The 121896-nt window shown below is 42.6% G+C and overlaps 1 pseudogene; it reads right to left on the reverse strand.

Annotated features, from left to right (window-relative positions):
* Positions 1-28272: 28272 nt before the first annotated feature.
* On the reverse strand, positions 28273-109342 carry LOC110597423 (autism susceptibility gene 2 protein-like; annotated as a pseudogene).
* Positions 109343-121896: the final 12554 nt, after the last annotated feature.

Below are 121896 nucleotides of genomic sequence, written 5' to 3' on the forward strand. Positions count from 1 at the left end.
TTGTCTTAAACCGGGAACGCCCTAAACCCAAGGAGCAGGATACTTCCTCAAACCTGCAGGATACACCTTAAACCTAGATCCACCCTGATCCTTGAGCAGGGTCACCTTTCTCAAAGACACATGCAATGTCCATTTAACATGGGGTATGCTGGCAAGGAAATTTCAATGCGTCATTCCTACTTGGCAATGGCCCTCAGCATGCCTCAGCAAGCAACATGTCAGAAATACTAGAGCTGCCACACCAAATGCCACTCAATTTTAAGACAAAGAAGGCTGCTGTGAAAATGTCTTGTTATACTTACAATTAGGATCACCAAGAGGGATTCCAACATAAAAATCACACCTTACTTCCTTTGGCTTTAAGAGTTGCTAAATCACTAATGCTTCAGGGGAAACTTTGCACTTTATCTTTAAATAGTATAATGTTGCCATTTCTTAAGTGATGATATATTTTTTTTAAAAAATCCTAAATGTTAATTTACTTTCCTCTAAAGATGCTGAGAGGTACCTGCGAATGTAAGCCACACAGAAAGTCATTCAATGCATATAAGGGATAAATGTCATCATTGACAATTCACCTGATGCTAACAAGCCCACGCTGTTTTTGTAGGAATTTATATGTCAGCTCACTTTACCAACAACTATTTTCTTTTATCTTTGATTTGCCACCTTCTGGAATCTGTATCTGAATACTTAATTATCCCCTTGTTTCTACAAACTATTCCATCTTGTTTCAGCTAGGATTATCTGGCCCCTCCTGCTACATATTTACATTCATTAATTGGATTATTAAGCAAATATTGATAGATTACCACCAATGCACAATTCACTGAGATAGGTGCTCCTGGACACACAGAGAGAAAATAAGGGTCAACATGAGCAGCTCAGTGAATGTGTTAAAAACCAATACAAGGTACGGACCCTCTGACAGGGTAGACCTTATGGTATTAAAAAAATCTTAAAAAATAGGTCAGAAGGCTTTTTCAATTCGTGTTGAGAGATTAAGAAGCTAAATTTTATTTCATTTAATTTACTTGTATTGAAGTCCATGGCTCCTTGTAATAGCATCTCCCTTTCTGAGTTTTTGCAAAGACTATTTTTCAGTAATCTGGTGTGGAATACTGTCAGGTTCATGGCTCTACGTAATCCACTGGTGCTTCATTACTTGTAAACAGGAGCCTTGGCTTTTCACCAAACATCTGGAGTTCTGCAACTTGCTATGTCATGCATCTCTATATCACAATGAATTCCACTTTTATATACTAGTATAGTGCACCAATTAAAAATAATAAATAAGTAGAAGAAAACCAATACAGTCAAGAAAGAAGAAGAGGGAACCTGTGGTTAAGAAAAGGGAAGTACTGGGTGGTTGAAATTATACAAATTATATGCATTTATGAATACATCAAAATGAACCCCACTGGTAGGTATAACTATAATGCACACACACACATTTTTCACACACATCCAACTCTGACTATATGTGACCATATGTATACATTCTTACCACTAAGAAACCCTTTACAACTAAGAGGAAACATGAAACAATAAAACATTGTTTATATATATAAACAAAACATTGGGAGAAGACTGTAGCCATCATTTCCTCTATAAGACTCACAGACCACGAGGTGATAACACAGGCGGTCACAATAAATTTTAGTGTTGGTCAGGTTGCTACAATTATCTCATCTGATACTTCTAAATAAAAAAAATGTTCCAGTCCAGAATTAAGTTGTAAGCTGGTATCTCTGATGGTCTGGGTTAGTAGGGGCTGTAAGTAAAAGTGATTTTCCTAACATTCCCCTCTATTACACATGCACCACTTATTCTAATTTGTTGAAAGAAGAAAAAATAGTATAAAATCCAAGGTGTATCATGCTCATTATTTTCTATCCCATTTTTCACCTTCACCTGGCTGCTGTTGGAAAGGACTTTGTAAACAGGGTTGCTTATCGCTCACTATCGATTTCTAAAAGAAGGCATGAGCACTGCATGATACTGGTGGATTGAAATCTTGGCTTTGTTCCTTTCACTTGTTTGATCATGGAAAATTAGTTAGCTTCCCTGGGCCCCTGTTTCTCCATCAGTAAACGTGAGATAATTAAAGTACTTACCAAGGGGTCTTGGTATATTTAAGTGAGATAAGGAATATCAGCACCGAGGAGAGCCTGGACCTCTAGTGCTGCTTCAGGAGCTGACGTTGTTCCCGTGTTACTGAGAAGCACAATGCTCAGGGGCACAGCACACATAGGTAGTCTGAGAGCACAGTTAAGGAAATACAGCACACAGGGATACCTGACAATCTTTTCTAGAAATCCAGTCCATATTCTAATCTCTACATCTCTTTTTTGGATAAAATATGCAGCAGTTGGTGAAATTAAGATTAATCAACATAAAAAGTAAAGAATAGGGAAAACATTCCTCATGCTATCTTGCTTGAAACGACATCATGGACATTCTGATTTGAACTACATATTGAATTATTATTCTTTCACTAAAAATAGATTTAAACCAAATCTTTCTTTACATTTTATTGAAAATAAAAACATATCATCTTGGTAAATTTATAGAAAAAATTAAATTATTCATGCATTGTGCTCCTTCCTATTTTGTTCTTTTGTGTATTTTCTAAATCTTATACAATAAAAAGCTCATATTTTGGAAAAAAGGAAACCAATATAATTATTTTAAAAAGTAAAGCAACCAGGTATGAATTTTTGAAAAAATATTTGGCTAAATGAAAATCCATGAGAGTAAAGACTCCAAGTGTTTGACCCTAGATTAAAAGCACCAGGTTTCTACTTGCTGTAGCTGATGATGTTCATCAGACAGAATTTCTCAAAGTTTCTTTCCCCATCTGTAAATGTGAATGTGATCTGTGTTTTCTTTCCCCCTGGACCACTGCAAGGATACAAAAGCACTCACTTGGGAGCCAGTCCAGGCTGCGGTGTCAGTGACATGAGCACCAGCACCTCACCGAAGTACCACACTCGACACTGACAACACAACTCATGTGGGTCACCTGCTGCTCATTAGGAAGAGACCATTTACTACCTGGGTGACCCCAGGATCCTAATTCATCAAGAGTCATCCCTGATTCCTGCATATGTCTCAGAAAGTTCTGAAGGTAAAATGGCATCCAGTAGCGGTCTTTATGAAGGGATCTCCTTTGGCAAAGCAGCCTGTTGATTTCTCTTCCACTGACCTGTCATTTTTAAAACAGGCCTTTTATTTTCATGCACTTCCTGTCATGACATCTAGCACGTACTCAGTGAGCCTCTCTGGTGGCAGGCTGAGCCCTGGGTGCTCCAGATTCACCAGACATGAAGGACAAGGTGACCCACCATGACAAAGGAGTGCAGCAGGGTGGGTGGTGTGGGTGCTGCCCCTTTCTCAGGAAGGCTTTCCTTCAGGGACCCCAACAAAACAACTCCCCAGGTACCCCATCCTTCTCCTTTACATCACTGGGCTTGGTTTTCTTCATAAAAATGTTCACTGTCTGTAACGATCAAATTTACATATGTTTTTGATTATCTCCCATCCCTCCCCAGGACTGACACTCTCATAAGGGACATATGATGCATCGAATCACTCATAAATTCACAGCCCTGGGACAAGGTCTAGAAAGCTGAGTTTCTCTTTCACTCTTTACCTAAGAAATGAACTCTGAGAACAGCTATTTCTGTGTTGCTCTGCTAGCAGGTACGGGAGTCAGCGTAACATCACATCAGTTCCCCAGTGGCATGCACTCTAGAAAGTGGCCTGCCACCAGGCAAAGCCCCCAGAGGCGCCTGCCACCCTCCACAGCAACTCTCCTGGAGTTTCACCTCATTTACTGTTGGCGCTGGAAGAAAATCTCCATGTAGAGTTCACCTTTTAAGCTTTTATGAGTATGCACCCATGTGATTAGAATTAGAACATAACTAAAGGCATCCAAGTGATCCAATATTGATGTGGTGTATAAACATGTAGAATAAAATGGAAGTCCTCATCAGCTAACTCAGAAGCACACTAATAGTCATTTAAACTAAAGAATCATCATGGGACCTGTGATGATCTCTCTAAAATTTTGATAGCAGAAAGATATCAGCTCCTGAGCCCCAAAACTCACAACAAAAATTTCACTTCACTGGGAAATGAGATGCCCACTCTGAACGCTGCAATACTCGGAACCCTAACAGCACATAGGCTTTGGGGTTTTGCTGTGTTGGCTTTTTAGTCATTGCTCATATTAGTGCAACTCCAGTAGACTCTCGTGAAGGGGCACCTGGCTCAGTGACCGACTAGGCTTTCCGCCCACACAGCAGAACCTGTCTACTCCCTCAGCTTTCTAGAGTCCTCCAGGATGGCAGAGAGAAGGGCAAAAACCCACGGTGTTGTTGAGCAGTCTCCCACATGTGGCACAATCTCGCCTTCTTTCTGGGAATTGGAACTGTTCCTACTCTATAGGAACCCCGTCAGAATTCAATGAGAAAATAGATAAAAATCTCCAGCACCACATGGGTTGTGTAAGTGTCCAATAGTTCTATGACAATACTATGAAATACAGTTTTATTGCTTATACAGGGTAGAAAGCTAAATCAGAAAGAAGTTAACTGAAAGAATCGAATGCTAGTTTTTCTGTCTCCAAATCTAGTAGGGATTCCATTGCCTTGTTTTAGGGATAAACTAATTCTAAGGTTGGAGGCATCAACAGCAGATGGCAGAAGCAGTCCACATGTCTATTGGACAAATGAATGTGATAGATGTGTACAGTGGAACATTATTCAGCCTTAAAGAGGAAATAAATCTGAACACTTGTCACAACATGGATAAATTGAAGACAACTATGCTAAGTGAAATAAGCCAGCTATAAAAGACAGACAGAACATGATTCTATTTTACGAAAAGTAATTAGGTTCATGGAAACATAAAGCAGAATGGTGCTTGCCAGGGACCGGAGGTAGGAGGAAGTGGGAAGCTAGTGTGCTATGGACAGAGTTTCAGTTTGGGGAGATAGAACATTCTGGAAGTGGAGGCAGTGATAGTTGCTGAGCAACATAAATGTACTCTGTGCCACTGGACAAGACATTTAAAATTGGTAGAACTAGAAAATTTTAAGTATGTATACTTGACAAGATTTTTTTTAAGTCCATGCCATGGCCACATTTTCACCATTTACATTAAACAGGGGACGAATGAATGAAAATGGGAATATTAACTCCCCAAATCACTGCAGGAAAGTCAGCTATGTCTTTCCTTGACCATTTCTGATTGACAAAGTTGTTCTTTCTCCCTTAAAAAACTGTGGAAAAAAAATCGGAAATCCTTGTCAGCTAACTCAGAAGCACATCAGTGGTCACTTGAACTAAAGAATCATCATGGGGCCTGTGATGATTTCTCTAAAATTTTGATACCAGAAAGATATAAGGTTTCTCCCTTAGAAAACCATGCTGATAAGATTTTAAACATTAATTTTAGATCGCAGCTCTGCTGATTTCGTTATTGACCTGAAATCACATCCCGTGCTCTCCAACCACAGCACATGTGTATCAAGTATCTGATATGCATTTAATTTTAGTGGAAAAGCAAAACACTGATGTAGATTTGTCTAACCTAAAGAGACACATGCCTCATACATGGAAAGTATATTCAAGCTGCATAATGTGACTCTCCCTTGGCATATTCATGGCTAAAGTATTCTAAGTCTGTGAAGTGCCAAACACAATATTTCTCTTTTGTCACCTTGCCAAAGTGAAACTTGACCACTGAAATCTAAGGACGTACAACAAGGCACAAACAGATGAGACTTTAAGTTCACTCAGCACTGGGAATGAGTTTCTAACCTCAGACTCTTCCCCACCCACACCCCATGGAAAAGCCTTAGGGGGAAGGGGAAGAAAACACTACTGCCCCAGAGAACCATCAAATAGGGGGCAGCCCACAGTAAGGGAGTGGGCAGGACCCCAAGACCACCCACCCCCAAGAGCAAAGGGTACAATGTAGGCTTACTGGGAAAGAAGCCCCACCCTCTCCACCACCCCACTGAGGGGAGGTTTGAGGAAAGAAGTGTTTGAGAGCAGCTAGGAGACAGAGAAGGAGTAAAACCACCTGGAAATCCACCCCACACCAAGCACAAGGTATCACCAGAGGGGGCAGCCGGCAACCATACCACCCCTCAAATCGCCTACTTACCCCTTCATCCCCAATCTGAAGGCCCCACAGGAAAATATGAGGGGCTCACCTGCAGGTACAAGAATGACTTACTTCTACCTTGATTGTTTCCATAACACATTCTGCTTTCAACAACAATCATAAAAATCTAAAATGATAAAAATTATTGCAAAAGAGGACCAAAGTTGACGAATGTATACTACCCATTTTTGAGGTGTACGATAAATCTAGTGTGATCAAGACAGCCTGGTATTTGCTATAGACACACACAGAGAGTGTAGAAACAGGTCAGCATTAACACAGGAAGCTAATGTTATACGAAGCTGCAAAGGTAGTCAATTGAATAAGGAGAAGTTTTTTTCACAAATGATAACAACTGGATGTCCAGATGCAAAAAAAAAAAAAAAAGAAGAACCTGGATCCATATCTCACCCTTCATACAAAAATAAGCTCAAAATGGATCAAAGCCTTCAGTGTTGAACTATAAAGCATCTAGGAAAATCATTTTGTGATTTTGAGTTAGGTAAACAGTTTTTAGACCCAGCCCAAAAGTAGGATCCACAAAAGAAAAATAAATTAAAATCTTTTATCTGTATCAAAATTAACTTTCAGACACTGATAGAATAAAAAGTTAAACAAAAGACTGACAGAATATATTTCAGATTGAAGACTTATATTCAGAATACATGAAGAACCCTCAAACAATAATAAAGAAACTACTTCTTTTAAATATGAAGAAGACTGAAACAGACACTTCAAAAAAGATACAGGGGTGTCATAAAACGCTCAGTGCTACACAAATTAAGGACAGTGTCACTCACCTGAGTTCTGACGAGGCTGACTCCTTGCTACACAGAAAGCTGAAGGTTTGGTTTTTCAGAGGCAGATTAGGTTTACTTTATACTTGATATCCAGAACAGTGCTCATTCATTCCAGTGTTACATCTTTAAACATAAAAAAGTTCAACATTATTAATTAATTAGGGAAATATATAATTAGGGAAATTCAAATCAAAACTACCAGGAGATACCATAGACTCTCTGAACTGAATGAATCCTGAAAACAGCAAGGGTCTGGGCCACTACAGAGCATGCACACAGCCACCTCCACCTGCACAATCACTTGTGAGGTTGGAGCTTCCTAACATGAACCTATCAGGGCTCAGCAATGCCCCTTCCTGGTATTACTAACTGAAACTTGCAGCCACACACACTCACACATACAAATGTACATAAGTGTTAATAGTAGCTTTATTTATAATCTTCCAAACTGGGAACAACCCAGATTTTCTTCTGCTGGTGAATAGGTAAACAAACTAAGTATCCATACAAGAGAAGGCCACTCTGTCATTAAAGGAAAAAACTCAATACCTCATACAACGTGGATAAATCTTAAAATGCATTCTGTAAATGAAAGGACCCACATTCAGAAGACTGCATGTATACGACACTTAGACAAACAAAATTATAAGGACAGGTCAGTGGTTCCAAAGGTTGGCATGAGGGCAGGGTTCTACAAAAGAGAAGCAAATGGGAATGTGGGGGTCACAGCTGCTCTGTATCATCACTGGGGAGGATTCAGGACTGTGTATCTGTCAAACTTACAGAAGTGTATTCCACAGAGAGTTAATATCACTGAATGCAAATAAAACTGATAAATTACTACTGTTAATCTGTCTCTGAAAAAACAAAACCTGCAGCTCACTGCGAACAGCAAGAAGTCAGCCGAGTCAGAACTCAGGGGCTGACACTATCCTTAATTTGTATACCACTGAGCAATTCATTTAGAAAAGAAATTTGTTAATGGGATGTCTTCTTCCCAGTTGGTACCTGGAGGTTCCAATGCTCTTAGACCAGCTCATTTCCACGGAAGGTGTCATCAGCTCCTAGTAGCACACTGAGTCAAAACCTTACGTCTCTGTCTTCTAGGACAGGACCAGCCATCGGCTCTTGGTGAGCGCACTCACCTCCTTGGAGAGCTCCTGGCTCTGGGCACAGAGCCCTTCACATGTAGGACCTGCCCAGCTGTCTGCTCCCTGCTACAGTGTTCACCCCTCTTCTCCACTCCCTGGAACTCAACCCAAGTGTCACTTACCAGGCAGGTCTTTGCGACACACTGCTCTAAAGCTACCAAGTAAGGATGTCAACATCTGTACAGCTAGAACAGCCATCAAGGTCCATCACGACTGTAAATAACTAAGGAACCAAGGAACTGGGGAAGAAGTAGCCACCTACATATCACTCACCATTAGATTTTTAGCAGTTAGCAAAGGACCCTGCAAAAAGTGAGGATCGATAAATACTTACTGACTGAATTAATGAACAAGTAGGTTTATTTTAGTGTTGATATCCAGAACAGTGCTCATTCGTTCCAGTGGCACATCTTTAAAAGTAAACCCAACAGTTCATTGCTGGCTCACACTCCGCTCCAAGGGAGCTGTTTTACTTAATTTCATGTGTTAATCTGGCTGGGCCAGGGGGTGCTCAGGTACTGGTCAAACATTGCTCTGGGCATGTCAGTGAGGGTGGTTCTGAATCGGTGGACCAGTGAGCAGACTGCTCCCCTCCTGTGGGAGGGAGTTGAAGGCCTGCCTAGAAGAGAGAGCTGATGTGGTCACCTGATGCCTGACATGGGATACCAGCCTTTCCTGTCTTCAGACTCAAAAAACTCAGTCCTTCTTGGGTTTAGAGAATGCCGACTTTCAGACTAACACTTCCACCACCAGCTTTATGGATTCTCAGGCCTCTGAATTCAGATTGGAACTATCTGTTGGTTTTCCAGGTCTGTAGCCTGCTAATGACAGAAGCTGGAACTTCTAACCCTCCATAACTGTCAGCTAATTCCTTATAATAAATCTATATGTTAGTGGTTTCTCAGGAGAACTCTGATATAGGACCTCCTATAAAATTTTTCCCTTACATTAGTTACTTTCTTAAATTCCTGACATACTTGGACTTTTTTAGGCACACTCTGTATCTTGTACCCACAATGCATCCATTTTGCTTCCTACCATCTTTGCAGTGCTGCCCCCACTTCACTGTGTCCAAGGACTGAATATGGCCCACTGTGTGACTTTTTGGTTTGGGTTCTAGGAAGAAACAAACTAAACTGCTCTCCAGGGACCTGCTAAACCTACACAAAAACAAACAAACAAAAAATGTGTCATCATTAGGAAAAGGTACTTTTCAAATATGGCAAAACCTAGTGTGGTCACTTCTGAGGAATAGTGGGGACTCAATATTTTCTTTAGACTTCAGAGGTGCTCTAAAGAAACAATCCTGTAGCGACCCAGTATTCCAATTCCAAGTGCAAGGGTCACACAGTTCCTTAGCTGTCATGCTCCTGGTGAGTACGTCAGCATGTCACCATAAAAATCTCAAAGGAAAAGCTCCCTCCACACACCACCTCACTGTCACTGGCTCTGGCCCACTGTAATGTCAAGGGAAGTGCACCTTCTGAGAAAAGTCTGTTTTTTTTTAATATTCATAATAGTTCTACTTTATGCCAGCAAGAGCATTTCCCCAAACCATGTATTTCCAACTAAAAAGTTAAAAATAATAGATATTGATAACTAAAACTTGAACAAAATGTGGCTCAGTACAGCCCTGGCCTACCATGTGAGGCCCTGGGTTTGTCCCCTAAAAACACAAAGTAAATGATTTAAAAATTCTAAAAAAGTTGGACAATACAAAAAAAACTAAAAATATTTGCAGCTATTTGAAATAAACAGCATTACTTCTTTAAACACTTGTTCAATTGAAGGTCACAGTTTACTCCAACTAACTGCCATAGGCTCCCATCACTTCCCCAATCCTCGAATGCTGTTAGGTCCACTATTTTTGTTCAAATAATAGGACCAGAGAACTCTTTCAACCGGAGGCAAAGTTATATTTCATTAAATTCATTGATTTTTGAGAGAGAGTGTGAAAGGAATAAAGAAATAAGGATAGAAAAAATTCACTGAAGACCACACACCCTAAGCAAATGTGTGTCTCCAGCATGTTTTCTGAGATAAACTCTTCAATCATGTTTGTTATTTGACTCAACACAAGGCATCTCTTTGTTATGGACTTGGGAGAACACTGTGTAGGAATGTGAGGAGGAGCAACCAGACAGGACTCAGACAGGAGGACAAGCCAGGTGAACAGGAGCAGAGAAAGGTTCTGAGACTCACACTCTGAACAGGAAGGCAACTCTCCCACTGCACTGCACTTGGGACTCAGAACTCCTCAAGTTTCCTGCACTCACACACACACACTGTGCTTTCCAGTGATTCTAAAAGTGAGAATAATATTTCAATCTTTAACTCCCTGAATGCTAAAATTCCAATTATTTCCCTGGTCTATGAGCAAAGCAATATTGATGCAATAATCATGAAATGTTACTGAAACACAGTTTTTAGGAGCGATTTCTCATTCCGCTCTAAATATACAAAGATTTTGATTTCTCATGCAATTGTTAACCCCTTCCTAAGTCTCCTAAATAGTGCAGTAAGAAGGAAAAATAGTTTTTATCTGAAAAACTGTGTGCATCTGGTGAAATAAAATGGGGGCAGAAGAGAAAATTTTGAATACAATAATAGCAAACCAAAATTACTGATCTACTTGAAAGCAGTGTATTATTTCAAGCTGCTCTACTTCCAAAAGTGGATAAAGAACCAAAATTCTCAAGTAATAAACACAGGGAATCATATGCGAACCCTGAAAAGTATGTCTAAGGAGTGCTATAACTGGCAGCTGTTTTTAATCAGTGGCTTTCTCCTTGGATGTGATAGTTTCAGGGATGTAAGGTATTTGTCTCATAAATCAAATATATTTGGTGTATATGCTTATTCGTTTTCTCCTTCAAACACACTTAAAACTTGAACATAAACAACCATCTAGCTATGGTCCAAATGTCTGCATTCCTCCCAAGATTCACAGATTTAATCCTAGCCTCCAACATGTTGGGGTGGCCTCTAGGCAGTGAGTGGGTAGAGGGGCAGAGCCCTCAGGAATGGGATATTAGTGCCCTTGTAAAGGAGATCTCAGAAGCTGGCTCATCCTTTTGCTACCTTGTGAGGACAGAGCAAGAAGGTGTCAGCAATGATCTTCTGTGATTTATCAGAATGTGCCTTCAATACACAAAGACTGGTGTTGCAGGTTTCATCTTGTTGGTGCATGATACATGCTAGCTACTGCAAAGTCACCAAGGTGCATCCACCCAAAGTACCCTCAGATAAGACACTGTGTAAAGTATCTATACTTTTTTCTACATTCATCATCAATTACCTTCATTTTAAGAACTTTTAAAAATCAGATTACACTTAGGCTATGTTTTGGATAAATGTCCCATAAAGGCCCATGTGATAAAGGTCAGGTCCCCAACTTGTTGTTACTGGGAAGTAACAGAACCTATAAAAGGGGGACCTACTTGAGGTCTTCAGGTCACGAATGGGGCCTTTGAAGGAGACAGTGGGACCCGTGCCCCTTCCTCGTCCTCTTTCACCACCAGGCTATGAAGAAAAATCCCATGTGTCCATCCAAATCTAAAAGAATGAAAAAGAAGTGTAATATTGGATGAAGTCTCTTGCCTTCCTCTGGTCAGGCTCCTGACCCCGATGAAGTAAGAACAGGGATCCTCTGGGTCAAATGTGTTGTTGCAAGCCCTCCAGGAACTAGCACACAGGTGTTTGGGTTTTTTCATGAGTCCAGTACGCATAAAGAATCTACCTCTGGCAGGCAGGAGGCCTCTAATTGGAGAAGCAGAGCAGTATTAAGTAGAGGCCCATTTTATCTATCCTGTTTCTCAGGAAGGGTGTCCAGGCCACCATGACATTTGGCATATGATGGGCATGAGAGCTTACTTTGCATACCATCTTAGACTGCTCCCCCTATGCAAACCCCCAGCCAGAATGTTATGATGAGTGTCTGTATGGAAGAAGACGAGGGCCATGTGGGAGTGTTTTGGTTAGAATAGTGGTCTTTAGTGTGGTGGTTGGAAAAGATGACTGGGTCCACCTCAGCTTGAACTCTGGTGTGATGCCATTAGAGACTGAGTTCTGGAACTGATCTCAGAGAACTCTTGCCATGAATTGTGTTGGGATTTTCCAAGGCCAGGCATTAGAGGAGCCTTTGGAAACTGAGATCTAGGCCGAGGGTGGCTTTCTGCAGAGCACTGGGAATCTCAGCCAGGATTTCACATGATTTTGCTGTTAAAGCCTTTTCAGCTCTAGTTGAGAGCCATAACTCACATGAACCTCACATTTCAGACCCGAATGGGCCTGGATTCCTGTGACCTTTCGCCACTCTTTGAAAAGCCTTGCCTGCATGTGATCTCCAGAGCTATTACTGAAAGGAGATTCCTCAACACGTAATGGCTTCTGAATGAATCAAAACCCACAGTACCAACTTCTTCATTCTTGAAATATGGCTAGGGCAATACCGTGAAGTGTTTGAGAATCCCATGACCAGAAATCCCTGGAGAACTCTTAGATCTCCTGTTGCTCATCATGACTGAACCAGGGAGTGCCATTTTTGACTGAGTGGAATTCCTGACCATGGTGAAGAACCGAGATGCCAGTGAGTAGGAGCCAGCAGGGAACTGGGCCTGGAGCAATGGAGTGCAGGTGTGTGACCAACATCAGTGGTGGGCCCCAGTGCTTCTGTCACTGGCTTCTGAATGACATGTGACTGACAAGGTGCAGCCAGCAGACCCTAAAATAAAAAGGCATGTTGTTGTGGGGAGAGGATTTGGTGCGATGCTCAGAATCAAGTTGCTATGCTCAAGGGGGAAAGATATATGGGGTAGCAGCCCAGTTTGTGTTTTTTCCTTCAGACACTGAACCACCCCACGTGACAGAGCTCCCTCCAGCACCATGTCCCGGTTGACCTTTATGTATTTAAAAAAAAAAGACCCACCAATTTTCCAGGGAAGCTGCAAGAAATGCCATTAAAACTGGAGGGTGAGCCAAAGGCTTCACAATCCACCCAGGGAGACATTCATACCCCATGGCCACAGTTACCTACAAAGAGAGGATTCAGCTCTGCTGACTCATGCTGGTATTGGAAAATATGAAACTATGTCCTCCTGTTCACATAGACTGAGACCAAGCTTTCCTGGTCTCACTGCAAAGGAAGCTAAAGCACAAAGCTATATTTCTAGTGCACAAATGTCAGAGGCAGATAGTCAAGAAGTCATTAGGCCAGCAAAGTTCCATGTTTGTGGTTTGTTTACCCTGCCCCCTACTTTTGGGATCTCTTCTGCCACACCCAAGTTTGTGAGCTCCTCAGAATTTCTAATTCCAGATATGTATTCACAGATTTTTCTCCTCTTCTCCTCTCATTGTGTCTTATTTGGGGTGATAGTAATGTCAAGGCATTGTGGTGGATGACAGTGGAAGATTTTTATGTGGCACATGTTCGCATATATATTAGACCCATTTTCCGTTTTGCCATTTGAAATATCGAATCTCTGACACTAACCCATATCTTACTAGACTCTGACTCCTTATCATTACATCCATATAAAATACACCTAAAGGACTAGAAGTAGAGGCATTTGATAGGAGGCACGGTGTATACTTGGACTTGCCTTTTGCTTCATCAGAGATACATATTATAAAACCTCTCACACATTTTTCTCCTTTTATTTCTCAATGAGTTTTCAAAATTAACAAATATGTAACTTCCTGACTCCCTATCTCTGTCGCCTGGGTCACAATGTATATTTTTATACACATATATAATCCTCCTGCCATCACAGTTATATTCTTGAGAGTATTCTGACTTTGAAAAATACAAATTTCATGAAGAGATCACTTCCCCCCAATACACTGAGGTAACTGAAAATTCAAGCTGTGGTGAGCTTATACTTCAACAAATTTATACATGAAACAATGTAGAGGAAAATGAATATTTTTGGTACATATGTGAAGGACATATACCCCCTTAGGAATTTTGATTGGCATAGTTACTCTTACATTTTAATATATTAAATATATAGTATGGATTTGCAAACATGAAATATGTGTGTCATATACTTATACTACCTTCATTCTTTCATGTCCATATGTGTGGATTTAAATGAACTTTTCACAAGATATTTCTCAAACATATTCATTTTCTTGCCCTACATATTTATTGCTGAATACTCAAAATGAACTTCAGTGAAGATGAAATACTAACCCTAATATTTTTACAGTAAGTGACCCAGTTGAAAATGAATGAAAGTATATTCATATGGGACATGATGTGTATTTTGAAGTAAATTTTCATTCAAAATTGTTCAATTCCTTTTTCTTCAGAAATGATACATCATAGGATGTATCATTTCATCCAATATTCACAAATTGATATGCATATAATTCACTTTCATTTACTCCCGGTATCAGAACCCATGGTTTTCTCCATGTAGCTTTACTTGCTTTTTTATGAGATTTCTTTTATAACACATTACTTTTGAATTCCATCATCATTTTTGAAGCAAAACTCAAACACAGCATTTGGCTTCTGTCAATTAGCATAAAATGGTAAAAATTGCACATATTTCACATCTTTATGTCTGGCTCTTAGGAATGACCTGGAAAATGAAGTTTAGGCAATACTCTATGATTATGAAAAAAGTCCTAGTGCCACTGCCACCACACAAAACTTAACTTTTTGGGAAAGATTATCAGTATTTGAGGTCCCAGAGTTTTAAAATGTGGTTGTTTAAAGCTCAGCATTATGAATCTTGTAAAATTAGAAGTGAAAGTCAGAACAAATCATAAGTAACTATGATAGCTATATCTCTGAAGAAGCCTCATATTTCATGGATTGTAGTCTGGGACTCTTAAGATGTTAACTGGGTAAATATCCTTCTATTACATTTTATAACTTGAACATTATAGCATAATTTAATTCTAATGATCACTTCTACAGAATTTTCTGGGTAAGAATGATCACTGAATCAAAAATGTGATAACCAAGACATCTGGAAAACCAGAGATGAAATGGCATAATCAAAGCTTTGGGAGTGGAAGAAAACCAAGGGTTCCTGAATTCTGTTTTCTCACCAAAATAACTGTCCTTGGCATGGGTCCTTACTGTACTTGTGCTTGAAATACACATCTTACTATCTCAAAATATGACCACTCTCATCATGGCTAGTGCTAATTAGATAATTATTATGTCTTAAATGTTAATGAATAAATATGCATTTATTAAGAATTATAACTCTCTCTCATTTCCCCTCCTTTTTTTCCCCTCCCTTCTTTCTACTAAATAAATTATTATAAAAATTTTATTTAAGTGTGGCAGAGTATTATATTCAAAATATAAAGATATAAGTTTGGATAAGTTTGAAGATTTAAGGAATATATGTAATGACAATTCTTAAAGTTGCTGATGTTTGATTTATAAAGAACTTTGATAAAGGTAAGAAAATGTGCAGGTATGCTAAATAAATAAGCAAAAGTTGTTGTTGCTAAAGCAAAGGACATCAATGGTGGTAAGAAGGCTGAAAGGCAACCCCACGATGAAGCTGAAGTTAGAAATAACCACCCATGCTCTTCAATGTGTGTGTGTGCGTGTGTGTGTGTCTCTGTGTGTGTGTGTCTATTGAAAACGGGCTGGTGTTGGAGGGAAGGCTACAACAATTATTCACTAAAGGTCAAGTAGACATTAATTCACATGATAGGACTTCTATTTTATTATGCAAATTTACTAGAACTATCATTGGATTACTGAGCACAAGTGCTATAAAGTGTGTATAATGGCCAGGAGACTAATTGTCCACTCTTGAAGACAGGGATGAAGCTACACATGAAAGCTGGAAGATGTTGAAAAGTGTGTGTTTTTACTACCACTTTCCTTGCAAAACTTTGGAATTTAATCTGTAATATAGTATCAAGTGAGAAATGCATGTCATGTTCTAGAAAAATAATCATATTACTATATACATGTAGTAAATATTTTTATGAGCAAAGATAAAAGTGGGGAAATAAATATAGATAGGTTCATGTTGGTTATCTCAGGAGGAAGAAACGAGTAAAATGGCAGGAGTAAATTATTGCACTGCTACTAATACATTGTATTTTTATTTGCTTGTTTTGCCCTTAAATTAAAAAAAAAAACATTAAAAAAACTAAGAAAAAGTTAAAAAAGTTGCAATGATATTTAATTTATGTTTTTCATAAATTAGCAAAATCATTGTGAAATTGAAGGACTGCTATGAGTTGTCATCTTTTTAATGATCTCATTATTTCATAAAATTTGTAAAAAATCAAGTAAGTGTGGGGATATAAAATCACTTTATTAAATCATCACTGCACTATTATTTTGCTCTTTTTCTCTTTGTTGAGTGGTTAAATTCCATCATAAACTAATCTTTTTCTTCTTAATGTGGTTAAGTGAGATGGAGTCAAAGTGGATGCAGGATGTGTTTACTTCTCTAAGACAGGTCTAGAGAAACTGACGTAAGACATTACAAGAGGAAGAAATTAAATTAACCTACCTCATAATATCACTTGTTTCAAATGTACTCATATTATACATGGGATATTGGTCTAGTGGAATCTGCTGAGATCAGGTTCAGTGGGTTTGGAGAGCTGGGTAGGACTACAGAATGGTTCTAGTTTATTCCTGCATATAATAATGGGGTTGAGCCTTGTTCTTGGTCTGAAAACAGATGACTCCATCAGTCAATGTTGGCAATCCTTTAGCGAGTTGAAAGTTTACTAATGAAAATGAGGAGGTGTCAGGTATCGGGATAAGGCACAGATCTTAATCCTGTGCTTGCTTTCTAGTTTTCAGTCTCTTTTTGTGGCTCTTTAATTTTAGTGGATGCTTTGAATAAGGTGCATTTTATTTAGGGAGTTGAGTGGTTAGAAGTTAGAAGTAAAAACTTTGAAGATAATTTGAATGCATCAAAATAGCACACAAATTTTACTTTCTTTTGGAAGCATGGCTATTTGAAAAAAAAACTAAGAGAAATCCATTGCCGTATCATAAAGAATGAACTATCATAGGGTACACACCTGTAATCCCAGATGCTCAGAAGGCTGAGGCAGGAGGATTGTAAGTTCATAGCCACTCTCAGTAAGTTAGTGAGACCCTAAGGAACTTAGTGAGACCCTAGGAATGGAATGTCTCATATTGTTGAAGAATTGTTTATCTGATAAGCTGGTATATAGATATGGCTTAGTTGTACAGTTTTTCTGATTATTGTAATGAGACTTTTCCCTAATTAAAAGCACCACTATTCTAAATGCTTAGGGGCATTTAGTAGATTACAATGTTTAATCAATTATATTTTAGAAAGAGTGCAGAGTGTCCACTAATTTTCTTTATGGCAAGCATAGTGTAGTAACCGAAGGATGTATACTGCAGGAGAGGCAACATTTTTTCTCAACTCTTTTGAGGGTTTTTATCTAGGTCTGAGAATTAAACAATCCTAAACCTAAATAAGAGAAAACATAGGGGCTTATTTGATGTAAATTCTTTGTGACACAGGAGCTCTCATGAGGAAATAAAGACCCAAGGAAGTGGTTAAACTTAAACACCCTCCTGTTAGGTTGTACAAAGAGGCACCATTGCGGGGAAGTAACTAAATCATAGAGGGAGTCTAAAGGAAGCAATGATTTATTTTAACTGGGTTTGTCTGTATTGAAGTCTCTACCGATTTCCCTCCTTGCTGATGAGAATGTCACTTTCTTTCTGTTACAGGGAGGATAACTTCCAAATTGGAGTTTCATCTCCTGTTTTCCAGAAGAGGAGTGCCATAAACCATTTTGCACTTCCTGTTTAAGTTCCTTTAGTTAAAAAAAATCCTTATGTCAAAATTTGGGGTGGGAGGTATTCTGCCATTCCTTAACATTTTATAGGCACTGTCCTAACTGTCCTAACAGGAGGCGGGCACAGGCAGTGAGTATGGGCATGGCCCTGCAGAGCCTGATGTGCCAGCATGGGCTGAGGTAGCAGAAGCCAGGGAGTGCTGACCGGTCACCCAGTGGCAACCTGACCTGGCCTTGGGCAGACACCTACTCCCCCCAGCAGTCCAGCCCAGAACCCCCACCCCAAACCTCCATAATGAAACAACTTCAACCTTCTGGCAAGCGGAATTGGGGTGACCTGAATGGAAGTTCAGACTCAAGTACTTTACAATAGCTTCAATACTTTCCCCAAACCTGATAAGTTAAAATTTTAACCAATCGTGTCAGCCCAAGTGCTGTGTAATCCCCTAGAGTAGCATGCTTAGGTGACGACACCTATCAGGTCCCCTCTGTCCCCTGCAAGAGTTCCCTTTCTGTTCTTCACACCTGAGAACATCCTACCCCTTTCGCTCTTGCCTTCCTTGGCCCACAGGTTCCATTCCTTGAATTTGCAAGACAACAACCAGATGGAATTGGTGGTGAGCTGCTGGGACCTGTTGCCACTCTGAGGGGCGCAGCCACCCTTTAGAGCTTCAACACACCACTCGTTTGTGGTGGGGAAGAATCAGGCTTTGCTGGCTGTGACCCTCAGAGCCGTCACCATCCCCTGCTGCAATTAGATACTCACACTGAAACCCTCCTTCTCAGCTGCAGAGGTCTGCTGTTTACACAGACCCCACCCGCCAGCAGGAGGAGAGAGAGCATCTGATTTCATCTCAAATTCCCATTTCAACATTTTATAATTTCATTGTATAAATCATTCAACTCCTTGATTAAATATACTCAAAATAGGATTATTTTCTGTTTCTCTTTTAGATAGTTCCTTGTTAGTGTAATAGAAATGCTGCTGAACGTTGCTTTTATATTCTACAATTTACTGAATTGATTTATTAGTCCTAATAGCTTTTGGGTGGAGTTTCTAGGGTTTTCTCACAATCATGCTGTCAGCAAACAATTTCACATATCCTTTTCTTATTTGGACACCTTTTATTTATTTTTCTTCACTAATTGCTTTGGTTACGATTTTCAGTACTATATTGACCAGATGTGGCAAGAGTGGGTATGCTTGTCAATAATTCTTCCTCTTCTTCCTCCTCTTCCTCCTCTCCTTCTCCTTCTTCTTCTTCTTCATTGAACTCAGGGGCACTCAACCACTGAGCCACACCCCCAGCCCTATTTTGTATTTTATTTAGAGGCAGGGTCTCATTGAGTTGCTTAGTGCTTCAGTTTTGCTGAGGCTGGCTTTGAACTCACGAGCCTCCCAAGCCGCTGGGATTACAGGTGTGCACCACTGCGATCGCTCTACTTGTATTATTTTTGATCTTAGAGAAAAAACTTTCAACCTTTCACCATTGAATATGATGGTATCTTTGGATTCTTAATATATGGTTGTCATTGGGTTAAGGTACAAGCCTTCTATGCATCTCTTCTTGAGATTTTTTTGTCATGCAAAGATGTTGGATTTTGTTAAACAATTTTTCTGGATTTATTGAGATGATCCTTTGGACTGTGCTCTTCATTCCATTAGCATGTGACATCACATTTATTGATCTGTTTATGCCAAGCCATCCTTGCATCACACGGGTAACCCACTGACACAGGGTGAATTATCCCTTTAGTGTGCTGTTAAAATTCATTGTTTGGATACTTTGTTGAGAATATCTGCATCTATGATCATGAGGGATATTGCCCTGTAATTTTCTTTACTTGTCTTTGTCCTTGTCCTTGTCTAGCTTTCTAATTAGTATAATTCTGTTCTCAAAAAAATGAGTTTAAAAGTGTTTTCCCCTATTTTTGGAAGCATTTGAGAAGGACTTATTTAGTTCTTCTTTTAATGTAAAATTCAGCATTGAAACTGTCAGACCCTGGGCTTTTTTTTGATGGAAGCATTTTGATTCCATTTCTTTACTCATTACTGGTCTATTCTTATTTTCTCTCTTTGTCATTCAACATTGAGAAGTTGTATGTGTCCAGGAGTTTACTTATTTCCTCCAAACATCACTCAATCTGTTGGTGTATAATTGTTCATGGTGTTAGCTATGGTTTGAATGGGTACTCCAAATTGCATTTGTCGGAAACCTAATACCCGAACTCATATGTTAATGGTGTTTGGAAATGGACCTTTGGGAAGTTACAGGGTCTCCAGAGCTGTACTTTCATGAATGGACCAATCCATTCATGAATTAATGAATGGATGAGTCATTTTTAGGGGAGTGGCACTGATATGAAAGTGAACTCTCTATTCTGTCTGCTGTCTTGCTATGTGATGTCCCCCCACCTTGGCATGACCCAGCAAAAAAACCCTCACTAGATGCTCAGATGCCAGTACCCTGCTCTCTTCCTTCCCAATCTCCAGAATTCTGAGACAAATAACTCTCTTCTTTATAACTTACCCAGGTTGAGGTATTCAGTTATAGCCACAGTAAGCATGCCCATAGTGTCTCATGATCCTTTGTATTTCTATGGTGTGGGTTATAACATATCCTCTTTCTTTACTTCTTTGCAACTTCCCTCTTTTTTTCTTAGTGTAGCTAAAAGTTTGTTGTTATCTTTCCAAAAAAGTCAGCTGTAGGTTTTGTTGATCTTTATATTGTGTTTCTTCTCTGTATTTCCTTTATTTCGTCTCTGATCTTTATTATTTCCTTCCATTTGCTACCTTAGGCTTGAGCTTGTTTTTTTTCCTACTTCCTTGAAGTGTCAGGTTATGTATTTGGGATCTTTCTAAGTATTTATTGTTATAAATTTCCCTCTCAAAATTGTTTTTGCTGAATCCCACAAATTTTGGTATGTTGTTTTCCCAGTGAAATTGGTATTACATATTTTTTTACTTTCCTTATTAATACCTTTATTAACTCATTGATTATTCAGGAGCATGTTGCCTTATATCTATGCATTTGTGAATTTTCTGAAACTCATCTTGTTACTGATTTCTGGTTTAATTCCATTGTGTTTATAAAATATACTTAAGATGATTTCAATATTATTAAATTTAACACTTATTTTTCTGCTTTATTTTAAAATTTTTTGTAGTTGTTCTTTCTTGTGGTGCTGGATGTTGAACGCAGGACCTCAGGCATAGTAGGCAAGCTCTCTACCACTGAGCTGTATTCCTAGCCCTGCTTAATTGATTTTTGACAAACGTGCAAAAGCCATTAAGTGGCATAGGACAGTCTTTCAACAAATGTTCCAGGAGGACAAGGATGGACATCCCTGAGCCAACAAATGGACTGCTGCCTAAGCCTCACCCCTGCCATCCAAAGGGATCATAGGCATGAAAGAGAGACTATGAAAATCAGAGAGAGGGAGAGCAGTCTCTGCGTTTTGGGCTGGGAAATAGTTCCTGGGCCTGACTCCAGCAGCAGGATGCATGAGGCGAGAGAGACAAGTTGGGCCTCATGAGCACTGAGAACTTGCTAGGTGGAGGGTTCCTGAAGACGGCAGAGAGAGAGGCTGCAGCCTGGGGGAGGTGTTCGCAAACCGCGCGTGGGACAGGAACCGAGTCCAGGCTGCAGCACCAGCCATCAGAACCTCCGGAGGAAGAGAGCAAACCATGCAGAGGGAGGGCGGAAGACCCCACAGACGGTTCCCCGGCTAGAACACGGCCGTGGGGCGCCCGAGACGCTCACCACCCTCCCTCATCAGGAGAAGGTAACCCAATCCACCAGGAAACGGTGGCCTGTGGGCCAATTGGGCTCACCACCTGCCCTTGCGGTCTTATGGTGGCTCAGAGGGTGGACTGGCCTGCCTGCCATTGGCAGCTGTCCCTGAACAGTAGCCATGACAAAGCCGGGCCCACTTGGCTGAGATAAACTGTCCCACCCTTTCCAGAAAAGCAGGCTGAGCCCCGGCTCCAGGGCTGCTCAGAGGACCCAAGATCTGAACATGCCTCCACTGTGTCTTGTACACACAACTGCCAGGTTCCTCTGTGTGTCATAGTGACAGGCACCATCTTTTTCAAGGCTGAATAACATTCTACTGTGCAGATGAGCCGTTGCCTTGTGTGGTCATCCATGGATTGCTGCCTGGTCTGACCACGTATCCTGGCTGTCCTGAACAGTGCGACGAGCACAGGAGTGCCCATGTCCCTTGGAAATCCTGGTTTAATTTCCTTTGGCCGTGGGCCCAAGAGTGAGACCGCCGGGTCACGTGCGCTGTCTGTAGATCTGGGGGACGGAAAGGCTGTTTCTCTTGCTGGCTGTGTGAGTTGGCGTCCCCACAGTGGCCTGGCAGGGTCCCCTTTCTCCACATGCTGAGCAGTGTCTCTGGTCTTCTTGGCCTTCTGGTAACAGCTGCCCTGACAGCCAGGAGTGCCATCTCCCTGTGGTTAAGTCCCGCCTCCCAGTGACCAGCGATGCTGAGCACCACTGTGTACTTTTCACATGCTCCTTGGCCATTGGTGTGACTTCTTTTGAGAAGTGTCTATTTAGGTCCTTGGCCCATTTTCAAGCTGCACTGCCTTTTGCTATTGAGTTGCATGAGTCTTTTTTATTTTGGTGTTAAACTCTCACCGGATGTGAGTTTGTGAATACGTATACACACATCATCCCATATATGCAGTTGTGTAGTATTAATCATAAGTGACACATAAGAAGCCAGTATTATATATATTTTATGACACTCAGATATAGGATCGTTTTCTCAGTTTGGGGACAGGGGACAGATGCTGCTACTGTATGGAAAGGCTACTGATTTTTATGTGTTGATTTTAAACCCTGACAGCATCTGCCTTTTGACTTGAGGACACAGAGCAAGAGATGTACAGGTCCCTGGGGCGTGGACAGTGTGCAAGAGAGAGTCAGCTGCTAGTGGGACATTCTGCATACTAAGTCCCAAGTGACAGGGGCGTCCCTGTGATCTTTAATAAACACATATGTGTGTGTCCAGGTTCCTGAGTCTCATGATGGTATGGACCGGACTCCAGGAGAGATGCCCTGGCCCTGGGCAGTGGGCTTTGGGCTGCACATACTCAGGTGACTGTGGCTCCATGGGGCCAGCAGAAGCCTGGACCTCAGAGCTGTGTGATGCCTCAGGACCTTGGCTGAGTGTTCTGCATGGGGAGGGTCTGGGTCCTCCCCCAGGTGGGACAGGTGTCGGGGTCCAAGCCCTCCAGTTTTCTGGCCTTGGTGGCTCTGAGCACTGGCCATGGTGATTTCCATGGGGAGGTTCTTCTGGAAGGCCAACCTGCAGGGCCTCAGACCTACCAAGGTAATAGGCACCACGGCCACCCAGGGCCACCCAGGGTCACTCAGGAGAGTCGGTCACATGATTTCTAGGCAGCACCAGCGTCTCACTGGACAAGAGCAGCCAAGCAGTTGGTGCTTTTCTCTCACCTCAGCACGGAGTTGGCTCAGATAGTGGGGCTTCAAGTGAGACTGCCGGAGGTACTGCCCGGAGTGGCATGGCGGTCCTCCTGGGGAGGCTCCAGGGGGTGGGCAGTGCTAGAAATGAGTCAGGAGGAGCAGCAGTGGCTGCCAGCACCAGAGCCAAGGTGCTACCACTGGAGTGACCGAGATCCCTGAGATGGGGCAGAGAGATGGAGGCTGGAGAGGGTGGTGGGGTGTGGTGGAGCTGTGGTCATGGCCACCAGGTGACCTGGGGTGGGACACAGGGACACTACGAGAGCAGCACCCAGAGCAGGCAAGGAAACCGACAGGACATGGGTGAAAGGCCGTGTGCTGGGAGGCTGCAGACGGCCCAGGCCACTGGCACAGAGCAGGACAGAGGGGGGACTTCCAGAGATGGTGGCTGGTGGGGGAGGGGGATGGAGCTGCAGAGTTTGGGGCCACCTTTTGACCCCAGCAGGTGGAGGAAGCAGGTTCGGGAGGGGACAGTGTGGGAGCGCCCTGGGCGCAAAGGCCTGGGGAAGGCTCAGGAGGCAGGAGGTGATGGGGCTGGGGCTGAAGTGGGGCTGGGGCTGGAGTGGGCTGGGGCTAGGGCTGTAGCGCCCTGCTGGGCCGGGTTCAGTCCCCCGATCTCCACACAGAGACAGCAACAGACAACCCAGGTCCTCCTCCAATGCCCTGGGAATTGATGGGGATCACAGTTCAGGTGCTGCTTTGCGTTGAGTCCCAGGGCATCTAAGTGGGCAGGGGCTGAAAACAGTGCTAAGTAAAAAGTGAGTGGCTTTCACAGGGGGCCTCAGAGGGGCCACACCTGCAGCAGCGTGGCTTCCTGGTGGACTCTGCCGTGCCCACGGATGTTATGGACAGAAGCCTCACTGGCTTGCAGGATGATTGCAGAGTGCTGCCAGCACGGCGCCTGTCAGGGGGCCCCAGGGGCTTTTCCAAGTCTGTTTCTTGGTGCTTCCCCCCACCCCCGGACACTCCTTATTCTTTCCACCTCCTCAAAAGGTCAATTCCAGGAACCCTCACCCAGGGTACCCAAGTCTAGAGCTGCTTAGGGCCTTGCCCAGCTAGTTCCTGCCAAGATCCAGCACCCAGCATGAGGCTGGCCCATGGGACACCTCCACTCTCTGCCAAGTGGACAAATGTCCCTTCATGTCCCAACCACTAAAGTGTCAGCACACTGCTGCTGCTGCTGCTGGGGGTGTGGCATACAGCACGCAGCACCTTCTGTCACCCTGTGGGGGAGGATTACTGCTTCAAGGACGTCAAGTCTGGAACTTTGTTTTCAAGAACTTTAGTCTCAACCTTCAGCAGGTATCCACCACAGAGCTCACCTGCTCACTGATGACCACCCCGCCGTGAAAGGGAGCTGTGTGGAGGTGCCAGGGGACACTAGGAGTGACAGACTGCAGCAGCTCAGGGCAAGTGGCTCCCTAGGAATGCAGACTACGGGGTCCTCTCTTTTGCTTTGCCTACAAAAAACTTCCTGTATTTTAAAAGCACCCTGGGCCAAGTTAATCTGTTGGTGGGCTGCTGTGGGCCACACAAGCCCCCACTTTCATTTTTTAAAATGAACCTGAGCAGTTCAGACTTGGACACACATGGTGTCTGGTTCACATGTGATCCCACCATGGGGCCGGCATGGCCGCCTGGGGCGCTCATTCATTCCTGGCAGCCCAGGGCGTCCACGGGATTATTACAAGTTTGCGCTAAGTGGGTAAATGGTGTCCCTGCAACTGCAGTTTCTGCGGCTGATAAACTCAGCAAGCGTCTTCCCTGCAGTAGGACAAGGCCTTGGTGATGATGCAGGCCCCGGAGGATTTGGACTTTGGGTTATGGACTCAAACGTGGGCAGATCACTTCACATGCTGCGCCTCCTCTTCTCACGTGTCCAGTTGGGGTGACATCTGTCCCTATCTTGTAATGGCATCGAGATCATCAAGGGAGACAGTCCAGCTCAAAGCACTTAGAACTGTGCCTGGCAGCAAAGCACCCTCAGGCCCGGCTGCCACCTGCCACTCTTGGTCTGGGGAGGCAAACCTCGCTGCCCATCTTGGCTCCTGGTGGTGCAGGAACTATCCACTGCATGCCAGGAAAGGACCAGGCAGACCTGGAAGAGGCAGTGCCAGGGAATGGACCAGCAGGATCAAGGGTCAGGCTGGAGGGTCAAGAACACAGTACTCTCCCCGGAGCACTCTCTGTGACCTGGTGATTCTTCCTGCAGCATCTAGCCAGAACTATCCCTGGGCCTCTCTACATGGCCTAAGCCAGTGGTTCTGAAACCCACTGAATGACCTGAAGGGTTTGTTAAAACAGGGTGCTGGGTCCTGCCCTTAGAATTTGAATTCAGGAGGCTGGAGAGGAGAATGTGCATTTATAATAAGGTCACAGCTGCGGCCGCTGCCAGTTGTCCAAGGACCACACCTGGAGAACAAACAGTCTAAGAAATTATGACAATGCTCAGTCGGTGGGGGGGGGGGTCATGGAGGTGAAGGTAGAGCATCAGTTTTTGCCCAGTGGAGAAGAGGGGCCTGGGGGACTATGCCCTGGGACTGGCACTTGGAAGACCAAATCTGGGTTCTCCTTGGGCACTTTCGTCCAGTTGGTGTGGGGACCTGGGGGAGATGAGGTCAGAGCATGCAGCAGCATGAAGGGTCAGGTAGGGGGACAGGTCAAGTCTGTGGGGCCGACTAGAGAGAACAGGAGGGTTAGTCCAGAGGCAGGCCTGAAGGCCAGGTCCTCAGCCTGTCCTGCCTCTAAAACCCGGGGGGACTTCCTCCATGAAGCATTTTCCAAACTAGGGACTGAGACTCACAAGTCAAGTACCGTGTGACGAACAGCAATTTTAAAAACCGAATTGAAACAGAATGGAAGAGTTCATCACACCCAACACGGCCATGATCTCCTCGACTGGTTCTGGGCCTGTGTGCATCCCTGTGCTGGGTCATGGTCTACGTGGGTCACAGCCTGAAGGCTCGGCTCACAGACCCAGAGGGGTGGCCTCTTCCTGCCGCAGCAGCTATCACAGCCTATATCCTGGTGAGATGCTGACCCTAATATGAGGGGCATGAGGCCTCCAAATCCCCAGAGCAGCAAGGGCCGGGCAAGAGGTGGAGGAGAGCCAGCCAAGCCCTAGAGGGGCTCCACGGAGGGCTCTGCCCCAGGGCATTTGAGAAGAGGGGAGAGCTCCCTCAGTCATGGGTGATGGGAGCTGTCAGGGAGCACGGAAGGCCACAGAGAGCTCGAACACCAACTCAGGGTTTGGCTTCATCTTGGGTACATCAGGGTGCCATAAGTGTTTGAGTGGGACGGCAGCTGGAGACCTTGGGTATGACAACACTGGGTGGCTCACCCAGTGCCTCCATCTCTAACCAAGTAAGAGACACCTGAGAGTTAGAGACCCTGGAATCACCAGCTTGGCCTGTCCGTCTGGCCACAACGCCAGCTCCTCTTTAACTACAGTCTTCAAGATGCTGTCACTGGGAATTTCGGTGGGGAATTATTTTCACTCTCATGGTGGCCATTGTTTCCCACAGAGCTACCCAATATTGTGTCCATGTTGAGGCCTTGTTACGCTCTGATTGTCTCGGTTCACACATTAAGAAGCAGGTATAGCTCTGTCTGCTTGGGGACACTGAGGGCCCCAGACTGCTGGATCAATGGGTCCTTCCATGAGCTCATTATCAGAAGCTTCCAGCATTTTGGAGTCCAGACACTGAAAACATGGCGGCCAAGCAGAGAGCAGTCTTTCACTTTGGCCCTACCTTTGAATATGTAAGTTTCCTATTCTATCTAAAGGAAACTTTAGAAATTTAAGAGATCTTAAGAAATTAAAGCAATTTTCATTTAAGAAAATTTCACATTTAAGAAATTTTCAGAAATGCACAGAAACAGAAATGGCGGCAGAATTTGGAAGACAGTGTATTGCAAAAGCCCGTGTCACTTTTGCCCACCTCTTTCCTAAGCTGAAACCTAATTCTCTTCATCCTGGGTGCTGACTCACAGGAGGCCTTGAACATTCCACAATGTTCATGGCTAATTGTACTGCGGAACTGCCTGCTCCCTTTTTTCATGCTACGAACGTACAGAACACCAACAATTGCATCTTATTTCCTCTCATCGACCTTGATTGAGGCAGAAAAAGGATAAACAGCAAGTGCTGTTGCAAATATCCATCCAAAGTGGTAATTATTGCATCATTATATTCACTATTTTACTTGTCATGTACCATTAGAAGGTAACAAGATCATTGTCAGTCAAAGATTGTGGAGATAATTAGAGCATCTATAGGTTAGCGGGGAATCAGATTGTGCTGGTACCCATCAACGCCAAGGCGCCAAACATAATTAGAGAGAAAATATGCAAAGGTTGAGATGAGCGAAGCCCTGGGGATTAAATACCGTGACTGATTTGAGAGTGACTCTTCCATGTCCTGGCACTGCAGATGGAGGCCTCAAGCTAGGTGTGTGACAGAAGACAGGCAGTTCTGCTCGAAGCAGCACCTCCAGACGCCACTGGCTGCCTGTGAGGCCCTGAGCAGGGCACAATTTTGGAGAACATGCTCTACAGGGTTTTCCAAACTGCTGGGTTTTCCTCCCATTTCTCCAGCCTCGGGGCTGGCCGTTAAGAAATGGGACAGTGGGGAGTGGGCTTCTGCTCACCTCTGGCTACTAACACCTGGGGGCCCACCAGGAGTCTTGTCAAGGGTCCAAGGATGTCCCCTAGCACCCCGTAACCACGGATTCAAAGTCCCCACGTTCAATGCCATCCACCCCCATGTTCAATGCCCACCCAGCAGCCACCTGGCCCCACTGCTAACCATGACTGCTGTTGGGCTTCTTTCCCAGTAAGACACAAACACCAATCCAAAGACCAATGTCATCAGGTTGATACGAGAAAATTTAACAACTTTTTACATCGTGAAAAAACAAAACAGGTTTAGAGGACAGAGGAGCCTGCAGACCAAGGAGGGGTACACCATGACATCAACGAGACACAGGGGAAATGCCGAGGAGCAGCACACGAGGATTCCAGGTGAGGTCAGAGGAACGAGCAGAGGGCACTGTCCTCACGCCCCCCCCTAGGCTCCTCGCCGATGGCCACAAGCACAGGCTTCTGCTCTGAGTGTGGAAGTAGGGTGGGGACACACAGCACTGGCTACCTGGGCCACATAACACATACATCCTCACCAACATCCAGAAGTCCCTTCCTGTGAGTTTTACAGCATTTTTGTTTAAAATACACAAATGAAAAAAAAATCCATAACCCATGGGGGAGGGGAGGGCGCAGATGGCTACAGACACTAACTGGTGGGAGGCTAACTGAGCCGGGGAGGGCACCAGCCACCGCGGGAGAACCTCCTGGTCTCGCGCGGGCCGGGTTCGGGCTCGGGTTCGAGGTGCTTCTGTCCGCGAGCCTGGTCTTGCACAAGTGTGGCTTCTTCCCTAAGAACCGATGGCCACTGCACACAAACAAGCAGCTGAAAGCTTGGTTCACATTTTTTAATAACATGGCACAGTTTACATTACACAAGAGGCTCTACCGATGAGAACATGCTGAAGATTCAGTTGCTTCACTTTGCTTTTCACACAGGGTCTAGAAAGGACTTTGTTACATACAGGATAAACAGCAACAGGTCTGTATAGAACAATCTCTTTACAATACTGAAAGCTACCACTACAGTTCCAGTGTACATATTCCTTGGATTTTTTAACTTGCTGTCTTTAAAAAAAAGAAAACAGAAAAAAAAGCAAAAAAAAAAAAAACCCAAAAACACAAAACTAAACACTGCAAAACATCTGGTGTTCACAAAATCTGAAGCTCACAACTAAACCTTCAGTTTACTACTAAAATAGATCTCTCTGCTTATTAGAATCAATGGTCTGTAGTTAACATTTTTTTTTTTGCAAAAACAGGATAACAACATCAGATAGCGCTTTAATATACTAGAAGACCAAATGGAATTAATTTTATTTCATACATGTATTTTATAGTCCAGTAGACAAGATATATTGTATTTCTCTGCTAGTAAAGTCATATTCTCTCCAAATATGTAGACAAGAAGTTTGATGTATTATAAAAGTATCATGAAGAGACATTAAAATTGATGCAAACTCAAAAACACACGACTTCTCCTCTGCCACCTGTCACCTCTGTGAATCTCGATGGCTCTGTGAGGTCGACCTGTCTTGGCTATGCCCAGACCTTGTTATTGACTAGAGTACAGTGCGTCGCACTGGGAACCCGCCTCACACTCAGCGGTTTCTGAATACAGTGAAAACATATTCATCATCTCAGAAAACGCAAAGCTTTCTTTCAGGATCTGTTTGGGTGTAATTAAATCACACTGCAAAATGAGGACGTGTGTATATATATGAAATAGGACACACTTAAAAAAAGGCATGGTTCCCACCAGAGGCGTGTGAGGTCGTGTGACTGGCGGTGACCGATTCTGACAGCTTGCTCTGTCTGCCAGACACCGACTGCCGGCCCCTGATTTTGGCATCTGACCAATCCCACCCTCCCTGGCACTGGTTTGCCTTTCTGGGGCGCACCTGCCCCTGAAGCCCACAAGCAGCAACTTCAGATGCAAAGTTCCAGCCTGGGGTCCCCTCTGCAAAATAGGATGTTTCTCCATTTGAAAAAAAAAAAACAAGCAAGGAAAACAGAGTCATATCACTTAAGCGCTTGTTCAGGGAAAATATGACCTTAAGTATGTTGTAAATGGATTTGAAAAGGCTCCTTTGAGTTAGGCGGGCTTCTGTGAGAAGTCCTAAAGTTCATTGCATAGTTGAAGGGTTTAGCTGTCTCTAACAATACGAGGAACACAGCCTTAGCAGACCGTGCTCACTGATATCAGGTTTGCAAATAGCACATTTCAAGAAGTAGTAATGCATTATGTTACTTAATCTTTATCTATTTACATTTGTACAAAGTAAAGCTTTCGTCTCACCCTTTGCATACATGAACCACCAGCTCATGAAGCAATCTCTTTACAGGACTATGTACACAGCCTTCCCTTCCCATCTGAAAGAGCTCTGCATGATGGATGGTGTGGGCTCCCCCGTCCTCCTCAAATTGGTGTGTGTTGTCATCTTTACTGTTTGGCTGAAATCAAGAAGTTTCATACAAGGAACAAAGAGTAAGAGACATGAGAACATATGACTTAGCTAAAGAATCTGAAAAATTCCAACATAGAATATACAAAAACATTTCCAAATCTGCACGGAGTCTGTACATGTTTTACAAGGGGAGCTGGTGAGGGGCTGTGATGAAATGGCGGTGTGAAGAGGACAGGCTGGGGTATGGCCCCTGTTCGCTGGGACAGTGGACTGCCCCAAGTGGGGCAAAGCCGGCCACCTGACCTACCTGCCTGGATTTCAGAAGAAGCTTAACAGGGACAAAGTACTGGGGATGAGGGTGAGTGGAGAGTAGAGGGGCTCATCCTAGCTGTGTAAGAGCCATGGGCCTCAATCAAGGCCAAGACCGGGAGGAAGCACTGCCCCAGAGCCAGAGGGGGCCCACAGGTCTCTAAGCCAGAGCTGCAGCCACAGAGCCTGCTGCCCAACTTCTCAGGGTCCTTTCATGTTAAAGGTACATTCTAAAAGCCCAGAGCAAAGTGACTCCCAACTGGCCACAGTGCCAGTGGAGAGTGGATGTAAACATTAAAGGAGTCTCTGCCTCCTGACCCTCACAACAAAGGCCAGTGTCAGTCAAAAGGCCGGGGACAGAACCAGCACCAGGGGGCCAAACAAGGAGTGGGAAAGGTATCCAGGGACCCAGGAATCTGGGGCCATACCCAACAATGGGCATTAGGTCAGTAAGAGCCAAAGTCCCAAGGGCACTTGGAGGCCAGCAGTAGAATAACAGGCTAGGGACACAGAACATCTTGGGGATATTGAGGATAACTTTAGAGCTCCTTCAGTAATGAGAATGTGAAAGGAGAACACCAGAGACCTAGTGTGGATGGGAACTTCTGAGGAGTAGGCAGAAAACGCAGAGCAGAGTGGCAAGAATGTCAAGCCCAGCTGAGATGGGGAATCACTCAAGGTTCAGGATGCCCAGACAGACCTGGCCAAGGTGAGGAGAGGAGAGACGCAAGCTGTCTCCAGGGCTAGAAAGAGAGGCAGAAGACCAGGCGGCCACGTGGGTGAGAAATGGACGTGCCCCTGCACCGCTGGGTTCCTAAGCTTATGTGGAAAGGCCAAGAAGAGTGACCTCAAGGGGAAGACAGAAGAGGAGCAAATTTTATTAAGCTTCCTTACTTCCATCAAGAGGCCATGTGAATCCGTCAAGAGCGCCCTGAAAGGTGTGTCCTACTCAGTGACAGGTGAGCTGGACAGCCTGGGGTCTAGAGCTGGTCTGCTGTGGCCACACCCCACTTCAGCCATGTATAGCTTGAGCTGAATGCTGTCCATGTTGGCCATGGGTTCGGAGATTGTTATCATACTGCTCGGGAGGAAGAGAATTTTTTTTTTTTTTTTTTTTTTACAAAAGAAATCAACCACTCTACCGTGACAGTGCTAAAATGGCGAAGTGGGGAACAAAAAGTGTGGAGAGAGATTATACGACCTGCTGTGACGGGGTACTTACCAAAGCCTTCACCAGCACCCAGAGTTAAAATGAATACATGTTATTGGGAGCTGGAAGGAAAGGAGATCGACAGTCATTAGAGGAGCTCTGCCCTGCCCCTGGAGAGGCAGTGTACAGCTGTCTAAAAGTCCAACCCAAAAGCAAAAGTGTGGGTGGGCAGGGGGGCATTAAAAATGAAAGGGACCAAACAGGTGTCAGGATCACCTGATCACACATATCTAGCTCATGCAGAGGCTTTGAGCATGCAGAAGGGCGGCTGTGACGGTGTATGTCATCAACTTGGAACCCCGTCTCCTCTCCCTGCCAGACCCTGCTTCCTGTCTTCTCAACATGGGCAAACTACAGTGAGCCCCCGAGACCACTCAGGACCTCGACCTGAACACACGCAGAAGCCCTCCAGGCTGTCCCTTAAAGAGCCCTCATTCACTGTGAAGGTGACCTAGAGCTACACTTTAGGTCTCCTCTGCTCCCCAAATAGGAACAGACATGTCTGCAAGACTACCAGCTGCACATCCAGAGACTGTGAGGCATCCAGGACACGCAGGGCTGGCAGCCCCTCCTACTAGAGACTAGTAGCAGAGAGCTGTAGGGCTCTCCAGGCCACAAGGACATGCCACAGGTCTTGATGGCTCTGGGCCTGGTCCTGCAGTTCTTCACTGCACTATTTCAACCCCACGAGAGCCACAGGTGCTTTTGCTTCTAGTAGAGGCTATGGCAAGCCCTTGGGTGGAAGAGATGGGAGTCAACTGTTTGCAGCCATCAGCTACATCACTGTCTCTGGCCCTAGGGATGAATGGGACAGTGGCCTCCTTAAACCAGTGGCTTTGCGCACATCCACCAACTCCCCTGTGTAAGCCTGCCATTGCAATTATATGACTCGAGTTCATTTCCAAGAGTATAGTTTCCTTCATCTTGGAAGGTCTGGCGTCAGAGGAGAGTCCAGGCAGGTATGGAAAGCTAGAGGTACTCACTGACGGGTTTCCAAGTCCCCCGAAGGCATTGCCACCAACTGCTGCTAGGCCCGTGAAGGTGGACGGCCGATTGAAAGGCTCTGCAAACAAAGGCAGGAGGAAGGAAGGGCTCAGATTCCCCAGTGGGACGGGAGCAGTGGGGTGGGGGTCGGTGGGTGAAGCAAAGCCAATCCTGGTCCCACCCACACCTGGCTTGCCTTCCTAGTGTGGTTGGTAAGTACCCATGAGGACTGTGCCCCTGCCCTGCCGAGGGACACAGGAGCCCCGTGCTTCAAGGTGTCTTCCCGCACCTCTCCCAGGAGGGTGCTCTGCAGCCTCTCACTGGACAGAATTAAGACCACTCCTTACATTCCCAGGGGTGAAGGCCTACCATACCCTGTGTCTGCTTGGCCACATGCAGAAAATATCAGTAAATAAAGGCCACAAAACCAGGAGCCTCTGTAATATCAGCCTGTCTTTCTTCCACCTGCCGAAGGTGCCTTGGCTGTAGAAGGTGTGGATGTTTCCTCCCAGGGAGGGACAGAATGCCCTGAACTCCAAGTCCCTGAGGCACCCAGGACAAGCTGTCCCCAGCTGTCCCCCACCATTAACTCAGGGCAGAGCAGGACTAGCACAGACATACTGGCGAGGGAGGTGGTTTAGGCGGCAGTGAGTCCTGAGGTGGTGCCACATGCTGACTGGGCCCCAGTGGCGAGTGACTTATGGAGGACGGTTCCCCATGTGCTGGTAGGTGCAGCAGGAGCCACCTTGCCCCCGTGAACTCACCCAGGTGAGCAGCAGGGTTGAGGAAGTTGCTGTGATGAGAAGGTGGCCCAAAAGGGGTCCCGGTGGGGTGTGCAGCACCTGGTGAGTCAAACACCACCAAGGTCAGGGCTTACAGAAAGCAGCTTCGAGGAGCAGCCTGCTTCACCAGGCCTGGAGACCCCAGGAAGTCTGCTGGGGTGAGGCCCATGCCTGCCTGGCCCCTCTCCTCTTTCCCAGCAGGGCAGAGCCTCGCCTTGGGTGCCAGGAAGAGCCAGCTTCCTTGTGGATTCAGTAGCAAACCGCGTGCCTGCAGGGCATCCTGGTCCATGCTGAGGTGCCTTCCTCACAGGTTCCCCCTATCTACATTTGCTTCTCAACTCTTTATCACACCTGATATGTATGCTTGTAAGTCACCTCAAATCCTTCTCCTGAGGTGGCTGGGGAAGGAAGGAAAGAAGGAAAGGGAGGACCAGATGTGCATGAGTTAGGGAAGGACAATGCTTCCATAGCTCAGGCCATGGGGTGGGGCCACTCACAGCTCATTGCCAGGGGGCGTGGCCTGGATGGGCATGGCACCGAGGGAGCTCCACCCTGCTGTGTATATCAGGCATTAGTCTCTGACAGTGAGATAAAAATGGTGAATTTAACTAACATTAACTCGTAATAAATACCAGGTTAAAGTTTTATAATATAACCATTTTGGGGCAAAATTCAAGTGTAATCAGGACCTATATTTACCCATCTACCAATAAGGTTCCATAATGCCTGGCATTTTGTCTAAGTTCCCATAAATAAGTGCAAATTCCCTCAAGAAAAGACAGTGCAGGAGGACTGTCCCTGGGCTGTCAGGGCCACCAGCCCGGGAGAAGTGTGGATCAGGCACTGCCTCTCAGCATCTGAAGGGACCTGGGCTGTGGTCCACCTGGTGGCTTGTTTTCCACCTGGGAGTGCAGAGAGGATCCCCCAGCTCCACAGCATGTGCATGCTCTGGGACTTTCCACTTGCCAACTCAACGGACTTTTGGCCACACGCTGTCTGCAGTGCAAGCTCCTGAGAGCTTCAGTGGAGACCATGCTTCACTCCACCCAGGCCCCAGGGATGCCTACAGTTCCAGAATTATCAAAGCAAAAGATGCAATTCATCTACTTTGGCTCAAATGAAAACCAGGGAGAAATCTATTTCTCTCCAAAAACTGCTCTTAGTGTGGCCATGTCTCAGAGCCAGATTCCATGGCAACAGAGCCTTCAAATGTGACAGAACCAACAGGAAAGCCCGAGACCTCAGCAGATTCCTCTGACCCTCAAGAGTGGTCCCCTTGCTCTGGCAACAAGGCCTAGGATGAGGATTCTTGCAACTCTCTCTGCCTCCGTGGGAGACCATGTGCCCCCAACATGAGCCATGGGCGGCAGCAGGCCAGCCAGTGAAGCAGGGAGCCCATCAACACTCAAGTCCACAGTGAGCATGAAGCCACTTGTCACCAGAGTCAACCTAGTGCTGCCATTTTTAAGTATTTACAGAAGCCAGGTGGACCACCTTCTCTATCACAGCCCAACCCTGACAACCAGCTCAGTTGGGTTTCTTTACCATTAGATCCTGAAACACAGCCAACTGTCACAGTGCAAAGCCACCCCTTGCCCGTGCGTGTCCCCACAGTTCCCAGCACCCCTTTTACTTCTGACTGGCCCTTGGATCTTCCCGTCTTTCTCGGTGGCATCTAACAATCTGACATGCTGAGGGTTGCACTGGTTTGGTACACACAGCTCCAGAGTCCCTGCAGGGGAGGACAGTATCTTTCCCTTCCAGGTATACCAGGATGCCTTTTAGGTGGTGAGTGAGTGAGAGCACAGGTCCCAGACCTATCTGTTTGGCTACCTGAGGACCACATTTTTCACCCCATTACCCCCTGAACTCACCAGAGGCAGAGAACAAAGTTGAAGGTCGAGCCAGGTCATGTGGGTAGTGGATGGCTCCAAATAGACTGGGGCCTTGTGGCGGCTCAGGAACTCAGGCTTCAGTCTGAAGTCCAGCTTGTGTGGGTCTGACTGCATCTGCTTCTGCAGTGGCAAGGGGACAACAGAAGATGACATTCCAAGTAAGTAGTAGGAGAGATTCATTCAGAGCCTGAAACCATGGGAGTGGGCTCTTGGAATGGTCCACACCTGGGCACTGGCTCTGGTGAGGGTCAAGTTTAGGAATGCTGGGAGAACCAGGTGATCCTCATGACCAGAAGCGGGTCCACCTAGGAGGGGTCAGCAGGGACTGCTGCATGGGAGTGCCTGGTTCTCACAGAAGAAGAAGCACAAAGGGCAGGCATGGAGCCTGGCTGGAGGCTGGCCTGTGGCTATTCGATCAGGGAGGGCAGCCACATCCTGTTCACTTACCTGGTGCCCCTGAGTGGTTTACTATATTGCTGTGAAGGTCCATTTTAGAAATTTTTAAAATAATAGCATTTTAAAGCTCATTTTATTAGGAATTCTGTGTGAATAATCTGCTGTGTAAATTAATTGTTTAATGCCTCTTAGCCATACTCTAATAGATTACAGCACATTAGTAACTGAACATTATGAAGAAATATTTGCATGCCTACAAGCTAATTTTATAATGATCACTGTTACATATAAAAAAACATAAAACAACAAACAAGATGAAAGCAAAGTACGAGTATCAGTTTATCTAATGGGGGTGTTTCTTCTTAGGACTACTCCAATCTCTGGAGGAGGAGGAGGAGGAGGAGGAGGAGGAAGGGGGGAAGGAGGAGGAGGAGGAGGAGGAAGGGGGGGAGGGAGAGGAAGGGGAGGGGGGGAGGAGGAGGAGGAAGGAGAGGAGGAGGAGGAAGGGGAGGAGGAGGAGGAGGAGGAAGGGGAGGTGGGGAGAAGGAGGAAGGGGAGGAGGAGGAGGAGGAAGGAGAGGGGGAGGAAGGAGAGGTGGGGGAGGAGGAGGTAGGGGGGAGGAGGGGAGGCGGAGGAGGAAGGGGAGGAGGGGAGGAGGAGGAAGGGGAGGTGGGGAGGAGGAGGAAGGGGAGGTGGAGGAGGGGAGCAGGAGGAAGGGGAGGAGGGGAGGAGGAGGAGGAGGAGGAAGGAGAGGGGGAGGAAGGGGAGGGGGAGGAGGGGAGCAGGAGGAAGGAGAGGGGGAGGAAGGGGAGGTGGGGGAGGAGGAGGTAGGGGGGAGGAGGGGAGGCAGAGGAGGAAGGGGAGGAGGGGAGGAGGACGAGGAGGAAGGGGAGAGGGAGGAGGAGGAGGAGGAGAAAGAGGAAGGGGGAGGGGGAGGAAGAGGAAGGGGAGGAGGAGGGGAGGTGGAGGAGGAAGGGGGAGGAGAGGAGGAGGAGGAGGAGGAAGGGAAGGAGGAGGAGAAGGAGGAGGGGGAGGAGGAGGAGGAGGAAGGGGAGGGGGAGGAGGAGGAGGAGGAAGGGGGAGGGGGAGGAGGAGGAAGGGAAGGAGGAGGAGAAGGAGGAGGGGGAGGAGGAGGAGGAGGAAGGGGGAGGGGGAGGAGGAGGAAGGGGAGGAGGAGGAGAAGGAGGAGGGGGAGGAGGAGGAGGAGGAAGGGGGAGGGGGAAGAGGAGGAAGGGGGAGGGGGAGGAGGAGGAAGGGGAGGAGGAGGAGAAGGAGGAGGAGGGGGCGGAGGAGGAGGTGGCAGCTAGTCCAGGCAGTGGCCCATGGAGATCCTCTCCTACTATGAAGTCCTGGCTTCATTTCTTTTCACCTGCCCACCCTGTTGCTGACCTTCCAGCTTACCTTCCTCTGAGGCTGTGGGCACTGGCCAGAGGCTTCCTTTAGGCTCTGGCCTCTCTCTGGAGCCAGGTAGCCCTCTCACCTGCATGGCTTCAAGTCTACTGGCCTTCTTATTTCTTGACAGCCTTCCTTTTGAGTCAATTCCACACCTCTCAGACAAGCACTGCCCTCCATGTCCCTCACCTCCCATGGCCTGGGACTCTCAGACCTGAGCTGAGCTGCCTTCCCCTTGTTGAGGGCTCCTTCACGGCCCAGCTGCTCTTGCCCCACCCCAGCCCTCCTCCTCCTCCTCCTGCCTGCTGCACGACAGAGAAGCTGCAGGAGAGGATCTCTGCAACAGAGCAGGGGCCCAGGAAGTGGGCTGTCCCTCAGCACCACAGTCAGAGCCCCCTGGTCCCCCCTGACTGACACCTGCTGGGAGCTCATGCTTAGGAGCAACACCTGGGAAAACAAATGGAACTTGCGGCCTTGGGCACCACAGATCCTTATTGCAAACGCCTGAGGAGTGAGACAGGGAGAGAGGGGCCCTCTGAGCCCCGCGGTGAGCAGCCCCGAGCCTACTAGGCAGCTTATAAAGAGCTGAGTAAATAAGCACTGCTGAGCAAGGGGAGGGGTCATCTGCTCAGACCCACAGGGACTGCCATAATGGAGTCTCTCCCTAAAGGAGCAGCAGAGCCCAAACCAAGCCTGATTCACTATCAATCTATAAAAATCTCCTGAGTACCTCCTTTAATTTGGTTGCCAAATAATTTGGTGCTAACATCGCATGGTGTACAGCACAGATCCATTAAACCAACTCAGGTCCATGAAGCCAAACGGAGGCTGGGATTGCCAGCATTTTGTGGGAGGGGAAGGTGAACAGAGCCATCTCCTGTTCAAGGGTCTTGCTGATTGAATGGGGATAATGAGAGCTGGAGTTGCCAGGGGCGTTTCTATGTAGAAGCTGCTACACACAACATCCTTCATTATGTTCAACCAAAGGACAAAACGAAGACATCTTGTACCTATAGTTCTGTTGACCATGTCACCCAGAACCAGAAAGCATGAACTAATCAGCAACACCACGAGTTCCAATTACACTGAGCGCAAAAGGAGGGAAAAGTGAGTGGCACTCACTGATATGCGGTCAGCACCAGGGGCAAGTGTCCAAAGCCAAAGGTCTCGCGGAGGTTTGTTTCTCCCTTCTAACTAGGTTCCATCTTTGCTTCTGAACCACTGAACCCTGCAATGTGACTGGCGTGTCCTCCTTGCCTATGGGCCTCAGGCTGACCCTAAATGCTGCCAGGACCTAGTCACGCATGAAGAAGTGGACGGAGAAACCTATGCTAGAAAGACCTGCTTGGATGTTTCCCATCATTTTTCCAGGCTGCAAAGACCCAGGCTAAAGTGTGGACGTCAGGTTCCATGTGCCTGAACCAAGTCCCAAAACCTTGTCACGTTATCACCCACATGCTCTCTCTCCTCCCTCCTGTGCCACAAAGGCTCTGGTCAAGCACGGACCATCTTCATCTGTATGGTGCAAATAAAAAAGACCTGCCTCAGGTGGTCCTGGCAGGTACTGACTGTCTCTTAACACCTGGATAGGTCACCAGGAAGACTGACAGATGGTAAGAGCAGGCCCAGCGTGACCTCCCAGAAGGGCTAATGTGATCATGCACGCTGCTGACGGAGGTTCAGCACCACCATCTCCACATGGGGCATAAATATCATTTCCCCAAACCCAAAAAGGAAGAGAACACATGGGTTGCTACTGAAAAACAAAACAAAACCATCTTCTGTTGGCTTTCTCAGCCTCTTAAGTGTTCTCCATATTCTAGTTCTTGCTCATTATAATTAAAACCTTTATTTCAGGATTTAAACCATATTTAAACCCTTTGGATCTTACTATTTAAGTAAGATGACAAATTTATCAAAAGGAAAGATGCACCAGGGAGCTACCAGTTTGCTTTTGTTCTGTGATTCTGCTGCTGGAGGTTTCCCTCGTTAAGGTTCTCAGGTGGGCTTCCCAAGGGACCTCTCCCTGCCTCTGGTCTTCAGACCCTGTTTTGAATACTCTTACTCAGGTGCTTCTGGGCAGATCTGCTCGAACCCAGCTCCCCACCCCCCCGCCCCCTCCCTCCGTGAACCAGGAAGGTCGGACTGACCTTGACTTTCTGTTGGTGGTGGTAAATCTACCAGGAGATGTGAACATGCATAGCACACCACTTCCCTGGTTTCTTGAACAAGAAAGAGCAAAGTGGTCAGAAGGAGACATTTCAGGGAAACCGCCTGCAAATCCCCCGAGCTCTCAGCAGATTCTGGCTGCAGAGACTTTTTCATGAAACAAGAGAGCTTTGTGCCTCCAAGAGCCTCCCGTCAGCAACCCTGCCGGGCCCAACCATCAGGGAGCCATAATCGCTCTCCCCCTAATCCTGGGGCCCAGACATCGGCCACCACTCAGGAAGCCATACTTGACAAGGACCCCTGGTTACCAAGGACAAGATGGGAAAAGCCTGAATCCCACTTTATGCCTCTTCTTTCTTTTCTGGTGCCAGCTGGCAGACCTGGTGAAATAGGAAGTCCTACTTAACAAATGTGGCTATGCTATAATGCAAGTCAGCTGTTCACAAGGGCTAATTAGGGAGCGTCGGAATCAAATCAAAACAAGAAAGGGCACAGGACCTGTCATAACCTCCCCATGGCTGTTGCTTCTTTAACCCCCAAAGCGGGGCAATGGAATCCATCCCACTTCTGTTGAAGTCCAGTGACCCCATATGCTTCATTAAGAGCTGACCACTCATTCATGCTGGGACACTGTTCATGTCTAAGAGAAGGGGAGGGGAGGGGAGGGGAGGGGAGGGGAAGGCATTCCTTCCTCCCTACTCTCCAGGCTTCTGCAATACCAAGTCCCTCCTCCACCCCTGGAGGAGTGCAGATCAGTTTGCATCTCCCAAATCATTCCTTGGTTTCTGAGCAGTGGGGTGACGGCAAGTGCCTCTCTTCTGCCACTCAGGGCAGGGACCACCTCTTTCTGCCTCCTGCCAAGCAATCTCCTCTTAAGCCTAGAGTGCATGCACGGTAACTACTGGACAAAAGAAAAGAACTCCATTCTGCACTGGCAAAGGACAGAAGTTTCAGGTTTCTGTAATGGGGAGCTGTTCTTGAAATACAGACTCAGGACTTTTCTCCTGTCATGGACTGACAGGTTGTTTGGCATCACAAGTACCACACTGCCTCACCTAAGTGAGGACACAGACCTCCTGTTCCCTTTGGAGAAGGTGGATTATCTGAGAGTATGCACCAGAAATGGGTGGGGACCGCAGGAAGTCTACTGCCCATTATCTACCACTCAGACAGGCATGGGGAACTTGGCATTCACAGAGGGGCCATCTGCTGGCCAGGCACCAGACCTCAGGCCATTCTGCTTTAAACAAGATGTTAACAACCAATGCTCACAGTATCCTTTCCCACACCACAGAAACAGGTCAAGTGGCTATGAAAGTCAATAGCACCTCGTGCTGAACCAGGGAGCCACAGCAGAGCACACCCATCCAGGTAAGTATGCGTTTCCTGAAAGACACTGACTGCAGCCTGTCGCTCAAGTCTTCCTCCCTGAGATCCAATCAGACTTTCTACCAGATCTGCTCACACTGGAATCGGACTCAGCTCTACCAGTTACATAAATAAGAAGCCCGTGGCATGGCTTCCTCCACTGCCCGAAGCAAAACAACTCGGTCACTTGCATCACACAGGAGCTGAAAACCCAACCACCGTGCCACAGCCTGCTGAGTAGGCTGGCTACAGACTTGTGTTTCCGACCCACAGGGAGTCAAACAGAGGTTGCAAAACAGTGCTAGAAGAGGCTTTCTTACCCTTAACATAGGTCTGAAAGGATCTGTCAACTGTGAAGAGAAAATGACAACTTGGTTACACGCCTGTCACTCAAACAATTGCTCTAATTAACAAATTTGTAGTGCTTCATTAGGAGGGGAAATTAAAACGTTAGAATTTTACTTTTAAATGAAGCCCTTTTGGAGAATAATTAACCCATTTTCACACTATCAAAAGTGCCAAGTGTCCCCTCTTCCACTGACATCACCTTCGACAAGCCCCCTACAAGTTTAATCAATAGCAGCCTGGCCCTGGTGCTGCCCATCCTGAGGTTCCCGGGGGGCAGCCCTTCCACACCACACCGAGGGTGCGGGGGAGAGCAGGCTGAAGAGGCAGACTCAGGATCAATGCTGAGGGGACGCGTGGGCCAGCCTTTCTGCACCAAGAGTCACCGCGGGGGTGGCAGCTCTCGGGACCTTCAGCCCGAAAAGCTTCAGCCTGTCTACCTAGCTCCCACCATCAGCTCCAACTGCCCTTACCCAGGGAGGAGACAGCACTGGGATGGGATCGTTCTCTCACATTTACTATAAAGATAAATGACCATTGTCGAGACAAGATTGTACCTCCTGTGGAACTTCAAGTTCTTCTTTGGGAGTAGGTGCAGTGTAGACCATTAATAAATGACATAACCAAAACATCATGGATATTTTACTCAGCTCTAGAGCACAGGGTATCCCGGCCACATTAAAAGCAGAGGGCCAGGGGAGCCATGGGGTCTGGGATGTCCTGACCTCGGGTAGCGGGTGGCAGGGGCTGATGTCCAGCAGGAGAAGCACTCAGTGCTTGTCTATCCAGAGCACCCACAGCAACATAAGGACTTGCAGACAGAAAGGCTTGGTCAAGTAGGAATTGGAGAAGCCACAGTGTCCACTTTATAGGCTCAGATCACAAGCCCATCCCCCTCCTTTTGCTGGGAAGTCAACCTTCCGGTGTCACTCACAGGGCAGGAGAGAGTGTCTTCCAGGAGGAACTGGCACTCTCTTGCACAGGTGGGAAGAGTCCCTTCCCTGAGAGCAGCTCTCTCAAAGGAGATAGGAGGGTCATGCACAGGACCTGTCCCCTGAACACACCCGGGTTACCTGAGACCAAGCCTGACTTGGCATGTACCCGTGGGTCCTTCTGAAGTAAAGTGTGTGGGACTGTCCCGGGCTGAGCAGCAACATCGATAGGGTTAGATGTCTACAAATTAATTAGACCACAGCTTAGGAAGCACAAAACACGGGACATGAAGCAAAATCTTTCCTCCTTCTAAATGAAGAAGTGAGACTTCATCTGTTTCATTCTAAATCAGACTCATTTTTCTCAGTGAGCACGTGAGCTTGTACAGGGCTGCTCCCTGTTTTCTCCAGCGCTCTGACCAAAGGCAGCTCTCTCCCATGCCATCTAAAGCAGAGAGGTGGCCTCCAGCACCCGTCACCACAGTGGAAGCCACAGGGACCAAACAGGGCAGCCACACATGGAGAGGCTGGCCCGGACACCTCCTTCCCAGGTGGCCCAGCTCTGGCTGGCCGCCTCTCTGCCCACTCCAGACATTCCAGGAGATGTTCAAGTGAACACCGCCATCGTTTGCAGTGTCAGGTGCTTCTCATCAGAAGAGCTGACAGCACTGCACAGACATTAAGCCAATGCTCCACATTTTAACTGGCAGACAATAACAAGAAATTACACTCAGTAATGACTCATTAGCGGTGATGGAAATGGGACAAGAGAACCCAACATAGGGACCACACAGATGCAGTATCAAATTCTGCCTGTGTCGCTCCTATCCTACCTCCCTTCTTACACACCACTCATAATATTAACCTATCTGTAGGCTTTTGTCCTTTGAATGAACAACAACCAAAAGCCTACTTCGGGCACAGTCATTATTGTCTTGTGGGAGAAGGATTTTAAAACTATGTAACACCAGTTATTTAGGAAATCACAACCTCCAGGACACCCTCCCCCCAACACACACACACCAGAAGTTAACTTGTGTGGAAAAGGAGCTCAAGTTCAGGCACCAGGCTTGCCTCCCTGGTGAAGGGGGAAGGAATGAAAGGAAAGCAATCAGCTGCGGCACAACCAACAATTAAGCTGGAGTTGTTAACGGCCTGATTTGCATACATATGAAGAACTCCACTAATGAACTGCAATCTACATATTCAATTAGGAAGGTGGCCTGGAAAGGCCTATTTCCACACCAGCAGAGGCTCTCTCCTGCCCAGATGCAGTTTTCTGTGTGACTGGATAATTGTGAGTGAGGGAAATAGTCTAATTTATTAAATGACCTACCAGTCTGTTTGGGGATGCACTAGAGATTTGTCCCAACCTAGAAGGGACGGACCAGGGTCTGAGGGAGCAGTAAAGAGCAGGCTCAGGGAAGGAGTTGAAGACCGCCTTCTTCGATCTCCAGATAGGAGGCACTTGGCTGAGCCGCTGTAGAGCCCTCTGCACGTGTGACCTCGCATGTCAGGGGGCACTCATTGCAGGGGGATGAGCCCTGGAGGGCAGCCACCCTACACCAGGGCCTCTGTCCTCCTCTCCAGGTGTAATAGTCTTGGGCAAAACAGCAGCTGCCCATCCTGGGAGGCTGGCCCCACCCTGGTGCTCACCTCAGAAATGGGATGGAGAGAAAAAGAAAAGCATATACCACAGAAAATGTAAGAATGTTTTGCAACTAGAAGATGCGTCACTTTGGTAAGAGAGTAAAATGGGCTGCAGTTGATTTTAAACATGCATGTCTTGAAAGTCCCTCTCAAAAATGTTTGTGACCTTGGCAGTTTGAATGCTGAGAGCCAGCGGTAGGAGAAGCACAGAACCAGGAGGCCAGAGATTCGGCCTCCGCTCCAGCAGACCCAGCTGCCCAGCTGGGGCTGTGGAGGACAGGGCGGGCCAGGAGGGGAATCTCTCCAATACAACAACACAGACTGCTGCACCCCTGGGACTTCAGTCCAGCCTCTTTCTTGGAAAACTGACAGGCCCAGCCTCCCATCTCTGCCTCAAAAGTCAGCTGGGCTCAGAGGTCATGGCTCCCTGGACAGAAGCCCATGCTTGTGGTGGCATCTTCCACAGGGGACAGAGAAGCTCAGCTGATATTACATGGGAGTACCAACTGAAGCCTCAAATTTTGCTGAGGCTTAAAACTAAATGGACTAGAAGAAAATCCTCTCACTCTAATCCCCAGGTCACTTAGGATCTGAGAAGTCAGTCACTGTGCAGGAAGAAGGGGCAGACCCCGTCGTGCCCAGCAAGACACACCCCTGGGTCTCCCCTGTGCCCTCCTTACCTTGGGCTGAAATGCTCCTTGTAGTGAACCAAAAGGGCCCATGGGTGGGATCATGGGGGAGATGCTCGACACTGCAGGAGGGTAGGAGTGGAAGAGCTGTGGCCAGAGATGAGAGGAGAAAACGGCTTTAGTCAAAGGCAGGTGACATGTTCACATTCCCCTCCCACAGAAAGACACCAACAGGATCGAGCCGGGCAACTCAGCCAGGTGCCACTAGTGAAGAACCAGGATGGGAAGGGTGATCACACAGATGCACACGAATGTCTGATTTAAAAGTAGTTCAGAGTCAATCAGCCAACAAATGGTGTCCCAGATGAGAACGCCATTAGAAAGGGAGCTTTCTAATTATTAATTGGTGAATCACAATTGAGCCCTAAATGGGTAGAGGTTTCATGCATATCCAAACCAGGAGGGATGCTGGGCCAATAAAATGCCCAGAAAATCACAAGTTAATTAGAAAAAAGAAAAAGGAAAGAAAAAGAAGCAGTTCCTCATGAGTGCCAGGATTTTATACCATTAAAACTCAATTAGTGCTTTTAGATTTTTAATAGTTTGAGGAAATGAGAACACATTCACAATCCGTGCTTCATTAGGTTGTTCTAGAAGTGGCAGTTCCAGAGGACAATTTAATTCTCTCATCTAAAATAATGACAAATATTTGTGGAAGGGTAAAATAAAATGACTCAGTTTAAACTTTAAATAGAGCTGCCAGTTCTCTTAAAAGGTAGATTACATGTAACAAATAACATGTGGGGCTCCCCCAGGACTGCTGGGTCTGCATGCAGAGCTCAGAGCCATTCTCGCTCTCAGCTCTCCTGGAACTTGGAGCTCTTTGGGATTAACACAAGGCCCTGATTCTTAGGGCCAGCTTTGAATCGTGTCTGCTGCTCAATAGACAAGCTCACTGGAGGTCATGCAAGACAAGCTGTTGATGTGTGAGTCTGACCACCTCATGACAGGAAAAGCATGATTTTGAGTGAAAAATATAAATTTTCTTGACTCATTAGCATACAAAGGACATAACTGGAGGAAAAATGTACAGCAATACTGGGAGATGATGTGAGCACATCTTTCCTGCCTTTGGAAATTGTATTAACTCTGAGGTTCTACACCTCTGGGTCCGTTCACTTTGACAAAACCATCATGTGGATATTTAAGTGACACACCAACTCACAGTTGTGTCACATGTCACAGTATGACAATGCACCTTCCCAATAAGGCCCTCACACCACTGCTCTGGCAGGGACTGAGACCCACACATCTCTTTCAGGCCAACTCCAGTTGCTCTCTCCAGTGGTGCACAGAGGTTTCAGACTCATTGGTCCTGAACTGAACCCACTTACACAGGGACTGTGCAAGGATGCCCCCTTCAGAACTCCTTTCAAGTCCAAGACTGGGTTTTAGATTCTTGAGCACGGCCTCTGCCGTCCGCCTGTAGCGTCCCGATCCCAAGGCAAGAGGGACTAAGCACTTCCTATATCACCCTGTAACTGGCCATGTGAGGACCCCCCAGGGCCCTGTAGGAAGGAAGTGGAGTGACCAACACCCTCCACCAGAAACTTGTCCAGGTGGGCAGTTCCCTTCACGTTCACAGTGAAACCCAATGCTCTTCCCACTTCCTTTGATCTGTCCCACTGCTGACCACTGGAAAATAAATATAGCTGAAGACTGTCCCCGCTGGAGAACCAGAGGTCGTGGACACTTTCCAAAGTCCAGACCCCTAGGCTGCCTCACCAGCCCCAGCCTAGGCATCTCCATGGAGTGTGCCCACGGAGAACGGAGCGTGGCTTCAGGCTGCCAACCTGAGCCACCTCCTGGGCACACTGAGCTCCACAGAAACCATTCTGTGAGCTGGTCCCTTGTTAAATCAGCAAGACACAGAGCAAGGCAAAGTGGCACCACTCATGGGCAGGTCCCAAGAGGGACCCAGGCCTACTGGGTCCTGAATGTCCATCTGAAAACCTTTCTGCATCAGTGCTGAGCAACACAGGTGGCCCACGTGGTGGGTGCAAGGCCCTCATATGCACCTTTCCTTACTGAAGAGGCCTCACGTCACTTCTGAGTGGCTCCAGAGTAAGTGATTCTTAATTGATTTCTAATATTTCCTAGTCTTGATTTCTCAGCTATGCTCTTGACTAATGAAGTGCCTAATTATCTATTTAAAGTATGAATGAATTCAGTCTTTGCTGATCTGCTGAGCAACATTTCCACCAAAATGAGAACACAATCTAAAAATCAAAATGGGAATAGCTGTAAATGATGAGTCAACATGGCTACAAGCAATTTTGGCTTTTCCTTTTTCCTGGATTCACTTACAAATTAAAAAGAAAAGAAAAGAAAAACCATTGAGCAAATAAACTTGCAAATTTTCAGATAAAAATGATGCAGTATTCACCCCATAATCAAAGTATCACAATCAAGTATTCAAGGTCTTTGTATAGAGAAGCTCTTTTCTTCTACATCAATGATCATATAACAGGTTGGTACCAATTTAAGTTCTGGAATGTATACTTAAAATTTCATAAAACTGCATCTTTTAAGCAAAGAAGAATTGAGCTTAAAGAGAAAAGGTGCATTCGTTTTAATGTTAAGGCTTTCTTTAATTAAACAATATTTTAATTGTAAAATGAAAATACACTCAGGAGAACAGTATCAGCCATGTGGAAGAGGGTTCTGTATTTAGTCTCAAGTAAATAAAAATGCACTTTTTGAAGAGTTATGAGTCAAAAGAATGAGGGACTTTGTTCAGAGGGAATAGTCAGGCTGAGGTCCCTCTGTGGCTGGCTTTCCACCTGTGGCTGAGGTCCTGTGGCCTCGGGCTCTGCTGCAGCAAGGGCTGCAAAGCTTATACCCCCAGGCAGGGCAGGTTCTGGTTCCCAGGGGGATGTCCTGGCTGTGCTTATGATCTTTTGACTCTGAAGATGATACTGCATCTTTACCAAAAGCAAGACACCACAAAAGCAAGCATCCACAGGGACGAGCAGCAGCGGGCACACTGGCGAGGTGACGGGAAGGCCGCTGGCTGTGTACTGACTAGGGGAGAGCGCACACACGGAAAGAAGGCACATTCAACGTGTAGCAGGGAATGCAACTCACACTGTGCCGGTAGAAGGGGTCAACTTTTGTAGGGTATTTGTCAAACTGTAAAGGAATTAAAGCAAAAACTAATTACTTCATCTGCCTTTGGTTCACTGTTCAGTGGAGGCAGCCTACAGCTTCTTTGTCACTGAGACATCACCAGACCCTACAACCTCACTGAATAGGAGCCACCTGAGCTCCTGAGCCTCTGGCAACCCCGAGTCCAGTCTGCCCACGCGGCACGGTGTCTCGGGCCCTGGACACCTGGTGGTTCCTCTCTTTCTACTCTGTGCTCAGAGGCTGACACAGTGAACACCCAAACTGGAGAGGACAGGCACCTCCAGATCCATCCAGAGAGCCGAGCATGGGGCCTGGCCTCCCAGGGTCCCTCCACTTGGTCTTCTCCTTGCCAGAAGAACTGCAGATCTGCCGTTCTCTGAAGTCGATGCCACCCACACAGGGCACTTGGGCTGGGTCTTCTGAACCCATCAGGAGGACTCATCACCCCCACCCTCATGCCTGTCTTCCTCCAGGATGTTAAGACCTCAGATTGACTCACTGGTGGACCAGCTCACACAGGCCAGCATGATATTTTCTTAAACCATTAGGCCCTTAAACACATGGCTGTTGGCCAGGGCTCAGTGGTGGGCTCGCCTAGCACATATGAGGCACTGGGTTTGATCCTCAGCACCACATAGAAAACAAATAAATAAATTAAAGATATTGTGTCCAGCTACAACTAAAAAGGAATTTAAACAAATAAATCACTGTTGATAAATGCAGTTCTTTCAGAAAGAAAAAGACACAGAACTTGCTATAGGACTTTTTGTGGAGGGTGGGGCGGGGGGGTGGGATGGTGAAAAAGCCTCATCTTTAATATTCCCCTAAATAAAACTTGTAGAACAAACTTTAAAAATATATGTTAAGAAAAGTAAGTTGAGCCAGTGGGTGAGAAGGTGGATGAGAGGACCCTCCATGAATTCCCATCTGCTCTCCTGGGGCCTGATGGACTCTCCTCTTCAGGGTTTCAACCAGGCCCTTCTCTAAACACTGGACATAAGTGACAACTGAGGTAGAACTCTGCTAGGGCATTTAAAGATTTAAAAAAGCCTGTCTGAGACCATCCGTTTCAGTTCCCAGTTCCCTGGGTATATGGCAATGCCCACACACCTCCAGGCTCAGGGCTCAGCCTCTGAATGTCACCCCACACAGGGCAGGCAGCTGGCCCCAGTGGCTGTTCCTCCACTTGTCCCCTCCCTCCTGGTGCTGTGAGCATCTGTGCATCAGCACCTGGTTCACACTGCTGTCGGGCCAGGATGGCAGTTGCCCAGAGAAGGAAGGCCACTAGCAGGTGGACCCAGCACTGGCAAATGCGTGCAGCGGGCACCTGGGTAAGGTGCAGGACACTGCCCCTCAAAGGCCACCTGGCCTCAGGGCCCACGCCTGCGCCAGCCCCACCCTCCTGCACACAGAAGAGAGTGGGCTCTACTTATCCTCACATTTCTGCCTGGGTTACACACCATGGGAGGTGCTGGCGTTGGCATGATGGTAGTGGGAGAGATGGCGTGGGGAAGGGTGTGAAGGTGTGCTGGTGCGTGTGCTGGTGTGTGTGCTGGTGCTGGTGCTGGTGAAACTGGGTGCGCAGGTAGGGCGGGGGGCCCAGGGAGGCCCCTCGGTCTGCACTCTGAGAGGCCAGAAAACGTGTGTTCAGTTCCTGCCGCAAGATGTCTTGCTCTGGGGCTGGGGATGTGGCTCAAGTGGTAGCGTGCTCGCCTGGCATGCGTGCGGCCCGGGTTCGATCCTCAGCACCACATACCAACAAAGATGTTGTGTCCGCAGAGAACTAAAAAATAAATATTAAAAAAAAAAAACATGTCTTGCTCTGGAAAAGAAGAAGAGGGAGATGTCGGCACCTTTTCCTTCTAATTGGGACATCTGGGTGCTTTAGCATGGAGGGTGGAGGGCTGAGGACCCAGACCCCGGGGCCTGGGACAGAGGGGACAACCTCAGGCCCGCCATAGCCTGGGGCTGCTCTCAACTAACACCTGGGCCTGGGGACCAGCTGCACAGCCCAGCAGGTCAGTTCCCCATCCACACGACTGGGATGGCCCTCTGGCCTCCTTGGGTCATTTGGAGGTGGGGGTAACAGGGGGGACGCCTGCCAGCCATGAACGCAGCAGGCTCCCCGGCTGGCCTCAGGGCAGACACATAGCGACGAAGAGCAATACTGGGACCCTGGCCCACGACACAGGTGAGGGGAGAAGGACCCCATCTCCCACCAGGTCATCCCTAAATTCTGGGATGCTTCATCATAAAAGTGCATCTCTTCTTCCCAGGAAGGTGGAAGCCCTCAGGCCAGACCCACGCCCCAGGACGCGGCCTGAGATGCTGGAGAGAAGCAGGCGCGGGCCTGGCAGGCTGTGGCCGCTCTGCTGAGCCAGGGTGCCTGCTGGGCCTCACCCTTCAGGCCTCCTTTCCCCCACCCGCCTCCCAGGGCATGGTTGTTTAAGTGCGCCCGGCCTGGCGATGAGGGACAGCAGGGACAGCAGTGAGGTCCCGGCGCCCACCCGGCCAACCTACCTGAGTAAGTGCTCCCGGCAGGGTGTCTGTGGACCTGCAGACTCCCTGAGGTCAGCGGTGATGGCGGAGGCAAAGCAGTGGGCGGGGCATACATATTGGGGTGATGCGCGTGAGCTGGGGGCCTGGAGGGCGGGGGTGAAGCTGTGCAGGGGGCTGTAGCTGGGCAGGGAGAGGGGGAACGGGGAGGCAGAGGGGTGGTGGGAGAGGTGCAGGGCGGCGGGCTGAGTCTTGGCCGGAGTGCTGCTCCTGCTGCTGCTGTGGAGCAAAGGGAGAAACAGGCGCAGGTGAGTATCTTCGTTCCCACTGCCCTCCCTCCCCGGGCCTCTCTCTCCCCACCACACAGCCCGGCAGAGACCACTGCCCAGCGCCACGCACAGGGCTGTCCAGGCAGTTCTCTGCTGAGATAGCCCCCCTCGCTCCTGTGGCTTGGCCTGCACTGCTCTGTCTCCTGCTGTCCCCACCCTCCTCGCCACACTTCCTGCAAAGCAGCCAAGGAACAAAACGGAACAGAGCCACCACGTGGGTCGCCCCTGTCTGCTACCGTAACCCCAGGACCACAGGAAGACGTGGGCCAGGTCTTGTGCCACAGGAGTGGCCCGGGTTAGGAGCTGGCCCAGCCCCTGGAGGAACCTGCCTGCTTAGGTCTGTTCTTCACCTGTCCCTGACCCCATCAGGCTTCTAAAAGGAAAACAATAACAAGCACAAGTCTCAGGAGCCCACGGGGCTCAGGGTCACTCTGGACGGCCCCTCATAGACCAACCAGGAGGACCTGGCTCTCCCCACTGGTTTCTTCTCTGACTCACAAATGAGGAAGCAAATCCCACTGAAAAAGCTCAACCCAGCACTGGTCTCAGTCTCCTGGGCCTGAGGAGACAACCCTCCCGCAACACCCCTTCTCTCCTCTGAGTCTCCACCTTCAGGGCCCTCGGAGGCACCTTGGCCTCCACTCCCTGGCACACACCTTCAACTGCTTCTTCTTCTTTCATCTTTTGAGATGGGGTCTTTCTATGTGCCCTAGGCTGGTCTCCAGCTCCTGGGCTCAAGCCACCCTCCGGCCTCAGGAGCTGGGACTATAGGCACATGGCATGGGCCTGGCCACCTGTTGGGTAAGCACCTCTCCTTCCTGCCTCTGTCCTCCAGGAGATCCTGGATAGTTCACTCCTGTGTAGTGTCAACAGCCAACGCAACCAGCTTTCACCCAACAGCCCCTTTCCCTATCTCCTCGCCTCCCAGAGAAAACAAGGACAGTTCTCAATCAGGCCACCCATCTCCTAGGAAGCCCTCACTCAGACTCTCTGACCATCCATCAAAGGTGGCCGGCGGGCAGAGAGCAGGTTGGCTCACCTTAAACTGTTGAGGCTCAGTCTGCTGCTGTAGGCTGACAGGGGCTGGGGCAGGTCCTGGGATGAGGGGTGGGCCTGCACAGCAGGAAGGTGCTGGTGGAGCAGCTGAGTGGGGGACGGTGGCCTGGGTGGCCGCTGCACCTGAGGCTGCGGGGCGGGCTGCAGTGGGGCCTCCGGGGGGGCCCTGCGGGGGCTTCGTACTTGGAGGAAGGGCTGTTGGTGGGGCGTCTGTGCATAGCACCAAGTCAGGGTCCGGAGAAGGGGCTCGGAGCTGGGGCTCCGCCTGGGGCTGGGGCAGCGGCTGCGGGACCTGAGGGCAGGGGTTCTTAAGCACCACAGGCTCAAAGGCGGGCTCTTTGCAACAGTCTTGGCTCTTCTCCTGGCTTCTCTCTAGACCTGATATCTTGGGGACAATTGGCCCTGCATCCTGGCTGTCATGTTCCGGCAGCGCGCCAACACCTAACTCCGAATCTGTATGGGGGAGAGCAAAGAGAAGACACAGAATGACACAGGAGCATGGCACCAGGGGAGCGAGCTCCAGCCTGCAGTCACAGCCAGCAGCCACCTACCACCCTTCCTGTGAAGAAGGGTGCGCTGGCTGGGGATCCCACAGCTGGTGGTCTGCAAACCAGGGCTCCCTGTCTCCAGTCTTTGCAAACCCTTTCTGAAGCACACTTAGGAAATTATAGCCCACAAGTTGATTTTTCCCTTTAAAAACAAATACAGTTCCTGAATGAGAAGTGTTTTCAATAGCGAATGAAGCAAATGTTACTTAACAACAAACAGATGTTTCTGATTGGCCTTTCCCCCTCCCCCTTTGCATTTTGACTGAGGAGGTGCACTTGACATTCTTAGAGCAACAAGTTCTTGTTCAGCAAGTGCCAAACTTCCAGGCAAAAGTCAGGCCTCCTGATGTGCCCCAGCCAGCCCAGGGACACCTGAGTTCTAACATGCAAATGCAAATTTAAATCAAGCGTGCCACAGCTACACTCACCAGGCCTTCAGAAATGCCCCTGCACCACGGGATGCTGAGACTTAACTGGATGTAGAATTAACTGGAAGTAGAATTCTTCAATTGTGGGGAAAGAATAGAAAATAGATGCTCCCGTATAAACTTAAAAAATAAGCTTTGCTCCTAAGGTCAAAGGACCTAAGTGCCATAACTACTATGATGTCATTGTTGATTATCCCAGAAGCCAAATTCCATAAAATTCTCAAAACAGAATAATGAAACACCAATAATTACATATCAAGGCATAGCCCAATTTGGAGTAAGTTTTTTGTAGGCATCTGGCAGGGGGAGATCACCTCGACTACATTTTTGTGCTAAAAAAGATGCATTCTTTCTTTACTACAGTTCAGAAACAGGAAAAGCACAGCTTGCAATACTTTCTGAAATGAGGGCACATTTGCAAACCTCCTCTTCCACATCTCTCGCCACCATGAAAAGCATGTGCCACTCACGTGGTCTCTCAGTTCCTGCTTACACACTCGTGTATACACACACAGTTTGCATCAGAGCAAGCCATCATCTTTGGTGTTTGTTTGGTAAGCAGTTCAAACCTGAATCATGCACCAAAGCAGAAATAAGCCCTGGTTCATAAGCGAGGCACCTCCGGGGCTGTGGTTGAACGTGGCCAGCTTCAGGCCAACGTGCTGCCTAGGTATGAGGGGACAGGGCATCTCGTGAGGCCTGAGGACAAATGACTGCACTGGTGACCTCTGGGTATCTTATTACTGCCCAGTGCTGTTTTGAGAACCTTTATAGAAGATTTCTGCTTACAATGAAGCCAAAACTTTGTGGGTCCCCAGGAATGGACCAAGCTCCCTGGTGAGGCCAGGGAGAAGTGGCTGCAGGGGATCCTGCAGGGCCTTTATCTTAGAAGTGGGAGCCAGGGTCTGGCCTGCCCTCTCCGTGCCTTTTCTGTCATCTCTCACAAATTTCCTGAATTTTTCTTTCACAAAAACAGGGGTATCAATCTGGTTGAGGAGAGAAAGCTTCAGGAGCATGGAAATTCAGAGAGTACATGCCAACTGAGAGGGGCTGGGCATGTGGCGGGGCTCTTCCCTCACCTACGCCAATTGATGGGCACAGGCCCCGGCACTGGCAGGAACCCATCTGCATACTTCTGCACTACTCCCTTCTCCTTGGACGAGGATGGTGAAGAATCAATCAATATTCTCTATTTTGGTACGTTTATATCCAAATTCCTCTAAAATTAATGTTGAAATAAATCTGCTCACATCAACAAGACTTCCTTTCCAAAAGACACCCTTTAAATACACTTACGCTGGTAAGTAACATAGTAGGTACAGCCACCAAGCTCGATGCCGCCAAGTCTGCAGAAGGCACGTGTCCTGCAGGTGTGGCCTCCTCTCCTGTTGCCCCATGTCTAATCCCAGCCTGAACACCCCTGGAGAGTAAGGTGTGGTGCCAAGAGCATGGCAGTTGCTGCTGCCCTGGACGAGCAAGGAGGGAAATAGGAAGCCTGAGCCTCTCCAAAGAACCACACCAGTCTGTCCCAGCCAGCTCTGGGGAAGCACTAAAGGAACCCAGGAGCCCAAAACTGTAAAAGGAGACCAGCCAGGAGGCTGTCCTGGCTAGGCCCCCACTTGAGCAGGTGTGCCAATCACCCAGGGAGGGTCTTGTGAAGGTGCAGACTCCAGCCCAGCATCTCTGGGTGGGGCTCCAATTCCTGAACTGCCTGCCATCTCACAGGTGATGCTGCTGACCCTTGGACCACACTGGGAATCCAACCCTCTGTTGTCAAATGGAATGAGCCCAGAGAAGTGAGAACTTGCTGGCTGGAGGTCACCTTGCTGTTTGATACATCAGAAGTTTTGGGTTCTGATCTTAACTCTGTCCACCAAATGCCTGTTCTCCAGTCTACACTGTGTGGTCCTTGGAAAGCAAAAGCCCCCAAACAAAGCAGATAATGGCAAATCCCTGACTTAGTTAAAATATTTAAGTAAACCAGTCACTGCAAAGGGCGAAGAAAGCTACAGGGAATTATGGCAACACCAGACTTTAGCTACACCTGAAAGCCACCATCAACCCACCAATGCTCTGGTACTGTGACCTGTAAGCAGGGCACCCACAGGTGGAGAGCTGGAAAGAATGCTGGTGGCTAAAACAGTTCTATGCATCCTCATTTACACAGGCCTCTTTAGGCACAGATTAGGCACCATGCATCTTCGTGGCTAATGAGTAATGCATTTCCTCTTTCTTTCAATTATTCAATAAATGGATCTTGCCCTTTAAGGTTTTCCATCTTGACAATTTGTCTTACTATGCTTCTCTAAAATTGGCAGGAACACATTTTAAAATCATTTTATATTGCACTATGTGCTTTGAATTTGCCAAAGAATGAGATTTGCTGGGATTGGAGAAATATTCAAATTGACGAGTGTTATTTAAATGTTGTACTCATTACATTTTAGGGTTGGGGTTAAGCAATCTCCCTTCTTGCAATTATAAGAATAACACATCATGGTTTATAATAAAAGATGCAAATAAAGTTATACTCCATTGTGTATGGTAAAAAGGGCATTTACTGCATGTAAAATATAGATTGATGAACTTGACTCAATAAATTTTTTAAAAACCTAATGGAGGATTAGAAAAAAAAGTGTTTGATTTTGATACAGATTTTATACAAGTGCCCTGAGAAATTGGACCCTAATCCCCCCCCCCACAGTACTGAGGATTGAACCCAGGGCCTTGGGCATGTTAGGCAAGCACTCTCCCACTGAGCTGCAGCCCCCACCCCATATCAAAATTTTGAGATAGGTCTTGTTAAATTGCCCAGGCTGGCCTTGAATTTGCAATCTTCCTGCCTCAGGCTTGTAAGTACTGGGAAGATAGAGATGTATCACCATGCCAGGAAATGGACCTTATTTTGTACCTCCCCAGTACAATGCAAACCCCATAATCTCTGGAGGGCAATTTGGAAACATTTAGTAAAAGAACAAATAAGGTTCCCTTGACTTGGTGGGTGTACAAGGATTTAGATACAATGAAATTCAGATACAATGAAACAACATCATGGTTTAAGGTGTAAGTTTGGAAATGCCCCAATTGAGATCACTGGTGGATTCATACAATGGAAAAATTTGCAGCTTAAAAAAAATGCTTTGTGTACCATGTATAGCACATGCTGTCTTTGTAGAAACTGGAAAAATTAATGTGTGTGTATTTCTGTATAATTGTATTATTATAGCTAGGAACTGGATAGTGGGGGGACATTTTGCTTTATTGTATAAAAAATAACTTAAACAAGCAAAAAAAATTGGGGGGTAGGGTATCAGGGACTGAATTTAGGGGCACTCAACCGCTGAGCCACATCCCCAGCCTTTTTTCATATTTTATTTAGAGGCGGGGTCTCACTGAGTTGCGTAGTGCCTCGATTTTCTGAGGCTGACTTTAAACTTAGGATCCTCCTGCCTAAACCTCCTGAGCTACTGGGATTACTAAAAGCATGTGCCACTGTGCCCAGAGAAAATTTTTAATTAATTTGAAAATAAAATGAATTTTGTGAAAAAACAAATCACTAAAACTGAATAAAATAAACCCAACCATATAAATAAACTAAGTACTAAATAATCAACACGGACCTATGAACAAATCATTCCTAAGAGTTAAATGAAAAATCAACACAAAGTAATTTTTTTGCAGGGTTTCAACACTTACTGAATTTTCCAGGAATGCAACCACTATACTTTGCCACATCTGGGACTTCACCAGAAGTTGTTCACTCTTAGGAAAAACCATGACATCAACACAAGGCTGCTTCTGGGGACTAACTGCCACCACCAGGTGGCCATGGTTGTAGCAGCCACGTTTACATGTCCTTCTCCACCATGAGCAAGCATTTATGTTGTTATGAATGACTTCCATTTACTTCTCCTTTATATTTCATTAGGGACTTACTTACATTTTGAATTATGTGTACAGATGGGTGTATCAACTGTATGTCATCCCAGCCAGTGAGACACGAGCATGTGTGACCAAATGCTAACCACAGGCACTGTGCACCACAAGCTCTGGGTCTGGGAGGCCTGGTGGTGTGTCCGTCCATGATGAGCCACACACTTCTCCACGCACAAGCACAGTCACTGCCTCGCAAGGCAATGGACGTGGATTCTGGCAGGTGAAGCACTACTGCAGTCCAGCACATAGTGGAGGCGCAGTGTCCCCAACCACTGCCAGGAGGTACGAATGACATGAGGTACCTTGGACAAAAGTGACAACCAAGAAAAATACAGCACACTGTTCTTGTTCTGAATATGATCTCAGAACTGAAAACCATCTCTATAAATGCACATGCGAACATGCGAAGTGGAAAAACACACCCGAAATGTTAACCAAATCCCATATCCAGGAAGAGACCATCAACTGTTCCTCATGGACCTGTACTTTTCTTAACTCCCTAAATTTTCTGTAATGAACATATATTATTACTATGAAAGAAAAAAAGATACCCATGGTGGAATTCATGGGTAATACACCACCATTATCAAAAGAATTGTCTCCACTATTGCATGGATTAAAACAAAAAAGCAAAGTAATAAAACCACATCAAGAGACAAAATAAATATTTTCCTCTCATAAATGAAGACAGAACATGGCACCATGCTCCCCCCTTGTCCTCACCATTTCTCACTGGTGCTAATCAGTGGGTATACTGGAACAGGAAGGAAACGGAAGGAAGCAGCAGCTCTCAAGGCATAGCCTCTACACCTATGTCCCCTACCCGTCTTTACACTTGGCTGTGAAGTCCTAAGAGGGCTACATCCCTGCCAGGCCATTACTGTAGTAAACCTGAATAAGCCTCAAAGATATTAAGAAAACCAGTAGCTATCAGGCAAATTATCCACCCACCCGTCCATCCACTCACCCATCCACCCATCCATCCATCAATCCATCCACCCATCCATCAACTCACCCAATCTCTACCTATCTGTACTTTGAATAATAATCTCCAACATATTCAAACATTATTTCTACCCATATGCCCTCCCCTCTCACCTTTATGCCTTTTTTTAAACATTGTCTATTTCTTCAATGCTCCCCCCCTACCCCACTATGAATCAGCCTCTTCATATCAAAGAAGACATTCAGCATTTGTTTTGGGGGAATTAGTTTTGCCATAACCTCACAAACAGTAAATATTATGATCATGTACCAACAAATTCACAATAAAACTTTCTTTTTTTATCAGTAACTATTGAATGTTTTATAGTTACATATTTTTATCTCTGAAATATTTATTATGTTGTATTAAGCAATATTATGATCACTTTTTTTTATACAGATACCCCATAGCTCCAGAAGCTTTCTTTAGAAGCAATGGATATTTTTTTACCCCTAATCAGTTGAAATTTTTATTTTTCATTGTTTAAATGTAAAGTGTGTGTGTGTGTGTGTGTGTGTGTGTGTGTGTGTGTGTGTGTTTGAAGATTCTCTTTTTAGGAATGGGTTTATGGCTCAATGGTAGAGTGCTCACTTAGCACATGTGAAGCACTGGGTTTTATCCTTAGAACCATATTAAAAATATTTATAGATATTGTGTCCACCTACAACTAAAAAATAGAGAAAAAATAAGATTCTCTCCTTAGTTTCACAAATCTGTTTATTTATAACATTATGATGTGCACACTGATCTCTCTAAATTTATAACATACAATACTGTGTAGCTTATTTATCTTTTAATCGGTGGTGGACATTATATACAACAATAGCTACAATGTGTAGCCTAGCATTGTATTTATATACAATCTAAATGTCAGTACACAGTACGATGTCGGCAAAAATGGCAAAATCACTTGGAGTGGCTTCCTTAGAGTATATGCCTGTCATTTAATAAGACATTTTTGTACACATACTGGACATTACAAGAATAGATATAATTTTAATATGACTATTATATCTCAGATTTACCAGAGCATACTTGCAATTTTATTTGACAATCAAAGCACAAACATTTGAAACTACTGACACATTAATGCCCATTACTGGGGATTAGTTTATTTTGAATATTATTATTATTATTATTATTATTATTATTATTATTATTATTATTTTGGGGATTGAACTCAAGGGAAACAACCCTTGAATGACATCCCCTGCTTTTTAAAAAATTTTTATTGTTGGTTGTTCAAAACATTACATAGTTCTTGACATATCATATTTCACACTTTGATTCAAGTGGGTTATGACATCCCCAGCTTTTATTTGCATTTTATTTAGAGACAGGCTTTCATTGAGTTGCTTAGTGCCTCACTTTTGCTGAGGCTGGCTTTGAACTTGTGGATCCTTCTGCCTTACCCATCTTGTAGTTTCACAAAATTTTTACCCCCTTTTCTCTTTGACATTAAGGCCCTGCTAACCTTGCATGGTGTCCATTCCTAGACTCAGCAGTTTTAGGTGTGCTTCCTCTAACTTTTTGTCACCATTGTTAGCAGATCCAAGATCCTTAACTAGATAGTCCTTAATACACAATTTCTCATTTTGACTTCTTGGTGTTGAAGTTCATGAAGAATTTGGAAAGTGTTCAATAGATAGCTAAAACAGATCTAAAATGTGAAGGAAAAAAAATGACCTATAAAAAAGTTAAACCAATCTGAAATTTTTATTTGGATAAATAATGAATTCTAAATTAAGGTAGCACCAGCAGTAACTTTTGGAGCAAAGTAAGCATCTTCCAAGAAAGATAAGAAAAAAAAATGAGAAAAGCCATAGAATGAAAATCCATTTTGACTTGGAGAGTTGATCTTTGAGAACTTTCCAGCTAAATCTGGCACATAGTTTTAGAAGGTTCAGAGACAACCATGAAATTGATGCCTCACATGGATCTAAACAACCTAGTTGTAAGAAAATGTTTGAAAGTGATACCAATAAAACATGAGAATAAATTAAAAAGTGTGACCAATACTCCTCTGTAAAAGTGCATATAAAACAGAATTTTTTCATTGAAGTCTAATGTAAATGATTATTTGTATACATAGTGATTAGTACTTTCTTCAGATGTACAAATATGGTCAAATGCTTATTAAAGACACATCTTCCAGTTAGAATCAAATGGAAGAAAACATAATCAAAATGCAGAAAGAATGCTGCTTTATTTGAGGTCCTATTATTTATATTTATTTGAACTTTATCTTTCATTGATGTAATATGCAACTTAAAATGATTTAGTCATTTCTCTGAGTCCCTCTTTTCCTGCTGACAAAATGAGAAAATTTGGACTTCATCGTTTCTTAGATTCTTTACACCAAAAATCAGAAGGCCAAAGGTAAAAATACTTGGATCTGGGGTTGTGGCTCAGAGGAAGAGCACTTGGCTAGCAAGTGTGAGGCACTGAATTTGATGTTCAGCTCCAATAATCATATTAATAATAATAATAATAATTATAATATAATAATAAATAAAGATGTTGTGTCCACCTAAACTAAAACATAAATGCTAAAAAAATCACTGATCTTTACTCAGATAACAACAATTTAGGTTTACTTCTTGTTTATGAAAAACTCCATGAAGCGGCTGTGGTTGTGGCTCAGAGGAATAGCACTCATGTAGCATGTGTGAGGAATTGGGTTTGATTCTCAGAACTGTATATAAAAAAATAAAGGTATATTTTAAAAAATCAACTCCATAACACAAATCAAAAAAATGAGACTATTGATTTATTAACAAATATGTAATAATACACACTTTTCAGGACAGGTTTTATTTACACTTACACTAGCACTGAAAAATTTCAGAGTTCTTCCAACCGAATTATGATTCTTTTTCTTACAAGAGTAGAGGATAAACTTCAACCAGTGTATATTCTTTTTGTTAGCTTAAAAATAACTATTTGCTTTGTAATTTTATACTCTTCTTAAGAATTAGTGAATTTTTGATGGTTATGTATAAATCAATTTATAAATAATTAATTCTATATTAGAAGGAAAACTTCTAAGATAATCTTTGTTTTAAAAAAATTGGTAAACTGGCTGGGCATGGTGGTGCATGCCTGTAATTTCAGTGGCTTTGGAGGCTAAAACAAAAGAATCACAGGCTTAAAGCAAGCATTAGCAATGGCAAGGCCCTATGAAACTCAGTGAAACCCTGTCCTAAATAAAATACAAAAATAGGACTACTAATGTGACTCAGTGGTTTAGTGCCCCTGAGTTCAATCTCTACTATCCACCCTGAAAAAACTGGTAAAGTTCCAGATGCATGCCTGTAATACCACTGACTTGGGAAGTCAAGAGAAGAGAATTATAAGTTTAAAACCACGCTTAGAATCTTAGCAAAATCCTAAGCAACTTTGTGACAACCATTTCTAAAAATTAAAAGAAACAAACAAACATACATCAAACAAACAAATTTGGAGGTTGATCTAGTGGTTAAGTGTCCCTGGGATCAATCCCTGACCTCCTCCTAATGGTAAACTAAATATTACGCAAATGACAACTACCAAATCCACTTATATTCTTAAATCATTTTGTGGATACATACATTCAATTTTCCAATGTCACACAAACTACCAGATACCTAAAAACAGGCTTTATATTAAAATTATGCCACTTGCAAATTTCTTTCCAAACTAGATAAATTCTACTCAGCATCCCACTAGTAGACCATCTAATTGGGCTTCTTGTGCTGTCACTTAGATTTTTTTTATCTAAACTTGTCCTAGATAAAGAAAACTAAACTGCAACAAAATTATAAAATGAACAGGGCTATGCTCCCTGCAAGCCTCATAGATATGCACACAGATATATAGTCTTGATGTTATATACCTCTTTGTGACACATCATAAATTATAACATGTTAGTGACAATTTAAATTGAATGAAAGAAAAATTTTAAAATCATATGCCATGGGTGAGCTGGATGTGGTCCTCTAAGAAAAAAGATATCTTGGTTAAAAAGAAAGACCACCACCCTCTGGACAGAAGGATGAGGACAGTCAAATAATTCAGATATCCAAGTGATTCTTCGAAGACAATTTATTTTTTTGTAGGTGCCATGTTTTCTCACTTCTAATCAATCATCTAAATATGTCCCATTTTTTTTGACAGACTTTTGACCACATAATGACATGGAACAATTCCTAAGTCAAAAGTAATGATAAATACTTCATGGTGATCTCCATTTAAGAACCATAAAATAATATCACCATTCAGATTTATGTGACTTGTGAATTATTTTCTGTAGGAATTATAATTGTTTTTATGTAGGGGACTCAGCATTCAAAACTAATAATTACTTTTTAGACAAATTCATCAAGCTATAATTATTTTTAACTTATATTAAGAATTATGATTTCATATACTCTAATATATGAATTTTATTTTTTCAAAATTTTAATACATTTGCCAAGTTTAAAAAAAAGGATTCATTTACATTTTAAGTATGAATAACTGTGATTGCAAGAGTTAATTTTTTTCCAGACAAGCCTTAAAATGTAAAAGATTACTGAATTCACAATTTCAGGTGGATATTCCACAGAAAATTTTCCACAGCAGAATTAATTGAAGCACAGTGGGCAATAGTCACTTCACCCATACCTAGATTATTATTGGGAGACCAAGATTTACAACATCAAACAAGACTGAGATATGAACATAGATTATCAGTAAAGGTTAAAGAGCTCCTGAAATACATCTTGGAGCATTTAAAAGTAAAACAAACAAAAAAACCTGAACATATATTTTAAAATTTAAATGAAACAAGACTCATATATTTCAAAAAATTGAACAACTAAAATATAAGATCATAATTTCATGCAGAGCTATATGTAAATTATACAGTAGGTTTCACTAATCAACATCAATTTGAAATGATCCAAATGCTCATTAAAGTTAAATAATACACCATGTTCTAAAAGACAAGCATTGCAAATCTAAAAATAAAAAAATGCTCAGAAATTTGAATTATTATGAGAGGTGACATGATGCTGCATGTGGAAAGTTTCACATCAGACCTTATATGACATGTCACAGTCAAAACACAGGTGCACTAAAATATTTTATAAAATTACCTTCACACCATTTATAAAAGCTATAAGCAAATTATACGTTTTTGAAAATTAGAATGCCATCCACAAGACATTCCTCTCTCTTGATCGCTCTTCAAATAAAGTTACAATATCCAAATATCTTTAGATATTCTTATTTGAAGAATTTTGGATAAAAAATATTGACTCCTCACAAGTGAGGACTGAATTACACTACTAAAACACTCAGAAGATGGACACATGTCAAAATAATTATACTAAATGAAATAAGTCAGGCACTAAAAATAGTATCAAGTAGTTTGATTTATATAAGTTCTTGATGATTTGAATTTAATATACAAGGACAGCAGGAGAAGAAGCTTGATTGCCTGAGAATGTGGAAATGGATCCATTGGATAGAATAAATGTGTGTATATAATTTTAAGTATTTCCCAGTGATGATATTAAAAAATTTCAGCTATTTAAACAATCTTTCACTTAGTGGACAACGACTACATTACAAATGTAAGAGCTACCATTTAACATTTTTTTTCACGTTGCCAGCATGTCACACTAGACTTAACTAAATAGAAAGGAGAAAAACACTCTTAAAATAAATTGGACACTCCAAACCTTGTGTTTTTGAAATAGCAATGGCCACACTGGGCATCTCAATTAGGGGCCTGAGCTCTATGCAGAGCTACCTATGAACACCATCTTCACCACTACTTAAAAACCTTAGAGTGTTTTCTTGTGAAAGCAATTGTGGTGAGCAATAAACTGTTAGTGTCTCATACTGATTTCTCTTATTTATTACTTCCTTATCATTTTTTGGCAGAAAACCTATTTAGTGTTCTCCATATTTTGAGATTGTGGAAGTGTCATTTTGGTAGGTCTTGGTTTTATTTGGAGGGGATGGGGATATAGAGCTCATATAATGCTCTTTGGAGCAGACAGGGGGAAGAATGGAAAGAGTCTCCCTACCCCATGTTGTCAGGGATGTACTCTAGGTGGAACCATCAAATTCCTGGGGGCCATGGTGAAGTTGAAACCTTTTAAAAATAACTTTGAAGAATTGACAATATGCCTATAAAATTTTCCTGTGTAAATCTGAAAGGCCTTAAAACTTGTCTCTGACATGTGGAGAAACAGGATGAAGCTAAAAAGCCAACATAAAAACCTGAACACTAAAGACATTTTTAAGTGAGAAGATCCAGTTTTACAACTACTAATTTTCAACTGTATTGTCTAGAGCCAAGTTCAGTTGCCAACTCCTAGAGAACCTTTAAAAACAAGCACATGTAGATGATATAGCTAACTATGAATATTTGGAAAGCACAGGGTTTGGAGTTCCTGGGCAGACAGAATGTGTGTGTGTGTGTGTGTGTGTGTGTGTGTGTGTGTGTGTGTGTGTGTGTGTGTGTTCAGGCCTCCAGGGATTTGGGGGGAAGAAACATTCTCCAGGAAAACACTTCTTGCTACTCTTCAGTTCCCCCTGCTGGCTAATGCCAGTAATGATGCCAGTTTTAGTTTGCTGATGGAATTTTATAATCACTTGGATTAAAGTCAACCTTATGTGCTGAGAAACTTACACATTTGTGTGTTCTGGGATAGTTGATCCAAATCATCAGTTACTTCTTATTATTTTCCTTATTCCTCCATTTTCAGTGGTGATTTTCACACTGTTAGGAATAGAATCTCAATTTCAAATTGAAGTCTAGAACTGTGTTGTCCAGTACAATAACTGCTGGCTCCACATTGTTATTTCTGTTACAATTAAATTAACATAGATTAAAATCTCAGTGTCTTATTTGCACCATCCATTTCCCATGCTGAACAGCCTCTTGGTGACCAGTGACTCTTGTACTGGGTGATGCAGATACAGGATATTCCATCATTACAGGAAGTTTTATTGAGCATTTCAGATCTTGAATGGAAACTCATAGTGTGACTCAGATAGAAGAGAAGCTTCTCAGGCTGAGAGGCTAGGTTCAGTCCCCAGGAATCTATTTCTGTCATCAATCTATCTATATCTATATCTATCTATCTATCTATCTATCTATCTATCTATCTATCTATCTATCTATACACACATGTATATACGTGTGTGTGTGTGTATGTGTGTGTGTATGTGTGTGTGTGTGTGTACCTCCATTCAAGTACCAAACTAACAAAGCACTCTTGAAAAACTCTGACTTATGTCTTGGAATGCTGAGGCAGGAGGATTACAAGTGCAAAGACAGCCTCAGAAACTTAGCAAGTCCTAAGCAATTTAGTGAGATTCTGTCTCAAAATAAAAACACAAAAAGGGTTGGGGACTGGCTAAGTAGTTAAACATGCCTGGGTTCAATCCCCAGTACAAAAATATAAATAAATAAAACCAAACAAAAATATCCCCACAAACTTCTGGATTAACACAGAGTAACTACTTATGCTATTCATAATACACACACATTATGTGTGTGTGTGTGAGTGTGTATATAAACATTCAGTATGGCTAAAGAATGAAACTTTTAATGAAACACATCAGGATTTATAAAACATGCTTTTTGTTTGTGGGAGGATTACTGGAGATTTAACCCAGAGGTACTGGGGATTTAACCCATGGATGCTTTACCATTGAAGCTACATCCCCAGACCCTACTATTTGATTTTTTGATTTTAATACAGGGTCTTGATAAATTGCTGAGGCTAGTCTCAAACTTGGAATCCTCCTGCCTCAGCCTCCTGAGTCACTGGGATCATAGGCATGCACAACTGTCAGCAAAACATGCATTTTTGTATTTCAAAATGGCTTACCTTAGGAAATTATACATTTTCCCAAAGTAATGTTATAATTTCAAACATCTTAAAACATTTGTAGACTGTCTGCCAAAGTCAGTTGCAGAGATAAACAGTCCATTTTTACTATATATCAATTTGAATGCTATAATGAACTAATGAAAAGAATGCTGGATTACCTGTACATGTGATCTACTGTACTCATATCATAGATATGAGTAACTCTTAGCTGTTGGAAAATTTTATCTCAGAGGATGAGAATATGTTACATTCAAGAAATATTTTGTTTTTATAAAAGAGTGTTCTGTCCTCTTGAAGGCATAACCTGAAGAATGCCAAATATTTACGAGTTTCATAATTTCATAAGCTTGCTAGGGTATCACAAGCTGAGGGGCTTCAGCAATTAAAGTTTAGTGCCTTGTAGTTCTGGAGGTTAAGAGTTCCAGGTCAGTGTGTCAGCAGGCTTGGTTTCTTGGGTTTGGAGGGAGAACCTGGTGCTGGCCTTTCCCCAGGGCTGTTGGCTTGCTGGCATCCTTCCCATCTGCTAGAAGCATATCCCAACTGTGCCTTCATCTTCATATGGTAATCTTCTTGTGTGTGTGTGTGTGTGTCTTCAAACTTGCCCTGGAAGTCCACTTTTCTTCAGTTTGACTTCCTAACTTTATCATATTTGCAACAAACCTATTTCCATTTCACATTGTTTGGTTTGGAGATTAGGACTTAAACATGAATTTTGGGAGGATGCAATGTAACCCATGACAAGAATTATGGAAATAACTTGTTTATTTTAAAAGAATAATCAAAATGCCCTTTTCGTCTTTCCACACACAACTAAGAAGCATTGTGTTTGAATGCTGTGATTTTGAATCTGTTATGTTTGGCAACATTCGGCTTCTGTGAAAAGGAACACACGAGGTGTAGGTAATTGAACAAACCACTATTGGGTCATAATTTCTAGTTCCCTCTGATTATGCCACATCTTTTGTTCTAGATGTCAACTGAATAACCATGTTGATGTTGGTGAGTGTCTGTCATGGTACAGTCAGTTAACAAATACAGTTAACAAATACAACAAAGTCATCATCGGTCCATAAAACAAAATAGTACTTAATTTTTCCAAGATAGTAGTAAGTGCAAACATAACTGTGGATATTCATATACATTATAACTTACTATTAGGCATTTAAAAACAGGTAATTACAGAATAGATATGTGTAGGACATGTGAATTGAAACCCATCAATTTCCTTAGTATGAATTTAATACATTTTTTCTGCTTTTTAGAAGTATTAGATCAATATTGAAAATTATTGGGTTATAACACTATAGTATAACTTCTACTTTAGTGATTAATATTGATGATGTGATTATAGCCAACACTGAGCTCATGAGAAAGGCAAAACATGAACCTGTTTACTGAATCTACCTGAAAAGTCTGAATGTGGATAAATTATCTTTATTTTTACCTTATTAGCTAAAAAATGTTTAAATTAGCATTTAATATACTGTTCTTGTTGTAAAAACAGTTCATTTTTACATTTGGATTAGCTTATTTTTCACTAATAGTACTTTATAATGGAACACTTTAATTTTAGAATGTCTATAATGGAAAGATGGAAAGAAGCCACACTTGTGCATATGTGAATTGAAAACTCAGATTATTTTGAATATTTTTGTATTTTTAGCAAATGATTTCATCAGCTAGCTGACATTGTATGTTATAAGATGTTCTTTAGACACAGAATTCTGGCCAAGGAGAAGGTTCATTATATCAAAATAATCTTATTTTGCATTTCATAATTAATAACAGACACATTGGCAATGATATAGTACATAATTATATGCATAGTTGACTTACAAAAGTGGATCATTTAATAACTTTATGGCACAAGTACAATTAAATCCATAATTAAAAATAAAACTTCATTTTACTTTGCCCTGGAGAACATATGTTTCCTAATTGCAGTACGTCCAGAGATCATCCATTAGGAAGATGAGTGTGTGTGTGTCTAAAAGAAGAAACAAGTGAATAATAACTGGAGGTATTTGGGATGTTTATTCTGAAGTCTAGAATACTCAGGGGAGATACTTCAGATTTCTTCAAATATTTCAAAGTTCATAATTCAGAACAGGTACTAGACTTATGTATTGTTTCTCCAGGGGCCAGAAGTTACAGGAAGGAAATTTTGAATCAAAAGAAGAAAGATCTTGCTCATCAAAATCTGTCCAATTGTGAGACAGGTTATCTTGTAAAACAGTGAGTGTCTCATCACTAAAAATATTAATATCAAGGTCAGGCAACCGTGTCATTGGTGGTATAGAAAGCATTTTTAAATTAAGAATGAATCCAGACTAGATGAACTTCAAGGCCCCTTTTATCTTTCATATTCTGTAAACTCAGACAAGAATTGGCTCTATGTCTATAATCCTTCTTCAGTAGTCTGAAATCAAGGAAATAAATAGCCTTCAACCATTTGGTGGCCTGCCTGGTCCCTGACCCAATATTATATGACACATTTTGAAACCTGTGAGAAATGATAGAGCTGAAATATAGCAACAATTGCACATTTTAGAAAGATTCCCATCATAGGTATTGTTGTTTGCCACAGAACTCCTCACTCCTCAAATAGCCAACATAAGCTACACACTTGCATATTAAAAATCACAGATGAAACTATTGCTGACCCTCAGTTTGTTCCCAGTTGTTCATTCATCCAAAATGTCTTGTGATTGTCTCCTGAGTTCCACATGCCTTTCTAAATGCTGGGAAAACCATGAAAAATATTGCGGACAGAAATCTCTCATTATAATTTATGTTCCAGTTTGCCATAGAGACATTTAACATGGGAAAATGTAATAGAAAATAATTACATATGGTAGTACAAAATTGAAGACTCTAAGCAGGGCAGTGGGTAGGATTTTGTTGGCAAGGGCGCTAGTTGAAATAGACAGGAATAGACTGTCTTAGAAGATAGTATTTGACCTGTGGCCAATTTGTGAGAAGGAACCAGCCATGAAGAGATTTGAGGAGGAGTATTTTTAGCCTAGGGAACTGCAGGTACAGAGGCTCACCCTCAGGGCCCAAGAGTATTGACTATCTATAACCCTGTTCTTTGGAATTGTCTGTATAACCATGCTCTCTAAATTCCAAGTGTCAGATTTGGCCTTAGAAAAATGTCAGACTCAGAGTTTAAGTTGGTAAATAAGGGATTTATGTGAGTTTCCAGCATATCTATTACTAAATATTGCATTCACCTTGATCTGGAGAAGAAAAGTGGAGATATAGAAAGGAAAACAAAGGAGCCAGACAGAAAACAGGTGTTTATATGGCAAGAATTCCAAGACTCTTGCCCATGGACATGAGCTATTCTTGGATGAACTTCAAGGGACAAGTGATATAGCCCATTTTAGTTTTTAATATTTTATATGTGTTTTGTCATGGCCTTTACTTTCACCAACTTCTTTTAGGAATAGTTGAAGTTTTTAATCTCAGATGGGAAAAGAAGCATAAACAACTCCTCAAAAAACTGAAATGCCATTCTGCTCCTCTCTGTGTCACTTCAAGAAAAATAAATGGAAGTAAACAGGCTCAAAACAGCCCTACTTCCAATGGACCCACTCACAATAAAAAGCAAAGAGGAACAGACAGTCAGGCAAATGCATCTCCAGAGACCCATTTCTTTGTTTTGTAGTTAGAAATAAGACTGCTGCTAATATATTGACTGCTTGTTGTGGTTTAGATCTAGAATGTTCCCCACAGGCTCAGACTAAAAGGTTTGTTCCCCAATGCAGCAATTTCCAAAGATGAGGCTTTTACAATATGATTGGATCCTGAGGTGTTTAGCCTTATAGGTGGATTAATCCATTTGATGGATTAATAATTTGAATTATTCGGAGTTAGATTTTATTGGAAGGTGTGGGAAGACGTACAGCCCTGCACTTTCCTCTCTCTTTTTCTCTTCCTCTCTCTGCTTCTTCTTGACTACAAAGAGTTGAGCAGCTTCCCTCCACTACACCCTTCCAGCATGTTGTTTCTCAACCTTGGAGTCAGCCAATTGTGAACTGAAACCTGGAGTCAAAACAAATCTTTCTTCCTTTAAATTGTTGTTCTCAGATATTTGCCATGGTGACAGAAAAACTGATTAATACACTGCTGCTTCAGAAAAGTATTCAGAGGATCATGGAGGGTTGAACAGAGAGATGCCCTCCACACAGCTGTGTTGCTTTGAAACATTTTTTTAGACTTTTAAACTTGGTCCATTTTATGTTTAAATTTCAAATTTCAAAGACTCTTGGTAATTATTTTTTTTGTGTGTGTGTGTGTGTGTATGTGTGTGACAAATAAGGTTACCCCAAACCACTTATGACTTTTTGGTTGGTCATTTATTTCTTCTTCTAATACAAGAAAATAAATAAAGGAGATGGGAAAGGGCAAGATGAATGGAAGTGAAGGAATATGACCTTCTCTGAGTCTTGGCTTCCAGGGCAAAGAATCTGGGTGGAGAAGAATACCTATAGATCTCTAGTGCTCACAGAACACAGACGGACTTACGGGGGTGCTCCTCCAGGTTAAAGATGGGGAAAGCTTATAATAATACTGTTAAAGACAATATGTAATACTTTATTCGAGGTAGAACTACTATAGTAGGCACAGGACCACTGCAATGGGGCTTTGGGGTTGGGTAGATTGGGATAAGCTCTGAATACAGCATGGACTAGTGAGAATTTATAGTCAAGGAGGACGGTGAGGGTCAGTGCACAGAAAATTATTAAGAGGACATATCTGACATAAGGATGTATTCTGGCTAACCTAACTCCCAAGACAGGCCAGTGAGAATCAACATCAATCACGTGGATAGGAGACATGAGAAAGGTGATTAGATATCAAATGTGATCAATAGAAGAATGGGGAATTCTAGCTAAGTGAACTTAGCAGCATTCTTACTAAGACTGAACAACCCAAATGTAAACGTGAAGATCCAAAGATCAAGGCGTAGTTGACAAAGAGCTGAGGAGAACCTGAGTAGAGTTTGGTCAGAGAGAAAAACATGGTCAATGCTCATTCTTTTTCTTGCCTATCTTCTTTGTGTTCTTTGTATTTGGCAAGTGGTATTTGTTTTATACTCAATATATATTCATTTTTCTTAACAGCATGTCAGTCTTCAAAACTTCTCATTAACATTCCTTCTGTTAACATTTTTTTACCAATTCTTAAGATTAGCCAATCCTCTTGTGTATTTGACTAATAGAATCAATTTTTACTTTAATTTTTCACACACAATATCTTATTATTATAAACTTTTCCTCAGAGCATCTTTGTCTGACATATGACAAAGTGTTGTGAATATAGGGAAAAGTAAAAAAGGCTGTGTGGAGCAAGCTCTACCTAATTATGGTCTCAGTGGTTTTTCACCCAGCCAACCTTGCTCTTTGTTGCTGGGATTCTTCTACACCCAATAAGATTGCCACATCTGACACAAAACAAAGTTAGGAAGAAGAATTAAAAGAGAAGTTCAAGGCAGGTAATAACTTAGACTTCCAGCCGGGTCCTGGCTGGTTACACTAACAGATGTTGGTCAAATTTGCATAGAATGGAAGGCCACATCAGTAGCTAGAATATGAGGTGGGACTTAGATAATCTTGAAGTGGGACACATGAAGGAGCTGGCATACAGTAGTCAATTCTTAATTGCTTTTTTTATGATTGATATATTCAAACAGAGCACATAGAGGTAGCAATATATCTTTGGTCTTCCAATTGTAAAGGATAAATAGGTGTCATTCAGATGTGGAAAATATTTGAAAGGCACGAGGCTAAGAAGGGCTTACCAAGCCAAGAAGCAGTGGTGCAAAGTTAGAGCTGAAAGCAGGTGAGCTCAGCGGGAGCCCAAGACATGAGAAGGGCTAGGTCACAGTGACAGGGATTGGATGATGAAGAGCATTGTATATTTGCTCATACATCAGTTTTATACTGAAGTGTGTGCTTAGCTGCCAAATGAAAAGACAAGCCTGATCACAAATTTGAGGCATTATTAGGAAAGAAAGGCTTAGGAAATAGTAGTCATGGGATTCTAGTTTATTAATAATGAAACTCTTTTAGATAAACACACATAGATCCTCCTGCTCAGATAGTAAACAGTAGGCAGCTTCTCAGGTTCAGTGATTATTTGGACAGAATACTCCCAAGAAGATTCATTCTCAGGGTTCTTTTATATAAAATCAAAGATGTTCCCACATGTCTCTTGGCTGACTTCATTATTTCCTCCCAGACTGCAAGCAGGATCATGTTAGGGTCTGGCTTGGGGTGGTATCTGCAGGATAGGTTTGGGCTGGGGATCATCCTTTTCATCTTGGGGCTTTACTTGATCTAATAAGGTCTGGAACTATTTTTCCAGTTCTGCCTCAGGTATACAAATGCATTCTTCTTTTCTTTCTCTCTTTTTCTTGACACAGTTCAATTGTGAGTTTCCTGTTCCTTGTTCACTGTTCAATTAACTTTTCCTCTTGTACTTTATTAGTAAAGACTTGCAATTTTTGCCCTTAGGTTGCATAGATATGAAAGCCTTTACAATATTTTGACCTGAAAAAGTGCCTTACATAATAACAATCTTAGATTTGTGCTTTAACGTCATGATGCTGGCATTGTAGAGAATGAGGTGAGGTGGGGTTGAAGTGAGGATTGGGTCCCTGAAGCAGGGAAATTAGGTAGGTGACAGTGGTGAATAATTCATGTGATTATGAGGGCTGGGATTCAGGTAGTGGTTTTGAGGATGGAGGGGAGCAAATGAATGTGAAAGATACTTAAAAAGGAAAATGACTAGGATTAGATGATGAATTGGTTATGGGGAATGGGTGATAGGGAACCCACAAACACACCTGGCTTTGATGTGGACCCTGAGTAGATGAAGATGCCACTTATTGAAGGGAAGGGTTGGAGTCTCTTAGTTCCATTTTGGAAGTGCTTTGTTCAAAGTTCTTGTCAGGTACTCCACATGTATAAACTCAGTAGGAAATATGCAGCTCTGGAGACAAAACTCAGTGAGGAATGTAGATTGTGTGTGTGTGTGTGTGTGTGTGTGTGTGTGTGTTTTAGTCAGCTTTTTTGCTTTAATACTAAAAGACCTGACAAGAACAACTTTAGGGGAGGGAAAGTTCATTTAGGGTCTGGCTCATGGTTTCAGAAGTCTCAGTCCATAGAAGGCTGGCTCCATTCCTAGGGGCTTGAGGTCAGGCAGTATATCATGGCAGAAGAGTGTGGCAGAAGGAAGTAGCTCACATTATGATCAGAAAGCAGTGAGAGATCCACTTGCCAGATACAAAATATTACCCCAAATCCATGCCCCCAATAACCCACCTCTTCCAGCCACACCCTACCTGGGCTTCAGATGCCACTCAGTTAATTCCCCTGGGGGATTAATTCACTGATTGGGTAAGGCTTTCATAAGCTAAACATTTCTCCTCTAAACCTTTTTGCATTGTCTCACCCATGAGCTTTTGGGGGACACCTCACATCCAGACCATAACAATGTGCTAAATAGTGAAAGGGCTACTACAGTGTCTTACATAAAAGGGAGGTTTATTTTTCTCTCAAAGATCCTTCAGTTTGTCCATGCTGCTGGTCAGCTCTGCTGCCTCTTCATCCGGGGACCAGGATGGTGAGACAACTTTTCATTTTTAAATACCTGTCTTCTAGAGTTTGTTCTGATTTTCTCCAGTTCCAGGCATGAGGCAAACTGAGGCAGTGAGTGGGAAGGAGCCCATCCAATTGCACAAAGGCCTGTATTGATCACCCCTACTCACATCTCACTGGCAGGGACTCGTAGGGCTTTGCTTAACTTCAAGAGAGGCTGGGAAATGTGGTCTATGGGCTGGGATAAGGCTATGTTCCCTATAGGACATTAATTACTGTGGAAGAAGTGAGCAGACTGGGTGGGGGGGGCACAAACAGTACACAGTTCTCATCTGTGTATAAGAGACATGGGAGGAGAGGAGACCACTAAGGAGGTGATTATAATGTATAATGTACTCATCCAAGGACAGAATTCTGAGAATGCTAATACTTAAGGGTAAAAGTGGAGACACCAAAAGTAGACACAGATGGAAAAGCAGAAAAGAAGTGAAAGAAAGAGAGGTTTTTAGGAATAAATTTTTCTTAGTGAGGAAGCATGGTTTGACAAGGATATGAAGTCAGACTCTTTGAGTTAAATCTTTGATGTTTTTCCTTTTTAACTAGCTTTATGACCTCAGGGAAATTTTTGACCTCTCTATGCTTCAGTTTTTTTATCTGAAAAGTAGGGATGGCCAGATTACTTACCTCTTAGGAATTTTTATTGTTGTTGTTTGGTTTTTGAGAATTAAATGAATTAGCATTTTGAAAGCCTAGAACAGTGCCTGTTTACAGTGTATACCACCATTAACAGTGGTGACTTAAAGTAAGTACAGGATTGAAAAAGTACATGTAGAGGAGAAACAAAATCCTATTCTTATCTCACCTCTCCCAAAGTTCATAGCTGACACTTCCTATAACAGAGCACTTCCAGCTAATGAAAGTTTCACTTAATGAGAAAGTCTTCAGAAATGAAGACCCAGAGATCCAGAGAAATCTGTATTTAGAGACATGAAATAATTGGATAGTTCTGGAGAAACTTGATCAGACAAAAAGGGCTATGAACTCTTGGTAGTAAATTGAGACTTCTACTTGATTCAGATTCTTCTTTCTCAAATGAGGATCTGCAGGGGAGAAGGAAAGAGGTCAAAAAATGGCCTTCTTAGGTTTTATGGCTTTCTTCAGGGGAAGGAGTTCTGGTTTCTATAAATGCCTTGGGGACAGATAGGGGAAGAGAAGAATGGTGGAAGGCAAGAGAGACCTTCTTGCCTCTGCAGCCTTCCTGTCTTCTTCAGCTCAGAAATACTCAGCATACCATATTTTGGGGAGTTGCATTCAAGCTCTGACATACACATTGGACTTTTCAAATAGGATATTTATTAATATAGCTTTATGAGTAAGTATTTTAAGTGCATTTCCTCATTAAGATACAAAGTAGTTCTTTGAAGAAGCTACAGTAGTATCATATCCATTTTATAGATGAGAAAAGTGAGGCACAAAGAGGCTGAACAACTTAGCCTACTTGTAGAATAAGTCAGTGACTAAGTCTGGATCTTTCTGATTCCAAATCCCAGGCTTAGAGATACTAACATTTTCAGATGTTGAGTGGTCAAGAGCAAGGGTGTTTGTAGAATTTTTCCCTTCTAAACTTCAGTGCCCTTATCAGAAGCGATATAAAAGGCACTTAATTCATTGTAATATGGCAAAGGAACTGAGGTTCTGCATGAGAAATCTTTAGCACACCACTTGGCACACAGTAAGAACACATTTTCAATTGACAATGGTGGCTAATGACAATCATACTAGTGGCTCATGATGTATTGAAGTAAACAGAAAAATGACTGGTTTACAATTAGAGTTCAACCTAGATAAATTGCCCCTAGTGTTGCCTGTCATGACCCAGAGGAGAGTGTACATTTTCAGGTTTTCCAAGTTTGTGCTTCCCAAAGGTAGGTTTCCAAGGCCTTTGAGACTCTGTGGTTCCCCTTTATTTCCTAACTTCTTACAGATGGATACTTAGGGTGGACAGTTCATAGGAGGAGTCTCTGAATAAACTTGTGGGCTCAGCCAGGCAAGGGGAGCCTCCTGCTGCAGGAATCAGCTTCACTAGTGAGAATGGGACCTAACTGAGTGTTCTCACTCTAGTCTCTTTATAACCCCATCTTTTGGTGAAACTGAAAACTGTTCAGTAAATACAGTCTTTTCAATTTGATAGTTCTGCTGACCTGATGGGGCTATTGTGAGGATTAATTGAGATATAAGGGTCTGTCCTATAGTAAAGATGGATAAGACTTTTTCTACTGCATTTCCTGTGCATAGGTTAACTTTACTCTTTAGAGGACAGAAAGTCCCATTAATGAATTTTATTGATTGCTGTTTATTTATTTATTTTTTTATTTAAGGAAGTATCTGTTTCCATTCAGAGCTTAAAGATTGTCAGTGCAGTATTCTTTTTAATTTTTTGGTTATGAGAGCTTTATGGTACCAATACAGACTTTTTGATCCAACTTTTAATGCCCATGTGCTCATGAGGTCATGAACTTTTGTCATTCAGTTCTTCAAGTCTAGAAGAAATAAGGTTAAATATTGTATATTTGTATGTAATAATTAACACAGTCATTTCAAACTTGAGAGTTATGAAAAATCAATTACAAAAATATCAATACTGATGTGTATTGGCACCTAGAATTTATTTACGCTTTATCTTCATAAACATTAAAAAGCTACCTGACTTTTGATGTGGCCTGTTAATATTTAGTACTGAAAAGCCGTGGGTGTTCTTCCAATTTTAGAAACTTATTTTAGAGATAGATCAGAGAATAATTTCAAGTTTATAATTTCCTCAAGTGAAATGAGGCATCCTGACATAAATATTCTTTGAAAAGTACTTGTATAAATGATTCCCTGATACTCATCTCAGTACTTCTGTTGCAAGTTTTTGCAGTATTCTCTGCATCATCAAAAATTTCTAACTGGTGTATATTTTAGAGACACTGTGCTACTATTTATATTTACAACAGTATCTTACTTTATTGTATAAGGGATTGAGTTCAGCACATAACAAAAGTATAATGACTTAATAATAAGATATAAACATAATTGGAAAATCAAAGTTCAGAGAAAGAGTAAGCAGACATGTATACTGTGAAGGCAAATGGGGTTGCAGAAGTTGACTTTCCTGTTTGTCTCAGATTTCTGACAGCTCAGCTGAACAGGACACATGCTTATCTGCATATTCTAATATTACAAGAGAAAATATTCTAATTTTCCAAAGGGAGCACAATTTTAACTTTTTTTTCAATTGGGGCTCTATATCTGCTACTCTTAAATTATCTAGGAAAATATCTTCAATATTGGACCATTTTAATTTTTTACAGTGTTTTTTTAAATAATCTGTACATAATACTTCTTTCTCAGAGGTTCTTAAATTCTCATGATGAATTTAAGGATGAAAATTGTGTCTTGTTTAAAGGATTATCTATGTACTTTATTAACTAAATGAGAAAGTGATAAGGTTAACATGTTACTATAAAAATGAAGTCTAATAGTGTCTTAGTTTCTTTTTCATCTCTGTGACTAAAAGATCTGATAAGAACACTTAGAGGAGGAAAAGTTTATTTGGGGGCTTATAGTTTCAGAGGTCTCAGTCCATAGATGGCCAACTCCATTGCTCCAGGCCCAGGTATGGCAAAATTCATGGCAGAAGAATATAGTGGAAGTGGCTCAGTGGTAGAGCATTTGCTTAGCCTGTGTGAGGCATTGGGTTCAATTCTCAGCACCACATACAAATAAATAAAATAAAGATCCATCAACAACTAAAATATATATATAAATGTGTGATGCGGAAAAGTGGCTTAGTTCATGGAACCAGGAAGCAGAGAGAGAGAGACAGCTTTCCTCACCACGAACAAAATATGTACCCAAAGGCATACCTCCAGTGACCCATCTCTTCCAGCCATACCCTATCTTCCTACAGTTACCACCCAATTAATCCCTACTTTTGAATTAATGCACTGATTTGGTTAAAGTTCTCATAATCCAATCATTTCATCTCTAAACTTTATTGCATTTCCTCACACATGAACTTTTGAGGGACACCTCATATTTAAACCATAATATTCTGCCCCTGGCCCCCAAAAGCTCGTGTCCATCTTACAATGAAAAATACATTTAGTCCATTTCCAAGAATCCCCATAGTCTCAACAATTTTAGCATTGTCCAAATGTCCAATTCCAAAGTCTCCTCTGAAACCCAAACAAACTCTTAGTGTGAGCTCCTATAAACATCAGAAGCAAGTTACATATATCCTCTGTATAAAGTTACATAATAAACATTTCCATTCCAAACAAAATGGAGAAATAGGTGTATAGAAAAAAATGAATGGGATCAAAGCAAAACTGAAATCCAGCTGGGCAAACAAATTATGTAGCTTCATGTCCAGAAACTGGAGTAAATGACTTCATGATGTTTTCTCCAAAGGCCTTATGTAGCTCCACCCCTGTGGCTCTGCCGGTCACAGCCCATATGACCTCTCTGTTGGTTTATCTCTGCTTATTTTCCATAGCTATCCTGTGCAGATGTTTCATAGTACAAGCTCAGCTTAATCTTAGGGTCTCCACTGCAGTTTTGTTTTTCTTCTCACAGCCCATGCATCACCCTTTCAGAGACTGTTCACAGGCACTCTTATCCTGTTGCAACCTGTCCAGCTTCCCAAGCCTTCCTTTGAAATCTTGGTAGAAACCTCCATGACCTCCTAATTGCAGAATCCTGCATTCCTGCAGAAGAAGCTCCATGTGGATGATACCAAGGTCGGCAGCCATTTTGAACATTAGCCAAGAATCCTGGAACCTTGGCTGCAGCAGCCTCCAGGGACCTGTATGGCTAAGCATGGTTAAAGTTTCAGAACACTTTATGCAAGCCAGGTGTCCCCATGGTCTCAAAGGAATTTTTTCATTTACTCCTTTGAGCCTAAGATGGGTGTGCTCTTGCCAATTCCTGAGATGCCCTCAAACCATCTTTCTTATTGTGTCTGGGCAAAGTCTTTAGAATTTCTTTAGTATCTGTAATGTCTATAGCAACCACACATCCTTACCTAGCCCCAGTTTTACTCACAGTTTTCTGATCAAAATTCAAGTTTTTCAAATCTTTCTGCTCCTGATTATCCCAATTAACCTGGCTAAAAGCTGCCAACAATATACATGTCATTGCCTGAATGCTATGCCACCTAGAAATTTCTTTCACCAGATTAAGAAATTCATCACCTTTAAACTCAGCCTCACTGAAAGTGCCAGAACTGAGGCAAAATGTGGGCGACTTTTTAGTCAGAATATAACATGAATGGCCTCTTGTCTAATTTCCAATACAATCTTTCTCCTCTAAAATCTGAGCCCACTCCTTACTGTCCACAGTCCTATCTGCATTCTGGTCTTCTGAGCTCCCACCACAATTGCCCACTAAACTCTGCTTACAGCAATTTAAAACTTTTTCCAGCTTGTATCTTGAAATTTTTCAAAACTACTACCACAAATTCCAAAAGCTTCGAAACCTCATTGTCAGGTTAGTCACAGCAGCAACCCCACTTTTTGGTACCAATTTCTGCTTTAGTCAGCTTTTTGCTTCTGTGATCAAAAGGCCTAATAAAAACAATTAAAGGAGGAAAAATTAAAGAGTTTAATTGTGGATTTATGGTTTAAGAGGTCTCAGTCTGTAGATATCTGACTCCATTGCTCTGCTTGGGGCCCAAAGTGTTGCAAATATTATGGCAGAAGAGTATGGTGGAGGAAAGTGGTTCAGGTCATTTCACCAGGAAGGAGAGATAGAGGGAGGGAGGAAGGGAAGGAGAAGGAGAGAGGGAGAGAGGGAGAGAGGGAGACAGGGAGAGAGAAGGAGAGAGGGAAAGAGGGAGGGAGAGAGAGAGAGAGAGAGAGAGAGAGAGAGAGAGAGAGAGAGAGAGAGAGATATGGCTCCCCTCACCACGGATAAAATATACTTCAGAGGCTTGCCCCCAGTGATCCACTTCCTCCAGCCACATCCTACCTGTCTATAGTTACCACCCACTTAATTCCTATCAGTAGATTAATGTGCTGGTTAAGTTAAGGTCCTCATAACCCAATAATTTCACCTCTAAACTTTCTTGCATTGTCTGACACATAAGCTTTTCGAGAACATTTCATATTTGAACAGTTGCTGAGAGCCATAGCCGGAGTGGGAATGACACATGACATTTTTGCCAGAATGTAGTGGTTGAGAGGTGAGGACAGCAAGCCATTGAGATAATAATGGTTATGTTAAGCTGTGTATTCAATTTTATATTAGACCCCTGCTGTCCAGCTACTTTGGATTTCTTGGGAGGATTGCCTGAAGAGTTCCCATTGGTTGGTGAAGTTCTGGTGGTAGGTGTTCCGGTTGGTGTGTGGTGTGTCCTGGGAGAAGGCCGCATGCATGGCATTCGTGGGAGTGCAGAAAATAAAGGAGTTCCTCTTTTGAACCTACAAGGCTGTGTGGCAGCTCATTTATTTTGTGCCCAACCAGACTGCAGCAAACAGTAACACATAAGACCTTTGCTTTGAATAAGTCACACCTGTCCATATCCACATGGAGATAAATCTCAGGCTCTAGTGATATAGAAGGAAGCCAACTCCAAACTGTGTGGCTTAACAATACAATCCTCTGTTGACTCCTCTAGGAAACTGACAAAGCTTATGTTTCCATTGGATCTAAACTTTTTCACAATAGCCTTAATTGTTTTTTTTAATATTGCATATTTTTGGTTTATAAAGTTAAAATTGATGTCATTTTCAAATAACTGACAAAATCAGCATAATCCAGAAAAGGATCATCAAGACAATGAAGTATATACATTTGGAAAACTTGAAGAAACCAGAAATATTTAACCTGGAGAAGAGATAGGTTATAGGGAAAGTGATAAATCTTCAGTTATGTCTCAATTTTATGAAAAGGGAGTGAGCTAAGAGTAGAACTAGAACCAGTATATCCAGGCTCCAAGAAGGAAATGACACTTATGAATTAAAGTTGTTCAGGGGATATAGTCAGTTGGTAGAGTGCTTACTTCACATGCACAAGACCCTGGGATCAATCCCCAGCACCAAAAATAATAATAATAATAATTATTATTATTATTATTATTGTTGTTGTTGTTCAAGTGTGAATGGACTGTCTAGTGAGACAAGCAGATCCTCCCATTATGAGTATAATGTCCTTGGTTTCTTTTCACCCACTATGTATGAGCCATGGTTTTTTCTCTCTTTGCAAATCTTATGATTCTTTTTTTCCTAAGTAGAAAACTGGACATTTTAAATAATTTAATGCAACAATTTTGGATATCAGATTCTCTCCACTCCCTCCAAAGTTTATTGTTGTTATTTGGAAGAGAGACTATTCAGAAGTCCTAGATGTGTGCATTTAGCTGATGTCAATCCAGAAGTGCTTTTAGCTGTGCTTAGAAAAAATGGAAATTGGACAGAGCAAAGGGAATGGAGGAGAAGGGAGAAGGGATGGGATAGAAAAGATGGTGGAAATGAGATGGACATCTTTACCCTAAGTATATGTATGACAACACTACTGGTGTGTCTCTACTTTGTATACAACTAGAGAAATGAAAAATTGTGCTCTATATGTGAACTATAAATTGAAATGCATTCATTCTGCTTTCATGTATAACAAATTAGAATGATAAATAAATTTTAAAAAATGGAAAGTTGTTAACTAAAATATCTAATTCCCAGACCATCCTTTGAAATATGATCTACTATGACTTTTTAAAAATTAAATATGATTACTTTAAAAATATTGAAATAAAATTTCCACAGTGTGAAAATAGGAAGCACAATAGACTATACTTAGTTACTAATTTCTACTTTGTTTTACTCATAGCTTTAAAAATCACCTCTTCTGTGTAATTTATTACCTTAAAATTAACTAGTCCAAAGGGACAGGAGAACTTTACCAATAAAGGAGAGAGAGAGAGAGAGAGAGAGAGAGAGAGAGAGAGAGAGAGAGAGAGATTTATGGATAAAATTTAAGCCCCAGAGATTATTAAAAAGGTAAAAATGAAGTGATAATTGACTGATAGAATTTCATAGGTTTGAATCATCAGCATATGTAAATCTTGAACAATTTGATTTTTTAAACATATTAATTATTAATTATGATCATCAGGTTTAACAATGGATTTCTTTCACTATTTTTATAAAACTTAAATTTTATATCATTGAATGGCTTATTTTTAATTCTGATATTCCTTATAATTATCATAACCCAAAATATTGATCTTCCATACTAATTTTCTGACCATCAATCTTTATATTAAATACTGAGATCAAAGGTAGGGGTCAGCCACACATGATCCAAGCCATTTTTTATTAATTTCTTGAAAATCAGATGTGAGTCTATTGAACTACTTTGCATATCAATAATGTTATATGAAGTATTCATATCTCAATTTTCCATTTTGAGACCAAACCTTTTTTCTAAATATTTAATTCATTTAATTATTTCATAATTATATGTTCATAGAAGGCTTTTGACAATCTGTCAGGTATGTTGGATATAATTCTAATTTACACATAAGCAAGCAGAAGTTAAAACTTGTTCAGAGCCAACAACCTAGTCCTTTTGTCTCCTGTGAACCTTTTTTAATTTAACAATTTTGGGGGCAAATGTTTCCAGATTTTGTTAGATATTTCTCTGCTTAATCAGGATGCTAGTGATCTAATGTCTCAGTGGAAGATAAACATTTTGCATGAATGACTTTACTGTTCCAAAAAACAGTGACAGCCACTGGGAATGTGACATCAGTATTTATTGGTGACACATGCTCTGCTTTTGGTGTTTTTGTAGCATCTTACATATGCCTCATATTTTCCCATAAATATCTGTTGGTCACAGATTTTTCATCTGTTTTTAATTTGAGCATTCTAATATGTGACCTGACACATCAGGTAATATCTGGTACCCCACTGGCCTCTGGCCATGCACAAGACATCATTCTAAGTATTTGTTCATTTAATCCTCCCAATATCCCAAATAGGTAGGTGCCCTTACCATCTGGGTTTTCTGATGAGAAAGCAGAAGCACAGAGGGATTAAGTAACTTGCCCAAAGTCACAAGGCTTATAAGTAACAGAATAGGGATTTCAATTCAGACCATTGTCTCTGCATTTCATATCTTAACTGTTATACTCTATTGTTTCACATTAAAATGTTTGTTAAATTATACATAAACATAAAAGTTAACAGGCTCTGATAGAATACCCAAGTGGAACTCTTTGAAAAGTACTTAACATTTGTTAAATTGTTTTGTGATATATATTTTGATTTCACTCAGAATATATGTATGTCTATATGTATATATTTCTTGTATGTATAATAGAAGTGACATTATAATATCCACTTATGTATTATAAAATCATAAATATTTTAATTTCACTTTTGGCAAAATAGATGAACATTTGCTTATCATTTGCTGTTAATTTTTATTACATGTCATACCAGAAAAATGGAGTTATTTAGAAGTGTCCATAACTAATTTTACTTGATTTTTTTATTTCTCTAGAGTAATTCCTTATTGGGGAAGGTAGCAATAAATATCTTTGAAATAGAAGAATTATGTTTATTCCTTTCTCATCACCAAGATAATATAGAAATTAACAATTGACTAAATAGTCCTGCTTTAGTTGGCTTAGTGAGTTCTTTTGGAACAAAATAATTTAAATAATTATGAATTTCTTCTCAGTCAAATAGCTACTGCTGTTGGATAAGCACTGAGTCATTCTTACTACACAGAATAAATAAGAACTTTCAAAGTCAAGTTCTTGCTAGGAGATAATTTTTTAAGACTGCTCACTTTCTGCATTTCTAGTGAGCAAAGTCTGTGGATGCCTTTGATCTAAACTCTCTGGGATGTATGCAAAGGAAACAGCCTAGAAATAGATATATTTTCTCCCTTCCTAGAAAATGGCAGGTTTGTATACTGTCTGGTACAATAAAGGTAATCTTCTCTAAGGTAAAATGCAGATATACTTATTGCCCATTACCAAAAATGAGAGTTCCCTAAGCTTAGATTTAGATTCTTCTTCCATAACACAGCCTTCTGTGTGTGCAGACATTATCTGACCTTCTACATTTTGTCCTTGGAACTTGAGGAACTGACATTTTCTCCGGCATTTGCCATTGCTAATAGTAATACAATCCTTTGTCTCTGTCTTCTGCCAACAGCCATTGAATGGCAGCCTAATTTGTTAGCTTCCAAGTATCATAAAATCTCAGAATTTTCAAAGTTCTTAAAATTTGTTATAAAGAGCTTTCTCAGCTTTTTACTTTAATTTACAATTAATCTCCCTTTAAGAGAGTGAATTATTTCTTTACTGTGGATACTAGATACAAGGCATCACTGCTTGGTCACTTGAGATTCTGGTTACTAGAGATAAGGTGATTATGCTTTGGTGCCTCAAGAGGGGCACAGCGGTTGCTAGTGACAATTTACCTCTTTTGTTCCCCCTAACCTATTTTTCTTTTGTCATGATTTTTCCTTCTCCTACACTTTTCCTCCTCTTCTCTGCATCCATGTAAATGAGACACATATATTCAGATTAGAGCTACATAAAGGTTGATTTTCTTCCACTGGCTAGTATATAATATATCAATTAACTGGTAACATAGGAAGTTAAACAGTACTAATGACTTGTATTACTTAGTAATGTATTCTTTTGAGGGTGACTAGATTATACACATGCACATTTCAAATTGGTGTCAACCTAATTGTGATTTTTGCTGGTTATTGAAATGTTCTTAACATCTATAAGAGCAAACACATTGTCTTTAACTGATTAGGTAAATATGTGTATATAAATCTGTTCTAAGTTTGTATAATTCAGTAGATTTCAATTCTTATAATGTTAAGAGTAACAATTGTGAAAATAATAAATTTGTCTTGTATAGCACCATTATTTTTTTAGTCTTTCCTGTTCATAGAGCTTTTAAGTTCTGTCTTGAGTGTACATTACAACTGATAATTTAAGTACTTAGCCACTAATTTTGAAAATTGTCAGTGTGATTCATAGGAATCATTTTAATTCTGAATAGAATCTGGTCTCTAGGAAGTATTAACAAGAAAATTCAAGCATAATTTAATTGATTTAGTAAAGACTTGGATGCCATTTTCTTTGAAGCAAAGATACTTTTGACAATGAACATGCTTTAAAAGAGTTTATATTTGCCTTTTCCAAAAAGAAGTAATGGTCTTCAAGTCAAGATCATTTACAGAAAGTAGTTTTCTTTGTCCCCAGAAAATTGCCTGTAAGAAACATTAAAATAAGTGATAATTTAACAAGAGATTATCTTTGCTTTATTTCACTGATTAATATACTGTGGTGAATTACACAGATTATTAATTTTTTACAAAGGTAAATATATTTATTTGAAGTGGGAAAAGTGCATTTTATTGTATTTTGTGTATTAGGTTATGTTTATTTCAGATTATGGAATGAAAATTAAAACAACTGTCAATAAATATTTTCTAGAGAGTAATGATTTGGGCCTATTTTTTGTACATATGAGCATCTTTGCTACTTGAAGAGATTTACAAGGGGTGAAAGGAATGAGAAGTAATGCTTGAATAAGTTATTAATAATTTCCAAACTCCATACCTAATATATACAAGTACGAATTTTCCCTGAGAAGACAAAAAAGATGTGCTTTTAAAAGCTTTCTTCGTAGAAGTATGATAAATAGTACAGTTTGATAGAATATAAAACTATGTCTATTTATGTTAATATACCTCCTTAATGATTTCATATCCCAGGTTTTATAACTATTGTAATTTTTAAAAGAAGATTGGTCTAGCCAAAGTATAGTGGTACACTTCTGTAGTCTTTGCCATTCAGGAGGCTGAGCAGGAGCATCTCTTTACCTCAGGAGTTTGATGACACTACTGTGACATAGCAAGATGCCTATCACTTTAGAAAGAAAAAAAATGTCTAAGGAATACAATATTTGAAATTAACTGCCTTATTTAAAATCATCCATAGATTTCAAAGAAAACTGAATTACTTGCTCAATCAGAACCAAAAGAATCCCTTTCCCTAATTTCCTCAACACCCCAGCTCCCATAGTTTCACTAATAATACCCAAGTAACTGAGGCAGCTATGAATTTTGCTTGAATTATTTGGATAATGGTAAAAAGTACTTAAGCTGCAAAATAAAAGTTGATTTCTACATTCTAAGACTAGATATTTTGGTATATTACTATATTAACCACTCTCTAGAAGAGTCAACATAAATTTAGACAATTATGTATAATACATTTGCTTAATGGGAACAGGTGACATTTATAGTATGGGTCCGAAAAGAACTCTTATGATAGCAGTGCACCTGGGATAATAAAATCTCAAGGAACTTTAAAAAATGTGCTTAGTGCTGCAGAGCTGAGGGAGTTTTCTGTCTGTGTTTCTTTGGGATTTTTTTAAAGCTTTCTTTTGTAAAAATCGCAACCTTCAGAGGAAAACTTTAGGAAGATTATTTTTTAAAATTTTTTTTAATTGTTTATAGACTTTTATTTTATTTATTTATATGTGGTGCTGAGAATCGAACCCAGTGCCTCACACATGCCAGGCAAGTGCACTACTGCTGAGCCCCAGCCCCAGTCCAGGAAGATTATTCTTAGACTGGTTAACAGGCAATTCAAAGTGCCCTGGACACCTGAGATGGCAGTTAGAAATGATGTCTGTTCTTAAGCCCTGTCAAATATGGGTTAGAGACACTTGTGATAACCACAGGAAACCTAATAAAGGAATATGCAGTGGGTAAGGCTGTGCTTAGGAAGACGATAAAGAGGAAGGTGGAATTAAGGAAGCTACACCAAGAAAATGATTTTCAAGTTGGGTCAGGAAGGAGGAAAGAAGCTCAGCTACCTCATGGAGAATATTCCATGAGCTCTGGGGTTAAAGCGTGAACATTATTTTGATTCAGTGTGGTTAGACAGAACATATAAGAATTGAAAAAAAATCATGGTAAAGGAAATGGGTGAAAATTGGATTGGGAGTTTCATTCTTCTGTAGGTTCCATGGAGATCCCCTGAAGTGTTTACAGAAAAAGAAGTAATGCCTGTTTCAGAAAGTTCACTGGATTAGCCAAATGGGAAATGATGCAGGGAGATAGGTGCACCCGTTGCACAACCCCTGGGGGGGGCAGGCCATCTCTTACCCATTCTAGGTAAATGGAGCTCTCCGCAGCTATAAGATGCCACACAGCCTGGAGGTAGACTAGATGGACTACTTCTGTGCTTCTGGAGTGAGGCAAAGATCCTCGCCTGAACAATAGAAGTCAAAAATCAGAATGCATAAAACAGATAACTACAGAGTGAATCCACAAAAAAAAAATTGGCAGCAGATTGACCTTGGGGACCGTGGGACAAAAAGTAAAAGAAGTGAAATTTCTACATTTTGAATCAGGTAAATAGGAAATGGGGTTAACCCAGCTAGAAGGCTGGTAGAGAATGAATGTGTGGGAGGGTAATTAATTTGTTTGGGGACAGACTGAGTTGGAGATGCCTGTAGAACATACAGATGGAGATGTCTATAGGCAGCTGTAAATTCCAGTCTGCAGCTCAGGAAAATTTACTGGGGAGCCTGAGAATTTTTATGCATTGCTTTTCCATCTCAGGAAGCCTGACAGAAAATGGGTCATGAACCAAATCTCATATGAAGAGAATCTTAAGCAGGATGCTAAAAGAGCTTGTTTTGTGTGAACTCCTATTCCTACAGATGAGTCAAAAGAGGTAAAGAAATAAGAAATGAAGATGTACTGAATCCTTTCAGGGCAAAAAAAAGCTGCCATCTTTTAAAAAATGTTGCCAAATACTATGTTGCTTTGCCTAACTGTCCCCCTTTGTTATCATCATCCTGCAATTTAAAAGTGAATTCATCTTTCCTCAGAACTAAATTCTAATAAAAATGTGAGGGAAATACCCTCACATCGAAGCACACCTTAGAAATAAGTATGGGAGAATCTTTGATCATCTTGAAAGCTCATTAGCTTTCTATTTTAACGTGTTAATTGCAATCCTTCTTTCTCTGAGTAACAGACACACCATGAAAGACACTTTGCATGTATTGCCTCTGCTCTTTAGAATGTTTTTGCAATTTGTAAGCATCATCAGTCTCATTTTATTAATGGACTCAGAGATACAATTTATCTAAAGAGTAGGAGCCACAGCTCTTCCTCTCTCTCCTCTTTGTGACTTCATCAGCCTGTGGTGTCTTCCTCAGCTGACTCTCTACATACAAAAGTAGATTTCTTACATAAGAATCAATATCTCTGGGTCCAGTGATTCTCCAAATTCTACTACTTCTTCCTTCAAATTAACACTTTAGTCTTTCTAATTTCATTTTTCCTATTGTAAACCCAGAAATTATCTCAAGATTTGAAGCCATACATGGCTCTTTCCCCTATCTATGACCTCTTACTGATATATCTGTGTACACATGCAGAGCCAAATTAATTACTTTCATCAGCTTTACTGAGGTTTGATATATGCATATACATACATACATAATATCAATTTTAAGTGTTCAGTTTTCATTCATGCACGCATGCACACACACACACGTAACTTCAAGCACAATCATGATACAGAATATTATCATCACCTCAACAAATTTTTTCTTGCCCCTCTCTCCTAGAGATCCCATCTCCTGATATTCCCATTTCTAACCTTGGTCCACATGCATCTGTTAAATGTCATTCAAATTCTTGAAGAGCTCAATTCTTATTCTGTCACTTCCTCACACATCCAGGGGTTGCCTGTTTTATATAAGACAGAACTTTTCAGTTCATTAGTGTATATCTCATTCACTCAGCATGGTGGGGTAAACAAAGGTCAGAGACCACTGGCCATTCTAATCTGACTGCCCTGAGGACTATAAGGAAATTATAGCTCAACACTTGGGTTTAACTGAGTTGTTAGAGACCTCGAAAGACAATAGATTAAACAAAATAGGAGTGAATTTATATTTCATAAAACACATGTGTGATTAGCCTAAAGTATGGCAGTCTGGAGATGTTTGGGGCTTAGTCTCTTTCTGTCCTACTAGTCTGATATCCTGAGGTACCCTGAATAACACACTTCCAAATAGCACACTTTACTTCCACATTTCAAATAGCAGACTGGATAGAAAAAATAAAGAGGAAGAGGCACATGGCTTTTCCTTTAAGAACATACCCAGAGGAGACACCACTTCCATTCCCATTGCACAGCTCTAAGGGAGAGCTGCAAATGCTCCTTTCTCTGGATGCCCATCCAGTAAAATTAGGAAGTTTTCTAGGACCACAGAATTAGGGGGAAGTGAGTATTGGTGTCAACCAGCAAATTTCTGCCATACTCTTCACTACCTGTAGAACGAATCATCCATTTGAACTATTTTTTCAAACCAAACACCTATTACTTTGCTAGGCAGTTGAGCCATTCATGGTCCATTCATCGTCATAACCCATGTATCCCTTGACTCCTTGATTTTGCTCACATAGTGGTCTTCTCTGAAATAGCCTCCTGTACACATATTAAACTTGTTCTTAACATTTAAATCTCAGATCAGCAGTCACTCTTTACATGAAACTTCTTCCCCTGTCCATTGCAGCCCTCAGCAATATTTCCTCCTATTGGCTCAGCATTTGTTACTGTGTTATCTAATTTAGTCCTTGTATTTTTGATTTGATAATATTACTTTTCATTTATATTGTTTTGTTTTATTTTCTTTAGTTGTATGTCTAGATTTTCCTGAAAACAAATATCTGTTTCACTATTTTTCCACTCACTATTTTGCATTAGTTTAGGCAATATTTCTTAGGTCTCAGTTGCATAACTAGTTAGTATGAATATAAATTAATATATGCATGAAAAATGAGTCAGTTAAATGAGTAAAAAACATTGTCCAAAATGACTCTTATAAGGAGAATCCACCTTAAATAAGGCCATCTATTTTGCTTGACTGGGACAGAGGATAGTGGATTATCATGGGCTAAGTACTCATTTAGCTACAAATGGATGTAGATTGGATCTGCAGAATGTGTTTAGAGATCAGTCAAGTTTTATAAATGTCTGAGTGAACTATCAAATTGTACTGTGGCTTAATAATATAATAGTGGTTTAGATTCATAAAATGCTTTTACTCCTAACCCCAGTTCCTTTAGCTTTAAATATGCATTTGTTTGACTGGTAGTATGCAGAGTAAAGGCTGAATGCACATTGCTAAGGAAATCCCTGCAGAGTGGGAGATTGGAGCAATTTTTAAGGTGGATTATCCTTATAGGAGTCATTTTGGACAATATTTTTTATTGATTTAACTGACTCATTGTTCATGCATATATTAATTTATATCCATACTAACTAGATATGCATCTGAAACCTAAGATATATTGCCTAAACCAGTGCAAAATGCTGAGTGGAAAAAATGATAACTTTGCAATAATAACCTTGCAATTTCTATGGGATTCTAGGATATAACTTTAAAAGGTAGCATAGAAAGTGTTGGTGCAATTGCATCAAGAAGTATTTCATTTACTCTTCTCATAATCCCTATGAAGTCAATTTTGTAAAAACAATGATATACAAAGATGATAAGGAATATGCTTAAGATTATACAACATTCAAGTAATATTGCTGAAATTTTAATCAGGCTTGTTTGAAGTCAAAATCCATGCTCTTTTCACCCTTATAAGAGAGCTACTTTGTTAATAGATTTACACAGCAATTCTTAAGTTTATGATTATAGCGTATTGTTATTTTAGTATATTGCTCTGTTTTGCTTACTAGTCTTTATGAATACGATTTATACTCCTTTGTTTTGTGTGTATGAGTAATCTTCAATACTTACTATATCAAGAAAATGCTATAGCCTTGTAAATATATGTTTTTACTTTTATTCTAAGAATTTGGAATATAAAAATATAAAAATATCCCATTTTCAATTCTACAAGATTAAAAAAAAACAATTCTTGAAATCTGTCTCCATCAATATTAAGAATGGCAAAATGGTACTTTTCTCTTCTAGCCAAGAAGGAATAACAAGAAATAAATAACAACAACAACAACAACAAAATAAATAATAAGAACAAAACCAAACTCATACCAAAATATTTGAAATAATAATTTATAACACACTGAACACTGGGTAACAAAGAACCAGATATTTAAGAACCTGATAAAAAAATGGGTGAGTCCTATGTTTTCCCAACTTCATTCAGAGTTTACTAGATGTGGTAAAGGGGAGCATCTAGGTATAGCTTAGAGGACTCCATGGATGAAGGGGTAGAACTGAGAGGACAGGGATACCAGGACAGAGTGATGAAGAGGAGAGGGATGCATAGATAAAAAGCCTCACAGATGTGTTGAGGGTTCCACTGGAGTATTTTGCAGAGTACTGATCAGCACATTTGAAAGGATTTGGAGAAAATCTCCCACAGAGGGATGGGAATAATGCCAGTTCTCATCAACCAGAGAGTGGAAAATCTCATAATTCACAGGGCATAGGGTGGGGCATTCAAAACATCTTCTCTCATTAATAGGGAATAACTAATGTTGGAATAAATGTGGCTGTACTGGTACCTACCAAATCAAAAACACAAGACCCAGGATCATTGAACTCTCTCTTGAATAATTTAAAAGCATCTAAAAAGAAGCTTAAGAACATTCATAGAGTTTCAAGGATGATATTGAATGAAAGTGGTGAAAGAGAGCATCCCTGTCTTGTTTCAGTTTTTAGCAGGAATGCTTTCAATTTTTCTCCATTTAGAATGATGCTGGTCTTGGGTTTAGCATATATAGCTTTTACAATGTTGAGGTATGTTCCTACTATCCCTAGATTTTCTAGTGTTTTGAACATGAAAAAGCACTGTATTTTGTCAAATGTTTTTTCTTCATCTATTGAGATGAACATGTGATTCTTGTTTCTAAGTCTTAATATGATGAATTATGTTTATTGAGTTCTGTATGTTGAATCAACCCTGCATCCCTGGGATGAATCCCACTTGATTGTGGTGCACTATCTTCTTAATATGCTTTTGTATGCAGTTTGCCAGAATTTTATTGAGAATTTTTGCATTTATGTTCATCAGGGATATTGGTCTGAATTTTTCTTTCTTTGATGTGTATTTGTCTGGTTTTGTATATGAATAATATTAGCCTCATAGAATAAGTTTGGAAAGGTTTTCTCCTTTTGTATTTCATGGAAGACTTTGAGGAGTATCTGTTTTAATACTTGTTTGACAGTCTTGTAGAACTCAACTGAGAATCCATCTGGTCCTGAATTTTTCTTGGTTGGTAGGCTTTTGATGTTGTTTTCTATTTCATTACTTGAAATTGATCTGTTTAAATCATGTATGACCTCCTCATTCAGTTTGAGTAGGTCAAATGTCTCTAGAAATTTGTCAATGTCTTTGATATTTTTTATTTTATTAGATTATAAATTTTCATAATAAATTATCTTCTCTATTTTAGGGGTGTCTGTTGTGATATTTCCTTCTTCTTGTTGTATTTTAGTAATTTGAGTTTTCTCTCTTTTTCTCTTTGTTAGCATGGCCAGGGGTTTATTTATTTTATTTATTTTTTCAAAGAACCAACTTTTTGTTTTGTCAATTTTTTCAATTGTTTCTTTTGTTTTGATTTTATTAATTTCAGCTCTGATTTTAATTATTTCCTGTCTTCTACTGCTTTGGTGTTGATTTGTTCTTCTGTTTCTAGGGCTTTTAGATGTAGTGTCAAGTCATTTATTTGTAGACTTTTTATTCTTTTAATGAATGCACAGAATGCAATAAACTTTCCTCTTAGTACTGCCTTCATAATGTTCCAGAGATTTTTGTATGTTCTATCAGTGTTCTCGTTTACCACTAAGAAATTTTTTTATCTTATCCTCAATTTCTTCTACTATATATTCATCATTTAATCGTGTATTATTTAATCTCCATTTGTTATAGTAGCTTTGATTTTTAATTTATCATTTATTTCTAATTTCATTCCATGGTGGTCTCATATAATGCAGGGTATTATAATTGTTCTTTAATTAATTATTTATTTATTTTGTATTTACTAAGAGTTGCTTTATGGCATAAAATATGGTCAATTTTAGAGAAGGAGTCATGTGCTACTGAGAAGACAGTATATTTGCTCATTGATGAATGAAATATTCTATATATGTGTCTTAAGTCTAAATTTTGATTGTATAATTTATTGGTATAGTTTTCTTATTTAGTTTTTGTTTGGAAGATCTGTCTATTAGTGAGAGAGGTGTGTTAAAGCCACTCAGTAATATTGTTTTGTGGTCTATTTGACTCTTAAAATTGAGAAGGATATGTTTGATGTACATAGATGCTCCATTGTTTGAGGCATAAATATTTATAAGTGTTATGTCCTGCTTATAGAAAAACTACTCCATTCACAATAGCCTCAAAAAATATAAAATACTGGTGAATCAATCTAACAAAATAGGTGAAACACCTCTACAATGAAAACTACAGAATACTAAAGAAGAAATTGAAGAAAATCTCAGAAGATGGAAAGATTTACCATGCTCATGGATAGGCTGAATTAATATTGTCAAAATGCCTATACTACCAAAAGTATTATATAGATTTAATACAATTCCTATTAAAATCCCAAGAACATTCTTCATAGAAATAAAAAAAGCAATCATGAAATTTATTTTGAAACATAAAAACCCAGAATAGCTGAAGCAATCCTTAACAAGAAAAGTGAAGCAGGAGGCATCACAATACCAGACCTTAATCTTCACTACAGAGCTATAATAAAAAAACAGCATGGCATTACCACCAAAATAGACTTGTAGACCAATGATACAGAATACAGGACACAGAGAATAACCCACATATATATGGTTATCTCATACTAGACGAAGGTGCAAAAAACATTCATTAGAGAAAAGATAGCCTATCCAACAAATGATGTTAGCAAAACTGGAAATCAATATGTAGCAAAATGAAATTAAACCTCTCTCTCTCACCCTGCACAAAACTACTCAAAGTGGACTGAAGATTTAGGCACAAGAACAGAGGCCTTGCAGCTAATAGAAGAAAAAATAGGCCCAAATCTTCACCACTTCAGCCTAGATCTGACTTCCTTAACAAGATTCCTAGAGCACAAGAAGTAAAATCAAGAATCAATAAATGGGATGGATTTAAATTAAAAAGCTTCTTCTCAGCAAAGGAAACAATCAATAACATGAGGAGAGAGCCTACAGATTGGGAGAAAATCTTTACCACATGCCTCTCTGATAAAGCATTAAGGTCTAGGATATATAAAGAACTAAAAAAACAAAACAAAACAAAAAAAACTTAATGCCCCAAAACCAAACAACTTATTTGATAAATGGACTAAGGAACTGAACAGAAGAATAAATACAATTGATCAACAAAGATATGAAAAAAGTGTTCAACATCTCTAGCAATTAGAGAAATGCTAATCAAAACTACTCATCTCACTTTTTGTCAGAATAGTAATCACTAAGAATACAGGTAACAATAAATGTTGGTGAGGATGTGGGGGTAAAGGCACACTTATACATTGCTGGTAGGACTGCAAATTGATGCAACCACTATGGAAAGCAGTATGAAGATTCCTCAGAAAATTGGGAATCTAGCCCCCATTTGACTCAAGTATCCCACTCCTTTAACCAAAAGACTTAAAATCAGCATACTATAGTGATGCAGCCACATCAATGTTTATAGCAGCTCAATTCACAATAGCTAGACTATGGAACCAGCCTGGGTGTCCCTCAATAGATGAATGCATAAAGAAGATGTGGTATATATACTCAATGGAATATTACTCAGCTTTAAAGAAGAGTGAAATTATGGCACTTGCCAGTAAATTATTGGACTTGGAGAATATCATGCTGAGCAAAATAAGCCAATCCCACAAATCGAAAGGTCTTATGTTTTCTCTCATATGTGGATGCTAATTCACAATAAGGTGGGGAGCTAGGGAAGAATAGCATTACCTTAGATTAGGTAGAAGGAAATGATGGGAGGGGAGGGGAGAGGATGTGGGGATAGGAAAGATAATAGGATGAAACAGACATTATTACTATATGTATATATGTGACTGCATGACCAATATTATTCTGAAACATGTACACTCAGAAAACTGAGAAATTATATCTCATCTGTGTATGATCTATCAAAGTGCATAAATGCATTCTACTGTCATGTATAACTAATTAAAACAAATAAAAATTTTAAAAAGAACCATTCATAGAAATACCTACATATCTATAACCCAACAAAGAAAAGTTTTTAATATTAGATATCCAATAAAAGATTACCAGCCATGCCTAAAAACTAGGAAAATTCAAAAGAGAAACATCACTCGAGATAGACCTACAATTGATGTAGGTGTTGAAATTAGGATGAAAACACTAAAAAATTAGAATGGTATTCCATATTCCCAAGAAATTAAGGGGAGTAAGGGAAGGCATTTTTAAAAGCCTGAATCAATCTTTTACAGATGAAAACTACAATGTACAGCCTGGACAATATACTAAATGAAATTAACAGCAGGTAAGTCATTGCAGAAGAAAGGATTAGTTCACTTTTAAGGCATAGCAATATAAATCGTATGTAAGAAGTGAGTAAAAAATAAGCCATTGAGCTGTGACAATTTCAAGTGGTCTCATATGAATGTAATTGCAGTCTTATGGGAGAAGGGCAGAAGAAAGATTTGAACTCAATGGGAACTGAAGGTGCGGGCAGGCGCTTGAGGCAGCAGGATACGCCCTAATCCACCCTAAACCCGGATCTGCCCTCATCCTTGAGCAAGGTCACCTTACTCAAGCATACATGCAATGTCACTGCAAATGACCTGGGTCCAAAGGCAAGCCCATTTCCACAATGGAAAGTCCTTCCTCTAAGCAACATGGAGTAGGCTGACAAAGAAATTGCCATGCATCATTCCTACTTGGCAATGGCTCTCAGCATCTCCCCCCTTCTGATTAATTAAACAACAACCAATGTGGCTTAAGGACTGTGCCTGGTAGGTTGTCCAATTCAACATATGGTTCTTACCCGTCATGTGAAAAACTGACCTCTAGGCATCAGCCTCCTGTCTTAGGTTGATACCACTGCAATTGGATCATACCCATCTACTGGTCCAGCATACAGCCATCCTTTTGGATAGGCCTATGCACCAGTGTGGGGGGGTGAGTTTCTTGCCTCACCTCTGTTGGCCCCCAAATTCGTCCTTGGTGCCAGTGGGGGGGTGAGGGTCTTTGCCTCACCTCTGTTGGCACCCAAATTTTAGACCATCACTAGCAGAAGGGAGGAGGATACAGAAATGCCACAACACCAAGCCAATTGATGGCTCCTTTGGAAAAATTGCATCACTGGTGACACCATCAGCAAAGATATGCCAGCACTACCACAATTCGCTGCACCAAACGATAGTTCACAATGCATACAAGTGATATATACTCCAGGCAAGTTCTGCAGGCAGTTCAAAGCAGAGGAGTCTATCAATATGTCCATTTCCTCCTAAAGTAAATCGAGTCCTTGATTGAACATTACTTGTTATTTTCATTGATGTATCAGTTTACAGTTTACTGTGATAGCTATCATAGAAGCTGTAGTTTGGTTTTATCTTTGTCTTCACCGGCACTGGGATGAAGATAGGAATTCTGGCAATGATGCTAAAGAGACATTATCCTGAACAGAATTATTAAATATAATGAAAAGGAAAGGTGAACATAAACAAGCAGATCTGTTAACCTCCTTTAAAAACAATCCTTAATAGCTGTTTACCTAATTTAAATTAGTAAACAAACAGATCTGTTAACCACCTTTAAAAACAATCCTTAACAGCTGTTTACCTAATTTAAATTAAACCATTTAAATCACTGAATAAAAAAAATAATTTGGATCCATTTTTTCATGAGCACTCCTCATATATGATATATGGACATACGCACACACAGACATAACACAAAACACAAGAGTGCACACAAATGTACAACATATAAGTAACACAAGTAAAGGCCTTGTAGCTTTACCTAGGTGACCTGGGTCCAAAGACAAGCCCATATCCACAAGGGAGAGTCCTTCCTCTAAGCAACATGGAGTAGGCTGACAAAGAAATTACCATGTGTCATTTCTACTTGGCAATGGCTCTCAGCATTCTACACCACCGTAGGCCAGGTCCCCCCTTGCCTGTGTGGACCTTGGTTCACTTCCTATCTGGTTTCTACTTTAATTGAATGGTTTCAGTCCTGGTCTTAATTTTGCTGACATCCCTTCTTCAGTAATTATTTGATCAAATGCCTGATTTATAATAGTTAACACTTTATTAGAATGTGACCAAATTTCTCCTATTTTACTGAAGATGATTTCACCAGGACAGAGCTGAACAAGTCAGATGCTGAGCTTGCTCTTATTACTCTTCAAGGACTTAGTACAATGATTCAGCACTCGAGGTAGCCAGATGTGCCACCTGTTCCCTTTCTTGGTCATCTCTACTGCTACAACCAGGAGCACCTCTACTGTGCTCCCAGGATATATTTTTTCTCATTTTTAAAAGAAGGTTTAACAGAAAAAGATTATAAATATTGATCTTACCCTGAGCTACTCAGAAAGAAATTATCCATTACACAGGGCAGGAATAAAGTTATTTGTTTAGTTTTGTTTTGTTTTGATGACAGATCTCTCTACATTGTGCACTCTGACCCTGAATTCCTTAGCTCAAGTGATCTTCTTGCCTCAGCTTCCAGATAGCTGGGACAACAGGCACATGCTAGGTGCCCAGTTAGTTCACTGGGGGTTTTATTGTTTGTTTGTTTTGTTTTGTTTTTTGGTACTAAGGTTTGAACCCAGGGATGCTTAACCACTGAGCAACATCCCCAACCCTATTTTGTATTTTATTTAGAGACAGGATGTCACTAAGTTGCTTAGTACCTCCCATTTGCTGAGGCTGGCTTTTAACTCTAGATCCTCCTGTCTCAGCCTCCTCAGAGGCTGGGATTACAGGTGTGCACCACCACTCCTGTATAAGGACTGGTTTTGGTGAGATAAAAGCAGAAAGAGAAGTCAGTTTAAGGTAATTACAAATAAAGAAAAGAAACTGGTGGTTTCCTAGTGTGTCCAGCATGGGGAGGAGCCCATTCTGACAAGAGAAGGTCAAACACACAGGTAGATTAGAGAATCCAATAGAAGACCCCAGAGCAAGAGAATTTTGTCCTTTTTGCTGAGTACATGGTGTTTCACCAGGAAATCCACATTGCTGAATGTACACTTGTACTCACTCAGAATAGACTGAAAGAAATGTATTCCAAAGGGAGAGAGATCTGAATATCTTCTATTCCATCTGTTCCTCTAGAAGGAGGCACTGCCTCTCAGCAAGGGTCCTGTCTTCTCTCTCCAGCCCGGCCAGGCTTGTGACTTGTGTGTAACTAAGACTATGCTATCGTAGAGGTGCTGCTGAGCATCAGCTATTATTTACTTTTTCTTTACTATAAACAGCTTATAGTTTCTGTGAAACACAAGACCTCTGGTTATCTCTGTGTGCTTCCTTTCCATGCAATTTCACACATACTTCTGTCCTGAAGTTCTGGGCCTAGACACTTTCGGGTTTACTCTGCTCTCTGACACTGAGTTGTGTGTTGGCCTTGGAGTCCTTGAGGGGTGTCAGTGAGGCCTGGGTTCTCCTGTCCCCTGTCATAGCGCCTGCAGCCAGAGCAGCACTGACACATTGTAGGTGCTCAAAAACCACTTAGAGAATGAATACAATGTTTGCCGTCTGCCTAGTGACAGGTGTCATGTGCTGAGCACGTTCCTAACACTGCTAGCTGGTCCACCCATCCCCCAGTGGTCAAGGGGGATTCTGATTTCAAGAAAAAGAAAGAAGACTGAGGAACTCGTTAATGGTGGTGGCTGAGTGAGCCAGGACTCAGGACCAGGACTGCCTGACCTGGGGACCCGCAGAGCCCCACCTTTTCCCCTAGACATTCCTGACTCCAGGCTCTGGTAACCTGCCTCAGGGGCTTCTCAGAACATGATGGATCAGGTACTAAATGGAGGAGGGATAAACCATTAGAAAACCATGGAGGATGACAGGCAGAGAATTGCTGGATGGCTACCTCCCCATATACCAGCTCCTTCCCCGCAACACCTGCAGGGTGAGCCTGGAGCCACACATCCTAAGATGCACACAGGGCTCTTTGCTGATCCCACCCCTCTGATCTCCAGGCCTGAAACTGGAGTCTCCTCCTGAGCTGCAGCCCTGGCCCGGACCTCAGCCATGGGAGGACACCAAGGGCAAGAAGTCCTTACACGTGGGTTTCCTTTTGCTGTCTCCTCCTTAATAAATACTTTATGTGGGTTATATTAGGCCTCTTTGCATTTCCAGGAGAGCCTCGGCCTGGTGGAAAGGCTGCATGCCCACGAGGTGGCCTGGAGATGCTGCAGGTGGAGGTGAGCTTGTAGGACCAGCAGTGACAGAATCATGGCAGTGCAGAAACCTTGGCACCAGGAGTAACTCTGAGGGCAGGAAGCGTGGACCAAGGCTGGAGATGCCTGGGGCAGGATGGTGGCTTAACAGAGGTGACGTGTGTGCCAGAGTGAGTAAAATGGAGGAAAGAGAGGCTGATTCGCCAGGAGGCAGAGCTGGAAAAGTGGCCTGTGGCAAGTCTCACCAGGGCAGGAGTCCAGAAGCAGACATGGTCCCCTAAGCTCTGTCTCAGGCCACCGCTGGCCTCGAGGCCAGAATGCCTGCACATACTCTGGCAGGCCCTGGCCCTTGCTGATGACCTGAGAGGCCTCTCAGACCTTGGACCTGGGCTGCTCAGGAGGAACCCAACCCACTTCATCTGTAAAAGGGGACAAGAAGAAGCCCACCCGCAGGACTGCTGAAGCCTTCTCTGCCAAGCACCGAATGTGGAGCCCGGCACCCAGTGAGTGTGGCGCAGGATTGGCTGCCACCCCCTTCATCGTCACCTCTCTGTAATGACCACTGGTTACCAGTCAGAGAGGTCTGTTGATTCTCCTGTAGAGAGTGGCCTTCTACTCCACCCTTTCTCCCTTCCTGGGAAACCCGAGCTCCAAGGGGACCTCCAATGGGAGGAGAGACCCAGCAGGAAGGAGAGAAGGGAAAGGGGGCTGAGGAGAGGAGCCGTGCAAACCGGGCACCCAGGCCTGGAGGGAGCGGAGGCCTATGCCAGGACCTGGCTCTAGGGCAGCTGCCTGGTGGGAGGGACCTGGAGTAATGGACTCTGCCCAGTCGGGGACACCACAGCCCGTCTGGGGCAGGGGCGGAGCACCCCCAGCTCCTGCATCATCACAGGCGTCCTGTGGTCCCCCAGAAGGCAGCAGACACAAGAAGTTCTTTGATCACAATTACGGACTTTATGAATGAAATGACAGTAAATGAGACGTTTTGGAACAACGATTTGGGGCACACAGGGAGAGACTTGCTATCTGTCAATAAATGGGCTCCTTGTTCAAAGCCTCTTCTATGTGACCACCATTCAACTTTAAAGTGACTTTGAAATAAACACCTAAGCCATCATGGGCCACTTTGGTGGTGAAGTGGGGGACCCAAAATCATTTCCTGTGATTCGCACAGCCATACCTTTTGTACTCAAGTTTGAACACAGAGTGGCTGCCGGCCTTTTTGATGAACAATTATGAAAACTAGTAGTTGGCCTGAACGAAGGCTTTCTAAATTAGCCAGTGGAAATACGGCTGCCCCAGGAGGGCGGGAGAACCCAGGGCGGGGAGAACCCAGCGTGGTCAGAGCCTGGTGACCGGTAACCTGTGCAACCCTGGCCGCACCAGCCTGCCTCTGCCTGCAGAGCAAAGAGGGAGACAGTAATGAAGGAGACCTAAAAATATACCATCACGAATGAGTGTGTTGTGAGGAAATTCCAAACTTTATTAAACACACTTTTGGTAAAAGAAGCCCTACAGAGATTTTCTTAATAAATTTCAAAGAGGGGAGATGTTTGGTCTCTGGAGTATCCTACATAAGCAATTGTGGTATTTGTGGAATGTCAAGCTGCAGATGGCCTGAGGTAATCATCCAACTAGTATTGAGGTTCTTTCTTACCACCAGGACGGGACAGTGGCTTGGGGTGGGCTGAGGCGAAGCTGAGCAGTCCTCCAGGGGAAAGACTGAGAAGAGCTGGAGGGTGAACCATGGCCACCCCCAAGAGCCCAGGCTGCCACGCTCCAGGTCTGCAGCCAGGAGACACTGTCCTCTCCTAAACCTCTCAGTAACTCCTTCCAAAGGCCAACAACACTCACGTTCAGGAAATTCTTCTTCATGTTTAGCCTAAATCCTTCATGCTTCCATGTGACTCATTACTTCTCATTCTGTCCGAAACAGAAATAGGGAACAGCTGTTCTCCATCACAAGCTCACACACTTGAGGACGTTTATTTCACCCGTGTCCCAAATCGTCTTTTCTCCAGAATAAATATTCTAAATGTCATCAACATCCTGAGACCCACCCAGACCAAGGAGGCTGATGACGTCCTAAAGTGCTTCCTTCCATTCCCAACGTTAACCCACGCGGTCTCAGTCCTTCATTATATATATATTACAAGTCGTTGGACACAATACCTTTATTTTATTTATTTTTATATGGTGCTGAAGATCCAACCCAGGGCCCTACATGCGCCAGGCAAGCGCTCTACCCCAAGCCACAACCCCAGCCCCGTCCTTTATTCTTAAACAGCACATGTTGGGGTAACATGGAGGCCTGAAAGTCATATGCTTCCTTCCAATGTCCGAGGAAGACTCCACCTCCTTCAGCCACCCCAGCTCCAGCTGAAGTTCAGTGTATCCTCACTCTGGACACCCTTGTGGCCACCAGGGTCATGCGGTATTTTATTTCTCGCTCCACAGTGGACACTGTTTCACACTTTGTTCAGACCATCTCATATAACACCTGCAACCTGTCACACAGATTTTTTTAAAATTCAGAGTTGAAGAAATAACTCCAGAAGATCCCACCACTAACAGGTGACTGGGTTTGAACCCAGAGCCATCGACACAGCCCAGGACCTGCCAAGCTGACACACAGTTCCTGCTCTGCAGAGTCCCATCAAGATAAGGATGACAGAAACAGCCAGAAATAGGCCATGAGGAGTTTGTCTATAGTTCCATTTCTGGAGCGACACGTCCTTCCAATTCTTGCTGTCCTTTTGCTAGCCACACAGAGTAGGCTAATGTCACATAAATCATTTTTATTTCATTCTTTAGAGATGTCCTTAAAACAACCAAGTCAGCTTCATGGTGCACACTGGAATCCCAGCGATTTGGGAGACTGAGGTGGAAGATGGCAAGTTCAAGGTCATCCTGGGTAACTTAGTGAGACCCTGCCTCAAAATTTAAAAAAAAAATTAGCAGTGTCAGTGTGCCGACTCACCGTGCACAAGGCCCTGGGCTTTCCTCCCAGGGCTTCCCCCAGCTGCACAAAACCCAACCCACTTTATGCCGTGGTTTGACTGCCCCGCCCAAACCATAGCTGGAATTTAATCCTCAGTGTGAGGTACTCAGGTGGGGCCCAGTGTGACTGTTAAGAGGTGATTAGCCTTAGAACTCCACCCTCAAGAACAGGCATCCTTTCTTGGAGCGCGGGGTTAATGAGCTAGGGGTTATCTAGAGAGTGGCTCTGCTACAGCAAAGCCAGCTTGGCTGTCTTTTGTGAAAGGCCCCTCCTCCTGTGAGGCCCCACCCTGCCGCAGGACTCTACCAGAGTCCCTGTCAGCAAGAAGGCCATCATCAGAGGTGGCCCTCAGATCCTCCCAGCACCCACAACTGTGAGCTGAGTAAATCATGGTAAGTGTCCAGTCTCAGGTTGTTTTGTTGTTGTTTTGGGGTGCTGGGGAATGGGCCCAGGGCCTTGTGCATGCTGGGCCAGTGCTCCACCATGGAACACATCCTGGCCCCTCAGATATGCTACTGTAGAAGGAGAAGAGGGACTGAGACGCCCCCTCATCACCCCTATGCTTAGCTATAATGATCTTGTACACACTTGTGGACCCATCATCCTTGACTTGTTCCAAGGCAAGAGTCTCAGCTTTGTTTTGTGTCTTCTGCATCAGCACAGTAACCCAGTAGACACCTACTGAGGGGACACCAGAAACATCTAGAATGTGATTCGCTGGCTGGCTGGCCACATGGACACACTTACTAATGACTCTAATTCTCAAGTTCAAAAGTACTTGCAGGTCCCTGAGTGTCTTCGTGTACAGGCTTGACACCCCACCCCTGCCTCCACCACACAGCTGGTGCGGGGCACTGGACAGTGGGAGGTGAAACTGCTTTCATTTCCCCACCGACTCAGTGCGTGATCTTGGACAAGTCACCTGTTTTCTCATCTGAAGGATGCAGAGAGTTGGCCTCGATGATATTTAAGGCCCTTTCATTCCTGAATTTCCATAATTCTATGGCTATCTATAGACTTATCTAAATAATCACAAAAACACTACTTCATGCTGGAGAAACACAGTCATAATAAACTAAGCAAAACCAAATGCCCTTCAATATCCTGTTGTGAACTATAAAATGTCCCCTAAAATCACATTTTCCCCTTGAAACAGGATGTAGGAAAAATGTTTTCCTATTAAATCCTTTTAAAGTGCAAGGGAAAGCATTTGTTCTGTGATTTGCTGTCCAACTTAATAAAAAGTAGAGGATTCTGACAGTATCTTCCCTAATAAAAATTAGGGAAGATACTGTCAGAAAGCAAAGGTGGTGGAAATTCAAGCTGGAAACCGAGATGCAGGCCGACAGAACAGAGCACAGGTTTTCTAGAGGGAGTTTCCAAGTGTGTATCGAGCAGTTTATTTCTACCATCATGTTGGGGAAACCAGTAAATGATTTTTTACGAGGTGATTTATGAAATTCCTGGGTGGACGAGGAAAGGGCTGGGAAGAAGTTGCAACAAACTCCCGATCCTGAGGGGGCCAAGGAGAGAGGACTTGAACCCTGGTGACTTGGCGACATTGTCATAAGCTGGGTCCTCTAAGGTGGGTGGGCAAAATGGGGTGAGAACCCTACCAGGTGGCAAGCTAGAAGATTTCAAAGGAACGGTGCCTGTGCCTTGACTATTCTGGAGTCCTCTAGAGTGGACCCTGCAAGGGCAAAGGTTCTGTTTTCCCTGTTTCTGCAGGGCCTGGAGTGTCGCAGGAAGCAGAATACGAACCTTGTCTGAGAAATGAAAAGAGCCAGTGATCCACCTCCTGTTCACCCAGGAAGTCAGTGAGGGGTATCTGCCCAACTTGTCATCACCCATCTCTTATGTCGGGTTACCTCGCTGTGATAGCAGTAAAATGTCCCCCTAAGATGTCTGGGTCCTGACCCCTGGTCTGTGATTACTACACTCCATGTCAAAGGTGACTGAGTTTGGGATGGAATTCAGGTTGTTGATCAGGGCGTGCCTCTGCTGGCTTGCTGTAACTATAGCACATACCTGAGATAAACAACTTATGAAGAGAAAAGACTTATTTGGCTTCCAGTTTCAGAGCTTTTGACTCATGATTAGCTGACCCATTGTTCTGGGCCTGCAGTGAGGCAGCACATCATGGTGACAGAAGTAGTAGAGCAAACTGCTCCGCTCATGTCTAGGGAGCAGAGAGAGGACAAGGAGGAGACAGGTGGCACATCCCCTTTGAGGACACACCCCTAGTGACCTGAGGACCACTCACTGGGCAGTCCTCTTAAAGTTTCCACCACCTCCCAACTGTGTCACCTTGGAATCAAGCCTTGAACAAGGGGGACTCTGGGGCACATCCAGATGTGCATACAGTAGTTGACCTTGAGAGAGGGACCCCTCCTTAACTATCTGGGTAGACCTAATGAGTGGGGCAGGTTCTGAAATGTGGAGGAAAGAACTGAGGGGGTAGTGTCCCTGAGGCCAGGTGAGCACTAGCCCCACCATTCCTGGCCCTGGACAGCAGGGTGGGAACATAAGCCTGGGTATGCAGGTGGTCTCCAGAGCCGGGGAAGAGGAGGAAATGGGCCCAAAGCCTCCAGAACAGAACACAGCCCTACCAGCTTCTTGATTTTAGCCCAGAGAAACCCACATTAGACTTCTGACCTCTGGAACCTTAGGAAAACATATCTGTGCTGTTTTAAGCCACTGAATTGTGGTGATCTGATAGGGCAGCAAGAGTAAACTCACATCCCAATGCTCCCAAACATGGCAGTGCCCAGGCTGCCCTGCTTGAGCCAGCTGGCTCTGGACGGTAAGCCACAGCTGACTGGACCAGAGAAAGACATGGGTCAAGCTGCTGCAAGACCTGATTAATGTACAGACACACAGATATGCATGAGACTTGGAATTGATAAATCAAGTTAACTCTGATTAGAAGCACACTATTTCAGCCCAGGAGGTGAGGAGAGCCTGGGCTCAGTCACTGGAGTAGAGAAGAAGAAAAGTTGGTTTGGGGAGATAAAAGCTACACTGAGAGGCAGGGACAGAGTTCCCATAGTGTCTTGATATATAGTCCTTCTGGGGGGCAAAGTGCAAGTCTGCAGAATATACTCCTCAGTCAGGTGAAGGCAGAAGAGCAAATGTCCCCAGCTCAGACCTTCTGAAAGGTCCACTTTGACCAACTGAAAAACCCAGACTCCCAGTGTTGCCTGACAACCAAATGACTGCTCCAGGTGGAGATGCGAAGGGTGTCCAGGGAAGGAAGCCCCTGCTCACGGGAATCAGGAGTGTAATCGGCATTGCTGCATTTTTTGGACAGAGACTCCAGGAGATGAAGTCATTTGCCCAAAGTCATGGTGAATAGGAAGGGTTGAATTCAAACCTGAGGCTTTTCATTCCAACTGCTGTGTTTTGTGTGGGTTTGGTCTCATTAGTCGTCCTCTAGTAATTGCTTCCTGGTCTTCTGTTTTAATAGAAAGAGCTCAAAGGTCTGATAAATGTCGCTTAGATAATCTTTAAACATTTCTCACAGAAGAGAAAAGCCAATGTATGATCCAGTTGAAGCCACAGGGGCCTCAGTGTCCAGAGACTACAGACCAGAAGCAGCTGGCTGCGTGGAGCAATGGCTTTTCTTTCTGTCTCCAGAGAGCTCTGGCTTCCCCATGCCCACATCTGTGTGGGTTCTGGGGAGTGGGTGCCAGCAGGCTCCGGATGCTCAACTTCCTTTGGGTGTTGGTCTTTGCCCGCTGTATAGACTGGCAATTCCTAAGTTGTGACTCTCATCTTCCAGTTTAGTAGAGCCCAGGACCACCCTGCTGGTTGTGAGTGTCACTGCTCAGAGAGAGATGGCTGTCAGGGCTGGACTCTCAGGGAGCCAAGTGGTATGCAGAGTACCCTGAGCTCCCTGTCCTTGCTGGGCTTGGTACTTCTGAAGACATGTGGTAGCAGGTGATAATAGGAGTTCCTAGAATTGGAGGAGGGGTTATTTCTCATGGCCACTGCTGATAACAGGAAATGCCACCTGAAAACAGGTCAGTTCACTCTTGTGTCTCACCACCCAGGATGTGTCTTAAGATAATTTTCTGAACAAGTCAAGCTCCTATGGTGATTACCTGATATGCGATTGGCAGAATTCAAACCATAGATTATGCCTTGCCAACTTTGCTCTTTCCATCTCTTGAAATTTAGTCACATAGATTCAGGAAGATAGAAGGAGAATCCTCAAAGCTTGGGATCTGTTTTGACCTTTGTGAGACTCTTACTGTCAAGTGGCTCCTTATTCTCTCATCCTGTGCCTTCTTTAGAATTGGCTTGCTTTCTGAGCCACCAGGTTCTGGTGGGACCTTGTCATTCACTGACATCGGCTTTGGCTGTGTAGCAAGCATCTGCTTTCTTTTCCAGCACTTGAACGTCTCAAAGTGGAGCACCTTTCCAGATGGACAAGTTCCCTCCCACCTTTTGCACTTGAATAGCTGCTTATGAGGAAAGCTGGAAACAAGAGCAGAGTACCTCCCCCTTTCTGAGTAACTCCCCCTTTCTGAGTAACAGGGCAGCATTTGCTGCATGGACACTGGCCACTGGACATCCTTCTTGATGCAGATTTCATTAAAGGAGCTCTTGTTGGCACTCTTTTTGGTCAGTTCCAGCTCATTCTGGTCTCTGGCCTTCTGTAGAGCATAAGGGACCTGGTCAGATATGATTCTCTAAGGATGAAGGATAGTGGGGATACCAAAGAGTTGGGGCAAGAAAGAACAAGAGGAAGAGCAGCTGAAGGACTTGATCAACACCCAGAAAGATACAGGCCATAAAGGTGGCTTTGTGAAGATAATAGGAGCCCAAACAGAGATTGAGGACCAACTGAAGGCCCAACTGAGAAGGAAGGTTGGGAGGGGAAGGGAATTATGGTGTGCATTAGTTTCTTGCGGTTTCCAGATGACAACAAACTTTGTGAGTTAAAACAACAGAAGTTTATTTCTCACAGTCCTGGATGGTGAAGTCTGAGATCAAAGTGTTGGCAGGGCTATTTCCTTCAGAGGCTCTAGCAATAGAAATGTCCCTTGCTTCCTCCAGCTTCTACTGGTTGTCAGCAATATCTGGGTGTCTTCACAGGAACTTCTCTTCTCTGTTCTAAGTGTTACGAGAAGTCCCAGAGAGGGGGACTTTGACTTGGGACAAGTGGGGTCCTTGGCATACAGGAGAGAAGAAGATTTCAGTACATGTCAGTTGAAGACACAGATTTATTTATGAAGACACATGCCAGGGAGAATGTAGGCTAACTCAGGAAAGAGACATTTGGGGGGGGATAAAGAAATATGTATTCAAGGGCTGGGGCTGTGGCTCAGTGGTAGAGTGCTTGCCTAGCATGTGTGAGGCCCTGGGTTAGATTCTCAGCACCAAATTTAAGCAAATAAATAAATAACGGTACATCAATAACAAATAAAAAATATTTTTAAAAAGAAATACACATTCAAGGGAGAATGACGGCCATCTTGACAGTGCGAAACTTTTGGGGGTAAAGCAAGGAATATAGAGTCAAGAGAGAACATGGGCCATCTCCAAAGGGAGAGCTAGCCACCCCTTGGTGTAGGATGTTATTTATAGAGGGACAGTTGCTAGGGCTAAACTACAGGAGGAGTCAGGGTGGATCACACAATTTTGTGCCAGTTTTTCCAGCACTTGCTCATTGTTCTCAAGTTACTTTTTTTTTTGGGGGGGTAACGGGGATTGAATCCAGGGGCACTACCAATGAGCCAAATCCATAACCGTTTTTATTTTGAGACAGGCCTTGCTAAGCTGAGGCTGGCCTCAAACTTGAGATCCTCTGAGATCTTCCCGCATCAGCCTCCAGAGCTTCTCTGATTACAGGTGTGCACCTCCATAGGCTCACTTGTTACTTTATGTGGGCAAGGGCATGTGTCAAGATTTCAGGCCAAGGGAAGGTGCTGGGTGGCTCAGGAACACTTGTTTTGCATTTCAGAGGTTCATGGGCATTTCCTGCATTCCATCATACATGGGCACTTTTCTTGTGAAACTCAATCTACCTTTTCCTATATCCTCAAATTCTTATCTCATAAGGACACTTATTGGATTTAAGGCTCACATGGATAATCCCAGATCATCTGCTTATTGCAAGAACCTTGACTGTTACATATGCAAGTATGTTAACATTCACGTGTTCTAGGAACCTGGAGGTTGAAGAGCTCTGGAGGGGCCAAAATCTGGCTCACTGCAGAGCGGGAGAATAGAAAGCAGAGTGGAACAAGCCAGTTGGTCAGGACAAGAGGCCTTTAGTTTGTGCACTTTCTAGGAAATCTTGTGTACTTATGGTCACTTGAAACCTCAAGTAATCTGTAAATTTTATAATCTGCTGTTTTGAGCGCACTTGTGTCTCATTTCTACCATTATATTCTATGTTTTTATTCACTTAAATATTTGTCCCTACCTTTCTGCCCCCAAATCATACCACACAACACACTATTCACACAAGGCACCACTCACAAGGCAGGTTTGGTGGAGCTCAGTCTTCCTCCCAAAGTCCCCTCCAATTACCTACTTTCTACTTTCCTGGCCCACTCTTTGGATCTGGCTTCCCCGATTTCCCCTAATTCAATCCCCCTCAGTTTATTATGCAGAGCAATTTAACTCTCTTTCCTTCAACTCTGCCTCAGGCCTACCTTTGCATAGCCAAAGACTCATTAATGTCTCCATAAAACAAAGGGCCATTTATGCAAGACAGAATCCTTGTTGGCAGAGATTTTGTAATTTCTTTCTTACTCTCTCTTTCTCATAGATGGAGGAAAGCCATATGGAAATTTATTTTCTTCATACAGTTAGGACCAAGAGACTGCAATCTGGATTTTAATATTCCTTTTCTTCCTCCTTGCTGGTAAATGTATATTTTCTTGACATCTATTTCTCATAAACTTATTTGTTTAACAGACTGGCTCTCAATGTTTTGATCTCAGAACTCCTTTTTTTTTTTTTTTTTAGAGAGAGAGTGAGAGAGGAGAGAGAAAATTTTTTTAATATTTATTTTTTTAGTTCTCGGCAGACACAACATCTTTGTTGGTATGTGGTGCTGAGGATCGAACCCAGGCCGCACGCATGCCAGGTGAGCGCGCTACCGCTTGAGCCACATCCTCACCCCTGATCTCAGAACTCCTTTACATTCAAAAATTATTCAGGGTTCTAAGCAACTTTTGTTTATATAAATTTTATCTATTGATATGTATCATATTGAAATAAAATAAAATAAATAGGTCTTTATTCATCTAAAATCAATGTCTATTACATATCAATATAAATGATATCTTTTTCTGAAAAAAGACATTTTCCAAAACACCAAAAATTGGTAAGAAAAATGATATTTATATTTCTGCAAATCTCTCTGAAATCTGGCTTAATAGAAGACAGCTGGTCTGCATTTAGTCTGTTGAAAGATCAGAGTCTGGAAAGCACAGCTACACAACTCCTGAGAAAATGAAAGTGAAAAGGCAAATAGCATCTTAGTATTATTAGGAAAATAACTTAATCTTGTTGACCATTAAAACCAGTTTTAATGCACATTCCAGTTGTGCCTCCTCTTTAAGGCCAAGGAAAACAAAAACAATAAACCTTGGACTCAACGAGATCTTGAATTAAAACTGAACCATGAACCAAAAATGCAAGGAAACCTCATTGGCTAAACTGTATTCAATTAAAACAACGATAACTCAAGATGGTACATTTAAAACCGATATAGCAGGGATGAACACCAGGGAGTTATCACTTTTTTTTTTTTTTGCGTCGGTTAAATTTCTACTCATCCCCAGCTCTCTGCTCAGGGATGCCTTCTGTAGGGTCTCTGCCTCACCGTAAGTAATGAGCCTGAGAACAATGACATCACCAACGCGGTGGCTACCGTAGCGGGCCACACTGACTAGGAGCCTAGAAACACTCCACACGCGTCTTCCCATTTTATTCTCAGTAAACTTGGAGGAAGGTGCTGGCTTCGTTTTGCAGAAGCGGCTGGTTCTTGGACACCTCCACGGTCCAAGCTCTTCCTGCAGCCGGATGTCCTCGCTCTCTGCTTCTGTCCTGCTCAGGTGAGTCCCTGAATGCAAAGGTCAAGGGTGGCGCTCCTCCGCTTGCCCGCAACCTAAGCGCCTGGGTTCAGTTAGTCAGTCAGGGGACCACGACAAGGAAGCGGGCCTTTCGGCAGCTCGCCGCTCCTCTCGCTCCCGGGGCACAAGGAAGTCTGTGCGCGGCCAGGCCACCCGAGGTTCGCAAGAGGAGGAAGGTGCGCCCGCCAGGCCGAGGCAGGAGCCTTTCTTCTCTAGCCGCAGGATCTGGGCGCAGGCCGGAACCTTTCTTCTCGCGTCGCCGTTGCCGGGCGGAAGTGTGCAGAAATGGAACGGTCCTCCCGTGGACAGGTTGTCGCTGCGGTCGCCGGCTGCTGACGTAGGCCGGCCGGTGTAGGGCCGCGGTGCGGGTCATCTTGGCATTGGACATCACCCTGCTGTTCCGGGCGAGCGTCAAGACCGTGAAGACGCGGAACAAGGCGCTGGGAGTGGCGGTGGGCGGCGGGCCCGAGGGCAGCCGCGACGAGCTGTTCCGTCGGAGCCCCCGGCCCAAGGGCGACTTCTCCAGCTGCGCCGGCGAAGTGGTGAGCCGGTGGTTACGCCAACGGCGGGCGAGAGTGGGCGGAAGGCGACCGGGACCCCGGGCTCGCTGCAGACCCGGTCGCGTGGGCGTGGTGCGAGGACGCAGTCCCGGGGTCAGGGCGGTGCCCCGGAGGGCAGGCTTGTTTGAGGAAGGGGAGGCCGATCTGGGAGCCCGGGGAGCAGACTCCCCTCCGCCAGGTTCCCGGGTTCCTCGGTGCAGCAGTGAGCTCGCTGTCCCTGGAGACGTGAGCCGCGACATGTCCCACAGCGCTGACTTTCCGTGCGGCCTCTTGGGTCGACTTGTCTGCCTCCTCCCCGACCCACTCCACCTGCACTTTCCCTTCCCTTTGCCTCCTGAGACTAGTTTAGGATGGTGACACTGATACCCAGTCCTCTAAACTGCTGTCTGTCCGCTGGACCCTGCAGGCTTTCGTTCTTCCTGACAGCAGGAACCTCCTCCTTCAGGGCAGGGATGTGTTGGCTTCATCTCAGACACATGACTCATGGCATTGCTTAGGAAACGTTTCTTGAATGAATGAATGGACAAACGGTTGTCTGTTTTTCCCACTAAACCAGAAACTCCGTAAGGGGAAAGGTAATGTTTGCCTTATATAATTTGGTAACCTTGGCACCAAGGTTGGTTCTAGTTTTTGTGGGGTCTAAAGCTTATGCAGTTCTGCCTTCCCTCTTTAATAAATAAAAATACAGAATCACACAAAAAGGTCCATAATTTTGCAAGGTACAAATGAGGGATCTCTGAAGTTTAAGGTTCATTAATTCCACAGTATAATTCCACATTCACCTCTGCTTGACACATAGTCCAATGCTTGGCACTTTGGGGCACTCATTTTTTAAAATATATGTTAGCACAAATTAATGGCATTTTTGAAAGGATGTTCAATGATCACATGGGGTATTGGACCAGGTAAATAAATACTGTCCATCAATAAAAATCTGTTCCACATCTACTTCTGAACTAGACTAGTACCATCTTAGAGTAGTAGGATATAAAATGATCAGTGGAGGACACAGCCATATAAACAAAATAGGTGCAACAAGCCTTACAGGTGTTGTGGAGGGCACAAAGAAGAAAGTGTCAGTTCTGTCTGAGAACTGGGAAGTTTTTATAGGGGCATTGATATCTGAAACAAAATCTAGGAGAGGAATTGTTGGTTCCAGTGCAGATAAAGTGGGGAAGGGCATCTTGGGCTAAGAGAGTAGTATGCACAAAGGTGTGAGGTAGGTAACAGGCTGACCTAAGTTAGTTTGATAAACATTTGAATGTGAGTCGAATTTGGCACATTTAGATAAATTGGAGTTGCGTAGCAGGCGGTTGGTGGGGGAAGAGATCTTGATGGATCTTAGAGGTCACTATGTGGAGTTTGTGCCTTGTCCTAAGGTCAGTGAGAGTTATATGGTCCATGCAAGCACAGGAGAAGGCCCAATGGACCAGATTTTTGTCTTAACCCAGCAACTATTAGCTGTAGGATATTATTAAGCAACTTTTATGATCCTAGTTTATTTATCTATAAGATGGTCCCTTCCTATTTTTTCTTCTGCTTTAAACAAAAGACTTACAAAACTGCATTGATTATGTGCGAGAGAGAGAGAGAGAGAGAGAGAGAGAGAGAGAGAGAGAGAGAGAGATATCTCAAAGGGGAACTTCCCAGGTTGAAATGAGAGGAAGAGAAAGTAGAGTATTTTGACTCTCAGTTTGGCCCAGGCTGTTCCTGAGTTCCTTTAATGGAACTGTGGTATGAAGATCACAGTTTTGGCTTTTGGAAGGTCCTTTCTGAAAAAAAAAAAAAAACCTGGTTAATAGTACTGCACTATTTTAGGGTCCTGATCAGGTATAGAATTGGGAACTATAGAGGTGAGAAACGCAGTTGGCTTGGTGAGCCCTGTGGAGAGCCCTGTGACCGTTTGGACCTTTCCCTGAATGGTGAGAGTGTGCTTGAGATTATTTTGAGTTAACAGGCCTCAGGGATAGTGACATGGTACTGAGTGCTGGAGTTCCTTGTCCCTGGAGGAAATTATACAGCAGGATGGCCGCTTGTCAGAAATATTTGAGAATTTTGTACCTGTTCACAGGGTTAGACTGCGTGTCCCTGAAAGTTTCAGTTCTTTTATTTAATGAAGTGGGAGAATGTCAAGGCTTGAGATTCTGTAAGTAGGGACACAGGCTGAATTAAATGCAGCCACATCCCTTCTTGACATGGGAAAAACTTGCATTCTCTTGAGGAATTTCGATTTGATATTGTAGCTGTTTTGTGCATTACTCTTCTTGCAGCTCTTCCATGTTTTCCTTGTGAAACTTACAATAGAGAGTCAGTGATGAAGTCCTGTGCTTTCACCACAGTCTGGTGTGTCAAGGTGTGGTTGGCATTTTGTTTGGACTGGATTACCTACACATAAAAGTCTGGTTTGGGGCTGAGGATATAGCTTAGTTGGTAGAGTGCTTGCCTTACACACACAAGGCACTGGGTTCAATCCCAAGCACAACACACACACACACACACACACACACACACACACACAAAGTCTGGTTGGTACTAGGAGGACATATTCTATTTTGGGTTTAGCTCCATTGTCAGACATAAGGAAATGTAGCAAGTTATAATAATGCACTTTGCTAACTGTCTTCCTTGAAGCATTGCTGTTATTTCTAGGATACATTTTACCTACTTCAATTTCAGTTCTTCTGTTCCTCATTTTGGACACAACATGCCTGATGTCAGATTTCTATCTCACTGAATCCTTGTAGAAAGTATATTAAGTTTAACATATGTGTTGAAATTAGATCTTTTTCCCTCCCTCAGGCTGGTTTCTTCTCCGTCATTCCTTTAAATATTTAACTTTTATGTTTGTTCTTTTTGCTAAATTTGCTAATAAAAATTTAATTTATGTTTTGCATAATTTATATCAGTAAGTAGGACTGAAATGCATGCCAGCCCATTAAATTACAAACCAACAGTAATGGCATTTCAGATTTGGGGGGAGGAACTTACATTATTTGAACAACTCTGTGTAATGATGAATATACCAGTTTGCACTGAGAGTTGATTAGTTAACTCACTTGGAGCATGGGACTGATGAAGACCATGGGATTACAAATAGAACTGGGGCTTGGATTCAAATCTGGATTCTGCTTCTTAGATATGGGTGAATTTGGGCTGTATTCTCTGAGTCTCACGTCTATAAAAAGGGCTTGATTTTACTGTACTTAAACCACAAGCTCATTATTGGGATCTCATGAGATTATGAATATAAGGAAGGATACTGATTCTTCTTGTTTTCAACACTAACTCCCTCCTCTCACGTAGGACATGTAGACATATTTTCTTCGGTGGCTCCAAGCTGTAGTCTGCAAAACCACTTAGCTGTCTTGTACTTTCATTGCTTGCTTGTGAAGGAAAGCCAAGAAAGTGCCTGAAAGAGTGAGTGAATCCTGTGTAGGTGCAGACAGCACCCGTGGTGGAGCAGAAGTACTAGGTGTATTCAGAAAGGCGTTTTTGTGCCGTGGTGAAACTCTGTCAGCTTTGGCACGTGTGTGGTGAGGGTGCCACTGTTCCTCTCTCTCCTCCCCGTCGGCCACATAAGCCAGTGCTCATTTCCCAGTGGGTCCTTTGACTTTGTGTCCCAGGAGCCATTACCAACTGTTGGACTTGATATTCAATTGCAATCTGCCTGGCATCTTACTTGACATATAGTTAAAACTTAATTGTATGACTAAAGCAGAACCATTGACTAACAAAACAAAACCTTCAAAAGATCTTAAGGGCTGGGGAGGTAGAGTGGTAGAGTGCTCCCACAGCATGCATGAGGCCCGAGGTTCAATTTCTAGTATAGAACACCCCCCAAAAAAAATTAAAAAAGGAAGAACCTCTAGTTTATCTTGTCCAGGCTTATCCTTTTATAGATGTGAAGGCTAACTCTCAGGTAAGGAAGTAAAATGACTGGCCCAAAATTACACAGCTGAGGTCCTGGAGCACAGCCAGAAGTTGAAGCTAGGTCCTTTAACCCAGGTTGATGTTATTTCACCCTCTTCCCTTAAATATCCACTATAATTTATAAATAAAAAAATTCTGTTGCTTTTGAGTGGCAATTTCTTCTTGGGCTAATAGGAAATGGGACTTGGAGCAGAGACAGAATTTGAGTACCTCTTACAACCTGTACGAACTTGGTAAGTTACTTAACTTCAATTTCTTCACTTCTAAAATAGAGTAGTAGCAACCTTAGAAGGTGGTTAGGCAGATGGAATGAGAAAAGGTATTCTGTGTGGGTCTGAATTCTTTGGGTTGCAAGTGGTAGTTTCTTAATATAAATTAACATAACTGGGAAATCCACACTCTGAGCTGATTTCTCTAGCTCTTGTGCATAAAACTCCAGGAATAGACTCTTAATTGGTTCTGTTATGATTCTGAATCCTCTCTTGTAGACCTCTGGCCATAGGGATAAGTTCTTTAATTGATCAGGTCATCATATGTCCACTTTAATCTGTGGCCAATAGGTGGCTTGAGTACAGTGATTCCAGCCTCACTAGAACTGTGGAAAAGGAGTGCTATTTCTGGGAGTAGGGAGTACAAGACAGCAGGCAGACCCACCAGCAACCATCTCCCTTCCTGTCCTGCCACAGTGCCCGACATGCTTTTACCTCACCTGCTGGTTGTCTTCAACTCCACGGGGAATGAGAACTTAGAGCTGTGGGTTTATAATGACAGGCTTTGGGAGTAGGGAAGGACCTGAGATGCTGAAGAGTGGCAGCTTTTCTCTTACTGATCAATAAAGGTTTCAGAGGCTAGGGAAACCTGCCACCCAGGTAACCAGGATCCCTGTAAACAGTCCAGCTGCATTTCCAGAGGCAGCAGGGGCTCTGAACAGGAAGTCAGCCGTGAATTGGGCTGCTGCATAATCTTTTGGGGCTTTAGTCACCATGTTAATAACTAGAGAACTGTAGGGATTTTTGGTGAAACAAAGATGTTTTTTTTAAATAAGATCATAGTGATTCTGAGTTGTTGAACAGGCTGTGTTCAAATCATGCATACAGATGAGATTTTGTTCTTTGTTTATTATGCCTTGCTTTTGTGAAAACTAAATTTCATTTATTTACTTATTTATTCTTAGGAATTGATCTCTAGTTCCTGGCTGAAATCTAGAGTTCTTAAGATGGTTCAGAGTCAACATGATTTAGTCCACTCCTTCTCTGACCTCATTTCCTCTCACCTTCCTCTTGCGTTTCTACTTTGACTATCCTGGCTTCTTGGTTGCTTTCACCTGCACAAGGCACATTCCAATCTCAGGGTCTTTGCAGTGTTGCTTCTATCTGGAACTCTTCTCCCGGATTCCACATGGTTTGATCTCTGTTAACTTCAAGTTTCTTCAATCAAGGCTTTCTTTGACTTCCCTGATACCCCTTTTCTTTCCCTTACAATGTTTTATTTCATTGTAAACCTAACATATGGCTATTTATTTATTGTTTATCTACTAGAATATATGCTTCCTGAAAATGAAGGCTATATGTGGTCTGCACTGATTCTGTGGCTTCTAGAACAGTGCAGGGTGTAGGCACTCAATACATTATTTCTTGAGTTAAGTGCTAATCTACGGTGTCTCTTAGCTTTCTCTTTGAGGACTAGATGATCTCTTTCCAAGGCTCCTTCCAGTTGTAAAAATGTACAAACCTACCATGAGCCTGAATGCTACACAATATACATTTTCACTTACCCTAGTATCTGTGGAGTAGATATTACATAAATAGTAGCTTTAATTTTGTTGCTAAGGTTTAGTTCTTCCCTCAAAGAGTTCACAGTCTGTTGGAGAGAAACAGACCTAGGGAGTGCAGTGAATTAGATGTGACTGACAGATGTAACTCTCCTAGCATTAACTTTCCAGGTCCTCCTAATTTCCTTCTCAGGGCAGTGTTGACTTAATTTGGGGCCCAAAGGGTGAGTTGGTACTGCCTGGATTATTACCTAGGGTAGCTGGAAATGTACATTGTCCAAAGACTGAATGTAATCATAGTAAAATTGGGATTTCAGGTAGGGAACATGATTCAAAGAAGCAGCCCCTGGCAACAGACAGAAAAGATAAGTGAAAAACAGGAAAGGCAAGAGATAGGCCAGATTACAGGAACAGATTGGGAAGCCATTTAGGTCCAGTGGGCAGTTTGCAAACCGAGCATGAGTGTGTTGAATCATAGATTTAAAAAATACATGAGGCAGAAACCTATTTGCAAAGAAGAGAAGTAGCTTTGGTTGAAGCTGGGGTAGAGGGCTTGGGAGAAGGTATTCATGAGCCATCTTCTTCTCCTGCCTTCCTCTCTTCTTGAGAAACTAACCACAGGACTCAGAAGCAGAGTATAAAAACTTCCATATTGTTGCTTCCAAGGCCTTTTTAGCTTCATGATGCTGTGTTTTTATGGATTGTAATAGCTGAGTGTATACCATAACCATGCTCAGAGACTTCATGATATAATAGTGAGCCTTTTGTATAGTTTGCCTTCTGAATTTTACCCAGGACTTGTGAGAATTGCAACTTTTGAAATTATATTTATTTAGTAATTGATTCATTCCATTATCCAGTAAGCATTGAACATGGGATGTATATCAGGCACTGTGAGGGCACAAAGAACAATGAGACATATGTCCCAGCCTTTTGAAAGTGCATATAAAGGATAACTAACTCTGGGAAGAATCCAACTGAGCTGTGAAGGCTGTGAACCCTGCCACCAGACCTAGGAAGGATCAGTCACATTCCTGGAGAGGGAAGAGTGAGCAAGGACAGTGAAGCACACAGTGGGCTGACTGGGGGAGCATAGGCAAGACTGGTGTGATGTGAGTCATCTATTAGAGGAGGCCAGGGTGAGGGTTCAGGTGCTGGCTGGAAGATGAGGTGGTTCTGGATTAGGTTAGAGGAAAGGTGCAAACTTCGGGTCTGCAGACCAAATCCAGCCCACTGCCTATTCCTGTAAATAAAGTTTTATTATAATGTGGTTGTGTTCATTCATTTACATACAGACCATGGATGCTTTTATACTGCAGCAGCAGTGTGGTGGCCTGCAAAGGCCTGCAAAGCCTAAAGTGTGGACTGCAGGACCGTTTAGAGAAAAAGTTTGCTGGCTCTCGGGTTAGAGCATTTTCAGCAGCATAAGGAGTTTGGGTGTTAGGCTCTGAGTTTTACAAGTGAGGCATTAAAGGATTATTCATATTTAAAAGTAATCAGTAGCAATATTGATGATCACTTTGGAGTGTGACATAGAGAGCTAATTAGGAGACTGTTGCATTAAGTCAGGTGAAAGCTGAGGAGCCAGTGATAGTAGGAATAGACAGGAAAGGAAGATGAAGTCAGTGCAGGTCAAGTTTCCCTTCTCTCTAGGGCTTGGGGCCAGAAGTATTTAGGATTTTAGAGTTCTTGGACTTGGAAATAATTGAATATACATAATAAGATATCTTGGAGATGGAACCTAACTCAAAACAAAATATGCTTTATGCACATAGTCAGGAGTCAATTTTTAAGGATGTTTTTAGTACACCTGCATTTTGACTCATCTCATAATATGAAATCATGTGGAATTTTCTACCTGTGGTATTATGCCTGTACTCAAAAAGTTTCAAATATTGGATTTTTAAAATTAGGATTTAGTAATTAGACTCAGCAAACTTAGTGGATAATTAATGGAGTTAGAGTAAGAGGTAGAAAGACTGGAAAATTAAATCGTATTAAATTCTAATTGCAATTTTTTTCAAAATTATAGCTGGATGCCAGTTGCTCACTTTCTCAATTCTAAACAGGAAAGAATAGGTCTAAGAGCCCAGAAGACTTAGAAGCAGGTGGTAGATGACTGCTCAGTGGCAGTGCTTCCTGGCAAATGTGGTTTGGAGAGCACAACTGGCATCCAGTGGGGTTCTCCAGCATTGCTGTATTTAATACAAAATTGATAACTGGTATGTATGCCTATTGTGGGAGATTGAGACCTGCCTCACAGTCCAGCAACACATTAGACCTGGTTTGTTGTGTCAGGAAGTACTAGACAAATCTCACTCCTCTGAACATGGATGGGGATTGAGACTCCTGAGGGCTGTGTGGATGCCAGGTTCTTCCAGTTCTTTTCAGTTGTGCTGGCTTTAAAAGGAAACTCGTCTTGGTGGTGGCAGTTGCATTATGTTGGGGAAGCATGGTTCTTGGAGATTGTTGGCTGAATTCCTCCTTCATTCCTAGTAGAGTCTATGGTGGGTCAAGGAATTCTCCCTTTCCTCACTTCTAGTTGGCAGGTATCAGCAGTTCAGCGTATCAGCTCTTAGGGTAGGGCTGCTGAAATAGGTTCCCTCAGTGTGAAATTTTTAGTGAAATTCTCCCCGTTCATGGTCTGGTTTCATATTGGAATCAGATTTGTGTACATGTTCAGATAGAACCATCCATAAGGGCAGCTATCAATCAAGCTTACATCAGCTTGTAAGTCAGAAAGCAGTTGACCCTGCATATCTGCCATCTGCATCTGTGAATTCAACCAACTGAGGACTGAAAAGATTTTAAAAAATCGAATCTGTACAGAACATGTACAGACTTTTTTCCTTGTCATTATTCCCTGAACAGTATAACAACTATTTACATAGCATTTATATTGTATTAGGAATAAAATATTTAGATTTACAATAGAGGACAATGTGCTTAGATTGTATGTAGCTACTGTGCCACTTTATGTAAGGAATTTGAGGATATGTTGATTTTGGTATCCACAGGAGTTCAGGAACTGATCCCCTGCAGATATGAAAGAGGGATGACTTTACCAGTTTGTTCATTTATTTTGAACACTACAACCAATACTTAGAAGGTTACAAATTTTGGAAAATCAAATCATTTTTGAGCTTCTGCAATAAGTTGGAAACTCTATTATACCTGATCTCATTTATTTTTTCCCATTTTGGGGGAATAGAAATATAATATTAAATGATTATATAATATAGATTGATTGTATTATATCAATAATGTGATTCTAGAATTCATGTAAATTAGATGTTTAAAGTTTCTTCTGTGGAAATCCACATTTGCTCCCTCTGGTGGGTAAAGTATCAGTGAAGTCTGCAGATGTTCATTACAGCTTAGGGTATAAAAACTGTTTATGTTCAAAACATTAGGTTTCAAATTGACTTTACAAAGAGGTCTGGCTTGGGCTGTGGCTGTGGCTCAGTGGTAGAGTGCTCTCCTGGCATGTGTGAGGCACTGGATTCGATCTTCAGATCTTCAGCACCACATAAAAAATAAAGGTATTGTGTCCACCTACAACTAAAAAAAAAAGGAAAAGAAAAAAGAGGCCTGACTCCTGACTTTCCAGTTCTCAAGTCTGGGAATACTATAATTTGCCACCTCCTGCAGATCACAGCTAACATGTTTGTTGAAATGTTCTTATGGAACTCATAAGTCACATTTAACCAAGAGAGTCTTTTCACTTCACAGTGTTAAATACATTTCTACCCAATGTGTAGCCAAATGATAAGAAAGCTAGTAAAATGAACATCACCTTTTCTTGGATATCTTCTCCAGCGACAAGTCCTGTAGTCCAAGTAGCAGAGATAGGTAACAGCATATCTTAACTCAGAGCAGTTGAGAAAGGAATTAAAGAATAAATATTTTGAATTTAAAGTACTTTTTGCAGCTTGGTACTTTTAATGATGTGATCTTGAAGAACTGCCAGGCCTTTTTGAGCCTCACTGTTCTTGTTTAGTTGGAGGATTTGGCTGGATGGTCCTTAAGACCAGTAGGATCTCTCTGTGATTCAGTACTCTTCTCTCTGCAATTCCTAGAATATCTTTTTAGATGCTTTTTGCAATAATAATGCCCTTTGTCTTGTGATATTCTCCCTGAGGCCCTGTGTACTTAGAATTTTTCATCTAGATAAGAAAAAAAATTTTTTGTTAAAGGTGGCATTTTGTATGATTTTACAAATGTACTTAATACTGTACTTAATACTTAAATATATTTCTTACAATGGGCTGTTGTCTGCAAGATACATTTTCAAAGTTGACTCTCTTTAAATCTGGTTATAAAAGTAGTTAAATGCTCATTAAACAGAATAAGGAAGGACATAAAGTTCATAATTGGTGCTTTAAGCCAGAAATATCCATTGTTACAATTTTAGTGTCTCCAAACGTTTTATCTATTAAACAAAAACAGGATTTTTGCAATCCTTCTCTTCTTATTCCATCTTCTTTTCTTGATCATTTAACACTATATTATTGTGGACATTTTTTGGTGTCATTCCATATTACTCTGTATCATCAATTTGTTTGGCGGCCTGGCCATTAAAAATAATATCACATAATTGATTTACCTGAATGCCTGTTGAGAGACATTTAGATTACTTCCAGTTTGTTGCTGTTTTAAACAAAACTTTATTTTTACCAAATTTGTTTCAAATTTTTCATAATCTCTTAAAAAGGCAAAAAATATAAATTCAGTTTGTGTTTATTCTTCAATAGAATAAATAGAAAGTTGAGGAAAATTACCACTTAGTTATTTGAAAGTATTCAATGTGTTACGACTTACTGGATGAGCATGGGAAAGGGGGCGACTGGGGTCAGATTAGTGAGGGACACTTCTGGGGGGAACAGACTAGAGAGCAAGTGCAGTTGGGGGGAGGCCAGTGTAAGTCCACTTTTTCAAGCCAGAGGATGCGAAGTAAGTCCAGGGAGGTCTGATTACAGAAGGTCTTGAGAGCCTTCAGACAAAACAAGTGTACATACTTCAGTGGTGATCCTGTATCTGTTTAATGACCACTTAAAAATGCAGTGGAAATATTCAGAGTAGTAACACAAAGAATTTCTAGTAATAACTTTAAAAGAAATTCTGATGACCCAGTTGAACTTCGAAACTTTGCCAACAGATGCAGAGGACGACTAAGTAGAAACCTATTGTATACCTGGAATGGAAGGAAAAGTGTAGCAAAGGGATCAGCTGTTCCTAAATTAATTTGTAAATTTAATACAGCTTGGATCAGAATTCCAACAGAACTTTTTTGAGTGAATCTGAAAGTAGTTCTGAAATTCATCTAGAAAAAAAGAAATGAGGATATCTAATTGATTTTTTTTTAAAAAAGAGTGGAGGAGGAATGGGGACACTAGTCTTATCAGATATAAGAACATTTTAAAGCCAAAATATAGTAAAGATATGCACATATGACTTATTCAGGGAGACCTATTAGGCCAGGGTGTGTGTGTGAATTTTGTTCATATTAAAGAAAGCATTGTAAATCAGTTTAAAAAAAAGGAGTATTCAATGATGGTTTGGGGGTAGTTATCATTTTGGGGGGGGACAAAGTTTGTTTTACATCCTTACCTCATAAGAGATACATATGAAAATAAATTTATAAATGGACTACAGTTTGTAATTATAAAAGCAAGACTGAAGAAAGTGAAAAGGGAATGTTGTCTTACCTTGTAGAAGTGGGAGGTCTCTGAGTAAAAGCAGCAGCAGTTTTCATGATAGTCATGGTGGTGACTATGGTGGCAGATAGCAGAGCTGTCACTTTACATAGAGATGCCTAGCATTTTTCCAGGTAGAGAGAAATTATTAGGTAAATATGGCTTACCAAAGAATATGTCATAACAAAAAATAATTGCTTATATTATCATATTAGGCTAAAAAAGTAAATACGAACACTGGTTATAATTAAAACTATGTATACAAAACCAAAAACAAATAATAAAGAAAAAAAGAATGCTCTAGGCATAGAAATACTGACTAGAAGGAAATATACCAAAATGTCAAACATGGCTACTTCTAGGTGATTGGTCTATGGGTGATCTTTTCTTCTTCTGTCATCCAGAATTTATTTAATGAACACATACTACTTCTGAAATGAAAACAAAACA

Source organism: Ictidomys tridecemlineatus, unplaced genomic scaffold, assembly GCF_052094955.1.
Source record: "Ictidomys tridecemlineatus isolate mIctTri1 unplaced genomic scaffold, mIctTri1.hap1 Scaffold_160, whole genome shotgun sequence".
Lineage (NCBI taxonomy): Eukaryota > Metazoa > Chordata > Mammalia > Rodentia > Sciuridae > Ictidomys > Ictidomys tridecemlineatus.